Source organism: Pseudophryne corroboree, chromosome 10, assembly GCF_028390025.1.
Source record: "Pseudophryne corroboree isolate aPseCor3 chromosome 10, aPseCor3.hap2, whole genome shotgun sequence".
Lineage (NCBI taxonomy): Eukaryota > Metazoa > Chordata > Amphibia > Anura > Myobatrachidae > Pseudophryne > Pseudophryne corroboree.
Window position 1 is genome coordinate 37171939 of NC_086453.1, and position 144179 is coordinate 37316117.

Sequence of the window (144179 nt, forward strand, 5' to 3'; positions counted from 1 at the left end):
GCAATACCATATTGAAAATAACTGTTATCAGCATAAGAAAGCTAATAGATACATTACAAACATTAAGGCTGTGATTGAATCGTTATATCTTTTATTCACTCTTCCCATTTGTTATGGTCAACCCGTAAGATTAATACATACCACAACACATGTAACATGTGGAATACTATTCGGATATAGGTGCAGTTATAGATTATACATAGAATTCCATGACAAGGACAACAATACATCATTATCTATAGTGGATGTATATATAAACAATTGGGGCTATAAACATTTGTACTCATCATAAGAGTATATTGAATATATTAGAAATAATAGGCAGCACACGATTTGGTTTTAAAACATTTTATTTTCACACAAAACAGAAATCTGTCTAATAAAGATTCTTCGTTTTTCTTCACATTTTTCTATTTCTATATTGTTTTTAAATATTTCGCTTTAGTATGGCGAATAATTAGGCCATAATAATATCATAGGTGGAACACAAGTTAGGAACATTCCATGTGGATATTGAGAATATGTACTCAGTAATTAAGCTATAATATTATCAAATTATTTGGGAATGGGATGGAGTGCACCCCAAGAAACTGATCCTTGCTACAATTTTCTTTTCTACATACATTTCTGGATCAGTGGGTAGCACCAATATTCATATGCACATTAAGAACTAGATATACAGTTCCCAATATTTAAATCTATTGATAGTTAAATTCCAGGTGCGGGATTTTCTTTTGCAACTAATATGTACATTGACAGTTATGAGCTGATTGGCTGGTTCGTTATCACCTTGCACTTATCGGCACTTTATCACTTTTTTATGCCTTCTCCAGGCTTAGTACAACTGCCCCAGTGTGAGCGCAGCTGCCAGTTAAAACAGAGAAAAAATATATATTGTAGTATAATTTGTTTGTACTGTTCTGAACACTGCAGCCCAGAACAGTGTACCCTAGTATGACTTTTTTCACTTTGATCAAAGACAATTTCATCTTGCACAACTTTTCATTTCTGCCACTGTTGTGTGGCAATGTTTCTTAGATGTGCTACACACTGCCATGTGTTTATGCCGCTGCTCTGTTGCGTAGAAACCAGCCAGCTTGCTGCAGCCTTTGGCATAAAGCGGATGAAAACAATATTGTGAGCTGTGAGGTGGTCAAAATGAAATTAATGTTGTTGAGGTTAGTAATACTCTAGGAAGAAACAAATGCCAATATTATGTGATTTTAGCTTTTATGTCAACTTTTGGAAAACAAAAAACAAATCCAAAACCAAAACCGGATGACAAATTAAAACCAAAACCAGCAAAAATGGTCCAGCACACATCTTTATTTATTATATTTATTATACTGTCTTTTGATTTAAAAAATAAAACTAAAAACAGTCGAACCCAGGACTGTTTATTTGCTTAGTGTGTTTTACAGTTTGCAGCTTGTTGATAGCTGGCTCAACAAAGGTTCAGTGTATAGCTTATTACATGGAGACAGAGGCAGAACTCTGGGAGGCAACGGAGTCATCTGCCACCGGGCTCCTGCTCTGAAGGGGGCACTTCTCCTCCCATTCTGTGACACCATTGAATAATTGTTAATTGATAGCTGTCGCTGTCTTTTCATTGGCCGACTTCCTCACTGGTCCCTGCACCTTACAAATCACACCCTCTTTATTATACTGAATATACACATTTTACAAGTGTCATACCCAGGATTAGAAACCACAACCTATTACACTGGAAGCAGGCACCTTACTGATGAAGGTATTTGCTCCTGTATAGGAAATATGAGAATTTTAACAATATGAAGATACTTCTCTGACAATTACATGTAACTTCATATAATTAGAATTCTCATGCTTCCTGTACAGGAGCAAATAGCTCTATTAGTAAAGTGTCTGCTGTTAGTGTAACAGGTCATGGGCTCTAATCCTGGGTATGACTGCTAAGAGGTATCAGGACACCAGGTCGACAACAAAAAGGTCGACACACCTTAGGCCGACTTCAATTGGTCGACACACCTTAGGTCGACATGGTCGACAGGTCGACAGGAACAAGGACGACATGGAAAAAGGTCGACATGAGTTTTTCACAATTTTTTTCTTTTTTGGAACCTTTTCATACTTAACGATCCACGTGGATTACGATTGGAACAGTAATCTGTGCCGAGCGAAGCGGAGCGGAGCGAAGGCACCATGTCCAAAGCATGGTGAGCGAAACGAGCCATGCGAAGGGACGCGGTGCACTAATTGGGGTTCCTGGTCACTCTACGAAAAAAACGACACCAAAAAAACATAAAAAACTCATGTCGACCTTTTCCATGTCGACCTTGTTCCTGTCGACCTTTTGTCCATGTCGACCAAAGGTGTCGACCAATTGGCATCGACCTAAGGTGTGTCGACCTTTTTGTTGTCGACCTGGAGTTCCAGACCCTGCTAAGAAATGTGTGATTTAAAATAAAAGACAATTAAATGTATAAATACAGTATATAAATCTTTTTCAGAACACCACACACACACACACACACACACACACATACATATATACACACACGCACACATACATACATACATACATGTATTTATCTTAATATAGGAAATAGGGAGGCACCAATATTTATCTTGCCTCCGGGCAACTGTGACGAACTTACGCCACTGCATGGAGATCCATCCCAGCAACTTGGGTGTTGTCTTTGTTTACGTTTATTTTTATGCATTGATGTTTATTAAGGAATTTTTCATAACAAAAAGGGGAAGATGGGTGCAGAAAATAAAAAGGAGAAGAATAACACAATGTAAAGTCCAAAATTAGGTAATAATCAGCCAGAAAATATGATATACAGTACAATTGTAAATGCTTTAAAGCACATAATACAGGCAAAAGACATATCTGCACATATAGAACTCTATACAAGTGGGCTAAGTGGCTAGAAAACCCAGAACAGGCAACCCGCTACTGCTACGTTGTGGAATTCAGAGTAGAAGTTATGGAAAAGTTGGTTTGTTCAAGAGGGACAGTTCTATCTCAGTCGCCTTCAGTGGCATATAGATGCCAAGAAAGCCATTTCAATACTGAAGATGCAGGCTTCGTAGAATATGGAACTACAAAAGTTTCCATTTCAAAGTTATGCTGGATTTTAGTAATTACTTTATTTATAGTGGTTATAGTAGGTGATTTCCATAAATGAGCTAATGCGGCTCTAGCCGCTAGTAAAATTTGATCTGTCAAATAAGGTTCAAAATTAGCTATGGAGGGAGGACACCAATGTAGAAGAGCGAAAACTGGTTCCAGTGTAACAATAACCTGCAATGCAGATCTCAATCCCATATAATGATATTGCGTGATAGCGAGAAGGCCATATTTCAACTAGAGATGTGCGGCGGACACTTTTCATGTTTTGTGTTGTGGTTTGGATCTGAATCCCTGCTCATGTTTTGGATTTGGATTGGTTTTGGCAAAACCATCCTTTCAGGTTTTGGTTTTGGTTTTGGATCTGGATGATTTTTGAAAAAACTCTAAATACCTCACACCTCACAATATTGTTTTTAAGGCCAAACGGTTGCACTGAGGTCACTGGAAGACTAAGCTAAGCAACAAAAGTGGGCGGCACAAACACCTGACCCATGATCTAGGAGTGACACTGCAGTGGCAGAAAGCATGGAAGTTTTAAAAAATAGGCACCAAAAAGCGCATCATGCAAAGAAAAAAAAAGAGGTGCACCGAGGTCACTGGGTGACTAAGCTAAGCGACACAAGTGTGCGGCACAATCACCTGGCACATCTAGGAGTGGCACTGCAGTGGCAGACAGGATGGAACTTTTAAAACTAGTCCCCAAACAGCACATGATGCAAAGAAACAAAAGAGGTGCAAGACGGAAATGTCCTTGTCCCACCCAACCTTATGTTGTATAAACAGGACATGCACACTTTAATAAACCAATTATTTCAGCGACAGGGTCTGCCACATGACTGTGGCTGAAATTATTGGTTTATTTGGGCCCCCACCAAAAAGAAGCCATTAATCCACCCACCAAAAAAGAAGTAATTAATCTCAACTATACCGGTGGATGGGATTCTGGCAACGGTATGCTGAGTGCCGGGATCCCAACAGCCGGTACATCAAGTCCCTGTGTACTTTCTGTAGGCAATTGCTGGTAAAGGTCTTCCTGGAGGAATTTATAATTAATTTTGATGTACATCATCTTCTCCACATTTTGTGGAAGTAACCTTCTACGCCGATCGCTGACAAGGTTACCATCGGCACTAAACACTCTTTCGGAGTACACACTGGAGGGGGGGCAAATTAGGTAAAATAAAGCCAGTTTGTGCAAGGGCCTCCATATTTCCTCTTTATCCTGCCAGTATACATATAGTCTGACATGCCTGCTTGGATGCTGTCACAGATATAATCCTCCACCATTCTTTTAAAGGTGACAGCATCATATGCAGTGAAAGTAGACATGTCAGTAATCGTTGGCAGGTCCATCAGTCCAGACCAGATGTCAGCACTTGCTACTGACTGCCCTGCATCACCACCAGCGGGTGGGCTAGGAAATGTTATCCTTTTCCTTGCAGCCACAAATGTTGGAGAAAATGAAGGAGGAGCTGTTGATGGCTCACGTTTCGCTTGAGTTGACAATATTCTCACCAGCAGGTCTTTGCACCTCTGCAGACTTGTGTGTACTGGAAAGAGAGATGCAACGTAGGCTTTAGACCTAGGATCGAGCACGGTGGCCAAAATGTAGTGTTCTGATTTCAACAGATTGACTACCCTTAAATCTTGGCAAAGTGAATAAAGGGCTCCATCCACAATTCCCACATACTTAGCGAAATCGCTCAGTCTTAGCTCCTTCTTTCATTTCTCCAGCTGCTTCTTCAAAAGCCTGATGAGGGGAATGACCTGACTCAAGCTGGCAGTGTCTGAACTGACTTCACGTGCGGCAAGTACAAAGGGTTGGAGAACCTTGCACAACATGGAAATCATTCTCCACTGCATTTGAGTCAGGTGCATTCCCCCTCCTTTGCCTATATTGTAGGTGGATGTATAGGCTTGAATGGCCTTTTGCTGCTCCCCCATTCTCTGAAGCATATAGAGTGTTGAATTCCACCTCTTGCTTCAGGTGATGGCAGGGCAGTTTCTGGAGTGTTTGCTGGCGCTCCAGCCTTCGGCACACAGTGGCTGAATGTCGAAAGTGGCCCGCAATTTTTTTGGCCACCGACAGCATCTCCTGCATGCCCCTGTCATTTTAAAAAAAAATTCTGCACCACCAAATTAATTATGTGCAAAACATGGGACATGCTGGAATTTGGCCACATGTAATGCACGCACAATATTGTTGGCGTTGTCCGATATCACAAATCCCAGGAGAGTCTAAGTGGGGTAAGTCATTGTGCAATGATGTCCTACAGTTTGCGTAAGAGGTTGTCAGTGGTGTGTCTCTTACGGAAACTGGTGATACACAGCGTAGCCTGCCTAGGAACGAATTGGCGTTTGTGAGATGCTGCTACTGGTGCCGCTGCTGTTGTTTCTGCGGGAGGCAATACATCTACCCAGTAGGCTGTCACAGTCATGAAGTCCTTAGTTTGCCCTGCTCCACTTGTCCACTTGTCCGTGGACACATTTTTCAGGACACTGAGGACACTTTTCTTAATGTCCCTGTACAGTCCGGGAATCGCTTTCCTAGTGAAGTAGAATCTAGATGGGATTTGGTACCGGGGACACAATACATCCATCATCTGTCTAAATCCCAATGCAATAATGCGGATACTGGGCGCAAGTCTACCACCAGTATAGTTGTTATGGCCTCAGTAATCCGCTTTGCAACATGGTGACTGCTGTCATATTTCATCTTCGTCACAAAGGACTGTTGGACAGTCAGTTGCTTAGTTGAAGTAGTACAGGTGGTCTTCCGACTTCACCTCTGGGATGACAATCGACTTCCAGCAGCAACAGCAGCAGCAGGAGCAGCAATAGGCATATCATTCAAAGATCCTCTGGAAGAATCCCGGTTAGGAGTAGACTCATCAGTCTTGCCAGTGACAAGGCCTGCAGGACTGCTGATGTTCCTGACTAAGCAGGAAATGGACATGGAGGGAGTTGGTGGTGTGGCTTGCAGGAGCTTGGGTACAAGAGGAATAAGGGATTTAGGTGTCAGTGGACTGCTTACGCTCTTACCCAAAGTTTCTGAACTTGACAATGACTTCTGATGAATACGCTGCAGGTGATGTATAAGGGAGGATGCTCCTAGGTGGTTAATGTCCTTACCCCTACTTATTATGGATTGACAAAGGCAACACATGGCTTGACACCTGTTGTCCGGATTTGTGGAGAAATAATTCCACACTGAAGAGGTGGCTTTTTTGGTATTTTGCCCAGGCATGACAATGGGCTTTCTCATCCCACAGACAACAAATGTCTCCACTCGTGCCTTATTCAAACAAACCACATCACCATCAGAATCCTCATTGTCAACTTCCTCCTCAGCGCCAGCTGCACAAATATCCTCCTCATCCTAGTGTACGTCTACAGTGACATTCTCAATCTCAATATCAGCAACTAGACTGGCGGTGGTCTTCCCAGCACTTGCATGGGACATACAAATGGTGGTTGGAGCCTTCTCTTTCCATACAGTCTTAGGAAGGTCAGGCCTAGACATCGCAACCGCGGACACACTTGGACTCTCCTTGGGGATTTGTGATATCTCTGAACGCACAGTTGTTTTTTCCTGTGCTTTAACAAGCTTTTTTTTTTTTTCGAGAGGGAGGAGGGCTCCAGCCTCATGAGAAGCTGAGCAACAGTCATGAACATAGGCCTTAGCCTTTCCTTGCCACTTCGTGTCGTGAATGGCATATTGCCACATTTATGTTTCTCGTCAGATTTTTTTTTCCTGATTATTAATTTTTGCTTCTTGGATTTTACATGCCTTCTATGACATTGAGCATTGGCCTTAGCAGACGACGTTTATGGAATTGCATCGTCAATGTCATGACTGGTGGCAGCAGCTTCAGCACTAGTAATAGGACCTGGAAGTGGTTCCTGATCTTCCACTATTTTTTTCTCCAAATTGTTGTTCTCCAGTTCACAGGACAGCATTTTTATAGCATACAGGTCCAGTGTAATGTTATTAAGACATCAGCACCCCTATATTTAACAGCATACAGGAGCATTGTGCTTTTAATTTTTAAGAACTGCACCCAAATTTTTATAGCAGACAGGGCCAGTGTAATGTTAAGACATCAGTAGCCCTATATTTTACAGTGCCCATGCCCCCTGTACAACACAGTGACAGTGAGGACAGCAATACCCATGTACAGCTGCAGCACATGAAACACCAGTGACAGCCAGGACAGCACAGATACACAATAGTGACTGCAGTAGCACCCCTACAGAGCACACACTAATCCCACCCGATGCCACCACCTACAGAGAGACAGAGGTCTGTCCTCCCTCACTCTCCAAGTCCAGAGTGAAAATGGCGGTGATGCGTAGCTGTTTATATGGGATCCAAATCCCGCGAGATTACGACAGCGGGATGATGACATTTTACCTCGTTCTGATTTCCGAGTCTGGCGTCAAGTCTCAAGCCGGACTCAGATCTGGACTTGGAATGTGAAGTTCTGGAGGGTTCGGTTCTCAGGGAACCGAACCCGCTCATCTCTAATTTCAACTTACGATAATGTAAGAGTAGGATAACAGGACATTACCTTGAAGGAGGACCTGGAGGACACCTAGGCTTTTTGTTATCCATATACTGTATCAAAGCACAGGTAGGGTAATAAGTGGCCTAGATTTCTAGAAAAAGTCTCAAATCAGGTTGTGCAAAAGCATGACTATCCGGTACAGTACTTTAAGACCCTATATGATAGTTAGGAGACAATGTTTAGGTAGTGGGAGATCTGTACTAAGAAGCCAGAACCAGTTAATAGCTGGGAATTCTGCCAGAGTGCAAAATCAACCAAATGTTTTTGCCCAAATGGCAAAAAAATATATTTTAAGTTGTGCCATAATACATGCAGATTGGTAAAGAGAAAGATCTCTGAGCATAAGCCCACCATACTTCTTAGATAATATTATCTTACCATCAATACCAGACTGGGTGATTTTGGACCAACACAAATCCATCCTGGTCAGGATGCACTACTCAGGAGAGAAAAAAAGAAAGTCTGTTTGCTATAGGTTTAGCAAAAATGTTAACATCTGTATTTAAAAGTGCCATTGGTCTGTAATTTCTAGTCAGAATGGTCATTACCTAATTTAGGGATGGTGACTATTTGGGCTTCTAACAATTAAGAAGGTAACCTAGCTAGTATTTTTGCCTTATTGAATACATTAACCAAAATAGGGGATAAGGTAATACTGAAAGACGTGTAGAAAGAATTGATGAAGCCATCAGGGCCAGGGACTCTACCCTTGGGGAGAGTTGTAATGACTTCTCAACTGTCCATGGGGCATTAGGAAGGGTTAAATCATACACAGAGAGGGAAGGCACATTTATGTCAGAAAGAAAAGAAGCAATGTCTTTCCTAGTTGATTGTGATATTGTAAAGTCAGAAGATAGATTATACAATTGGCTATAATAGTCGGCAAATAGATTAGAAATATGAGCAGAAAAGTAAAACTTTATGATTCTGGTCATTAATGATTACGTGCCCCCTGACCCCTTAATTTACGGGCCAGCATTCTGCTAGCGTATTACCTACCATGTAGAACTTGGGTATGGTTCATCAAATCGACAGTGTCTAGGTCGACAATGTTTAGGTTGACCACTATAGGTCGACAGTCACTAGGTCAACATGGATGGAAGGTCGACAGGGTTTCTAGGTCGACATGTGCTAGGTCGACAGGTCTAAATGTCGACATGAGGATTTATTTTTTTGTGTCGTTTTCTTCGTAGAGTGACCGGGATCCCAAATTAGTGCACCGCGTCCCCTCGCATGGCTCGCTTCGCTCGCCATGTTTCGGGCATGGTGCCTTCGCTCCGCTAGCGCTTCGCTCGGCACACTTTACCGTTCCAATCGTAGTCCACGTGGATCGTTAAGTATGAAAAAAAGAAAAAAAAGATTTTTTTTTTGAAAAACTCATGTCGACCTTTAGACCTGTCGACCTAGCACATGTCGACCTAGAAACCCTGTCGACCTTCCATCCATGTCGACCTAGTGACTGTCGACCTATAGTGGTCGACCTAAACATTGTCGACCTAGACACTGTCGATCTTCAGACTGGATCCCGTAGAACTTATGGTGATTCTTAGCCAGAACAGCTTGCATGCGTCCCATGAAGAGTTTCTGTACTTGAGATCTGAGAGTGGTCACTTGTTTATTTAAAGCTTGAGAGGGATGGTTTTGATTTTGGGACTCGAGAGTAGAAATTTGAGACTGTCATTTCCCTCCAACACAGCTTTTAGAGCACACCAAAAAGTAAACATACTACTAGTAATGTCAAGAGAATTAGTGGTAATATATTGAGAGAAGCTGAAAACGCTTGCACAGCTTCAGGCACCTGGAGGAGGTGATATGACAGCCTACAGGGCCTTACAACATAAAAAAAGTTACTTAAAGAAACAGCGCTCAAATACAATATGCATGAATTAAATGTACATATGAGCCACACAGTGTGCTATATTCAAATGACACTTTTAATGAATATACAAGTTTAAGACATGAATAAAAGCACGATTAAAAAACATAAATCTCAAATGAGTGCAGCATAGGTCCTTGTTTCCCCTTAGTTCCTTTATGGTCTAGTTTATATGGGCCCAGTTAGATGATATTAAGCAAGAATAATGCCCAAAATTGGGTAAATGACTCATTCCCATGAATCTCAACAGGTGTCCAGATACGTGTGTATAGTTACCGGTCATGTGGTATTTCTCAGGGTGGATTCCGATTAGCATTAATTCGAGATGTGACAACGGAAAGTCAGCGCAATTTTTTGGAGTCCCTCTAACCAACAAGGCTTGACTGTTTGCAATTGAAAAAGTCCACGTGGGTCCTGTTTGGAGAGTGGGTAAGAACGTCTTGCAATCCACGGTCTAAAAAGGGGGAACCTTACAAAATGTTCAGTAGGAAAATAATTCCGTATCCAAAGTTGTGGGGCATGATCTTACCCGCTAATGGGATTTTTTATGTGGAATCAGTATGCTGGAGGATCCATTTGTCAACTAAAATAAGATCTATTCAAGAGTAAGTGTTAGGGACAGAAAAGTAAAAGTTACAGGGATCTGGTTACTAAGCCTTGGATGGAAAGAAAGTGGGCGGACATAAAGTACCAGCCAATCAGCTCCAAACTGCCATGTCATAGGCTGTGTTTAAAAAGTGACTGTTAGGAGCTGATTGGCTGCTACTTTATCTCTGTCCACTTTATCTACATCCAAGGCTTAGTAAATAGACCACATAGTATCTCTCTCCTCTGGATGTTTAGTCGACCTGACATCATAACTGTAACATTTTGAAAGGAGTTTCTTAAAAATAGTTGCAGAGCTGAGTTGTCCAGAGGAGAGACCAAATGGGGATAAGGGTTAATGTTACAATAACTAATGAGAACTCAGGATTGGTTCCTTTCTCGTGTATATTACTCAGATTTGGTGGACCCGATCACTATACAGCCTTGAAAAAGCTTAATAGAAGCAAAATATGCATTGGCTCTGCTCGGTGCTCCCTATTCTTTTAAATATGTTATAATATTGTTATTTAAATAATGATGAGCTACTGTGTACTCCTACAATATATGCCTTGCTGCACAAATGCCTGATAAATGCTTGACATGAACAGAAAGACGCGTGCAGCAAAAAGAAAACTCACCACATACAACGTAATGATATATATGACATATATCACAAATGGGGTGGTCTTCTGTATGCCGGCGGTCGGGCTCCCGGCGCTCAGTATACCAGCGCCGGGAGCCCGACAGCCGGCATACCGACACTTATTTTCCCTCGTGGGGGTCCACGACCCCCATAGAGGGAGAATAAAATAGTGTGGCGCGCGTAGCGCGCCACCGTGCCCGCAAGGGGCTCATTTGCGCTCGCCACGCTGTCGGTAAGCCGGCGGTCGGCCTCCCGGCGCCGGGATGCTGGTCGCCGGGAGCCCGACCGCCGGCCAGCCGTAGTGAACCCCACAAATGCACTTGTCACTGTATCAACTACCGATACCGATACAGTTGAAGGGGATTTACAGGGCCCCTAGTTTGAAAGCGGGTGGTCTTCAGTTTGCTGGCTGTCGGAGTCCCGACAGCCGGCATACCGACACCTTTTCTCCCTCTTAGGGGTCCACGACCCCCCTGGAGGGAGAATAGATAGCGTAGGGAGCGCAGGGAGCCCGCAAGGGGCTCATTTGCGCTCACCCGGCTGACGGTATGCCGGCGGTCGAGAATCCGGTGCTGGTATGCTGTGCGCCGGGACCCCGATAGCCGGCATATCATACTACACCCTTTGAAAGCAAATCGGTTGAATCAGGGGGGTAACTTTTGGTTGATTCTTAGTAGCCATGATCCACAGAGAGGCTAAGCTGAGTTATATCAATACAAATAGGTGGTAAAGACAAGTTTGTTATAAAAGTTGTTGCATGCATGGGTGGGAGATGTTCTTTACACAAAAGGCATCAGTTCTCCCTGGCAGCTAACAATAGGAATGTAGTTGTTATAAAGTGAAATAGAGACATCTGTTGATGTAGCAGGAGCTTTATTAGTATAAACTTGCAGAGTCTTCTGGTATAAGGGGGTCATTCCGAGTTAATCACTATCGCCGCCTATAGGGGAGTATATTTTTGCTTTGCAAGCGTGCGATCGCATGTGCATCCGAGCGGTACAAAAAAGTTTTGTGCAGTTTCTGAGTAGCTCAGAACTTACTCAGCCGCTGCGATCACTTCAGCCTGTTCGTGTCCGGAATTGACGTCAGACACCCGCCCTGCAAATGCCTGGACACGCCTGCGTTTTTCCAAACACTCCTAGAAAACGGTCAGTTGCCACCCACAAACGCCTTCTTCCTGTCAATCTCCTTGCGATCGGCTGTGCGAATGGATTCTTCGTAAAACCCATCGCTCAGCAATGATCCGTTTTGTACCCGTACGATGCGCATGTGCTTTGCGGTGCATACGCATGCACAGTTTTGACCTGATCACACCGCAGCGAAAAAACCTAGCATGTCATCAGGTCGGAATGAGGCCCCAAGTCTGGGACCATACACGGCTAGCAATTCACATGAAACGAAAGAGAGAAAGGGGGTCAATCCGACCCGATCGCTCGCTGCACAGTTTGTCACAGTGCAGCGATCGGGTCAGAACTGCGCCGGTGCCGCAGTGCACCGGTGCATGGTGGTTGTCGGTGCCCAGCGATCGCCTCTGAGACAGAGGCGGTCGCTGGGTGGGAAGGCGCTGAATGGCGGCGTTAAGCCGCCATTAAGTAGGCGCGGTCCGGCCAACTCAGGCATGGCTGGACCATTGGGGGGGCATGGTATGACGGCTTTGTGACGTACAACTCCTGGCCAGCCGCAGGAGCTGCACTGGCCGGGAGTTACTCCTCAAATACAAAGGCAGTGCAATGCTTTTGTATTTGTGTGGGGATGGGGGGGGGGGGGGGGGGGCGGCACTGACATGCCCTTTGGATTTAGCACAGCTGCGATCAACTCGGAATTACCCCCAAAGAGCCTAATTCTGAGTTGATCGCAGCAGCAAATTTGTTGGCAGTTGGGCAAAACCATGTGCACTGCAGGCGGGGGCGAGGGGGGAGGGGCAGATGTAACATGTGCAGAGAGAGTTAGATTTGGGTGTGGTGTATTCAAACTGAATTCTAAATTGCAGCGTAAAAATAAAGCAGCCAGTATTTACCCTGCACAGAAACAATATAACCCACTCACATCTAACTCCCCCTGCAGTGCACATGCTTTTGTTTAATTGCTAAAAAACTTGCTGCTGCGATCAACTCAGAATGACCCCCAAATGCCCTTCTGGCAAGAGACCTGCATATACTGATATTAGTATGGCAGCGTTTTCTTAATGCAGGTAATACAAAGAGTACACAGGTATACAGGTAGTGTGCAGGTAATGTACTGGTGATAGGTAGTCAGTATCTCCACTCCAATTCAGTTCAATAGGCGCTGCAGCATTGTCACATCAGGGGGAAGAAATCAAACCAGACACTGCAGTACTGCCAATAATGTGCAGGTAATATGTGCTTACTTCAATAAGGGCTGCAATACTGTGACCGCAGAAGAAGTGAATAAATAGAAACTCCAGGCCAATACAGCGCACTGTAAATCCTGAAACAAATCTCTAAACAAAAAAATCCTCATAAATTTACTTTAAGATAGCCTTACATATAACATATATACTGTATTCCTTTTTGTATCTTTGTTAAGTTTTTTAACAGATCCTTTTTGGCACAATTGAACCTTTTAGTAAGGACTTGATAGGAAATGATTTAAATGGAATTTCGGTGATATCTAAATCATTGATGAAAGTTTTAAATCTTGTATTTTCCATATTACATATTTGAAGTACTACTCGTAGAGACCTTGGGACACATACAGTGGCGTCACTAGGGTTGGTGTCACCCGGTGTTGTAACTCGTGGTGTCACCCCCCACCCACCATGGAACTACTCTCGTATCAGTCCATACAGAAACCCTGAGAGCAGGGGCCAGTGCTAGGGGGTTCGGTGCCCCCTGCAAATGACAAATTTGTGCCCTCCCTCCATATGCAATAAAGGGACAGTGTGTGCCGCAGGCACTTGCTGCAAAAAAGGAGTGTGGTATAACAAGGTAGGGGTGTGACCCCCGACCGTACCCCAATTCAAATTACAACACACAGTAGCACAGTCTTATTCACATTACACTGCACGTAGTGTCCATGATTCATATTGCACAACATGTTACAACACACAGTAGTGCCCCTTAAACACAATACCCACAGTTGGGTCCCTTATACACATAATACCCACAGTCTGGGCTGTCCACATAAATCATGGGGCCACATACACTGATATAATTTTCTTTTAATTAATTTGTAGGCAGCCTTTAAAAAGCACTCTTCAGTGCTGTGTCCCATTTATTGTTCCACTGATCCCCGGGACTCCTCTGGGGACTCGAGGTCTGGTATGAGTGTCCCCTTTGTCCCCCCTACTGCCGGGCCTGCCCATGGTACCAGTGTCCCTTAGAAAATAACGCCCACAGTAGTAGTGCCGCACATAATGCTCACTCTAGGCGTGCCCCTTACACATAACGCCAACAGTAGTGTCACACATAAATCCTACATCACCCCTCCACTTTTATAACCCACCCCTAACATATTTTATGCCCATCAGCCCCCACCAGATATATACTTTTAGCACATTAGACCACCATCCCCTTATATAATGTATGCACATCTACCCCTTATCTATCCTACACTGCCGCACACTTTTTTAATGTACCTTTAGTTGGCTGTAGCTTGGGGCAGTTCTTCAAGGAACGCAGCAGGTTGCTTCAGGCAGCACAGTGCTGGATGTAGCTCCAGCCAGGAACATAGAGATGCAGGGAGCTGGGGACAGCCGAGACCAGGGCTGTGTTCTGCTACATTATCAACATACAAGTTCTACCGCGGGCGCCCGGCAATGCTGCTTGTATCGGCTGAGGCATCAGCATAACATTGTGGGTGGAGGCATCGGCCTGGCTGCACTACCCATCCCGTGAGCCTCCCCTTCTACTGCCAGTGCGGGCAGTCACTGAGGCTGCGCTGCTTGTAAGGCAGAGTCAGCTCTGTGATAGCGGAGGAGGAGGGGGGCGTTTAGGGGTGCGGCGGGAGTGCATCCTGTCATCTGAGGGGGTTGAGTGCAGAAATGAGTGCAGCTCATGGTGACACTTGAGGTGCTCACTTTGCTGCAGCACAGCAGCCAGGTCCTTCCTCTTAAAAATACGAAGCAGCACTGATTGAAGTTTCCCCCATTTGTCCCTCCCAGAATGGCATGCGGTGCCGGCGTGCATGATGACGTCACAATGAGTGACATACAGGACTGAGCACCCGGCATCGTTTCCAGGGAGATTGCGGCAGTACGGACCTGGCGGCTCCGCCGCGGCGTACAGGCAGGCGGGTGTCTGACGTACGGAGTACTGAATTACATGAGTCGGCGGGGGTGCAGGAGATTGGTGTCGGGGAGTAGTGGGTGCCGCCACAGACAATTCAGTGGTTGGAATAGGGGTGCGTGTGTGCAGCTCGTTTTGGTGTCACCCCATGGTAGGATGACACCCGGGTGCGGGCCGCGCCCCCCGCACCCGCCTCATGATGCCACTGGACTCGTATTGATGTGTGGTACTGGGCTCTCAGCTCAGAAAAAGTGGTCAAAGAAAAAGAAGTTATTTCCATCAATGCAATTGAAGCTGAATGATGATGCACAACAGACCTCTACTGTAATAGGCCCTACACACTGGCCGACATCACTCAAAGATATGAACGATCTCGTTCATTAATGAACAAGATACCGTTCATATCTTTCAGTGTGGAGGCTCCAGCGATGAACGATGCGCGGCCCCGCACCCGTTCATCGCTAGTTCCCCGTCGGCTGTGCATGCAGGCCAATATGGATGATCTCGTCCATATTTGCCTGCACTTCTATGGTGCCAGGTGACGGGGGGAGGGAAGAAACTTCACCTGCCCTACCCCCCGTCACTGACCCCCCCCCACCGCCAGGTCGCCCATCAGCCGTATCCGCCGCCGGGCAGCTCCGCGGCGGATCGGCCAATGTGTAGGGCCCTTAAGGCAAGTCATACAGAATATTTTTAAATGCAGACTATTACAGAATGTGTCTGCGTGCGCTGGGAACAGTGTCAGACTGGGGCATCAAGGGCCCACCAGGGAATGGAGTGGTTGGGGCCCAGTTTTAGGGGTGTAGCCAATCTCCAAAGGGGGTGTGGCCAACCACATTGGTTTGCCTAACCATTAGAGCAGGCTTTTTCAACCAGTGTGCCGTGGCACACTAGTGTGCCGCGACCAGTTGCAAGGTGTGCCGCGGAGCCAGAGCAGCTTCCTGCACCTCCAGAGTGACCTGTTGGCCCGGGCTCTTCTTAGAGGAGCAGTCATGCTCTGGCCGTGACCTATGCCTTGGTGATGCGGCGGTGTGATATCATAGGTCACGCCCACTGCGTCTCACCACCCAGCCAGCCCACCCGCCTGCACACACATCTTCCAGTTCCTGCCTGCATACACAGGTTTCCTTGCCCACCCACATCCACACCTGCCAGACCGCCCGCTGCTCAGTATTCGCAGCACTCCACTATGAACAACCCCCGCCACTGAGGGACAGGGAGGAGGACAGCTGACCAGTAGGGGCTAATATTTGTTATTTATTTTTCTCCTGTGGGGAGCAATAGGATTTATGTGGGGAGCAATGTGATTGTTTTTTCTCTGTAGGCCAATGTATGTGTGGAATTTTTTTTACTATGAGGGCCAATGTGTGTTTTTCGTTTGTTTTTTTCTGTGGTGAACCGATGGTGTGCCTTGGCAATTTTAAAATATTGTTTGGTGTGCCGCAAGTGAAAAAAGGTTGAAAATCATTGCATTAGAGAGTGCATGGGCTGGGCCTCTTGATAAAAATATTTAGTACTTACTGCTGGTGCATGCATGATAATATACCAGATTAATAACAGCAATGCAGTGTAGATAATACACCATAGTCCTGTGCAGCAGGGCCGTTTCTTAGGGCAGGCGAGCAGTGCAACTGCACTGGGCGCCCGCCGCGGCACTAACTGTTGCTCCCTGCTTCCCCCTCCTATTTCTCCCTGAGTAACCCGCTCGGGGGCGGAGTTTCACGGAATGACGCTGTTGCATCGTTACATCACAATGCAACCCCGTCACTCCGCGAAACTCCCCCTCCCCCCCGAGCGGAGTACAGAGGTGGATCCAAGTTAGGAAGAGGAAAAGGCCAGTGCGAGGAGCGACTGGTGAGGCGGGCCGAAGAGCGGTAATTGCCTCTATAAGTATTCTCTCTCTCTCAATGTGTAAAATGGGGACACCTGCCGTAATGTGTGAAATGGGGACTCTTGCCTGCCGTAGTGTGGGGATTTAATGTATCAAGGGCATTGTGGTGTGTGGCATAATATGGTGGCATTACTGTGTGGGGCTTTTTTTCCTGTGGTGGTCGGGATCTGTTGGAGCAGGGTCAAAAACTGGATTGTGAGGTAGTGTTTTCAGACGAGGCCGTGCCCATTTAAATGAGGTCACACCCATTTAGATGGGTGCGCGCGCAAGTTTTTTTTTTTTTAATCTAGGTGTGTGTGTGTGTGGGGGGATCACATTTTTTGATATCATGGGGGGGGCACATTTTTAAATCTCGCACTGGGAGCCAAATTGGCTAGAAACAGCCCTGCTGTGCAGTAAAAGGTAACTTGTGTTTAATGTATAAAGGTGGGTACACACTAGAAGATATATCTGCAGATCAATTTATCTGCAGATATATCTATGTACGGATCGGGCAGTGTGTTCAGCATACACACTGCTCGATCCGTCGGGGACTGACGTCATGAACTGGGCGGGCGCCCACCCAGTTCACCTGTCAATCACCGCCGGCCGCCGCAGCATGTGTACGGGCGGTCGGACGACCGCCCTGTACACACACAGCGACGCGCCAATATATCGTTAGATATATTGGCTGTCGGCTGTGCTGCGCGGCCGACGCGATACGTCTGTGAACGACGGAGTTCACAGACGTATCGCCCGTACACACTGGCCGACGGTCCCGCGATGTATCGGCCGTTCAAGAGAATGGCCGATATATCGACCAGTGTGTACGGGCCTTAAGTCATGTGCACAATCTGGAACCTGATCCCTAGAGGAAGAGATGGGGCCCCCTGGCAGTGGGGCCCACTGGTGGTTTCCATTGTACACCTGAGGGCCAGTCTAACCCTGGCTGGGAATGTGTGCGCAGTTGCTACGCCGTTGCCATGGCTCCGCTGGGCGCCTCTGTGCTTTTCAGGGCGGCTGGGTATTTTTTGCACAATTTTGCACATCCTCTGCATTGCACAATCCCAGCTGCACTTGCCACAGCATCTGCCAATGAACCAGACCAGATGTTAATAATCCTCCTGGCACATAATAGTACTGCAAATTTCATGATTTTAAGTTTATATATTTTTATTTTTAAAGAAGTCCAGAACCAGATCAAAAACCAAAACACTGGAGGTCTACGCATATTTCTAATAAAAAGGTACATGTGTGGTTCACTGTGGCTGTAGGAATTATTCATTCAGAGATAGCTAAAGTGCGATGTGAAAATATGCTAATGCAGCAGGAGGCATCTGAGGGGAAAAGACGACAACTGACAGCATTGCAGAGCGGAGTTCTGCGTCGTCCTAAGAAGCAACATTGGATCATCTAGAAGATAATCGGCAACCTGTGCAAGGCTGCTCAGACTGGCTCTTGCTCAGTGATGTAAATAGAAAAAAAGTCTTACAGGTACTGTGTGTAAGCACCGGAGGCGCGCGCGCCAAAAATGGCTGTGGCCAAATGCCACATGGGGCGTGGCCAACAAAAATGAAAAATGGGGGATGGGGGTGTGATACACATATGGGGGGGGGGGGAGATACACATATGACCACAATAGTGCCAGATACACGTTGCCCCACAGTGCCAGATATACATTGCCCCACAGTGCCAGATACACATTGCCCACAGTACCAGATACATATTGCCCCACAGTACCAGATACACAAATGCCCCCAGAGTGCCAGATATACATTGCCTCATAGTGCCAGATATACATTGCACCACAGTGCCAGATATACATTGCCCCAAGAGTGCCAGATAAACATTGCCTCATAGTGCCAGATATACATTGCCCCACAGTTCCAGATACACATTGCCCCAAGAGTGCCAGATATACATTGCCTCATAGTGCCAGACAGGACCGGCTCCGGGGTTTTGAGCGCCCCGGGCAGGCGATGGGGGCGTGGCTTCATACAGGGGGCGTTGTCACTTACGCCCCCTGTACAGTAGTAGCGCCGATGAAAGATGTGCGGTGCGCGATGACGTCATCGCGCACCGCACAGCAAAGGTCCTCTCCACGAAGGGGAACTAGACGCTTCGTGTCTAGTTCCCTTCGTAGAGAGGACCTTTGCTGTGCAGTGCGCGATGACGTCATCGCGCACCGCACAGTAAACGTCCTCTCGACGAAGGGAAACTAGACGCTACGCGTCTAGTTACCTTCGCGACGGGGGACAGCGGGGGACAGCGGCGGCGGGTAGCGGGGGGCGCACGGCACATCAGCAGCGGATCTTGCCGTGGTGCGGCGCCCTCCGGATGGCGCCGGCGCCCTCCGGAAGGCGGCGCCCCGGGCAAAAGTCCTGCTTGCCCGTGGCAAGATCCGCTCCTGGTGCCAGATATACATTTCCTCACAGTGCCAGATACACAAATGCCCCCACTGTGTCAGATATACATTGCCCCCAAGTGCCAGATACAGAAATGCCCCCAGTGCCAGTTACACATGTCCCCACAGTGCCAGATATGCCCCCAGTGCCAGATATGCTCCCGGTGCCAGATATGCTCCCGGTGCCAGATACATATATGTCCCCAGTGCCAGATATGCCCCCAGTGCCAGATACAGAAATGCCCCCAGTGCCAGATACACATGTCCCCACAGTGCCAGATATGCCCCCAGTGCCAGATACAGAAATGCCCCCAGTGCCAGATACACATGTCCCCACAGTGCCAGATATGCCCCCAGTGCCAGATACAGAAATGCCCCCAGTGCCAGATACAGAAATGCCCCCAGTGCCAGATGCACATGTCTCCACATAGCCAGATATGTCCCCAGTGCCAGATACAGAAATGCCCCCAGTGCCAGACACACATGTCCCTGCATGCGGCTCGAGAGCAGCGGGTTTGCCACTGCTGGTCTAGTTGGTGAGTGCAATGAGCGGCGGCCCGGTGGCAGTGGGTACAGCGTACCCATGGCTAAATTCTTAAGGGCATGCCGTACCCGCGCATACCCGCCCACTTGCACCGCTGCCCTTGCAGCTTCATAGCTGAGGCCAGGAAGTCTGTGTTAGACGATGCAGAACCTGACCTCAGCACTCACACAATAAAAATAGGGGTTGCACCCTCCCTATTTTTGAAAATCTGTTTAGCCCAGCACAGTCCCTCCCTGCTATCAAATGGATGCAGGACATGCACATGCAGGAGCCCCACCATCAGAGACGTACGCAAACCATCAGCCCTATAACAATTCAAGGCTACGCAATGCTTCCTGGGGTATGCAAATCACCACCTGACTGAGGAGACCCAGGAGGCAGAATTACAGGAACAGCAGCTCCTTGCATGTGATATGTTTTGTCCAATAGAAAATAAGTAGGAAGTGGTAGCTGATTTAGAATTTGTTTTGCCTGATATATATATACATTTTTTTACATCTATTTGCAGTCAATTTTTAATGGAACTAATAATAACAATAATCTTTACACTATTAAAAATCTACCAACGTTGATGTTAATTTTAAAATTGATTTTAAAATTGACTGTTTATTAAATATGCAAATAAGGCCCAGAAACATGACATTGATTTTTAAACTCAATCTAATAATAGATCTTTAGTAAATATACCCCTTGGCGTCTTTTATTCCGTCCATAGGAGACTCCTCCAAACGGACTCTTAATCTAAATGTTTGTGTTAACTAAGGGACAAGTTTCTTACCTACAGTACATTATAACTTTGTGTCATTTTTATGTTACAAATGATTGGATAGATTCTTTATAATTTTCTGTTTGCAATACTTTAATCATTATACTTCATGCTATATAATGTAACATCATGCCATCTAGTGTTAAATGTCAGTAATGCATATACTGATATACTGTAAATCAGTCGTTCTCAACTCCTGCCATCAATTACCACCAAAGGTCATGTTCTGTGGATGTCTGTAATCATGCACAGGTGAGATAATCTATGTTGCCGAGCCAGTAATTATCTCCCCAGCTTCCACAGACAGAGTTCCTCAAAATGTGGCTTGAGGGTTGTGGTTGAGAACTATTGAAATAAATACAAAATCTACCAACAATACAAAAGTACAGCAGATATAAATAGCTCCTTTTTATCTAAATGATGTAGATCGCTCACCTGGCATCCTTCCGCTATATCTGTTGGGGTAAATGTTTCTATCGGATGCCAGCAACACCCTGATCCACAATTATACCACAAGATGTGTGCTATGTGGCTGATTCTGAGTCGATGCTGCTTTTGCATCAGTCATGTCTTAATATTCATGCTAATTGCAGTATATTACAAAGCCCTCCCCTGGTGTATATCCACGCATCCGAATGTCACTGTCAGAGTCTGTAGGTACTGACTACCACTTGGTGCATTTTTAGATGTATTATCGGTTGTGCCATCAAAGATGGCAGAACTACGGGAATTGTGTGTTTCCTGTTGGGTAATTTTAATGTTATTTATAATTCCCAAGTGATGTTAATAAACGTTTGTAAATAAATTCCGTATAAATAGTGAGTTCTGATGTCATATTAAATTACGATTTTTTTGTATATTTTTTTTTAAATGTATTCTGTGAATGGACAGGTAGGGACCCAGTGCATTGCTTTGCCTATGACTTACAATGCTGTAAAGAGGGCCCTGCTCAAGCCTTGGTGAGAGATAAAGTGAGAAGCTGCCCAACGCAACCAGTCAGCATGTAACTGTCATTAATCTAGCACAGTATTTGAAATATCAATTAGAAGCTGATTGGTCAACTCATCCATTTTTTTTCTGTCATGAGGGGGTATTCAATTAGTGCCATTTTTTTCGACCAGTCAAAAAAACTGCGCTTTTCGCCCTTTTTAGGTTGAATTTATATTCAACCTATTCAATGCCGTGGTCAAAAATCCGGCACTGGCGAAAACCACGCGTATCAGTGAATTTGCACCGATACACGTGTTTTGGTGAATTTGTGGGAATCTTCACCTGTTTTTGGGTATAATTTTCACCTGCGATGATTCGACCCCCCAAAAAAAAATTAAACAGCATGGAAAATGGATTAAAAAACGAAAACTGATTAAATAACTGGTGAAAACGACGGCAATTGAATACCCTGTGTCGAGTTAGTGACTTTTTTTTTTTTCATTTCGTGCCATTTTCTTTTTGGATAATCCCCCTTCAAACATTTCCCCTTCAGTGTTATACAGTAGGTGCCAGGTTTGCACTGTTCCTGTTGCCATCTGGTGACTACTTTTGGAACTACACACCTGCTCCTCTCAATGTTATTATTACTTCTATAGCACCACTATATTAAGCAGTACAGCCAGAGATTGATAACTCATATTTTGCTATCTTTGCAGCTGATTTAGAGTTGATCACAAATTGTATGTAATTCCACCCTCATTGCACTAATTAAATATGGATTTTGACCTGTCTGAAAGCAGTAGCAGATCTTGCTACGGGCACGCAGGATATTTGTCCAGGGCGCCGCCTTCCGGAGGGCGCCGCCACCGCAGCAAGATCCACTACTTCCGGTATTTCCGGGTGTGCGCTATGCGTCCCCGGCTAATGCTGATCGCTGGCAGGTGTGTGGAATCTAGCCTGCTTGTAGGCATTAGGTATATGTGGTATGGCTATCTCTATTTTGTGGTACGCCAGCGTTGCAATGTGTCTTTAATGATTGGTGGTGATTACTTAATTAAAGTTGGTGTGTTACATAGAAACATAGAAACATAGAATTTGACGGCAGATAAGAACCACTTGGCCCATCTAGTCTGCCCCTTTTTTTTTTATCCATCATGTAATCTTAACCCTTTTTTAACCCTAATTCTTTGTTAGGATATTCATATGCCTATGTTGCTATATAAGGGGACCCGGCAGGCATAGTCAGTATACTGGTAGCTGGCATGCTGTCTGGATGTCTTTGGTGACTGTCATGAAAAAGACCTTATAGGTCGAAACGTCGACCCCGTACTGATGACTGTGATGAATCAATAAAGCCTTTTAGTCAATTGGACTGGTGAGTGCCTTCTCTTGAGAGCTTTTTGGTCTCTTACACCTAGTGTATGTGAAGCCTTTTGGGGCTATCTTGAGGAGCACCCCTAATTTATGGACTGACTGATGTGAGTGCGGAATTTTCCAGGAATTATATATATATATATATATATATATATATATATATATATATATATGTTGCTACGGGCTGGGCAACATCCCATCTTAAATAGAACTCCCATCTTAGTAAATTTACCCCACTGTATCCAAATTTGTATTCAGCTCCCTGATATATCACAGTATAATCCGACTTGTATTATTAGCATCTCACTGGGACAACAAAATTCAATTGCTACATGTAGCTTACTCAGTTGTCTATTCAACCACTCTGTCCTGACCATTGTAAAATTGAAATAAAGGATTGATAATGTCAGGAATTTGAAGTAGGATACAGATTTAACTGGAGTAACAGGCACACATACAATCATAATTTCTGTGGTATATGAAAATTTTATTTACAAATAAAAAAGACAAACAGAGCAGACATTCTTTACTTTTTTTTCTTTTTTTTTATTATAAATTTTACACGTTCTCATTTTGAGCACTGTCTCTTTATTTATGCAGCTGGTTTTAACCTATATATTCTACTGATGTTAAATTATCCGTGAAGACGTAAACCTTAGTACAATTAATAAAAGTGATGTTTTAACATATTATGTCTGCACCTTACCCCTCTTCTTTTTAGTACTTTAGTATATGAATGGTTGTCATAGGGAGCCCCCCCCCCCCTCTCCAGCTCCCCCCCCGTGAAGAAATTATAAAATCTTAAAAATATACGGGGTGGAACTTTTCCAGTTGTTTCTTTGGTAACCTGTTCATATTAGTGTGCAGATAGTTTTGGGTTCTATCTCTGTCCTGACAAAGACCTCGATTGGGCAAAATGTTGACTTTATGACTTTATACTTGGATTGTAATGGTTTAATAAACACATTTTGGACTTTTATGATTGGTGAGTGCCCTCTACTGACAGAGTGGTCCTAATTTCTATAGAATCAGAACATAAACAATGTTACCTTTATGGGGCACCCCGTGGTTGATCTAAATTGGATGTGAGTGTGGATTCTTGCAAGCAACATATATATATATATATATATATATATATATATACATATACACAATACATTATAGGATCATGCTACTTTTATTTGTCAGTGTGAGGCCTGATTTATTATATCAATAAATAAGTGTATACATTTTACTAACATAGTACTTATGGTGGCCAATCCCGGGATCAGGATCGGCGGGATCCCTGGATTTTGGCCAAAAATTGCCCGGGATTCAATCCCAGGATTGGAGCTTCCAATCCTGGGGATTTCAGGATTGGCCAGTTCTCTTTGCTTTTTCAATGCCGGGCAGCGTTGAGCATTCTCAGGAGGCTCAGATGCTACCTGGATCCCCCTGTCCATCTCCCCTTGCCCCTGGCCGGTGCACCGCGCAGGGTGATGTGATGTCAGGGGTCACGCTGGGCTGTGTGTGTGTGGGGGGGGGAAGGGACACATTCAAAAAAAATTAATTTACACAAAAAAAGCCAATCCCAGGATTGATAATTTTTCAATCCGGTTTGATGGATTGAAAAAATGGCCCAGGATTGGCCACCCTAATTGTACTTTCCAACAAGAGATGATCAACCACTGAGTTTCCACATTACAGGTCTATTTTTTTAATGAACGTGTTTCAAAACCAGTTATTCTTTTTGGTTTATCAACATTCAGATAACTTTCTTCACAAATTGTTTTGTCTTGTTATGGCTATAGGATATAGACTCATTGATGATGATGATGATGATGATGATGATGAAATACAACAATATATCAGATGTGAAAGCTCTTAAAACAGTTGAAAGCTTAATGTACAGCACCGATGATGGTTCTGTAGGTATAAATAAGCTAGATATAAAGTGTCCATCGTCTCTTAGACTACTTGTCTTCTTTAACGTTTCACAGTTGCATATTCCACAGGCTCTTCATGGCGATGGGATTGTCTTGCCTGGTTGGGTCTAGGATGGACGATTGCTGAATATTCAATTTCGAGAGGTGCATGCATAATCTGTAATAACATGAGAAAAAGAAACAGAATCCTTTGGTTTTAATAATGATTTCTACTTTAGATAACTCTGTTGCCGACACATACAGTATGTCTGTCAACTGTATAGTAAGGGGGTGCATTATTCCATATAATACACCATTACTTTATATAATCAAAGAGAGGGCACTCATCGATCTTCCAAAAATAATTTATTTCTAACTTACTACATACCATGGCAACATTTCCAACCACATTTAAACCACAAAGAATAGTTAGAAGGGTATTTAATTCTCTACAGGAAGTATCATAAGCCACACCAATGTACACTGGATTTGTAGGCCCCCATCTGATATCACTACTTACATGGGTGCCTAACAGACGTCTAATGTGGTAAAGACGGGAGTGGTTCAGTAAGTAAAGTAACAAGACGTCTCACGTGTGTAATTACCTCTATTTCACTCTAATTTCCCATCAGAGCAGAGCAGGTAGACTACTGCTCCTCAGGTAGGTGGCACCTCTCTGCTGCACTGACAGCAATGTGGAGGCCCAGGACAGTTGTCCTCCCTGTATTCCCAGCGCCCACAAGCTACAAAGCACCTCCAGGCCACCACGGGGTCTGCGGGGACTGTTGCTACACCACTGAGTTATGGGTCCTACACACTGGTAGATAAAACAGAACAATATGAACGTTCTCGTTCATAAATGAACGAGAACTCATTCATATCATTCTGTGTGTAGGCACCAATGATGAACGATACGCGGCCCTGCGCTCATTAATCGTTGGTACCCCGTCGCTTATGCATGCAGGCCAATATGGATGAGATTGTCCATATTAGCGTGCAGTGCTATGGAGCCGGGTGACGGGGGTAGTGAAGAAACTTCACTCCACCCTGTCACCTCCCAAAAGCTGCTGGGTCGCCCGTTGGCCGTATCCGCCGTCAGGCAGCTCGGCGGAGGATCGGTATGTGTGTAGGGCCCTTTACATGGTCTCTAATGGCTTGCCAAGCCTCTGGGGTGTTAAATGGTATAATAGGTCGACAGTGAAAATGTTGACAGATTCAAATGGTGGACATGTGAAAAAGGTTGACACAAAGAAAAGATCGAAATGAAAATGGTCGACACATGAAAAGGTCAACATGAGTTTTTCATGTTTTACTGATGTGAAATTTTAACTTACAGCACATGGAACACTATGGTGCTCAGCACGAGAGGCGTCACTTACAGGTGTGACACCCGGTGCGGCACCTGTTTAAAAGGGGGCATGGCTCCGTGCCGAGGGAGCCGTTAGAAGGGGGTGTGGCTTTGTGAGTGAGGGCGTGGTTTCAATGCATGGGGGCGTTGTTGCTACGCTTCTTGACGGGAGATGCAAGCTGACCCCGGAGACTGCAATGCTGGATTCTTCACTGTGACAGAAGCCGGGCACTGCATGTAATGTTACAGCAACTGGCTCATGTCACTAAGCAGGAGGCGACACTTTGGTGACACCCCTCGGCGGGTGACACCCGGGTGTGGGCCACACCCCCATTGTGACGCCACTGCTCAGCACAGGTTACCAATCCCAATTGCAGACCACATGGATGGTAAAGTATGAAAAGTTGAAAAAAATTAAAAAAATCCCAAAAACTGATATCGACCATATGTTTTGTCAACCATTGTCATGTTGACCATTTGACATGTCGACCTTTTAACCATGTTGACCATATGCATGTTATCCATTTGGTGTCAACCTATTGACTGTTGACCTTTTTTACTGTCAACGTATTATCCGGATAACTCTCTGGGTGGCTGGACACCCCCCCTGTGTTAACTGGCAACACACCTTAAGCATGGGCCGCTGCCACTGCATTCCCATGGTGGGCCCTTGGTGCTCCAGTCTGACACTGTATATGTATCAGCATGCAATTAGGTGTGTATGGGCCAGTTTCTCACAGACAGAAAGGACTGCATTAGCAAACTGACTTTATAGATTTCATTAACTCATATCTCAATATTTCCTGAATTGCATCACTCACTTCCTTCCTAAACACACAAGCATAACACAACCTAGCAGAGCAATGCTGTCTCATAGTTCCATAGTTCAAAGAAATGTAATTATTAGTGATGAGCGGGTTCGGTTCCCCGGAATCCGAACCCCCCCGAACTTCACCCATTTTACACGGTTCTGAGGCAGACTCGGATCCTCCCGCCTTGCTCGGTTACCCCAGCGCGCCCGAACGTCATCATTCCGTGGTCGGATTCTCGCGAGATTCGGATTCTATATAAAGCCGCGCGTCGCCACCATTTTTCACTCATGCATTGGAAATGATAGTGAGAGGATGTGGCTGGCGTCCTCTCAGTTTTATAAACAAAAGGGAGAAAGAAGAAGGCTCTTGTGTGGGCGCACTCATTAATGGTAGTTAAATAACTAGAATGAATAACACTAGGTTGATTAGTCAGCAAATAAAGCAATTTTTTTTTTTTTTTTGGGGGGGGGGGTTGTTTTAAGTAAGTTTTTGTGGGGGGGGGGGGAAAAGGGAGGGGGGGGGGAAAGTTGGGGAGTGGGGGTGTGAAAGTGGGAGGGAGGCGCTGGGTATTAATGGTGGGCTGGGTGGGTGGGTTGGAGTGTGGGGGAAAGGGGAATTTATTAGGGGGGATTAAGGGTGTTAAAGGGGGGAAAAAAAAGGGGGGAGGAGAGGGAAGTGAGGTTAGGGGGATAGTGCGGGGGGCTAGTGGGATGAGGTGGTTAGAAATTGTGACAAATGAACATAAAAATGGGTTAAAAATATTAAAATACCAAATTGTGGTGACTGATTACTAGATGTGTTGATGGGGTGTAAGTTTTACAAGAAAGCCCCATAATTGATATTCTCATTGAGTCCCGATGGTTTTAGGCTGCCCAGACGGAAAATCCATTCGCTTTCTCTTTTTAATAGTTCTTGAGTAATATCACCTCCACGGATGCACAACTTAATAAGATCAAGACAAAAAACTTTCAGATCCTTGGTTGATCCTTTATGAGTGGAGTAGAAGTGTCTGGCGACTGAAGTAAGTTGTTTCATTCTGGTGATATCGTGTTGAGCATTCCTGATATTTCCCATGTGTTCTAAAATCCTCTCCTTCAATTTTCTGGTGGTCATGCCTATGTATTTGAGGTCACAGCTGCAGGTTAGACAATAAATTACTGTCTGTGAGTTGCAGTTAAAGAAATGTTGTATCTTGACCGATTGTCCATATCTATCAGTAACTGCATTGTTACGTACAATATATGGACATAATTTGCAGTGACCACAGGGGAAGGTACCAGTTGTCTGCGGTTTTTTGGAGGTGGAAGTCATGAAGTGACTGCGGACCACATGATCCTTGATATTTTTTGACCTGCGCCAGCTCATTTGAACTGGAGTATTGGCGTATGGTGCCAGGTCCGGATCTAATTGTAATACCGGTAGATGCTTGGATATGGCGTTTTGAAGCATTCGCCATTCTGGGCAAAAGGTGCCAATAAACCTGATGTTTTCTTCTTGTACGGGTTTTTCCTTGATTTTTCTGAAAATGAGATCTTCTCTTTTGATCGTCTTAGTGGCTGAATAGGCACGTTTGAGCGAACGTTTGCTGTAGCCTCTGGTCAGAAGACGATTGGTTAGTTCCCAGCTTTTCTTGTGAAATACTGAGTCTTCCGAGCAGTTCCTTCTTAGACGCAGGTACTCCCCCTTGGGAATGTTTTCAATTGTTGGGGGAAAATGTGAACTAGTTTGGTGGAGAAGGCTGTTGGTTGCCGTTTCTTTGCGGTATAGTTCAGTTGCCAAAAAACCTGTGTTGGATTTGTAGATATTGAGATCCAGAAAGGGGACCGTTTCTGAGCTGATGGTGTATGTGAGTACTATATTGAGATCATTAGTGTTGAGCAATTTGATGAATTCTGTTAGTAGTTCTTTGTTACCATCCCAAATGATGAAAATGTCGTCAATGTAGCGAAGCCACATGACGATGTGTGAGATGTATTTTTCATTGGCAGAGTTGAAGACGGTACAATGTTCCCACCATCCAAGGAAAAGGTTGGCATAAGTGGGCGCACAAGCTGCGCCCATTGCTGTCCCTCTTATTTGTAGGTAAAATTGATCTTTGAAGACAAAGTAATTTTTGGCAAGAACAAAGTGAAGTAACTGTTGGAGAAAGTTGGAGAAATCACTTTCTCCTCCTTGATCAAGAAAATTTTTTACTGCTGTGAGGCCATGGTGATGGCTAATGCTCGTGTATAGGGCCTCCACATCACACGTCACCAGCAAGAAATTATTTTCAAAATGTATATCATGAATTTTTCTTAGAAGGTCTGCTGTGTCTTGTAAGTATGATGGTAATGAGAGTACAAATTCTCGGAGATGTAGGTCAAGGAATCGACTGGGTTTTTCCAAAAGTCCTCCGTTACCTGACATAATTGGTCTGCCAGGGGGATGTTCTACGTCCTTATGTATTTTGGGTAATAGGTAGAATGTGGGTGTTTTTGGATTTTGAACCGTTAGGTATTTGAATTCTTGTTGTGTGATAGTACCTCTTGTTGCTGTGTCCTGAATCAGGTGGTTATAAGACTGAAGGAAATCCGAAGTGGGATTGCCCAAAAGCTTCTTATAACAAGTGGTATTGTCTAATTGGCGTCGAGCTTCCGTGATATACATTTGCTGTTGCCAAATGACAATATTGCCCCCCTTGTCTGATGGTTTGATGATAACGTCCCTCCAGCTTTGAAGTTCTTGTAATGCCCTTCTCTCATGGAATTTGAGATTGGAGGAGAAACGATGTATGTTCTTCTTAGTCTGGGTATATATGTTATCAAATTCTTTGGAGACTAAGTTAAGAAAGACTCGAATTTCGGGGCTGTTCTGATCCGGAGGGAAAAAAGAGGACTTGGGTCTACATGTAGGTCTAGAGGTAGAGGCTTCATTATCTGCTGATTCCATGTGGAGATCTTCTAGAATGGTAAGGGCGTTGAGGTCCTCCATGGATAAATCGGGATCAGGTGTATTGGCAAAATTTCTATTTTTTGAGAAAAATTTCTTCAGGAGGAGTTTTCTACCATAAAGTCGAAGGTCTTTTTCCCACATAAATCGGTCAAAAGATCGGGAAGGTGAGAAAGAGAGTCCCTTGGTAAGTATGGTCATATGATCTGAAGATAAGATTTTGTCAGATAAATTGATGACTTGTAATTGGCCTGTGGAGGCCAGATCTACCGTGTTGTCTTTCTCTGTCTCACAGGATATCTCGGGTTCCGGGGTATATCCCAATCTGAGTTTCTTGGGTTGTCTCTTCTGTCCCCCTCGCCTTGTCTTCCTCGTGATTTGAGGCGGCCTCTCCCTCTCTGGCCTCGTTCTAAAAAACGTGGGGAGAATTCTTCAGTGTCTTCTCGATCAAAGTTTTCACTAGCCGAGTCGCCGCTATTTGAGGATTCGAATTCTGATAGTGTGGGGTCCTCCCGTGTTTTTTTACTGTTGTTCCTGTTGTTAGGGGGTGGCGGGTTCCACCTGAAAACGTCTCCTTTGGAAAAGTCTCTCTTATCCCGCATAAACTTTCCTCGTTTACGGTCTACAATGTTGCGTTCATAGTTGTCGATCTCTTTTTTGAATTTTTCAAAGGCAGTCTGAAAATTCGAATCCTTTTCCCAAGTCTCCAGGGTCTTTCCCAAATCTGCGATTTCTTTTTCCACCTGATCAATTACTAGAGTGTCGTGTTTTATTAGTATATGTAATAATTCGTTAGAACATTTCAGAAGGGCTGTTTCCCATTCTGTTTTTAAATTGTCCGTCGCGAGCGGAAAAGAGGGGAAGATCTTGGGTCTTAGGCCTCTTGGTGCAATTTTATGTTTTACATAATTTTCTAGAGTGGTTACATCCCACGATAAGCGAACTCTTCTCTGTAAGTTCTTCTGTAATTTGGAAAAGCTTGTTTTCCAATCACTGCTTAAAGAGGTTGGTTCCGATGTCTCAGAAAATGGATCACCAAAATTGTCCAGGTTTTGGCGTCTTGTTAATTCATTTTTTAGGGAAAATGTGGTCATGATTGAGTATGATATTGTCGTAAGTAGATGTCCACAGTGCAAGAGTGAATGAGAATTATTTTTTGTTTTTTATTTTTGGGGATCACGGGGCAAAAAAGGTTAATAAGTGTGAGAATAGAAAATGATAATGGACCGTGCCTATGGGTCAGAGGCTGATGTATTCACCAGCATAGAATAATAACTGTTACACAAAGGGGGCGACCCGGCACCGGTCTAAAAATAGTTTTTGATTACAGAAAAACCAAATTTGGACAATTTTCAAGTAAAATCTTTAATATAATGTCCAGTTTGGGGGTGCGCCCAGAGCCAGTGACATATGCATAAACAAAAGGGAGAAAGAAGAAGGCTCTTGTGTGGGCGCACTCATTAATGGTAGTTAAATAACTAGAATGAATAACACTAGGTTGATTAGTCAGCAGATAAAACAAAATTTATTTGGAAATATTAAGAATATAATTGCCCCTGGTTGAGGAGATGTGAATGATCCCAGATAAAAATGTTCTGGTCCTGCCTCAGGAAATGAGATGGAGAGGGGTAGAGACACTGCAAGTCATAAACCCTTTCTCACCCGGCCAGTACAGATGATCTGTATTAATGAGATCAATTAAGTCAATTGATTTTAGATTCTGTCATAATCCTAATGAAGGAATAACAGCTATTATGGCAATAAGTAATAATAGAAACAAATCAAAGGATATACCAGGGTAAAGAAAGAAAAGGATAGGAACAAATGGTGATGCTGCTGTTGGAGTCACATACCACACATCATATGCAATGATTGATGTTCTACAACACTGAGTATTCCCTGTGAGTCTCCACCTCAGGTACTAACTCAGCCCACACTGTTTCGCTTCCAAGATCGGACGAGATCGGGCATTAGCAGTGTGGTTTGATAGTAGAAGGATTTGGTCAGACGTCCAATGAGAGTGCACCTATATAGGGGGGGATAATTAGCTGGGTCTTATAGATACAGTGTGGATCTGCTTTTTGTGTTAGGCAGGAGACATCAAGTCCCACACCGGTGGTATTGTGTCCCTGGATCACAAATGAGAGTCCACGAAAAAGGAAGATATATAGATTTATGAAAAAAACGAAGATATATAGATTTATGAAAAAGACCCTAAAAAGGATAATGGAGATCAATTAGGCTGTAGTTATTAGGAACGGGTGATAAAAATTACCCGTCCGTATAGATACAAATGGATAAAGAAACATGGATCAAGAAATTTTTTTATATATATGTGTACATTGGTACTGGTGTAAGGAACAGAAAATATGTCAAAGATAATTGTAGATACAAATAAATAGTACTGGTATATGCAATGAAATAATCACTAGTGACATGGGTGTCATTAGAAACACTTTGTGTGAATTGGAGCTGTTATAATCATTAGGATATAGGGAAATAGACATGAAATTCTCATGTAACCCATGCAGCAATATGACAACAGGATCTGCAGGAGGAAAGTCAAAGAAGAATGCAGTATTTCTTTCCTATAAAATGCAGTTTTTAATCCTGATGCAATAAACTAAGATGCATAAGCCTGGAAAAAGGCATAAATGAAGCTGCACGGATATAGATACAATTTCTATGACAGCTGGGCAAAAATTAGCCCAAAATGGCAGGATGGAATGATCTGACCTGAGGCTAGGAGTGAATCACTTGCAGTTGGACAAAACAGGACCCATTGGAATGGAAAACATGTTTCACCCCTGTGGGGCTTGCTCACTTCCTGGGTCTGTGTGTGAAAAGCTAGGAGATTTATACCTCCTGATTAGGACTGTATCCAATGAAAAACGCGGCTGGGTAATTGGTGTGAGTGGATGCTGTGAACAGCTGATATCTGCAGCCAGGGGAAGTGCTGGGACGGAAAGGAAACACTGAGGTACGCGGCGCCATTTTGGAAGAGGGCAGTTAGCCCTTAGTTGTATGGCCATAGTTCTATGATGAAAATATAAATAAAATAAAAATAAAAGAAAGAAGAACAGACCTGGTGTGCAGTGTGCGATAGGTCTGCGACTGGACTGTATATGAAAATGGACCTGAAAAAAGGAGTCCATTGTTTGCGGCCACGCGATCGCAGCAGTCTGCAGTGACTGACATGGCCTGACCCTCTGCCCTGTCAGCATTCACCGGGCAGCGTACATATAGGCGATTAGTGCGCCTTCAGATATAATGGCTGTCAGCGGTGTTTTTAGGTCCAAAAGGACGGAACAAAAACCGCCATTTTGGAATGGGGCAGATATGCCTTCGCCGAGCGACCAATGGGATACCGTTAGTGGGCTGGTTCAATGCGACCGCCGGGCAAAGTGTATAAGTGATTAGTGCACCTGCTGAGATGATAGCTGTAGGCGGACTGGGGGGGAAAAAAACATTATCGACCATTTTAGAGTGGGGCAATTATGCCCTTGTATGCTATTGGGATATTATTGATAAGCAAATTGGATATGGCATAAGATGTGGTATATATGGGTATGTAGGGGATGTGGGATGTGAAGGGATGTGACTATGGAAGTGGATGGACGGTTGTGATTGGCGAAGGTAGTGACATGGGATTGTTTAGGCTGCGATTTGGGACGTGAAGTAAATGAACGGATAGACTGGTGATGTGTGCCATGGTGTGTGCATGATTTGGTTGGGGCAAGTGAGTTGACAGGTGGGATGGGCTGTGGAGCGAAGGAAAATGGATAGGTATGTGGGGAGGGAAAAGGGGGGGGGGGGGAAAGGGGGGGGGGGGTGTTTGGGTTGGTGGGTGGGGGGTAGGGGGGGGGGGTTGTTATTTTGGGGGGGGGGAGAAAGGGGGGGGGGTTAATGGTATAGTTATTGTTTAATGTTATTTTTTGGGGGGGGGGGAGAAAGGGGGGGGGGGGTTTATGGTATAGGGGTTAGGGGGTGGGAGGGGGATGTGTTAAGGGGGGTAGGAGGGTTTGTTTTTTTTTGTTTTTTTTTAGGAGTACAGTCCTAATCAGGAGGTATAAATCTCCTAGCTTTTCACACACAGACCCAGGAAGTGAGCAAGCCCCACAGGGGTGAAACATGTTTTCCATTCCAATGGGTCCTGTTTTGTCCAACTGCAAGTGATTCACTACTAGCCTCAGGTCAGATCATTCCATCCTGCCATTTTGGGCTAATTTTTGCCCAGCTGTCATAGAAATTGTATCTATATCCGTGCAGCTTCATTTATGCCTTTTTCCAGGCTTATGCATCTTAGTTTATTGCATCATGATTAAAAACTGCATTTTATAGGAAAGAAATACTGCATTCTTCTTTGACTTTCCTCCTGCAGATCCTGTTGTCATATTGCTGCATGGGTTACATGAGAATTTCATGTCTATTTCCCTATATCCTAATGATTATAACAGCTCCAATTCACACAAAGTGTTTCTAATGACACCCATGTCACTAGTGATTATTTCATTGCATATACCAGTACTATTTATTTGTATCTACAATTATCTTTGACATATTTTCTGTTCCTTACACCAGTACCAATGTACACATATATATAAAAAAATTTCTTGATCCATGTTTCTTTATCCATTTGTATCTATACGGACGGGTAATTTTTATCACCCGTTCCTAATAACTACAGCCTAATTGATCTCCATTATCCTTTTTAGGGTCTTTTTCATAAATCTATATATCTTCGTTTTTTTCATAAATCTATATATCTTCCTTTTTCGTGGACTCTCATTTGTGATCCAGGGACACAATACCACCGGTGTGGGACTTGATGTCTCCTGCCTAACACAAAAAGCAGATCCACACTGTATCTATAAGACCCAGCTAATTATCCCCCCCTATATAGGTGCACTCTCATTGGACGTCTGACCAAATCCTTCTACTATCAAACCACACTGCTAATGCCCGATCTCGTCCGATCTTGGAAGCGAAACAGTGTGGGCTGAGTTAGTACCTGAGGTGGAGACTCACAGGGAATACTCAGTGTTGTAGAACATCAATCATTGCATATGATGTGTGGTATGTGACTCCAACAGCAGCATCACCATTTGTTCCTATCCTTTTCTTTCTTTACCCTGGTATATCCTTTGATTTGTTTCTATTATTACTTATTGCCATAATAGCTGTTATTCCTTCATTAGGATTATGACAGAATCTAAAATCAATTGACTTAATTGATCTCATTAATACAGATCATCTGTACTGGCCGGGTGAGAAAGGGTTTATGACTTGCAGTGTCTCTACCCCTCTCCATCTCATTTCCTGAGGCAGGACCAGAACATTTTTATCTGGGATCATTCACATCTCCTCAACCAGGGGCAATTATATTCTTAATATTTCCAAATAAATTTTGTTTTATCTGCTGACTAATCAACCTAGTGTTATTCATTCTAGTTATTTAACTACCATTAATGAGTGCGCCCACACAAGAGCCTTCTTCTTTCTCCCTTTTGTTTATGCATATGTCACTGGCTCTGGGCGCACCCCCAAACTGGACATTATATTAAAGATTTTACTTGAAAATTGTCCAAATTTGGTTTTTCTGTAATCAAAAACTATTTTTAGACCGGTGCCGGGTCGCCCCCTTTGTGTAACAGTTATTATTCTATGCTGGTGAATACATCAGCCTCTGACCCATAGGCACGGTCCATTATCATTTTCTATTCTCACACTTATTAACCTTTTTTGCCCCGTGATCCCCAAAAATAAAAAACAAAAAATAATTTTCATTCACTCTTGCACTGTGGACATCTACTTACGACAATATCATACTCAATCATGACCACATTTTCCCTAAAAAATGAATTAACAAGACGCCAAAACCTGGACAATTTTGGTGATCCATTTTCTGAGACATCGGAACCAACCTCTTTAAGCAGTGATTGGAAAACAAGCTTTTCCAAATTACAGAAGAACTTACAGAGAAGAGTTCGCTTATCGTGGGATGTAACCACTCTAGAAAATTATGTAAAACATAAAATTGCACCAAGAGGCCTAAGACCCAAGATCTTCCCCTCTTTTCCGCTCGCGACGGACAATTTAAAAACAGAATGGGAAACAGCCCTTCTGAAATGTTCTAACGAATTATTACATATACTAATAAAACACGACACTCTAGTAATTGATCAGGTGGAAAAAGAAATCGCAGATTTGGGAAAGACCCTGGAGACTTGGGAAAAGGATTCGAATTTTCAGACTGCCTTTGAAAAATTCAAAAAAGAGATCGACAACTATGAACGCAACATTGTAGACCGTAAACGAGGAAAGTTTATGCGGGATAAGAGAGACTTTTCCAAAGGAGACGTTTTCAGGTGGAACCCGCCACCCCCTAACAACAGGAACAACAGTAAAAAAACACGGGAGGACCCCACACTATCAGAATTCGAATCCTCAAATAGCGGCGACTCGGCTAGTGAAAACTTTGATCGAGAAGACACTGAAGAATTCTCCCCACGTTTTTTAGAACGAGGCCAGAGAGGGAGAGGCCGCCTCAAATCACGAGGAAGACAAGGCGAGGGGGACAGAAGAGACAACCCAAGAAACTCAGATTGGGATATACCCCGGAACCCGAGATATCCTGTGAGACAGAGAAAGACAACACGGTAGATCTGGCCTCCACAGGCCAATTACAAGTCATCAATTTATCTGACAAAATCTTATCTTCAGATCATATGACCATACTTACCAAGGGACTCTCTTTCTCACCTTCCCGATCTTTTGACCGATTTATGTGGGAAAAAGACCTTCGACTTTATGGTAGAAAACTCCTCCTGAAGAAATTTTTCTCAAAAAATAGAAATTTTGCCAATACACCTGATCCCGATTTATCCATGGAGGACCTCAACGCCCTTACCATTCTAGAAGATCTCCACATGGAATCAGCAGATAATGAAGCCTCTACCTCTAGACCTACATGTAGACCCAAGTCCTCCTTTTTCCCTCCGGATCAGAACAGCCCCGAAATTCGAGTCTTTCTTAACTTAGTCTCCAAAGAATTTGATAACATATATACCCAGACTAAGAAGAACATACATCGTTTCTCCTCCAATCTCAAATTCCATGAGAGAAGGGCATTACAAGAACTTCAAAGCTGGAGGGACGTTATCATCAAACCATCAGACAAGGGGGGCAATATTGTCATTTGGCCACAGCAAATGTATATCACGGAAGCTCGACGCCAATTAGACAATACCACTTGTTATAAGAAGCTTTTGGGCAATCCCACTTCGGATTTCCTTCAGTCTTATAACCACCTGATTCAGGACACAGCAACAAGAGGTACTATCACACAACAAGAATTCAAATACCTAACGGTTCAAAATCCAAAAACACCCACATTCTACCTATTACCCAAAATACATAAGGACGTAGAACATCCCCCTGGCAGACCAATTATGTCAGGTAACGGAGGACTTTTGGAAAAACCCAGTCGATTCCTTGACCTACATCTCCGAGAATTTGTACTCTCATTACCATCATACTTACAAGACACAGCAGACCTTCTAAGAAAAATTCATGATATACATTTTGAAAATAATTTCTTGCTGGTGACGTGTGATGTGGAGGCCCTATACACGAGCATTAGCCATCACCATGGCCTCACAGCAGTAACATTTTTTCTTGATCAAGGAGGAGAAAGTGATTTCTCCAACTTTCTCCAACAGTTACTTCACTTTGTTCTTGCCAAAAATTACTTTGTCTTCAAAGATCAATTTTACCTACAAATAAGAGGGACAGCAATGGGCGCAGCTTGTGCGCCCACTTATGCCAACCTTTTCCTTGGATGGTGGGAACATTGTACCGTCTTCAACTCTGCCAATGAAAAATACATCTCACACATCGTCATGTGGCTTCGCTACATTGACGACATTTTCATCATTTGGGATGGTAACAAAGAACTACTAACAGAATTCATCAAATTGCTCAACACTAATGATCTCAATATAGTACTCACATACACCATCAGCTCAGAAACGGTCCCCTTTCTGGATCTCAATATCTACAAATCCAACACAGGTTTTTTGGCAACTGAACTATACCGCAAAGAAACGGCAACCAACAGCCTTCTCCACCAAACTAGTTCACATTTTCCCCCAACAATTGAAAACATTCCCAAGGGGGAGTACCTGCGTCTAAGAAGGAACTGCTCGGAAGACTCGGTATTTCACAAGAAAAGCTGGGAACTAACCAATCGTCTTCTGACCAGAGGCTACAGCAAACGTTCGCTCAAACGTGCCTATTCAGCCACTAAGACGATCAAAAGAGAAGATCTCATTTTCAGAAAAATCAAGGAAAAACCCGTACAAGAAGAAAACATCAGGTTTATTGGCACCTTTTGCCCAGAATGGCGAATGCTTCAAAACGCCATATCCAAGCATCTACCGGTATTACAATTAGATCCGGACCTGGCACCATACGCCAATACTCCAGTTCAAATGAGCTGGCGCAGGTCAAAAAATATCAAGGATCATGTGGTCCGCAGTCACTTCATGACTTCCACCTCCAAAAAACCGCAGACAACTGGTACCTTCCCCTGTGGTCACTGCAAATTATGTCCATATATTGTACGTAACAATGCAGTTACTGATAGATATGGACAATCGGTCAAGATACAACATTTCTTTAACTGCAACTCACAGACAGTAATTTATTGTCTAACCTGCAGCTGTGACCTCAAATACATAGGCATGACCACCAGAAAATTGAAGGAGAGGATTTTAGAACACATGGGAAATATCAGGAATGCTCAACACGATATCACCAGAATGAAACAACTTACTTCAGTCGCCAGACACTTCTACTCCACTCATAAAGGATCAACCAAGGATCTGAAAGTTTTTTAGTCTTGATCTTATTAAGTTGGGCATCCGTGGAGGTGATATTACTCAAGAACTATTAAAAAGAGAAAGCAAATGGATTTTCCGTCTGGGCAGCCTAAAACCATCGGGACTCAATGAGAATATCAATTATGGGGCTTTCTTGTAAAACTTACACCCCATCAACACATCTAGTAATCAGTCACCACAATTTGGTATTTTAATATTTTTAACCCGTTTTTATGTTCATTTGTCACAATTTCTAACCACCTCATCCCACTAGCCCCCCGCACTATCCCCCTAACCTCACTTCCCTCTCCTCCCCCCTTTTTTTCCCCCCCTTTAACACCCTTAACCCCCCCTAATAAATTCCCCTTTCCCCCACACTCCAACCCACCCACCCAGCCCACCATTAATACCCAGCGCCTCCCTCCCACTTTCACTCCCCCACTCCCCAACTTTCCCCCCCCCTCCCTTTTTTTCCCCCCCACAAAAACTTACTTAAAACAACCCCCCCCCCCAAAAAAAAGAAAATAAACAAACCCTCCTACCCCCCTTAACACATCCCCCTCCCACCCCCTAACCCCTATACCATAAACCCCCCCCCTTTCTCCCCCCCCCCCAAAATAACAATAAACAATAACTATAACATAACCCCCCCCCTTTCTACCCCCCCCCCAAAATAACAAACCCCCCCCCCCCTACCCCCACCCACCAACCCAAACACCCCCCCCCCCTTTCCCCCCCCCCAAAATAACAAACACCCCCCCTACCCCCACCCACCAACCCAAACACCCCCCCCCCCCTTTCCCCCCCCCCCTTTTCCCTCCCCACATACCTATCCATTTTCCTTCGCTCCACAGCCCATCCCACCTGTCAACTCACTTGCCCCAACCAAATCATGCACACACCATGGCACACATCACCAGTCTATCCGTTCCTTTACTTCACGTCCCAAATCGCAGCCTAAACAATCCCATGTCACTACCTTCGCCTATCACAACCGTCCATCCACTTCCATAGTCACATCCCTTCACATCCCACATCCCCTACATACCCATATATACCACATCTTATGCCATATCCAATTTGCTTATCAATAATATCCCAATAGCATACAAGGGCATAATTGCCCCACTCTAAAATGGTCGATAATGTTTTTTTCCCCCCCAGTCCGCCTACAGCTATCATCTCAGCAGGTGCACTAATCACTTATACACTTTGCCCGGCGGTCGCATTGAACCAGCCCACTAACGGTATCCCATTGGTCGCTCGGCGAAGGCATATCTGCCCCATTCCAAAAAGGCGGTTTTTGTTCCGTCCTTTTGGACCTAAAAACACCGCTGACAGCCATTATATCTGAAGGCGCACTAATCGCCTATATGTACGCTGCCCGGTGAATGCTGACAGGGCAGAGGGTCAGGCCATGTCAGTCACTGCAGACTGCTGCGATCGCGTGGCCGCAAACAATGGACTCCTTTTTTCAGGTCCATTTTCATATACAGTCCAGTCGCAGACCTATCGCACACTGCACACCAGGTCTGTTCTTCTTTCTTTTATTTTTATTTTATTTATATTTTCATCATAGAACTATGGCCATACAACTAAGGGCTAACTGCCCTCTTCCAAAATGGCGCCGCGTACCTCAGTGTTTCCTTTCCGTCCCAGCACTTCCCCTGGCTGCAGATATCAGCTGTTCACAGCATCCACTCACACCAATTACCCAGCCGCGTTTTTCATTGGATACAGTCCTAATCAGGAGGTATAAATCTCCTAGCTTTTCACACACAGACCCAGGAAGTGAGCAAGCCCCACAGGGGTGAAACATGTTTTCCATTCCAATGGGTCCTGTTTTGTCCAACTGCAAGTGATTCACTCCTAGCCTCAGGTCAGATCATTCCATCCTGCCATTTTGGGCTAATTTTTGCCCAGCTGTCATAGGAATTGTATCTATATCCGTGCAGCTTCATTTATGCCTTTTTCCAGGCTTATGCATCTTAGTTTATTGCATCAGGATTAAAAACTGCATTTTATAGGAAAGAAATACTGCATTCTTCTTTGACTTTCCTCCTGCAGATCCTGTTGTCATATTGCTGCATGGGTTACATGAGAATTTCATGTCTATTTCTCTATATCCTAATGATTATAACAGCTCCAATTCACACAAAGTGTTTCTAATGACACCCATGTCACTAGTGATTATTTCATTGCATATACCAGTACTATTTATTTGTATCTACAATTATCTTTGACATATTTTCTGTTCCTTACACCAGTACCAATGTACACATATATATAAAAAAATTTCTTGATCCATGTTTCTTTATCCATTTGTATCTATACGGACGGGTAATTTTTATCACCCGTTCCTAATAACTACAGCCTAATTGATCTCCATTATCCTTTTTAGGGTCTTTTTCATAAATCTATATATCTTCGTTTTTTTCATAAATCTATATATCTTCCTTTTTCGTGGACTCTCATTTGTGATCCAGGGACACAATACCACCGGTGTGGGACTTGATGTCTCCTGCCTAACACAAAAAGCAGATCCACACTGTATCTATAAGACCCAGCTAATTATCCCCCCCTATATAGGTGCACTCTCATTGGACGTCTGACCAAATCCTTCTACTATCAAACCACACTGCTAATGCCCGATCTCGTCCGATCTTGGAAGCGAAACAGTGTGGGCTGAGTTAGTACCTGAGGTGGAGACTCACAGGGAATACTCAGTGTTGTAGAACATCAATCATTGCATATGATGTGTGGTATGTGACTCCAACAGCAGCATCACCATTTGTTCCTATCCTTTTCTTTCTTTACCCTGGTATATCCTTTGATTTGTTTCTATTATTACTTATTGCCATAATAGCTGTTATTCCTTCATTAGGATTATGACAGAATCTAAAATCAATTGACTTAATTGATCTCATTAATACAGATCATCTGTACTGGCCGGGTGAGAAAGGGTTTATGACTTGCAGTGTCTCTACCCCTCTCCATCTCATTTCCTGAGGCAGGACCAGAACATTTTTATCTGGGATCATTCACATCTCCTCAACCAGGGGCAATTATATTCTTAATATTTCCAAATAAATTTTGTTTTATCTGCTGACTAATCAACCTAGTGTTATTCATTCTAGTTATTTAACTACCATTAATGAGTGCGCCCACACAAGAGCCTTCTTCTTTCTCCCTTTTGTTTATGCATATGTCACTGGCTCTGGGCGCACCCCCAAACTGGACATTATATTAAAGATTTTACTTGAAAATTGTCCAAATTTGGTTTTTCTGTAATCAAAAACTATTTTTAGACCGGTGCCGGGTCGCCCCCTTTGTGTAACAGTCCTCTCAGTTTTATTCAGGTGGCTGCAAATATCTGTGCTCACACTGCTTTATTGTGGGGACTGGGGACCACCAGTATTATATAGGAGGAGTACAGTGCAGAGTTTTGCTGACCAGTGACCACCAGTATATACGTTCTCTGCCTGAAAAACGCTCCATATCTGTGCTCAGTGTGCTGCATATATCTGTGCTCACACTGCTTTATTGTGGGGACTGGGGACCACCAGTATTATATAGGAGGAGTACAGTGCAGAGTTTTGCTGACCAGTGATCAGTGACCATCAGTATTATACGTTCTCTGCCTGAAAAACGCACCATATCTGTGCTCAGTGTGCTGCATATATCTGTGCTCACACTGCTTTATTTTGGGGACTGGGGACCACCAGTATTATATAGGAGGAGTACAGTGCAGAGTTTTGCTGACCAGTGACCACCAGTATTATACGTTCTCTGCCTGAAAAATGCTCCATATCTGTGCTCAGTGTGCTGCATATATCTGTGCTCACACTGCTTTATTGTGGGGACTGGGGACCACTAGTATTATATAGGAGGAGTACAGTGCAGAGTTTTGCTAACCAGTGACCACCAGTATTATACGTTCTCTGCCTGAAAAACGCTCCATATCTGTGCTCAGTGTGCTGCATATATCTGTGCTCACACTGCTATATTGTGGGGACTGGGGACCACCAGTATTATATAGGAGGAGTACAGTGCAGAGTTTTGCTGACCAGTGACCAGTGACCACCAGTATTATACGTTCTCTGCCTGAAAAACGCTCCATATCTGTGCTCAGTGTGCTGCATATATCTGTGCTCACACTGCTTTATTGTGGGGACTGGGGACCACCAGTATTATATAGGAGGAGTACAGTGCAGAGTTTTGCTGACCAGTGACCACCAGTATTATACGTTCTCTGCCTGAAAAACGCTCCATATCTGTGCTCAGTGTGCTGCATATATCTGTGCTCACACTGCTTTATTGTGGGGACTGGGGACCACCAGTATTATATAGGAGGAGTACAGTGCAGAGTTTTGCTGACCAGTGACCAGTGACCACCAGTATTATACGTTCTCTGCCTGAAAAACGCTCCATATCTGTGCTCAGTGTGCTGCATATATCTGTGCTCACACTGCTTTATTGTGGGGACTGGGGACCACCAGTATTATTTAGGAGGAGTACAGTGCAGAGTTTTGCTGACCAGTGACCACCAGTATTATACGTTCTCTGCCTGAAAAACGCTCCATATCTGTGCTCAGTGTGCTGCATATATCTGTGCTCACACTGCTTTATTGTGGGGACTGGGGACCACCAGTATTATATAGGAGGAGGAAGCTGGATTACACTGCTACCAGTGAAACGCGTTGAGCTTATTCATCTACCTGGATATCACTCCCATACCCATTTATGGGATTGTCAACCACTGAGGACACTTTGCAAACAAAGACCCGATCCATCTCTACAGCTAGCAATGGACTCTTCCTAAAGCTGATGCCATCATATCACACTGTGGATTTGGTAACTACCTTTGTGTTCCGGTGTATGCTATTTGGAGACTGTCCTAGCTATAAGGATTCATACAGAACAATTAAGAGGAGTTGAAAAATCATCCTTTATCCAGTGAGATAATATTATCTGCAAGTGCCATATTTATGGGTAATAGGAATCGATTCCTGTATTTTTAAATGTTATAATAAATCTGCTATATAATTTTTATCAAAGCAAACCGTCTTATTATTCTCAGCCAGCGCTGGTATACTGTTTTTTATTTATTTCTTTATTATTGAAGGACTTGACCATCCCCCTACCAGCTGCTGTTGACTGCGCACTCACCTATTTCTTTCATTTTTATATAGGAGGAGTACAGTGCAGAGTTTTGCTGACCAGTGACCAGTGACCACCAGTATTATATAGGAGGAGTACAGTGCAGAGTTTTGCTGACCAGTGACCAGTGACCACCAGTATTATACGTTCTCTGCCTGAAAAACGCTCCATATCTGTGCTGCATTGTAGTATATAGTAGGAGTACAGTGCATAATTTTGCTGACCACCAGTATATAATATATAGCAGTACGGTACAGAAGGCCACTGCTCTACCTACCTCTGTGTCGTCAAGTATGCTATCCTCCAATACCTTTGGTGCATTTCAGTTTTGCACAGTTTGCTGACCACCAGTATACAATATATAGCAGTACGGTACAGTAGGCCACTGCTCTACCTACCTCTGTGTCGTCAAGTATACTATCCATCCATACCTGTGGTGCATTTAAGTATTGCACAGTTTGCTGACCACCAGTATATAATATATAGCAGTACTGTACAGTAGGCCACTGCTCTACCTACCTCTGTGTCGTCAAGTATACTATCCATCCATACCTGTGGTGCATTTAAGTTTTGCACAGTTTGCTGACCACCAGTATATAATATATAGCAGTACGGTACAGTAGTCCACTGCTCTACCCCTGTGTCCTCAAGTATACTATCCCATCCATACCTGTGGTGCATTTCAGTTTTGCACAGTTTGCTGACCACCAGTATATAATATATAGCAGTACGGTACAGTAGGCCACTGCTCTACCTACCTCTGTGTCGTCAAGTATACTATCCATCCATACCTGTGGTGCATTTAAGTTTTTGTGTGCTGTTTGGGGACTATTTTTTTTAAGTGCCATCCTGTCTGACACTGCAGTGCCACTCCTAGATGGGCCAGGTGTTTGTGTCGGCCACTTGGGTCGCTTAGCTTTGTCACACAGCTACCTCATTGCGCCTCTTTTTTTCTTTGCATCATGTGCTGTTTGGGGACTATTGTTAAAATCTGCCATCCTCTCTGACACTGCAGTGCCACTCCTAGATGGGCCAGGTGTTTGTGTCGGCCACTTGGGTCGCTTAGCTTAGTCACACAGCTACCTCATTGCGCCTCTTTTTTTCTTTGCATCATGTGCTGTTTGGGGACTATTTTTTTGAAGTGTCATCCTGTCTGACACTGCAGTGCCACTCCTAGATGGGCCAGGTGTTTGTGTCAGCCACTTGGGTCGCTTAGCTTAGTCACACAGCTACCTCATTGCGCCTCTTTTTTTCTTTGCATCATGTGCTGTTTGGGGACTATTTTTTAAATCTGCCATCCTGTCTGACACTGCAGTGCCACTCCTAGATGGGCCAGGTGTTTGTATCGGTCACTTGGGTCGCTTAGCTTAGCCATCCAGCAAATTTTAGGACTAAAAATAATATTGTGAGGTGTGAGGTGTTCAGAATAGACTGGAAATGAGTGGAAATTATGGTTATTGAGGTTAATAATACTATGGGATCAAAATGACCCCCAAATTCTATGATTTAAGCTGTTTTTGAGGGGTTTTTTTGTAAAAAAACACCCAAATCCAAAACACACCCGAATCCGACAAAAAATTTTCAGGGAGGTTTTGCCAAAACGCGTCCGAATCCAAAACACGGCCGCGGAACCGAATCCAAAACCAAATCCCGAAAAATTTTCGGTGCACATCACTAGTAATTATCTACTGTCTTATCTACTGTCTTATCTACTGTCTTACCTCTCCATTGCTGTAAATTGCACTATTGTCTTCATATCTCTGATCAGATGACCCCCTGAAATCAGTATAAATTATCATGATACAGAGTTGTAATATTTAAGAACTGGAAAAATTGTGTCCACATAAATTATTATTATTATTACATTTTATTTATAAGGCGCCACAAGTGTTTTGCAGCGCCGTACAATGGACAGTACAGGGAGACAAAACTTAGCATTACAGTAAATAAATAACAAAAATAGAGTACAGACAACAAAGAGCACCACAATTCTCAAAACATAACACAGTTAAGATGTAAGTAGCGAGGGAGTAATCAGCGTACTACTTGGGGCTGGCGGCCATAGATAGAGATGAGCCTTTACCAGCAGGAGAAAAAGCGGGTAAAGATGGTCGCTGAGTAGGAGAGAGCTGTGAGTGAAATGTGTCGAGAAGAGGGCTTTGACAACAAGAGGAAAAAGAGCCCTGCTCTGAAGAGCTAACAATCTAGTGGGAAGGGGTGACAGATGACATGAGGTGCAAGCAAGCAGGAGGTAGCCTGATGGCAGTATGTAAGCAAAGCAGAGATGTTCAAGGCATGAGGCAGAGGGATGGAGGAGCAGCCTCAGGACTAGGTTATGCATCAGAAAAGGTACGCTTTGATGAATAGGTGGGTTTTTAGTGCCCGTTTGTAGCTTTGCAAGGTCGGGGAGAGTCTAATGGAGTGGGGGAGCGCATTCCACTGAAGGGGTGCAGCACGGGCAAAATCTTGAACTCGAGCATGGGAAGCAGTGACCAGGGCAGAGGAGAGGTGATGGTCATTGGCCGACCGTGGGGGATGGGAGTATGAAGGGAGAGGAGGTTGGAGATGTAGGGAGCAGTGGAATTAGAGATGGCCTTGTATGTGAGGGTGAGGAGTTTGAAGATGATTTTGTAGGGGAATGGGAGCCAGTGCAGATTTTGTCGAAGGGGAGTGGCAGATGTGGAGCGGCGGTAGAGGAAGAAAAGCCTATTTGCGAAGTTGAGGACAGATTGGAGGGGAGCAAGATGGGAGCAAGTGAGGCCAGTGACGAGAACATTGCTGTAGTCGAGTTGTGAGATGACCAGTGAGTGGATGATAAGTTTAGTTGCACTCTGGGAGAGAAATGGCCTGATGCGAGCAATGTTGCATAGCTGAAACTGACAGGATTGTGCCAGAGCTTGGATGTTGGTTGCAAAGGAGAGGGAAGAGTCAAGAGTGACACCCAAGCAGCGGAGTTGGGGAATGGGGGAGATGATGGTGTTGTCAACAGTGATAGAGATATTGGTAGGGGGTGTTGCTCTGGCTGGGGGAAAGGTAATGAGTTCAGTTTTGTCCATGTTGAGCTACTGAGAGCGCTCAGCAATCCAGGATGAGATGGCGGAGAGGCAGCTGGAAACCTGAGAGAGGACAGAGGGGGACAGATCAGGAGAGGAGAGGTAGAGTTGTGTGTCATCAGCATAGAGGTGGTATTGAAGGCCAGAGGAGTTAATGAGCGCACACAGGGAATAGGTGTACAGGGAGAAAAGAAGGGGGACTAGGACAGAACCCTGAGGGACACCAACAGGAAGGATGGAAGGGTGTGAGGTGGTGCCGGAGGCAGACACAGAGAAGGAGCAGTTAGTGAGGTAAGAGGTAAACCAGTCATGGACAGTGCTAGAGAGGCAAACATTTTGGAGTGTGCGGAGGAGGAGAGGATGATCCATGATGTCAAAGACAGCAAAGAGGTCCAGAAGGATGAGCAGAGAGAAGTGACCCCTGGATTTGGCCAAAAGCAGGTCATTGATGACTTTTACCAGGGCAGTCTCAGTGGAGTGGAGTGGGCGAAAGCCAGATTGTAGTGGATCAATGATGGAGTTGTTAGAGAGGTAGCTTGCGATACAGCTGTAGACCAGTTGTTCAAGTAGTTTGGAGGCGAATGGGAGAAGAGAGATGGGGCGGTAGCTAGTGGGTATTTAAGGGTCGAGGATGGTTTTTGCAATATTTGCTCAATGAGAAAATATCCTAAATCTGATTGCAGAATGTCTTCTGAAACTGAGAGTTCTTTGTTCACTGCTTGTCCCTAAGTTATTGCACATATACCCCATTTAAACCCAAATCCTAGGTCAGAGATGGAATAACGAACACGGGATCAACCTACAGTATGTTGCATCTTTTCACATTACACTTTGGTCTTGGGTAAAACCCAGGTAGTTGCCTTTTACACTGAACCTGTGTCTGTCCTGCAGAACGAGCACATCAAGTTGCTACAGTACATCATTAAAATGCATACTAGAGTGCTTCTGATCACCCAATGAGGTTCTGTTGCTCATATCCCATGTAGAGTAACCCAGGTTCACCCAACAGAGTATATTCTGTTGCTTAGTGTGAGTTCCTGAATAATTCGATATCTGTTCAATATGGTATAAAAATAAGAAAAAAAATATTACATAGATAGATAGATAGCTAGATACATGCTGTAGATAGATAGATAGACATACATTTAGTTAGATATGCAGACAGACAGATAGATGATAGATAGATATTTAGTTAGATAGATAATCAGATATTTAGTTAGAGAGAGAGAGAAGACAGACAGACAGACAGACAGACAGACAGACAGACAGACAGACAGATAGATAGATAGATAGATAGATAGATAGATAGACAGATATTTAGTTAGACAGACAGACAGACAGATAGATAGATAGATAGATAGATAGATAGATAGATAGATAGATAGATAGATAGATAGATAGAGGTTAAAAAAGAGGTTAAACAAAGTCACCCTCTAGCGCAGTACTGTTGTAAGTTAATGTAATTTGTTTGAGCACCAATAGCGAATAGATATTGAATTTATTTGTTGTTGTCTTTAAGTCATTTAATAAAATGTAAAGTTTGTCTGATGATATTAGGATAATAGAGTTAATCCCAGGAAAGTCCCAGTGATGGAGTATGATAAATGCTGCTGGCTACTGAGAGATGTGAGGATTGCCCAGCCGCTTTGGTATTTCTCTCTGCTAAGGATCCCATTTTTGACTAGATTAATGGTACTTTTTGTGGATCAACATTACATCCTTGGAAATAATCTTTATACATATATTATTAGGATGCGACCAGTTTAAAAAAAACTAAAAGGACTCAAAGACAAGAACAGATAAGGATAATATTTATTAGCTTTTTGGTACGCAGATAAATTGCACCTGTCTACAATTCTTTAACTGATTTACATGAATTACTGCAATTTCTCTTTCTTTTTTAATCAAAGGTTTACCTGCCCTATGTGTGTGTGTGTGTGTGTGTGTGTGTGTGTGTGTTTACTTTAAATATTACACTGACAGTGTAATAATTTAGCTTTTTGTACATCCATGCATAGACATATGTTATGTTAATTTCATTTTATCATTACTTTTTCATGCAGTATGCAACGCAATTTCTCAGTAGCAAGAAAGAAAACAACAACACAAAAACTTAATTGCAGAGATAAGTAGGAGGAACTCACGGGGATCTTGTTGTCTGGATATTTCCATACTCATGATGTTCCTCTAGTATTTGCTCGTGACCCATCATGTGCTGAGTGAAGAAGAATATAATAATCACAGACATTAATTGCTCATCAACGTCGCAGCTCTATTTGTAGACTATATAATCAGCAAATTATGGAAATGCAATTCAAATGGTCGATCATGAGCTGAAGATTGCACCGATGAACTTTTGCACCATTACAAAATGGATTGTTCCACACCAGGGCTGGATTACTGACAAGGTGATAGTCTACTGCCTAAGGTCTGGTGGGGCTCAAGGAGCCCGTCTGCCTTCTCTGCTCTGCCCAGCAGAAAGAGTTGTGCAAGCTGTGGCGTGCAATCGGGTGTATTCATTGTGCTGCACTCTGCAAGGACTGAATCAGAGAGATCAGCAAGGGAAGTCTGACTTCCTGCAGCTCCTCTCACACTCCCCTGAGTCTCCTTACAGGGGTCTAAGGGGCATGTGCTTAGTTCAAACTGAAGGAGCTCATCACATGCTGACTGAAAGAGTCCCTAATTGGAGGAGCAGCTCTCTGACCCCTTGAACCCCTTGAACTATGAGGAGGACTCCAGTCTCCATCTCCAGAATCCAGGCCCTTTTTCTCATCTCTGCCCCCTCACACTCTCCTGCCTATGTGTCTCCTAGCCTCCCTGTATATCTCCCACATGTATTTCCCCTTATCTCAGATAATCTCCTACGCGTGTCCACTGTGGCTATCTCTTACCTATATTCTCCCAGTATGTCTCCAGCACGTGTCTCCCAACCTTCCTGCACAGCTCCCGCATCTATCCCCCCTGCCAATCTACCTCCTGATGCCCCCCCTCCCCCTCAGTCTACTCCTTATCCACCTGGTATGTGGCCCCTGAGCACTCCCCCCCCCCCCCCGCTGCTTTCTTCATTGTCTGCATTCTCTCCATCTGTATATTTCCCTCTATCGCTCCCTTCTTTTTCTCCATTCTGTTATTCTTCCTGTCTTCAATTTTATATATACAGGTATGCCTGTGCCCCTATTTGTGTCTGTGTGTCTTTTTCTTTGTGTGTTTCTGTTCCTAAATTTCCCTGTTTGTCCCCATCCTTCTACCCTTTGCCCCAACACTGACTTTTCCTGTTGCCTTCTGCTCTCTTCACTCCTTACCTTCCACCTGGTGGCAGCTGACCAGAAGCAACGAGGACAGACAGAGTTTTAACTGCGTTGAGCACCACACAACTGAACCTGAATATGACCGGCAGGCACCATCTTTTAATTTTAATATTTTTGCTGAGGTAAAGAATAGGAACCCATTTATGTATTTTAGTCCTATTCCAGTGTTTCCCAAACTCGGTCCTCAAGACAATCTAACAGTGCAGGTTTTAAAGCTATCCATGGCTCAGCACAGGTGGTTTAGATGTAGCCAGGCTCATCGTTACTCCGATGTGTACGCACATGCGCACGCATTGCGGCAATGCCTAGCTGCACCTGGCCACAGTTATTAGCACCCTTGACCCAGCAATGCAATACGTATGGGTGGCAGGTGTGAATATATGCACGCACATGATGGCATGCACACTCATCGTGGCAAAGCAGTTGCGGGTGCAACTAAGCGCAGCCACATCAAGCGTGGCTACATCTGTACTAATTAATAAGGGTCTAATTCAGCATGAGTTGTAGTTTTGCGAGAGATCGCAAAACTACAACTCATTTCTCTAGCATATGGGTAGCCCACTGCCTCTGAAAGCCTAGCTGCGAAGGCAGTTGCTGGGCTGCCATGTTTAGGGTCACAGCGGCTGCGTGTGACATCTTGCAGCGGTCATGGCCTGCCCCGCAAACAGTCCAGACATGCCTCCGTTGTCCGGACTACACCGCCCAACACAACAATGCTACCCCCAAAATGCTGTATCGCTACTCCACGCTGGGACATAAATTGCGCCGACGCTGACATTATTGTTATGTTGTTTTGTCTGGTTGGTCTGGTAACTAGTTTATTAATAATAACAAAATTACTGTTATGTTGTTTTGTCTGTCTGGGCTAGTAACTAGTTTGTAATAAGAAAAAAACTCACAGGGATCATGGTAGTTGCTCCAAGGATTGGGGGAGTATCATGAGCTGACTTGCTCCTCTTTCTTCTAAAATTAAAAAAATTGGCAGATTAGCACCGTATAACGAGATTTACTACAGAAGGAAATGATCACATCTAGTATAATAATATACAATTGCCCATAAAAGAGTTCATACAAACATCCACAATGAGTATATATTGACTTCTACATGATTTGTTTCCGAAGTTGTGGTTATCTTCATTACAACTCGAGCCACCAATAATAATCAAATTTGGGAAGTATATATATTAAGATAAGTTGCTTATACTCATCAGGATTATGTGGGCTAAAGTCCATAAGTAAATACACAGCCATCCCTACGGCCCGTTTCAGTTGTCAAACCTTCATCATTGGGTCAACTACAATACAAGCACCAAAACATTTTACTACTTACTGTACTTTTACTATTCACCCGGAAGATGCAGAGATCAGATATGAATAGAATAGGGTGGGCATGACTTGAAGATGTAATGCACATCAGCAAGTGGGCAGGACAATGTGTAATATATATATATATATATACAAACAGAAAGTTCAGCACTCACCAAAGCAAGCTCACTTATCTTCACAACATCAATAAATAAATGATGGGGGTTTAGCTAGTGAATTGGCCAATGCACGGAAGCCTGCAAATTAAAAGTAATTAAAATTTTATAAAATATAATTAGCACCAATACAAAAGTAAATAAAACAATGGCCCTATGCAAGGAGACAAAAAATTAATAAGAAATCACTAGAACTACATACAAAATATAAGTTAGTATAAAATTGATAGTACAAACTTATATAAGACAGGAGGAAAATTGTCCTAACAATAAAAAATTGGAAATAAGATCAGCATTAAAAATGTTTATAAATAAGGTTCTTAGCTTTTGAGAAGGTATGTATCATAACACCCAACGCGTATCGTCCTATCTGGATGAAGTCCTTGATGAAGTCCAGATAGGATGAAACGCGTTGGGTGTTATGATACATACCTTCTTAAAAGCTAAGAACCTTATTTATACACTTTTTTTATGCTGATCTTATTTCCAATTTTTTATTGTTAGGACAATTTTCCTCCTGTCTTATATAAGTTTGTACTATCAATTTTATACTAACTTATATTTTGTATGTAGTTCTAGTGATTTCTTATTAATTTTTTGGCTCCTTGCATAGGGCCATTGTTTTATTTACTTTTGTATTGGTGCTAATTATATTTATTAAATTTTTATTACTTTTAATTTGAGTCTCCTCCAAGTTGTAAGACACCATTGGTCGCTTAAAATCACCTTATCCTCCTTTTCTTTTACACTGTACATGAAGCACTTTACCAATGCTTCTCTCTTTAAGGTGTAGCTGACGCCCGAATATATTAAAGGGAGTGTCTAAACAAGGTGACCATTTGATTGGTCATTCATAATATCCTGGTCTGCACTCTAGTACAGTTTGGTATCGCTGTTAAGCGCCGATAAGCTTTCCCCCATCACACATATATATATATATATATATATATATATATATTAATAAGTCCCAATTGTTTTCTGCAGCAGAAGACAAACACGGCACTGCAGGATTTTTAAGAGAACAAACTTTACTCCTTCAAGGTTTTGGGGACTTGCACCCTGTCCTCGGGAAGATACAGCAAACAAAATGTATATATTATGCACACTATGTAGACAAAGGTGATTGGACACTGACAGCAAGTAGGTCAACATGATTTTATTGACGTCAGTACTTTGTAGGGCCACCATGTGCAGACACCCTTCTTGGAAAACTGTCCGCAAGTTCCTGGACAACAGCAGGTGGTAAGTTTTGCCAGTCTGCCTTAAGTACAGTGACCAACTGTGACACTGAAGAAGGTTGCGTCGATCTAGAATGCACCCCAATTCTTCACAGAGGTTCTCAATTGGGTAAAGATCTGTATTCTGAGCAGGCCAGTTCATCTGAGTTACTGAATTTTCTGTATACCAGTCCAGCATCACCCTGGACACATGACATCACGTAGCCTACGATGATCCCCTTTTCAAACTCGGTACGCTCCTTTCCGGCAAGTAATTTTGTTGGCAAATGATCTAATCAGTGCCCCATTGCCCGCTTTATACCTTCATGAACACATGTCTGCTGGAGGAACACACAATTTCGCTTGTTTATGTGCGTGTGTGTGTGTTTGTGTGTGTGTGTGTGTGTGTGTGTGTGGGGTGGAGGAGGTCAAATCACTTTTGTCTACATAGTGGTATATTACACTTTTTTATCTTTAATATTTTTCAGAAATTCCAAGAAATGTGAGGCAAGTTCACATCCCCATTACAGTAATAACTCATAACAATCTTATTGAGGCTATCTCAGGTTGCAGTGTATTACCTTATATAAAAGAAGACGACCAGTATAAGCAGAATCAGAAGACCTCCACCCAACACCAACAGAATCACAAGTAACAAGTCACTTTTAGCAATTAGACTATCAGCTTTTTGAGCTGTAATAAAGAAAAAGAAGCTATCACATTAGTTGGCAGCTCATGATGACGCACAATGTAAAAAGCTTATTTTATGTTATTAACCCATAGTGTGTTTGTGGTAACCTGCACAAGGATAACATACAGTAGTTACATGGCATAATAATGTGTGATACAAAGTACATTATAAGGGTAATAAAAGTCACTGAGAGTAAAGAAAACTCACCCACATTCACTTTACTTCTACCGGTGGACCCCCTTGTGGCCATAGCACATTCTTGGTTCTACCGCACATAGGGGGTCAGTCTGACCTGATCGTAGCTGTGCTAAATTTGGCACAGTTACGATCACTGACACAGACATGCGGGGGGATGCCCAGCACAGGGCTAGTCCACCCCGCATGTCTGGCCGCCCCCCTCCCCCCCCTTCAGGTACAAAAGCATCACACAGCGGCGATGCTTTTGTAATTGAAGAGTAATGGGCCCTACACATTGGCCGATCCGCCACCGAGCTGCCCGACGGCGGATACGTTTCTTCACTACCCCCGTCACCCGGCTGCATTGAAGTGCAGGCAAATATGGACGAGATCGTCCATATTAGCCTGCATGTACAGCCGACGGGGGCCAGCGATGAACGAGCGCGGGGCCGCGCATCGTTCATTGCTGGAGCCTCCACACTCAAAGATATGAACGGTATCTCGTTCATTTATGAACGAGATCGTTCATATCTTTGACTGATGTCGGCCAATGTGTAGGGCCCATAACTCCCGGCAAGCGCAGCTCCTGCGACTGGCCGGGAGTTACTCATCGCTGCCCTGGGTCACAATGGCTGCATGTGACGTCACACAACCACTGGAGCTCGCCCCCCGCACAGTCCGGCCATGCCTGCATTGGCCGGACTGCGCCTCGAAAATGGCGGCCAAATGCCGCCATGCCGTCCCCTCCTGCCCAGCAACCACCTCTGCCTGTCAATCAGGCAGAGGCGATCGCTAGGCAATGATGGCCGTCGGCCGTCTGACATTCGCCGGTGCACATTGGCGCCAGCGCATGCGCAGTTCTGACCCAATAGCACCGCTGCGAAAAGCTGCAGCGTGCAAACAAGTCAGAATGACCCCCATTGTGTCTGTTTCAGATTTGTAAATTAACCCCAAGGATTACGTACAAATCTTATAATGGCTGTACATATGCAGAACATTCCCCTGAGGGTTACACAGATGGCCAATGTTCATGCAAATGATCTGATGCTGTGACCACTTACGCAGCAACCCATCACAGAAGCCTGTAGTAGGCGTCTATTTACACAGGATATTGGGGGTCATTCCGAGTTGATTGCTAGCTGCCGTTGTTCGCAGCACAGCGATCAGGCTAAAAATCGGCATTTCTGCACATGCGCATGCACCGCAATGTGCACGCATGACGTATGGGTACAAAGTCCTTTGTGGTTTTGCACAGGTTCAATCGAAGCTTTCAGTCGCACGGAACAAAGCAAGAAGATTGACAGGAAGGGGGCATTTCTGGGTGTCAACTGACCGTTTTCTGGGAGTGTTTGTAAAAACGCAGGCGTGCCAGGGAAAACGCAGGCGTGGCTGGGCGAACGCTGGGTGGGTGTGTGACGTCAAAAGCCAACCCACCAACGTTAGAATCAACGCACACGAAGAGTAAGTTCAGGGCTGGTCTTGTTCTGCGCAAAAAGGTTTTGCTGGCGCTCTGCTGCACAAGCGTGTTCACTTCTGCAAAGCAAAAATACACTCCCAGTGGGCGGCGACAATGCGTTTGCACGGCTGCTAAAAACTGCTAGCGAGCGATCAACTCGGAATGACCTTCATTAGCATAACATCTTTACACAAAAGTTATCAGAAGTGGCTGCAACAACCATCACAGCTGCTACTGGTTTCCAAACTACAGTAAGGAAGACATCCCATCTCAAGATATCATGCAGCCCACAGAATTGTGCATTAAATGCCATTAGCCTTGTAAATAATGGGGGTAATTAGGAACTGATCTTAGATGTGCAAAAAAATGCACATCTACAATCAAATTCTTTGACATGCGGGAGGACGCCCAGCACAGGGCAGTCTGCCCAGTATGCTGGGTACTGCCCCACCCCACAGACATGCAAAGCCATGTACGTCGGCAATGCCTTTGCATGTTTTTAGTAGCCCTCTGCTACGCAACCTAGCTGCGAAGTCAGACGACTACTCGCCATGTTTTGGGTCACAGTTACGTCACGTCACAGCCGATGCGACCTGACTCAGCAATGGTCCAGACACGCCTCCACTGTCCGGAACGCGCCCCTTAAATGGAGCATCGACACCCACAAAATGCAGCGGCGATGCCCAGTTCCCTCCCCCCCTTCAGGTCTTAAACTGTGTTATGAGAGAACGCAGTTTAGGAACTTGCATACGCACATATCGGCATACGCGCATGTGTAGATTAGAGATGAGCGAGTTCGGTTCTCAGAGAACTGAACCCCCCGATTGTCACGCTCCGATCCCGGATCTGAGCCGGGCTCAGGACTTCCCGCCAGACTCGGAAACCAGAACGAGGCAAAACGTCATCATCCCGCTGTCGGATTCTCACAGGTTTTGGATTCCATATAAACAGCCTGCATCACCGCCATTTTCACTCGGGACCAGGAGAGTTAGGGAGACAGACCTCTCTGTGGGTGGTGGCGTCAGGTGGGGTCAGTGTGTGCTCTGTAGGGGTGCTTCTCCTGTCACTGTGGTGTACCTGTGCTGTTAGGGGTGCTGTCCTGGCTGTCACTGTCACTGGTGTTTCATGTGCTGTTAGGAGTGCTGCAGCTGTACATGGGTGTTGTTGCTGTCCTGGCTGTCACTGTGTTCTACAGGGGACAGGGGCACTGTCCTCCTGTATGCTGTAAAATGTCAGGGTTGCTGTTGTTAAAATAAATAGCACACTGGTACTGTATGTTGTGAAAATACAGGGGCGTTGGCCCAATCATGTATGCTGTAAAAATTCAGGGGTGCTTCTGTTGTTAAAATAAAAGCACATTGGTCCTGTATGCTGTAAAAATTCAGGGGTGCAGTTGTTAAAATAAAAGCACACTGATTCTGTATGCTGTAAAATATAGGGGTGCTGGCCCAGTCTTGTATGCTGTCAAAATTCAGGGGTGCTTCTGTTAAAATAAAAGCACACTGGTCCTGTATGCTGTAAAAATTCAGGGATGCGGTTGTTAAAACAAAAGCACACTGGTCCTGTATGCTGTAAAAATACAAGGGGGCTGGCCCAGTCTTGTTTGCTGTAAAAATTCAGGGGTGCTTCTGTTAAAATAAAAGTACACTGGCCTTGTATGCTATAAAAATTCAGGAGTGCAGCTATTAAAATAAAATCATACTGGTCCTGTATGCTGTAAAAATACAGGTGTGCTGTTGTTAAAAAAAAAAGTACACTGGCCCTGCCTTGTATGCTGTAAAAATGTTGGGGTGTAGTAAATTAAATGTACACTAGCCATGTCTTGTATGCTGTAAAAATTCAGGGGTGCAGTAAAATTAACATACACTGTACTTGTCTTGTATGCTGTAAAAAATATGGGATGCAGTAAAATTAATGTACACTGGCCCTGGCTTGTATGCTGTAAAAATTCTGGGATGCAGTGAAAATCAATGTACACTGGTCCTGTATTGTATGCTGTAAATATTCTGGGCAAATGTATTGTAAGCTGTAAAAATACAGGGGTGCTGCTGTTAAAATAAAACTACACTGGTCCTGAATGCTGTAAAAAGACAAGGGGGCTGTTGTTAAAATAAAAGTGCACAGGTCCTGTATGCTTTAAAAATACAGGGGTGCTGCTGTTAAAATAAAAGTAAACTGGTCTGTATGCTGTAAAATACAGGGGTGCAGTAAAAATAAATGTACACTGGCCTTGTCTTGTATGCTGTAAAATTACAGGGGTGTTGTGAAAATACAGGGGTGCTGGCACTGTCCGCGGTTGCGATGTCTAGGCCTGACCTTCACAACACTGTATGGGAAGAGGAGGCTTCTACCACCATTTGCACACCCTACACACCCTCTGCAGGCGCTGGGAAAAGTTCCATTAGTCCATTTGTTGATATTGAGTTTGAGGATGTCACTGTAGAACAGGCATTCCCAACCTCGGTCCTCAAGGCACACTAACAGTCCTGGTTTTAGTGACATCCAGGCTTCAGCACAGGTGACTTAATTAGTACCTCAGTTATTTTGATTTAACCATCTGTGCTGAAGCCTGGATATCACTAAAACCTGCACTGTTGGTGTGCCTTGAGGACCGCGGTTGGGAATGCCTGCTGTGAAAGTACACCAGGATGAGGAGGATATGGGTGTAGCTGGCGCTGTGGAGGAAGTTGACAATGAGGAGTCTGATGGAGATGTGGTTTGTTTGAATAAGGCACCAGTGGAGACAGTTGTTGTCCATGAGATGAAAAAGCCCATTGTCATGCCTGGGCAAAATACCAAAAAAGCCACCTCATCTTTTGCCATTGTCAATCCATAATAAGTGGGGGTAAGGACGTTAACCACCTAGAAACATCCGCCCTTATACGTCAACTGCAGCGCATTCATCATAAGTCAATGTCAAGTTCAGAAACTTTGGGTAATAGCGTAAGAAGTCCACTGACACCTACTGTAAATGATGTTGTTTTGTTTGAATATTATTTCTGAGGATGAGGATGACATCTTGCAACTGTAGAGCCAGTTTGTGAAAGGAGAAATGAATAGCTTTTTTTTTGGTGGGGGCCCAAACAAACCAATCCTTTCAGCCACAGTCGTGTGGAAGACTCTTTTGCTGAAATGATTGGTTTGTTAAAGTGTGCATGTCCTGTTTATACAACATAAGGGTGGGTGGGAGGACCCACGGACAATTCCATCTTGCATGACTTTTCTTTGTCACTTCATTCCAGGGGTGATACCCTATATGGGGTGCTGCCCCTCTTCCCTATCAGTCCAGGGGTGCTGCACCACTGATGTTTAATTCAGAGGTGCTGTTGCCTGTCTGCTGTGCTGTGTAATTCTCCAGGGGTGCTGCCTATGTTGTATAAGTCCAAAGGTGCTGCAGTATAATTCCAGGGGTGCTGCTGTACTTGATCCTAGGTTTAAATGAAAGCCTAGAGCAGATATGAAACAAGCTTCAACATCACAATCAGATTTGTGAAAACATAGCTGCAAAGGTGGAAATGGAAATTGCTCTTTTGACTAAGTGTTTTTAAATAAAGTGGGGAGAGACCACATTTGTGGCCAAAGTCAGTGTGACTCAGAAGAGACTGAATCATAGTCCAGCACAACTGCCGGAGATGTAAAAGTGATATTTTCTGCCGGAGCATTAGAGAGAGGTTCTTCTCAATTTTTTCATGTTAGGGACTCACTCAAATGAATGGCTCCAGTTAGTCAACCTTAATTTTTATTTACTATTGATGTTCCACATTTTGGGATTATTTATTTAGAAGATGTGCATTTGTTGTACAGAGAACTTCTTTTTCTAAGAGCTGCGTAGGGTTTTCGCAAGACCTCGCGGTGTTAGAAAAACAGAGTTTCAGTGATCTTGCACTGCATCAGCTTTCCATTGCACTGCAGCACTAGATGGGCCAGGAGCTCATGTGAGGCACAAACAGTTACTGAATAAGGCACAGTATGGAGTTTCATGGTGGCTGGATAGCCAGGCTGAGACCTGCTGTGGGCACAGAGGTTATCATTGCTTCCTTCCATAGTCTTACTAAATATGAAATGAGGTTCGACTAGAGTGGTAACCTCCACTAGGGCAGGGGCTGAATAACAAAAAATTCACTGCACAGTCCTGCTTAGTACTGTACCAAACCCACACGAACTCAACTTGCCCGATCCGGTGCTGCAGTGGGGGCTAATGAGGGACTTCTAAAACACCTAAGGGCCAGGGCTGCTTTATTTAAAAATAAAATATGAATAAAATAAACAAGACACACAGGTATGCTCACATGTGTAACTGGGACACACAGGTATGCTCACATGCGTGTTACTGGGAGCTGTGAAAAACAACAATAAAGCATCTGCCACAAAATATGTAAATAAAAATGCAACAAAAATGGGAAAAAAAAGAAACCCACAAGATTTTCACAAAATAAGTCTCCAGACTCCGTGGAGGGGAAAATATCCAATCTTGATCATGTGGTATACACCAGTTTATTTGTATCTCAGCATTAAATCCGAGATAATCTTAATCCCTGAACATGGAGAAGGGGGTACAATTTCGGAGGCTTTGGCCCCTAGTTTTTCAGTTTGTCCAGTAATGTGGTAATTAATACTTATATATTTGCTTGGTTAATGTCCTTTCTGTTCCACACCAATATAGGAGTGGAGTGTGTGTTGTTCCTGATTACGTGTGCCTCTCTAATTTTGAATCACCTTCTTGACACTGTCCTCTTCCTCTTGTCTCTTCTCATTATGTGAAAAGTCATCAAAGAAGGAGGTGGTATGTTTGTAGCTAGCTATGATTCGGAGAACTTGGTGAGCTTTTTGCAGGGGGACCACCTGTCGCTGAAATGATGGGTTTATTAAACTGTGCATGTCCTGTTTAAACAACATAATGGTGGGAGGGGGGGGGGGGGGGGCAAAACAATTCCATTTTGCACCTCTTTTTTTCTTTGCATCATGTGCTGTTTGGGGCCTAGTTTTTAAAACTGCCATCCTGTCTGCCACTGCAGCGCCACTCCTAGATGGGCCAGGTGTTTGTGCCGCCCACTTGGGTCGCTTAGCTTAGTCATCCGGCGACCTTGGTGCAACCTATTGGCCTAAAATCAATATTGTGAGGTGTGGGGTGTTCAGAATAGACTAGAAATTAGTGGAAATGAATGTTATTTAAGTTAATAATATCGTAGGATCAAAATTACCCCCAAATTCTGTTATTTTAGCTGTTTTTTTTTTTTTTTTAATCATCCAGATCCAAAACCAAAACCCGAAAAGTGTCCGCCGCACATCTCTAGTGCAGATGTGCAAAAACGCTTCATAGTCATTCCCGCACATCAGCGACGGGGCCTGAATTAGGCCCAATGTTACATACCATCCTCTTTGAAAATGATGGCGATGGCTGAAGCGGGAGTCGACAGACAGGAAAAGATAGATAACTCCTGCTTTCCTATTTGGTACATTTAAGGGATACAGTAAACTCTACCCTTAAATATGCAGAAACAGAAATTGTCAACTATTTTAAGACCAGAATTGATTCATAAATAGCCCCAATGGCTTCTAATATTCACTTTGTTATAAACAAGTGAAAAGAACAATTTTATGAGGAATATTAGATATTAGATTTGTAGGATACCACTATTGCTTTGGGCCTGATTCAGATTTGGGAATTAAGCAATAAAGAGCAAGTAATTTTGCACCTTTATAAAACCATGCTGCACTGCAGGAGGGCAGACGTAACATGTGCAGAGAGAGTTTGATTTGGGTGGTGTGTGTCCAAACCGAAATCTAAATTGCAGTGTAAAAATAAATCTGTCCATTATTGTGGGCTACATGCAAAAGCAGCCAGTATTTACCCTGCATGCAAAAATATTGTATATATTTGCTCCCTTTCATTGCAACAAGGTGTGTCCAGGTGCAGTTAACATACCCTCCAACTGGACCTTTTTAGCAGGTACAGTACCTTTTTTCATGGTCTGTACCGATTTTTGGCTCTCCAAACTTCCATTGAAAGTATAAGAAAAGGGGCGTGGCCACTCCCTGACACTCATGGCCATGCCCCCTTTTCTAATTTGTACCGATTTTTATGTGTTACATTTTGATAGGGTATGAGTTACTCGTCCTCTCTTACTTTATTCCCAAATCAGAATCAGGTACTTTGATTCAGCGTTCGGCACAGGCATGCATAGTACCTGGGGAACCAAGGGGGGGGGAGGGGAGGGTACTGGTTACCAGAGCTGGATTAAGGTTGGTTGGGGCCCAGGGTAATGGAGGTTATGGAGGCCCACACTAGTAAAGTTGTTGGAAAAGCTCCTTACCCCGCAAAAAACAAACACACACACTTACATGCCTGGCACCGGAGACACGCACAGCACCTGGTTTCCGGCGACACTGCACTACAGTAAACCAACTCTAGATAATACTACAGCTCCCAGCAGCAAGGGCTGCTGGGAGCTGTAGTTTTGTTTAGAGCTGCTCCACTGTAGTGAGATTCTGCCCAACACCGGCAATACCCCCACCTCAACTCTTCACTCACGCAACAGCAGGGGACAGCACTGCCGGAGCACACAGTCACTGTCTCGCGGGATTTCCCTTCATGATCCCGTAAGCAGGACTGTGAATGGAGGAGCTCCTCAGTGGCCGCTGTTAATGAACAGCCGAGTCGCCGAAGGAAGACTCCTCTGATACAGTGTGTGGGGGCCCCTAATATGTGGGGGCCCTGGGACGGCTGCCCCTCCCTTTATCCGGCTCTGCCAATTACCTGGTACAAGGATCATCAGGGGTCCCATGTCGGATGTAGTGGAATGCCCCTCTTCTAGGTGCATGTATTAACAAGTGAATGTACTGTATTAATAAGTGGGTGTGGCCATGGCCATGTTTGCCCATACTCCCTCTAGCATCCGAACCAGACACATTTATTTACAGACTTGCATACTGGGCATGTATGGGCATCAGATCCAGTGAAAAGGTAACCCTTAGCCTCCGATAGATAGATAGATAGATAGATAGATAGATAGATAGATAGATAGATAGATAGATAGATAGATAGATAGATAGATAGACATCTTTAGATGGAGTTAACTGGCAGAGCTTGGTTAAGCCAACTTGCATAGCAGCCCCCCCATTCAAATCTATGGGCGCTGCTTTTGCCGATGGAAATCGGCTGTGGTCTGTCCTTCCTACAGTACTGTTGAAGTATGTGTGTACTGTTGGCAGTGGTATGGCAGAGTATTAATACACATCAGCAGATCTTCTGAATCTCAAGGCCGTCCAATACATAATCAGCGTAAGTACAGCCATACTCACAGTTATGCATGTTTCTCTCAGCATAAAGAACATCATAAATATAGGGGCAGATTTATTAAGCTTGGTGAAGTGATAAAGTGGAAGGTCATAAAGTACCAGCAAATCAGTGTGTGAAGTCTCTCCGGTCCCATTCCTCTCTAGCTGCCAGCGCAAGGAGTAGGCTCTGGCTGCGTCTGTCATTTCCTTGTGATTTTTTGCAGCGCTGCTGCTGCTGACGCAAGACTCGGGAGAGTTTTAAAGAACAGAGGAGCTGGGTGTGCGGTGTGGGGCCCCCTTTTTTTGTGAAACAAGTTAGCCAATATCAGCAAGGATGAAGAGCGATGATCTGTCAGTCAACCAAGTTTCTAAACCTGTCTACAGTACAAGAGATGATTCATCATAAATAACACTCCAGGATTTAACACCCCATCAATGTATAACGTAATCTACTGTGGCAGTGTCTGTCAGCAAAGATGGCAATGATGAGGATCTGATTCAGTGTGAGACTGGAGTGATCTGAGGATGATGTGTGACCATACTTAGAGGTTGCCCTGTAGAGGCAGAACCCTTGTGGGGCTGTAGCAGTTAGACGTCCAGGTGGGGCTGTAGCAGTCAGACAGTCCAGATGGGGCTGTAGCAGTCAGACAGTCCAGGTGGGTCAGTAGCAGTCAGACAGTCCAGGTAAGGATGTAGCAGTCAGACTGTTCAGATGGGGCTGTAGCAGTCAGACAGTCCAGGTGGGTCCGTAGCAGTCAGACAGTCCAGATGGGGCTGTAGCAGTCAGACAGTCCAGGTAGGGCTGTAGCAGTCAGACTGTCCAGGTAAGGATGTAGCAGCCAGACAGTCCAAATGGGGATGTAGCAGTCAGACAGTCCAGGTAGGGATGTAGCAGTCAGACAGTCCAGGTAAGGATGTAGCAGTCAGACAGTCCAGGTGGGTCCATAGCAGTCAGACAGTCCAGATGGGGCTGTAGCAGTCAGACAGTCCAGATGGGGCTGTAGCAGTCAGACAGTTTAGGTAGGGCTATAGCAGCCAGACAGTCCAGGTAAGGATGTAGCAGTCAGACAGTCCAGGTGGGTCCGGGACAGTCAGACAGTCCAGATGGGGCTGTAGCAGTCAGACAGTTTAGGTAGGGCTATAGCAGCCAGACTGTCCAGGTAAGGATGTAGCAGTCAGACAGTCCAGATGGGGCTGTAGCAGTCAGACAGTCCAGGTAGGGATGTAGCAGTCAGACAGTCCAGGTAAGGATGTAGCAGTCAGACTGTTCAGATGGGGCTGTAGCAGTCAGACAGTACAGGTAAGGATGTAGCAGTCAGACAGTCCAGGTGGGTCCGTAGCAGTCAGACAGTCCAGATGAGGCTGTAGCAGTCAGACAGTCCAGGTAGGGCTATAGCAGCCAGACAGTCCAGGTAAGTATGTAGCAGTCAGATCCCAGTGAGCCAAGAAATCAGTGGGGGCTAGGAAGCTAGTGTTCTTACCTGCAGGAGGCAGAGAGAACCAGAAAACGCTAAGACTATATTTGAGAAGCTGTGGAAGCCAAGCCAAATCAGGCTGAATCCTGTTAATATACCGGCAAGAAGCAGGCAAGAATGTGAGACTTTGCACACAGACTAGCTGCCAAGTATAGTAAGGGGTCAGCAGTGAGTTATTGCCCTGTATGGGGACTAGGCTGGATAGATTAATTTGTTCTGACAGGAGTAAAGAATAATTTTCATTTATTTAAACCCTGAAAGCTGCGTGTGGACCCTATTATGCACCTTGACCAGTGGTTCCCAAACAGGGGGCCACTTCACCCTCGGCTGCCTCAGGGCACTTGGAGGGGCGCCCTGGGTTGGTGATCCAGGACTAATTCAAATTGTTTTTAGTCAATGTAATAGGCAAAGCAAGGGCTTGTTGCTTTTGTGGACAAATACAAGCAAATCCTGTCCCTCACCATGGGGGAGTTGTACTAATTAGTGAAAAGAGTGGAGAAGTGAGCCAGTGGAGAAGTTGCCACGGCAAACAATTAGGTACTCTGTATAATTTCATACTATGCAAATTATAAATGTTACTGCAATGCGGATTGGTTGCCATGGGCAACTTCTCCACTCTTTTCACTGCTTAGTACATCTCACCCCACATAACTATATAAACACAATTTATTTAATCGTTTTTCTGAATTTCTCAGTAGGCCTTGGGGTGCAGTGAAAAAAATTATGTTACTCTAGGGGTGCCATGATTCAAAAATGCCACTGGGCTAGACACTGCACTCTACCACTGACTACTCTACCAAGCTAATTACCCCAGATTACCACACTACAGATTAAATCAACCACACATGTACATGTGAAGACAATGAGAATTGGTTTTGCAGAAATAACTTTTGCCTAATACTTTGTACAATATATTGTTTTATACTGTACATATTATCAATAACATTGTCAGTACTACTATATTGTAATGTTGCAGCCAGAGACATTGCAAAATTATGTAAATATCAGATTTCCACAATTATATGTATAGATTGTGCTGCTCCTACATCTGCATCACTCTATCTGCAATCACCACTGGTTAAGTCATAGTTTAAGTCATACTCTGCTGTGTGCCTAGATACTGCAACTCAGCACACACATCAGTCTAAACGCCAACAATCTTATGTCAACAGCAATATACCATTTGTAATAATGAAACTGACATGCAATATGTCTCTCAGTTACGGAGGAACTCTAATAACAATTCCAAAATGAATCTATTTTTGATAGGAATTAGCAGATAAGCAATCAAGAAATATGCTTTGCAGAGGCTTCAGTCTCTGGGTTTCCCTCCCATTCTTGGCAAATGGCCCAGGGTGGTATGACTATGTAGGCACACCATCCTAGATTGCACAGCTGGTGTTCCCAGACATTGGTACATCACATGATGCATAGGGGTGACCATGCAGGCCAGTAGGAATAATAGTCTGGCTCAGATGGAACCATACATGGGTGTGTGGAGCAAGTTAACACATATACACAATAACACATACATACATACATACACAGTATACATACATACTTTTGATGCTGATGGGGTATTTATTTACCTCGCATCTAGCTCTGCCCCTTGTGTCATAATGAAGCAATTAATGGAGGTGTGGTGTAGTGGGCAGGATAATCTAATTGGAACTGCCCCCTTCCTGAAACAGTGTGTGGGGGGTTGATCCTTCACATGAGTTTTCTGGGTTATCAGACCTCCTCTGTCCCTTCCCACACATACACCAGTTGGCCTCTAATCTGTGTTGTCCCATCCAACCTCAACAGCTTCATTAAAAAAGAATGAAGAGCTACTTAATTCTATCTATGGCCAGGGAATGCTGAAAGCAACCCAGTAGTACTTCTTCTTTAATGAGATCCAATGGAATATTACTAGAAATTACCGAGCAATGGATACAATGAGCAAAATATATACTCTTTCCTTTCCACATATGTTATTGTCATGCTGTGTGTGTACGGATGGAGGAATGGTAACGGGAAAGTACAGACAGTTATCCCAAAATCATTAGAAATATTGACACTTAAAAGGCTTCATCTCACCCATCAAGCCAAACTCCCAAAAAACAAAGCACACTAGGTGACAGTGATTTGGAATTAAGGGCCTAATTCAGAGATGGACGCAGCCACACAGTGGCTCACTGCGGCCACGTCCATCTGGTCTGCGCACGCGCACTGACCGCAGTGTGCGTGCGCTACTGTACCAATTGCGGCCGCATCCAGGAAAGATGCGGCCGCAGTGTGATTTACAGAGGTGGCCTTCGGACGGGCGTCGCAGCGGAGTTGGAAGGGTGGGGCATACCTAATCTGCGTTCATCTCTGAATAACCCCCAAAATCATCTAAGGCAAGCATAAACTAGATTTCATAGGCTATTCTATTGAGAAAAAAAATGTGTAATTGCTTTTTGGGGTTGTTATATTCAGGAACCCTTTTTAGATATTTACAAAGCACAAACTTCCATGGGGCAATCCAGAATCAATTTTGATGATGCCACATGACTAGCTTTATGCCAGAATGCATGGGTCTGCTGAGCGAGTTCTCTGATTCTACACCACTGTTGGGAGGAGTTGAGTAGATCAAACCTCCAGTACACATGGTCTTTATGGGTGGCTGATTAAGAATTTAGGGGTTGATGTAACAAGCAGGGAAAAGATTGGAGAAGTTGCCAGTACCAACCAATCAGCTTCAAGGTAGCATTTATCAATGATGTTCTTGAAATTACAGTACAAGCTGAATTTCACTGCTTGATATAACAATCCCTTACAGTTGGATCAAGCAATTTGAACTCTTAGGGGGGTATTCAATTGATTGAAAAGTCAGTTGGGTGTCTATTTTTTCCTGTCTATTAGTTAGTAAAAAAAACAGACACCCAACCGACTTTTCAAACAATTGAAATCCACCCTAAGTATGCTCCTGGATTACTAACCTTCAATAGAGACCTCTTCAGAGGGGGAACTCCCAGCTCCGTTGTGTGCGATACAAGAGTAGATTCCATTATTCTCTTCCGTTTTGATTACCAGTAGGATCTGTCCGGTTTCATTTGGTAGTAAAGAGTTATCCTTCATCCAGCTGTAGTGTGTCACGTTGGGTCTGCTGCTCAGGAAATCACACTTCAGCTCAGTGACTCCGTCTTTGGGTTCAGATTGAATAATGTGAACTTTGATAGGAGCATCTACAGAACAGAAGAAAAGAGTTAGGCACAGCAAGGTATATTGGGGGTCATTCCGAGTTGTTCGCTCGTTGCCGATTATCGCAACGGAGCTATTAAGGCAAAAATGTGCATGGTACGCAGTGCGCATGTGCTAAGTATTTTAGCACAAAACTTAGTAGATTTACTTACGTCCGAACTAAGAATTTTCATTGTTGAAGTGATCGGAGTGTGATTGACAGGAAGTGGGTGTTTCTGGGCGGAAACTGACCGTTTTCTGGGAGTGTGCGGAAAAATGCAGGCGTGCCAGGATAAAAACGCAGGAGTAGCTGGAGAAATGGGGGAGTGGCTGGCCGAACGCAGGGCGTGTTTGTGACGTCAAACCAGGAACGAAACGGGTTGAACTGATCGCAGTGTAGGAGTAAGTCTCGAGCTACTCAGAAACTGCTAAGAATTATTTATTCGGAATTCTGCTAATCTTTCGTTCGCAATTCTGCTAAGCTAAGATTCACTCCCAGTAGGCGGCGGCTTAGCGTGAGCAATGCTGCTAAAAGCAGCCAGCGAGCGAACAACTCGGAATGAGGGCCATTGAGTATAACTGACACTACAGTATAATGTAGTTAATTCTGTGAAATGAATAGCATTCAAAAAACATGTACAGTAGTTTGTGGGCTAAAAAAATGATGCAATATTAGAATAATAGCATTTGTATTGACCTAACAATTGTAGAATACTGTTGTATTGTTAAGTAATGATTTATTAACTATAAGCAAAATTAAGGGAGTAACTATTTTGTGAACCCATCTTTTATATTTCCTGGCGGGTAATTCAGACCTGATCGCTGGGCAGCGATTTTTGCAGACCTGCGATCCGATAGTTGCCGCCTACAGGGGGAGAGTATTTTCGCTGTGCAAGTGTGCGATCGCATGTGTAGCACATCTGCACAAACTGATTTGGTGCAATCTCTGAGAAGCCCAGGACTTAGTCAGCCGCTTTGATCACATCAGCCTGTTTGGAACCAGATTTGATGTCAGACATCCTCCCTGCAAACGCTTGGACACGCCTGCATTTTTCCAAACACTCCCTAAAAATTGTCAGTTGCCACCCACAAACTCCCTGTTCCTGTCAATCTCCTTGCGCTCACCCGTGCGAATGGATCCTTTGCACAAACCCGTAGCTGACCGGTGATCCGCTTTGCAGCTGTCCATCGCGCCCGCGCATTGCGGTGTATACGCATGTGCAGTTTGCCTCTGATCACCCGCTATGCAAAAACGTACAGCAGCGATCAGATCTGAATTACTCCCTTTGTTCATATCTTTAATGCAGTCCACTGACTGTCTCTGGTGTACCGTGGCACGGAGAGTGCGTGGAGGGATGATTATTGCCCAGACCCAGGCACTGTTGAGGGGGCCGGCCAGCCATTATGGGGGACAATTGCGCATAGTAGCTTTTTTTTGGAGGGAACATGACTACACCTCCCATACAAAACTATTTAATTGATTTTACTTTATGTTGTTCTTAGGAATATACTGGAGTAGTATATAAGGACTAGTTAACTGATTCATACATGGACACAGACAGTGCTTCAGGTATGGCAGTACGGTGCTGTATGGCGTATCAGTAAGAAAATCCCAGCAGGTACGCCGTACAGCCGGGCCGCCACCTTGCAGACACCGGGTCTTGGAGAGAGGAGAACGCAGCATGCGCCTCTCCTCTCCTGCCTGCGAGTCCCCTGAGTCCGGCAGTGGCGGCAGTGGCGGCAGCTGCGGCGTGAGCTGAGCCGGGTTGTGAGCCAATCAGAGCTCATGGACCGGAAGCCAATTAGGAGCCGCTGCTGTCAGACCGGGAGCCCTGAGTTCAGGAGACCGGACTGAAGGCAGGAGAGGGACAGGAGGAGTGTGTGCTGCGCTCTCCTCTCCACAGCAGAAGATAGTGTCAGCCCCAGGCAGCAGCAACAACAGTAAGTAAGTTGCACTGCTGGGGCACATCTGGCACTCTGGGGGCATGTGTATCTGGCACTGTGGGGGCATTTCTGGCACTCTGAGGGCATATCTGGCACTGTGGGGGCATGTGTATCTGACACTGTGGGGGCATATTTGGTACTGTGGGGGCATATCTGACACTCTGGGGGCATGTATATCTGGCACTGTGGGGGCATGTATATCTGGCACTGTGGGGGCATGTATATCTGGCACTGTGGGGCCATATCTGGCACTGAAGGGGCATATCTGGAACTGTGGGGAGCATATCTGGCACTGAAGGGGCATATGTGTATGTGGCACTTTGGGGGCATATGTGTATCTGGTGCAGTGGGGGAATATCTGACATTGTGGGGGCAATGTGTATCTGTCACTCTGGGGCATTTGTGCATCTGGCACCGTAGTGCATTTGTGCATCTGGCACTGTAGGAGCATATCTGGCATGGTTGGGGCTTATCTGGCACTGTGGGGGCATATGTGTATCTGGCCCCCCATATATGTATCATGCCCCCATTTTTATTGGCCACGCCCCATGTGACATTTGGCCACACCCATTTTTCAGCACGAGCACACAGTACCTATAAAACATTTTTTCTACTTGCACCACTGGACACAGAACACATCACTGCTGTGTCATTAGATGCAGCTGCTTTGTGTAAAAATGCTAATGCCACAGGAGGCATCTGTAGGGTAAAAGACGCCTTCTGCCAGCATCTTCAATCCGATTGCTGCATCTAAATATGCAACATCAGATCATCGACACAACCATTGGCTAGATACACAGAAGTCTGGGGTTGGGCAGACACAGGAAGGAAACGCAGAAAGCTGTGTCCCGAATGCAGTGTCTGTGATACCTAGCAAAGTCCTAGAGACAAGCAGGCACATCAGACACCCACAGGTATTGTTAAGCAGAATTAAAGGTACCGTTAGGGTTATGTACTTACCACCCCCCTTCTGATGTTCGTGGACTGTGCTCCAGCCCCCGGGGTGCAACTGCCACTGTGGGTTGACACCATTGCTTACCTGCGGCACCAGCATTTGGCTTGCAAGGTGCATGGAGTAGCACTCTGCAACCTAAAGGACCACCTGGACCATCTCTTGGACACTCCAGGCATTTAGCTCCTTTCTTATTCAAGGCATAGGGTGGATTACAGCCCTGCTCTGGCCCTTTGTACTTGACCTACATTAGAAGGCTTTTACCTTAACCAGTCCCACAAGTCCTGGTGCAACCAGGTACAACTGTCAGAGAGTCTGATTCAGAGGTGGACACAGCATCAATATCGGACGCAAACAGCTGATGTTTTAAGTCTGCGCATGCATCTGAGTCGCACTGCGAATATGTCCTGATGGTTAACGCTGGGGGACACAGAACGAATTTTGATGCAGAGAGAAGCAATTTTAATGGACAGTTCTAGGTGGGAAGAGGTGGATGGCTAGTCAGATGCGGGCATGTCTCAGGCTTGTTGTAGTAGACAGCAACTGATTCCAAAGATGCAGTAGCACTGGCACCGGTGATCATGTTTTGATGGAAATTCTGAGCAACCATAAGGATGCTCTAAATTCCGATGGTGCGACCGATAGTACCAATGTACGCAAAGTGGTGGATTTGAGCAACAGCGAGTTGGCATCTCGGTAAGAAGACCATCGGCATTAATATAAAGTCACAGTCATGGCTGCAATAGTTACATACCACCAGTGCTGAAAGTAGGGTGGTATGGGGTGGTACGGAGTACTATTAAAAAATACGTACCACCATCCCACTGCTGGGGCATAATTTATAAGGGGCATTTTTGTAAAATGGTGTCAGTGGCATAACTGTGTGGCATAATATGTAATAGTCATTACGGTGTGCGGCATAATGTGGAATAAGTATTACGATGTGTGGCATAATGTGTAAGGGGCATTACGGTGTGTGGCATAATGTGGCCTATTTGTCATGTAGCCACTCCCCTAGTTTCGTATGACCATGCCCCCTCATGACACGTGACCACGCCCATTTTTACTATCAGTACCACTAAGAAAGCATTTGCGCCAATGGTTACCACCCGTGAATAAGTCCCAGAAAATTCTGCATGGGCACATACCCTATGCATTCACCTACTGTTCTGGGCAAGCACAGTGCAAATTCAGATCCCTTACCTGGTGCGCTGGTCATGTTGCATCAGACTCATAGTAAGTTCAAAAACAATATAATAAGTTATTAAATGCAGTCGATGCCAATAGTTATAAATATTATCAATGTGTACATCAAATCCCAGAACCATGCATTTAAATACATCCAGTACAGTATATCTGAGTACAGTAAGTGCTGACTTTGTATACGTACATTGCACAGGAATCTCTGTTAGCGCTGACTCTCCTCTTCCCACGTCATTTATTGCAGTACAGGAAAAGGGCTCAGTGTCCCATGTCACATTCTTCACAAGAATTCTTTGTGTCCAGTCTTGTAATTTAGTTTTATTCTTCCCTCTGTACCATTCATATTTATATACGGCTGGTTTGGAGTTTCTGCTTCCGCATGATAAATACACATCACCTCCTTGTGTTACAACAGATGTGACAGTCACACCTTTTGGCGGGACTGTGAACAGGAAATCATTTTGATTGAATTCACCATTGAGAAAAACACCTTAAACTCCATACAAACTGCAACATAGTCCCTATTACAGCAAACAAATGACAGAACCATCCTCAAGATATAAATTGTGTAGAATCAGGCCAATTGCAATGCATAGAATTCATGGTTGTTTAATGTTTGATCTACACATGTAGACTCGCTCATTGCCCATTTGGCTTGCTTTCAATACGGCAAGCTGCAAGCTAGATGAATATGGCTCAGATGCGTCAATACTGGTGGTGACACCTGGGGAAATGGAGCTTGGCCTTGCTGGTAAGGGGCGTGGTCTCGCTGGTACAGTGACCTGGAGCCGGGTGCCGCTTGTAAATGTCACAAATGCAGCACCTGTCTCCTGTCAATGAGGAGAAGTCTGTATTTTGGTGTCACCCCTCGGTGGGTGACACCTGGGTGCCATCCGTACCACGCGCACCCACATTTGTGACACTACTAGCGTGGCTACATCTCCGTTAATTTGCTTTTGTATATACAAAAATCCGTAACTGATATAATTTATAGATAGATCTTTTTTAATTAATAATAAACTAACTACCCATCAACATATTTAGAGATGTGCAGCGGGCATTTTTCGGGTTTTGTGTTTTGGTTTTGGATTCGGTTCTGCGGTCGTGTTTTGGATTTGGCCGCGTTTTGGCAAAACCTCCCTGAAATTTTTTGGTCGGAATCGGGTGTGTTTTGGATTTGGGTGTTTATTTTTCAAAAACCACTCAAAAACAGCTTAAATCATAGAATTTTGGGGTAATTTTGATCCCATAGTATTATTAACCCCAATAACCATAATTTCCACTCATTTCCAGCCTATTCTGAACACCTCACTCCCCACAATATTATTTTTAGTCCTAAAATTTGCACCGAGTTCGCTGGATGACTAAGCTAAGCGACCCAAGAGGGCGGCACAAACACCTGGCCCATCTAGGAGTGGCACTGCAGTGTCAGACAGGATGGCACTTCAAAAAATAGTCCCCAAACTACACATGGGCCCTCATTCCGAGTTGTTCGCTCGCAAGGCGATTTTTGCAGAGTTGCTCACACTAAGACGCCGCCTACTGGGAGTGAATCTTAGCTTCTTAAAATTGCGAACGAAAGATTTGCAATATTGCGATTACAAACTTCTTAGCAGTTTCAGAGTAGCTTCAGACTTACTCGGCATCTGCGATCAGTTCAGTGCTTGTCGTTCCTGGTTTGACGTCACAAACACACCCAGCGGTCGCCCAGACACTCCTCCGTTTCTCCAGCCACTCCCGCGTTTTTTCCAGAAACGGTAGCGTTTTTTCCCACACGCCCATAAAACGGCCTGTTTCCGCCCAGAAACACCCATTTCCTGTCAATCACACTACGATCGCCTGAGCGATGAAAAAGCCGTGAGTAAAAATACTAACTTCATAGCGAATTTACTTGGCGCAGTCGCAGTGCGGACATTGCGCATGCGCACTAAGCGGAAAATCGCTGCGATGCGAAGAAATTTACCGAGCGAACAACTCGGAATGAGGGCCATGATGCAAAGATAAATTTAAAAAAAGACGTGCAAGATGAAATTGTCCCACCAAAAAAGAAGCAATCAATCTCTCCTTGCACAAACTGGCTCTACAGAGGCAGGATGTCCACCTCCTCCTCATCATCCGATTCCTCACCCCTTTCACTGTGTACATCCCCCTCCTCACACCAGTTGTCCGCATTTCTGTTGAAATATTAATTTGTCCCCACTGGAATCCACCATCACAGGTCCCTGTGTACTTTCTGGAGGCAATTGCTGGTAAATGTCTCCACGGAGGAATCTCCTATATATTAGCCCAGATCTGTGACTTTGTGCTTCATTTGCTAATGCTGGGCGGAGTCACAATACTGGGTGGAGTTAGTCAAATGAGTCACAGATCTGGGCAAATCCATAGGAGCAGAAGGGGTGCATACCTCCCAACTTTCTTCAGACAGGCAGGGGTTAATACCTCCCAGCTTTATAATGGTTAAAGGAGGGACACACGCACTACAAAAGGGGCATGCCCAACTGTAAAGGGGGCGTGGTCTAGTGCGGGGGGGGGCATGCAATCATAAACCACGCCCCCTTATTCGCCAGTGAGGGGGGCATGCCCAACGCTCTGTGAGCTGCTGGCATGCCCCAAGGGGCGGAATATGAGTCCGGGGGGCCCAGGGCAATTGAGACAGGGGAGCCCTATCTCATTGCTGTGCCTGCTACGGGTTCAGGGGCGTGGCCTAATCGCAGGACCCGTGGCCATGCCCCCTTATGCAAATTCCATTTGGTTTTGTTTTGTTTTTTTGTTTTTTTATTGGGATTTTGGCCCCTCAACTAGGGGGTAAATCCAGAGGGGGTGGTCACTCCCCCCTACACACCCGCACAGGCAGAAGAAAGCAGGGAGACTGCTGCCTCCCTGCAACACCACAGACCTGCCAACACGCAGCAGCGTGTGCTGACTGTAACACAATGCTGCCGCTGTTGCTGGCAGGACGGGGGAGCTTCAGAGCTGGGACAGAGCTACTCCAGCCGGGGGGCCCCCTAAAACTGTGGGGCCCGCGGTACGTACACCCTGGGGCCCCCCTTATTCCGGCTCTGCTGTCGGACCCCCCCTTAATCCGTACCTCCTGATGCCCCTCTCCCTCTGTCTCCACTAAATAGATGCTGTGCGCACGCGTACAGCGTCTATTCACCACTGCTCTGCTAAGCAGAACAGCGAGTACAGGAGCTTTCCAACTGCCACCCCCCCTCCACCACGGGTGGAATAGCGGAACAGACCCCAAAAAATGGGACTGTCCCGCGACAATTGGGAGGTATGGGGGTGTGTGAGGGGGTATGCCGTACAGACAGATGGGCACCGGCTCACTGTGTGCTTGACCTCCCACATCAGCATACTCAGCAGGGGCTCTCTGGAACGGAGGATTGTCACTTTCTGGCACACTCCACGCTTCTTAGCTGCAGCTTTGTGGGGCACCTGATGCTGTGCAGGTTCCGTATGGCCTCTGTCATCTCCAGCCCCGGCAACCCTGCCGCTAGCTGCAGCGCTGCCACCTGCAGTGAGGTGCGCCCAGCTCCTTCACACACTTTAGCTGGCGGGTAGCGCTGCATAAGTCTGCTCTGCTTGCAGGCTCCGACCTCCTCCTCCCTCCAGCCGCAGCATCTCCTGGGGGCTAACCAGTCACTCCCAGTCTCCCATTACCACAGTGCCCGGCAGCCGTGCGAGGTCCGCGATGTGTGACTGAGGAGTAGGGGGAGGGATGCGGACGGGCAGAGGAAGCAGGACTCCAGCCTGAGAGAGTCGGCCATGCCAATTCTCCACCAGCAGCAAATCCCAACAGGTTGGAGTGGAACAGCAGCAGCCAGCAGCAGTGACTCCGGTAAGACACATCTGTCTGTCAACACTGTTCTGTCCCTAATACCAATATCTCCCGTGCCCTGTGTTCTGTCATGTCCCTGTCCCCCCTGGCCTTGCCCTGTCACCCTTATCCTGGCCCTGTCACCTTTATCCTGGCCCTTTCACCCCTATCCTGGCCCTGTCACCCCTGTGCTTGCCCTGTCACACCTATCCTGGCCCTGTCACACCTACCCTGGCCTTATCACCCTTATGCTGTCCCTGTCATTTCTGTCCTGGTCCCATCACCCCTGTCCTTGCCCAGTCACCCCTGTCCTGGCCCCGTCACCCCTGTTCTGACCCTATCACCCCTGTCCTGTCCCTGTTACTGCATACCCTCCAACTACCTTTTTGGCAGGTACAGTACCTGCAGCGCCTCCAGAACCCTCCCCTATGCACCACACCTCCGCACCTTCCCCTCAACCACATGCGGCACCCCACCCCTCCCCCACCTCCAGACCCACTCCACCATCCACCCCCCAAATATGTCTCCCCCCACACCTGCCCCTCCTCCACTTGCAGCATCTGCAGACACCCTCCTCCATCCGCGGCCCCCCCTTCCCCACCCACGGCACCCCTCCCCCCCCACCCGCAGCTCCTCCCGACCCTTCCCCATCCGCCCCCCCCCACATCCGCCCACCCTCCACCCGCAGCATCTACAGACACCCTCCCCCATCCACAGTCCCTCCCGCACCCGTTACATTCTGTACATCGTGCCCTGCAGGTGCTGTTCACACTGTTGCAAGGGCCTGCATCTCCTTCACCATCGCATGCTCTTTCATTGTGTAATATTTAACCACTAACAAAGGAATGTAGGTAATACTCCATATAATACAAATATTGAACCCCAGAAAGGCATGCAAGGGTCAAGGGGGTGTAGCCCCTTGCGATGGTGTGAAGAGCACCCGTAGGGTGCGATGAAGCACCTAGTTGATTATAATTCATTTTGATGAACATCATCTTCTCCACATTTTCTGGAAGTAACCTCCTACGCTGATCGCTGACAAGGTGAGCGGCTGCACTAAACACTCTTTCGGAGTACACACTGGATGGGGGCAACTTAGGTAAAATAAAGCCAGTTTGTGCAAGGGCCTCCAAATTGCCTCTTTTTCGTGTCAGTATACGTACAGACTGACATGCCTACAGTGATGCTGTCACTCATATAATCCTCCACCATTCTTTCAATAGTGACAGAGTCATATGCAGTGACAGTAGACGACATGTCAGTAATCGTTGGTAAGTCCTTCAGTCCGGACCAGATGTCAGCTATCGCTCCTGACTGCCCTGCATCACCGCCAGCGGATGGTTTTGGAAATGTTATCGTTTTCCTAGCATCTCCAGTGGTGGGAGAAAATGAAGAAGGAGCTGTTGGCGGGTCACGGTCTATTTGACTTGACAATTGTCTCACCAGCAGGTCTTTGAAGATCTGCAGACTTGTGTTTGCCAGAGAGAGAGATACAAAGTAGGCTTTAAACCTAGGATCGAGCACAGTAGCCAAAATGTAGTGCTCTGATTTCAACAGATTGACCACCCGTGAATCCTGGTAAAAGTGAATGAAGGGCTCCATCCACAAGTCCCACATGCCTAGCGGAATCGCTCCATTTTATCTCCTCCTTCAATCTCTCCACCTGCTTCTGCAAAAGCCTGATGAGGGGAATGACCTGACTCAGGCTGGCAGTGTCTGAACTGACTTCACGTGTGGCAAGTTCAAAGGGTTGGAGAACCTTGCACAACGTTGAATTCATTCTCCACTGAGCTTGAGTCAGGTGCATTCCACCTCCTTTGCCTATATCGTGGGCAGATGTATAGGCTTGAATGGCCTTTGCTGCTCCTCCATCCTCTGAAGCATATAGAGGGTTGAATTCCACCTCGTTACCACCTCTTGCTTCAGCTGATGGCAGGGCACATTCAGGAGTGTTTGCTGGTGCTCCAGTCTTCGGCATGCGGTGGCTGAATGCCGAAAGTGGCCAGCAATTCTTCGGGCCACCGACAGCATCTCTTGCACACCCCTGTCGTTTTAAAAAAAATTCTGCACCACCAAATACATTATATGTGCAAAACATGGGACGTGCTGGAATTTTCCCACATATAATGCACGCACAATATTGGTGGCATTGTCCGATGTCAAAAATCCCCAGGAGAGTCCAATTAGGGTAAACCAATCTGCGATGACGTTCCTCAGTTTCCGTAAGAGGTTGTCAGCTGTGTGCCTCTTATGGAAAGCGGTGATACAAAGCGTAGCCTACCTTGGAACGAGTTGGCATTTGTGAGATGCTGCTACTGTGCCGCCGCTGCTGTTGTTGCTATGGGAGGCAATACATCTACCCAGTGGACTGTCACAGTCATATAGTCCTGAGTCTGCCCTGCTCCACTTGTCAACATGTCCGTGGTTAAGTGGACAGTGGGTACAACTGCCTTTTTTAGGACACTCGTGACTCTTTCTGACGTCTGTGTACATTCTCCGAGTGGAACATAGATGGTATTTGGTACCGGGCACACACTACCTCAAGTAATTCTCTAAGTCCCTGTGAACTAACGGCGGATACCGGATGCACGTCTAACACCAACATAGTTGTCAAGGCCTGAGTTATCTGCTTTGCAGCAAAATGACTGCTGTGATATTTCATCTTCCTTGCAAAGGACTGTTGGACAGTCAATTGCTTACTGGAAGTAGTACAAGTGGTCTTCCGACTTCCCCTCTGGGATGACGATCGACTCCCAGCAGCAACAACAGCAGCGCCAGCAGCAGTAAGCATTACACTCAAGATCCATCGGAAGAATCACAGTTAGGAGAGGACTCATCAGACTTGCCAGTGACATGGCCTGCAGGACTATTGGCATTCCTGTCTAAGGAGGAAATTGACACTGAGGGAGTTGGTGGGGTGGTTTGCAGGAGCTTGGGTACAAGAGGAAGAAGGGATTTAGTTATCAGTGGACTGCTTCCGCTGTCACCCAAAGTTTTTGAACTTGTCAATGACTTCTGATGAATGTGCTCCAGGTGAATTATAAGGGAGGATGTTCCTAGGTGGTTAACGTCCTTGCCCTTACTTATTACAGCTTGACAAAGGCAACACACGGCTTGACACCAGTTGTCCGCATTTCTGTTGAAATAATTCCACACCAAAGAGGTGATTTTTTTTGTATTTTGACCAGGCATGTCAATGGCCTTATTCATCCCACGGACAACAGGTGTCTCCCCGGGTGACTGATTTAAATAAACCACATCACCATCAGAATCCTCCTTGTCAATTTCCTCCCCAGCGCCAGCAACACCCATATCCTCATCCTGGTGTACTTCAACAGTGACATCTTCAATTTGAATATCAGGAACTGGACTGCGGGTGTTCCTTCCAGCACTTGCAGAGGGCGTGCAAATGGTGGGAGGAGCCACCTAGGCCCATCCAGCGTTGGGAAGGTCAGGCATCGCAACCGACACAATTGGACTCTCCTTGGGGATTTGTGATTTTGAACACAGTTCTTTGCTTTGTTTTGCCAGCTTAACTCTTTTCATTTTTCTAGCGGGAGGATGAGTGCTTCCATCCTCATGTGAAGCTGAACCACTAGCCATGAACATAGGCCAGGGCCTCAGCCGTTCCTTGCCACTCCGTGTCGTAAATGGCATATTGGCAAGTTTACGCTTCTCCTCAGATGCTTTTAATTTAGATTTTTGGGTCATTTTATTGAACTTTTGTTTTTTGGATTTTACATGCTCTCTACTATGACATTGGGCATCGGCCTTGGCAGACGACGTTGATGGCATTTCATCGTCTCTGCCATGACTAGTGGCAGCAGCTTCAGCACTAGGTGGAAGTGGATCCTAATCTTTCCCTATTTTACCCTCCACATTTTTGTTCTCCATTTTTTAATGTGCAGAATTATATGCCAGTTATATATCTGGAATTAGACGACAGTAATGTCTGGAATTAGATACCACTAGATAGATACCAGATACCACTGTGACTGGAATGATGATGACCAATGCACAGTGACAGGACACTACCACAGCACCCTACAGCAGCAAGATGCAGCACAAGACACTGGACTTTTAGTCACCACAATGTAACTCAAGACAATGAGTAGTGATACTGAGCACTGATGAGGATACTGGAACTGACACTGGGCAGCTAGAACAGCACTGGACTATTCTACTGCAGTATAATATACTGATCACCACAATGCATCACTGATACTGAGCACAGATATTGAGCACTGTTGAGGATAACAGAACTGACACGGAGCAGCAAGATACAGCAATGGACTATTGTACTGCAGTATTATATACTGGTCACCACAATGCAGCACTGATACTCAGCACAGATTTTGAGCACTGTTGAGGATAATAGAACTGACACGGAGCAGCAAGATACAGCAATGGACTATTGTACTGCAGTATTATATACTGGTCACCACAATGCAGCACTGATACTCAGCACAGATTTTGAGCACTGTTGAGGATAATAGAACTGACACGGAGCAGCAAGATACAGCAATGGACTATTGTACTGCAGTATTATATACTGGCCACCACAATGCAGCACTGATACTGAGCACAGATATTGGGCACTGATGAGGATACTAGAACTGACATGGAGCAGCAACATACAGCAATGGACTATTGTACTGTAGTATAATATACTGGTCACCACAATGCAGCACTGATACTGAGCACAGATATTGAGCACTGCTGTGCATAATAGAACTGACACGGAGCAGCAAGCTACAGGAATGGACTATTGTACTCCAGTATTATATACTGGTCACTACCACAATGCAGCACTGATACTGAGCACAGATATTGAGCACAGTGAGGATACTAGAACTGACACGGAGCAGCAAGATACAGCAATGGACTATTGTACTGCAGTATTATATACTGGTCACCACAATGCAACACTGATACTCAGCACAGATATTGAGCACTGTTGAGGATAATAGAACTGACACGGAGCAGCAAGATACAGCAATTAATTATTGTACTGCAGTATTATATACTGGTCACCACAATGCAGCACTGATACTCAGCACAGATTTTGAGCACTGTTGAGGATAATAGAACATGCATGGAGCAGCAACGGACTATTGTACTGCAGTATTATATACTGGTCACCACAATGCAGCACTGATACTGAGCACAGATATTGAGCACTGTTTGGGATAAAAGAACTGACACGGAGCAGCAAGATACAGCAATGGACTATTGTACTGCAGTATTATATACTGGTCACCACAATGCAGCACTGATACTGAGCACAGATATTGGGCACTGATGAGGATAATAGAACTGACACGGAGCAGCAACATACAGCAATGGACTATTGTACTGCAGTATTATATACTGGTAACCACAATGCAGCACTGATACTGAGCACAGATATTGAGCACTGCTGTGGATAATAGAGCTGACACGGAGCAGCAAGCTACAGCAATGGACTATTGTACTGCAGTATTATATACTGGTCACTACCACAATGCAGCACTGATACTGAGCACAGATATTGAGCACTGTTGAGGATACTAGAACTGACACGGAGCAGCAAGATACAGCAATGAACTATTGTACTGCAGTATTATATACTGGTCACCACAATACAGCACTGATACTGAGCACAGATATTGAGCACTGTTGAGGATAATAGAACTGACACAGGGCAGCAAGATACAGCAATGGACTATTGTACTGCAGTATTATATACTGGTCACCACAATGCAGCACTGATACTGAGCACAGATATTGAGCACTGTTGAGGATAATAGAACTGACACAGGGCAGCAAGATACAGCAATGGACTATTGTACTGCAGTATTATATACTGGTCACCACAATGCAGCACTGATACTGAGCACAGATATTGGGCACTGATGAGGATACAAGAACTGACACGGAGCAGCAAGATACAGCGATGGACTATTGTACTGCAGTATTATATACTGCTCACCACAACGCAGCACTGATACTGAGCACAGATATTGAGCACTGCTGTGGATAATAGAAGGGACACGGAGCAGCAAGCTACAGGAATGGACTATTGTACTCCAGTATTATATACTGGTCACTACCACAATGCAGCACTGATACTGAGCACAGATATTGAGCACTGGTGAGGATACGAGAACTGACACAGAGCAGCAAGATACAGCAATGGACTATTGTACTGCATGCAGTATTATATACTGGTCACCACAATGCAGCACTGATACTGAGCGCAGATATTGAGCTGATATTAGCTGATAATGGGCTTTTCAGGCAGAGAACGTAGCCACGTCCTCTCCGCTCAATCTACAATGCACAAGTGAAAATGGCGGCGATGCGCGGCTCTTTATATGGAATCTGAATCTCGCGAGAATCCGACAGCAGGATGATGACGTTTTCCCCCGTTCGGGTTTTGCGACTAAGACGGGAAGAACCGAGGCTGCCTCGGACCCGTGTACACCACGTGAAGTTTGGGGGGGTTCGGTTCTCAGTGAACCAAACCCACTCATCTCTAATATATATATACTGTTAGTTTTTTGTGGATCACTTGTTCACTGAAAGATGGTATAACGTGACTGTGTGATAATTAAATAGAATATGAAATTATGTAGATATCTGAGGAAATCATCAACTTGTGATGAAACACTTCAGAATGTTTTTTATTGATTTTGCTGGAACTCAGTCAGTCTGCTACTATAGCATTGCCCATATTTAAAACAAAGAGAGAAAAGGCCATTTGCCACTGATCCAAATGGGAACTGAGTTGTGAAATTCATCAACATTATTTTTTTATATATATATATATATATATATATATATATATATCACTTTAACCAATACTATCGCTTTCATTAACTGTTTTGTATATTCTGCTTCTCCAACACAGAGATTCTAAGTCATTGGTATATACTAAGTGGAAACAGAGATGGAATCCCATAACTAGATTCTATCGAACTAAATTTAGGATTTTTAGCAGATTTGTTTAATTATTTAATCGTGATTAGATAATATTTAGTCAAAATGACTGAATTGTGGTGCACAAATTTCTTGGGCTATATACAGTACAAGCTAATGGGTAGTCTTAGAGTTATCCTAAGCATAGCATATTAAGTAATAGCTTGTTATTGATATTATCATGGCTGGTTGGAGCGCTTTCCGCACCCCGGGCAAGCAATGGGGCGTGGCTTCATACAGGGGGCATGGTCAGTTACGCCCCCTGTTCAGTATAAGCGCTGCTGAAACTATGTGCGGTGCGTGATGACGTCATCGCGCACCACACAGCAAAGGTCCTCTCCACGAAGGGAAACTAGATGCTACGCGTCTAGTTCCCTTCACAGCGGGGGGCAGCGGGACAGACCGGTCAGCGGGGGGCACAGCAGCAGCGGATCTTGCTTTGGTGCGGCACCCTCCGGAGGCGCCGGCGCCCTCCGGAAGGCGGCACCCCGGGCAAAAGTCCTGCTTGCCCCGTGGCAAGATCCCCTACTGGATATTATATCATTATCATTAACATTGCATAAAAACTAATTATATTTACAGATGACTAACTAAAGTATTAGTTTCATTGTGAAGTTGTGTTAGCTTTCTTGCTATCAGCTGACAGCAGAAGAATAGTAGCAACTGATGGTTGCCAAGAATGACAATAGCAGATAAGCAAACGTGGATGTATGGAAAATCCAGAGAGGCACAGGTTTAGCGCTGGGGAATTGTATGTTGAAAAGCTGCCTCTTCTTTCAACATGCATATATATTTTTTTATTCTTATGTATTGCTTCTAACAACAAAAATCAATACCATGTTTCCATTTCTGACAATATACTGTATGCATTTTTTCCATATAGAAGAGACGGGTTGGGTACAGGATGCTGGCACTTTGGATACCGGTGGTCAGAAGGCTGAGAGCGGCATCCCAATATGCAGAATCCAGACACCTGCTAGGTAAGTATCTTACCCTCTTCCTCTAACACCCTAACTCTAGCTCTCCATACCTAACCATCCCGACCACAGCCAAATTAGCCTACCCTAACCACCCTACTCAGTGCCTAACCCTTACCCCCCCCCCACTGCCCAACCCTAACCAACCCCATTAGTACCTAACCCCCCCCCCCCCCACGGCCTAACTCTAACCATAACCCCTTAGTGCCTAACTCTAACCATCCCTTTTTAGTACCTATCCCTAGCACTACCCCCGCAGCCTATCCCTAACCAACCCCCCACACCCCACACCCTAACCCTTACCTCTCCTGCACAGCCTAAACCTAAAAGACGCTCCACCCCTGTGACATAAGCCTATCCAGCCCCGACATACTTATGTTCAGGATGCCGACGGTCAGGATTCCAGCTTCGGCATTGTGTGTGGTGTCAGCGTTCCGGCCCCAGTATTCTGACCAGTGTACCAGTGTCGGGATTCCAGCGTGGGGATTCCAACCGACGGCATCCCGAATGACCAGTATGCCAAATGTATCCCGAAGAAACATAAGAGGAAATTGACGAAATGTTTAATTGAAGTAATAACAATAAAAGTTGCCGTTTTTCTGATCTACAGTCTATTTCCTAATTACCAGTTTCCCAAACCTCAAAAAAGAAATAAAGAAATGAACAGAACAGGGAAAACCACTGCTATGCTGAAATGGGTCAGTGATAATATGGCGATGTTGAGTGAGATGAGAAAGTAAAAAAATAAAATAAAACTGTTTTGAATGTTTAAGTATTGCAATAAATGGGGACATTCATTTCAATGAGGTTTCCAATGGCACACTACTAAACCCATTAAAATTAATATGAAAAGTGTTTGTGGAGTTTATAGAGTTTCCCATTTCTAGCCAAATGGTTGGGTATGGAATAGTTATGGATACACTGTTGGATTTGTCAGGTATACTACATATAATCCTACAAATTTGTGTGGATCCTCGTTCCTTTCGCTCTCTAGGGGGTAAATTTACTAAGATTCGTATTTTTCGAAAAAAGGTCAAAGTTCAATCACGAATGACATCGAAAGTGTAGAACTGCAACTTTTTGAATTTATTACGACTAATTTACTAAGCTGTCGTATTCGGGTTTTTCTTTTGTTCCGATGGCGATGTCATTCGTGTTTTTTTTTTAATTTTTACGGCAGTGATTAGGAAAACACTGCCGACTTTTTTACAATGAATCTCGGCCGGATCTGTGTGATCCGTGCTGGGGTTCATTTTTTTTTTTTTTTTTTTAATTAAACACTGTAAAATCTAAAAAAAAAAAAAATTGCGTGGGGTCCCCCCTCCTAAGCATAACCAGCCTCGGGCTCTTTCAGCCGATCCTGGTTGCAAAAATATGGGTAAAAAAATGACAGGGGTTCCCCCATATTTAAGCAACCAGCATCGGGCTCTGCGCCTGGTCCTGGTTCCAAAAATACGGGGGACAAAAAGAGTAGGGATCCCCCATATTTTTAAAACCAGCACCGGGCTCCACTAGCTGGACAGATAATGCCACAGCCGGGGGTCACTTTTATATAGTGCCCTGCGGCCGTGGCATCAAAAATCCAACTAGTCACCCCTGGCCGGGGTACCCTGGGGGAGTGGGGACCCCTTCAATCAAGGGGTCCCCCCCCCCAGCCACCCAAGGGCCAGGGTTGAAGCCCGAGGCTGTCCCCCCCCATCCAATGGGCTGCGGATGGGGGGGCTGATAGCCTTTTGTGATAATGAAAATATATTGTTTTTAGTAGCAGTACTACAAGTCCCAGCAAGCCTCCCCCGCATGCTGGTACTTGGAGAACCACAAGTACCAGCATGCGGCGGAAAAACGGGCCCGCTGGTACCTGTAGTACTATTACTAAAAAAATACCCAAAAAAAGACAAGACACACACACCTTGAAAGTAAAGATTTATTACATACATGCACACAAACATACATACATACTTACCTTATGTTCCCACGCAGGTCGGTCCTCTTCTCCAGTAGAATCCAAGGGGTACCTGTTGAATAAATTATACTCACCAGATCCAGGGTCCCAGGCTCCTCGTCGCATCCATGTGTAATCCACGTACTTGAATAAAATAACAAACCGCAGACCCGAGCCACGAACTGAAAGGGGCCCCATGTTTTCACATGGGACTCCTTTCCCCGAATGCCAGAAACCCACTCTGACTTCTGTCTAAGTGGGTTTCTTCAGCCAATCAGGGAGCACCACGTTGTAGCACTCTCCTGATCGGCTGTGTGCTCCTGTCCTGACTGACAGGCGGCACACGGCAGTGTTACAATGTAGCGCCTATGCGCTACATTGTATCCAATGGTGGGAACTTTCTGCTCAGCGGTGACGTCACTTTAGGTCAACCTCAGGGCAGAAAGTTCCCACCATTGGTTACAATGGAGCGCATGGGCGCTACATTGTAACACTGCCGTGTGCCGCCTGTCAGTCAGGACAGGAGCACACAGCTGATCAGGAGAGTGCTACAAAGTGGCGCTCCCTGATTGGCTGAAGAAACCCACTTAGACAGAAGTCAGAGTGGGTTTCTGGCATTCGGGGAAAGGAGTCCCATGTGAAAACATGGGGCCCCTTTCAGTTCGTGGCTCGGGTCTGCGGTTTGTTATTTTATTCAAGTACGTGGATTACACATGGATGCGACGAGGAGCCTGGGACCCTGGATCTGGTGAGTATAATTTATTCAACAGGTACCCCTTGGATTCTACTGGAGAAGAGGACCGACCTGCGTGGGAACATAAGGTAAGTAAGTATGTATGTATGTATGTTTGTTTGTGTGCATGTATGTAATAAATCTTTACTTTCAAGGTGTGTGTGTCTTGTCTTTTTTTGGGTATTTTTTTAGTAATAGTACTACAGGTACCAGCGGGCCCGTTTTTCCGCCGCATGCTGGTACTTGTGGTTCTCCAAGTACCAGCATGCGGGGGAGGCTTGCTGGGACTTGTAGTACTGCTACTAAAAACAATATATTTTCATTATCACAAAAGGCTATCAGCCCCCCCATCCGCAGCCCATTGGATGGGGGGGACAGCCTCGGGCTTCACCCCTGGCCCTTGGGTGGCTGGGGGGGGGTCCCCTTGATTGGGTCCCCACTCCCCCAGGGTACCCCGGCCAGGGGTGACTAGTTGGATTTTTGATGCCACGGCCGCAGGGCACTATATTAAAGTGACCCCCGGCTGTGGCATTATCTGTCCAGCTAGTGGAGCCCGGTGCTGGTTTTAAAAATATGGGGGACCCCTACTCTTTTTGTCCCCCGTATTTTTGGAACCAGGACCAGGCGCAGAGCCCGATGCTGGTTGCTTAAATATGGGGGAACCCCTGTCATTTTTTACCCCATATTTTTGCAACCAGGATCGGCTCAAAGAGCCCAAGGCTGGTTATGCTTAGGAGGGGGGACCCCACGCATTTTTTTTTGGGGGGGGGGGAAACCACTTTCCCACCCCTTCCCACTGATAGACATACACGGATCTCATGGATCCCTGCATGCCTATGCAATCACGAATATAAAAAGCAGGTCTGCTTTTTTTTAGCACTTTTTTGTGATTTGTAATTTTTCACGGCAGTGTTTTCCTGTTTGGAGATTTGCACTTTTTAGTAAATGACCGAGTTCTACTAATTTGCTGGCGTATTTTGACCGATGGTGTATTCATTCGTATTTTTTTACAACTACTTCCAAAATAATACGAATGCCCTCATCTCTGCCGTGATTTGAGTTTAGTAAATTACCGAGATGACACTTTGAAGAAAAAACGGCATCTCGGTCAAAATCGGGACCTTAGTAAATATACCCCTAGATTTGTTAATAAGTTTTCCCCAAATCATTGAACTGATTTCTACAAGCTCTTACTAGTATTTTATGAATGTAGTAAAATTGAAAATAAGTAACAATGCATTACCATTTGGAATACACCTGACAGTTCCAGCAGTATGATCAAATATCAAAAAAACTAGCCTGCTTGACTAATTTATAACCCGATGCTTCCGTTTATGCCTGGAATTTGAAAGGACAGTGCTTTTACTGGTAAAACATAGGGCCTAATTCAGACCTGATTGCAACAACAACATTTTTCTCTAATGGGCAAAACCATGTGCACTGCAGGGTGGGTGGGGGTGGGGCAGATGTAACATGTGCAGAGAGAGTTAGATTTGGTTGGGGTGTGTTAAAACTGAAATCTAAGTTGCAGTGTAAAAATAAAGAAGCCAGTATTTACCCTGTACAGAAACAAAATAACCCACCCAAATCTAAACTCACTCTCTCTCTCTCTCTCTCTCTCTGCACGTGTTACATCTGCCCCACCTGCAGTGCCCACGGCTTTGCCCATTAGAGAACAATTTTGCTGTTGCCATCAGGTCTGAATTAGGCCCTTAGCTTGCTTTTAGAAATGATAGTAAATCCCTAGAAAAGGATCTCTTCCCATACATTTTACTTTACCCCATTCATTTAGGTGGCATTTGAACATGTACCGTGGCACAAATGCTGGGAATTCTAATTAAATTAATGAGGGTTATCAAATGATATACTGCGGAAAGCATTGCAGGAAATGTTTAATACAGGATTTTCAATTAGTGTTACTTAATTACAATTGGAAGAATTGGAAATAAAATTACTGCTTCATAGATTAGAGCTATAGTGTCTCCTTTTGTTGAGTTCTAGTGATTTAGATTGATTTGGGTAATCAGCAATTAGTAGATGTATGTCCCACATAGTGTAGGATGAGACCATGAGGAAATGCAACCTGCAGCAAAGGGAAAGAGGAAGTGGAGTAGAGGACAAATGTTTTATCCTTGATGGGAGCTAATCAATAATTAAAATTATAGAAAAAATTGGCGAAAGTACATTACAACCCTTTAGGGAAACATTAGAATATCCATTATGCCATTGAAACATGGTCCTATTCATGTATTAGAGACTATTTACTAAGCAGCTGCTTTTCAAAAGTTCTGGCTGCTGGATTTAAAAAGGGAAATAATATTAAAAGTGAAACACTCCTGTTTTGCATTTAAGATTACAGGTTGAGTATCCCATATCCAAATATCCGAAATACGGAATATTCCGAAATACAGACTTTTTTGAGTGAGAGTGAGATAGTGAAACCTTTGTTTTCTGATGGCTCAATGTACACAAACCTTGTTTAATACACAAAGTTATTAAAAATATTGTATTAAATGACCTTCAGGCTGTGTGTATAAGGTGCCATAAATGCATTCTGTGCTTAGATTTAGGTCCCATCACCATGATATCTCATTATGGTATGCAATTATTCCAAAATACGGAAAAATCCCATATCCAAAATACCTCTGGTCCCAAGCATTTTGGATAAGGGAGACTCAACCTGTATTTCTTTGTTTCCTTTCACATTCAGAATCACCAGAAAGCAGCAGTTGGGAAAAGCTGCCACTTAGAAAACATACAGAACCCCATCATGTTGAAAATGTCAATTATCTTAATTTATCCATACAATACCTACATTTGATGCTCAGTGTAGCTTCATTCTGGATTCTTAGTCCATTATGATAGGTGGCGGTGCATTGAATGAGTGTCCCATCGTCCACATATGTAGGAATATAAGTAAGTACTGATACTTCTCTCCAGTTCCCTCCAGATAATGTTACTGATTGTCTATTGGTCGGTCCAGGTTTGTTCCATTGTAGAGAAGGGGGTCTGCTGGCACACGTGTGATCTGCATAGCAACGGATAATGGTGGCTATTCCTTCCGTCATATCTGCAGACCCGCGTAGTACAGGTTTTGCTGGGGAATCTGATAAATTGCAAGATAAATGTTATACAGTAATTCATTTCTCACAACTATGTTTGTTTCTTTCTTTCTTTTGTTTGCTCTAAATAACCATCTTTCATAAACCACTCTTTTACCAATTATAAGTCTTTGGGAAGGTGTCCTTCCTCAGGATCCAGTCGAATATTTTAGGGGGTTTTGGGTTCCAATCAATAGTTTGCAAGATGCAGACATTGGCGATATCCTGGTGAGTTTGCCTAATGTTTTAAAGGGACAATCATTTCAAAGGCAATTTCAAAATGGTTTTGCCATTTAAATGACTGCCCATTTAAACTATCGTTAAGACTTGCTTGGAGCTTCCAGATTCCAGATGGCTAATACATTTATCCCTCTGTATAAGATTTCTGCTTAGGTGGAAAGGCACAACCAATGATGTGAATGCCCGATTCCTCCCTGCTTAATAGAACTGATAGGGAGGAATAAAAGCAGAACTATTGGTAGTGGAGTGGACATTGGGCCTAATTCAAGGTTGATTGCAAAACAACATTTTCCTCTAATGGGCAAAACCACGTGTACTCCCGCACTTCGCTGTCTATCCATACTACAGCCGTCTGATCTGTTCCAGCTCACTTTCCACAGTGTGGTAAGATCATCACAACTACACGGCATAGCTGTTTCTAGGAATCAGATCCGCAAGCCGGACATCCACGGACCCCCGCAGTGAGGTCAAGACAGCGCCGGCTAATTGCAGCCATATAGCCATCCACCGCAACCGCCAGTCAGACGGGTGACGTCCTCCGCTGTGAGGCTTTTCAATTAACAACTTCCCATCGAGGACTGACGTCTCTCACTTCAGCGATTATAAAATATCAGCGGGTCAGCTTCACATTTATTACCAGAGGCAATAATCGCATTACCTTTACTTACCACGTGCAATTGCACACAGGACCCTGCAGCATTATCCAGGAACCAGCACGGTGGTAATTATTACGGCTTGCATGCCTCAAGTAACTTTTAACCTATTGCGGAGCTATTACAATTAATGTTACACTGGGACGCCAGTGTTTTTATTAGTAATTAACAATATAGAGAAGGGGTGGCCAACCAGTCAGAAACAAAGAGCCAAAAAATCTTGTTAGGCACGTCAAAGAGCCGACATCAAGCCACAGGCGCACATGCAAAAATAGGGTGTGGCCTTGTGCCTCTGGTGTAAAATACATTTAAAAATCCAGATCCACATAAAATAAATTTTTAAAGCCAGAACCACATAAAATACATTTTTAAAGCCAGATCCAACATAAAATACATTTAAACAGCCACTTCCACATACCCTACTGTGTCACTTCAGCCAGCTACCTCATGTCACTTCAGGCCCCCCCCCCCTCCCCTCCCTCCTGAAAATACACCTTGTGCCATTGCAGCAGCCCCTTATGTGTCCTCTGTTTGCCAGTGTCTGTCTCTCTCAGTTCTCAGTCTCCATAGTGCTGCTGCTGCCTGTCTGGAGTGCAGCAGTTTCTGGATTTGTTGTGGTCACGTGACTTTGAGTGTGGGGAGCCACATTTGAATAAAGAAAGAGCCGCATGAGGCTCAAGAGCCACAGGTTGGCCACCGCTGATATAGAGAGAGCTTTGTCCTTGTTTGAATCTATATTCAGTTTTATTGCATGCTGTCATAACTAGTGCACCCTCGAGATAGTTATAATATTACTCTCCAATGTGCATATAAGAAGTTGTGACATATGTTTCTTTTTAACTTGTTTCATGTATCAATTGCTTCTTTAGCTGTGTATCTGTTTAATATAACAATTTGATATAAATATCTGCGATATAAATGAGCTGCATTGAGTCAATTATTCACCCTGCTAGACTGCACTTAATGAACTAATTAATTAATTAATTATTAGTAATTCCTGGAGCGCAGAGCATCCTTTTCTTTCATTCTTATTAAATCTCATTTCAGTCTAACCAGCTGTTTTTGCTCAGCAGCTCCGTAGTTTTATATAATTTTTTGAATATCTCTATTTAATAATTTTACCACTACATACAGCGCCAGGTTATACAGTTTGAGATTATTCTCTAACTGTATTTACATTCATTAAAACCACATGCACAGCAGGTGTGGCAGATATAGCATTTGCAGAGAGAGTTATAGGCCCTACACACATGCCAATATTCTGAAAGATATGAACGATCTTGTTCATAAATGAACGAGAACTCGTTCATATCTTTCAGTGTGGAGGCTCCAGCGATGAACGATGCGCGGCCCCACGCTCGTTCATCGCTGGTCTCCCGTCGGCTGTGCATGCAGGCCAATATGGACGATCTCGTCCATATTTGCCTGCACTTCAATGCAGCCGGGTGACGGGGGGAGTGAAGAAACTTCACTCCCCCCGTCACTGCCCCCCCGCCGCCGGGTTGCTCGTCGGCCGTATCAGCCGTCGGGCACCTCGGCGGCGCATCGCCGAGTGTGTAGGGCCCTTACGATTTGGGTGGGTTATAGTGTTTCTGTGCAGGGTAAATACTCGCTGCTTTATTTTTACACTGCAATTTAGATTTCATTGTAAACACACCCCACCCAAATCTACTATCTCTGCACATGTTACATCTGCCCCACCTGCAGTGCACATGGTTTTGCCTATTAGAGAAAAAATTTGTTTTGCAATAAACCTTGAATTAGGGTCTTTGGGCCTAATTCTGAGTTGATCGCAGCAGAAATTTTGTTAGCAAATGGGCAAAACCATGTGCACTGCAGGAGCGGCAGATATAACATGTGCAGAGAGAATTAGAGTTGGGTGGGGTGTATTCAAACTGAAATCTAAATTGCAGTGTAAAAATAAAGCAGCCAGTATTTACCCTGCACAGAAACAAAATAACCCACCCAAATCTAACTCACTCTGCAAATGTTATATCTGCCACACCTGCAGTGCACATGGGCCCTCATTCCGAGTTGTTCGCTCTGTAAATTTCAACGCATCGCAGCGATTTTCCGCTTAGTGCGCATGCGCAATGTCCGCACTGCGACTGCGCCAAGTAAATTTGCTATGAAGTTAGTATTTTTACTCACGGCATTTTCATCACTCAGGCGATCGTAGTGTGATTGACAGGAAATGGGTGTTTCTGGGCGGAAACAGGCCGTTTTAAGGGCGTGTGGGAAAAAACGCTACCGTTTCTGGGAAAAACGCGGGAGTGGCTGGAGAAACGGAGGAGTGTCTGGACGAACGCTGGGTGTGTTTGTGATGTCAAACCAGGAACGACAAGCACTGAACTGATCGCAGATGCCGAGTAAGTCTGAAGCTACTCTGAAACTGCTAAGAAGTTTGTAATTGCAATATTGCGAATCTTTCGTTCGCAATTTTAAGAAGCTAAGATTCACTCCCAGTAGGCGGCGGCTTAGCGTGAGCAACTCTGCTAAAATCGCCTTGCGAGCGAACAACTCGGAATGACCTCCATGGTTTTGCCCAATTGCTAACAAACGTGCTGCTGCGATCAACTCAGAATTACCCCCTTTATTCGGTCAACCCGGTTATTTTCTGTGTGGTAGGGTTACCCAGGGTTGAAAATCACAGTTTTTACCATAGTTGAAGACCCAGGAATTTTGACCCAGGTTGACCTTTTCACACAGATGAAATACCCGGTTTGATCGGCAAATTACCTGGTAGAATTGCTTCACCTGGTAAATTGCAGTTTTGTGTGAAAGGGGGTCTGGCTGAGACAGGTAAAATGACCTGGCACTCAGATTGCTCCCACCTCAGAGTCAACCCCAGAATAATGTATGCAATTGGACAACCTGATCAAAAAGAAGCATTGTCATATTTATTAAAACACAGAAGCAAAAAGATACAACATTGGAAATTACTCTGTATAATTATTGTATCAAAAAAGAAACGCTACAGTGTTTTTATCTTGTGAAAAAAATGGTTATACTGTAGTTAATTTGCATAATTAGAAAATAGTTTTGCTGCTGGATGAAAAACAGGGATCTGTGGTTGAGTATTCACTGATGTAAAAAAAAAAGTGAACTGCTAGGGGTAAATTTGCTAAAGCTTCTAAAACAGAGAATTGGTGATGTTGCCCATAGCAACCAATCAGATGTGGGCTATCATTTTCTAAAAGGCAATAGAGAAATTATAGACAACATCTAATTGGTTGCTATGGGCAACAGGAACAAATCTCTGTATTAGAAGCTTTGTTAAATTTACCCCCTAGTTCTCAATACAAAATAATGAGGCGAATGCTCAAACACCAATAAAACTGGAAACAACAGTGGCAGGTCGCCTCAGGCCCCTCTCCATTCCTGTTTCCAACCCGGCAGGTTGCCGTGTTGATGTCGTCAGTGGTGATGCGGCTAGGAGGCGCTTAGAGATCACATGATCTCCTAGCACCTCCCGTCCACGTAGAGTCAGGGCCGGTTCTAGCCCTTTTGGCGCCCCGGGCGGAAAATAGGGGCGGGGCTTCATACAGGGGGCATGGTCAGTTACGACCTCTGTAGAGATGTGCCCCCATTTGTGCCCCCTGTAGGAGTAGCGTCGCTTACACCCAAAAAAATTAATACTTACTATCCCCGCTCCGGATTCCCGACCCCTGCAGACCTCCGCCTGTGCCGCTCCTCTCCTCGGATTTATGGGAGAGACGTCATGACGTCTCTCCCATAGCACAGCATAGACAGACACTAGAGGTTTGTGTCAGTCTCACAATGCTGTGCGGTGCGCGATGACGTCATCACTGCGGGGGGCACAGCGGACATAGCGGATCTTGCCATGGTGCGGCGCCCTCTGGATGGCGCCGGCGCCCTATGGAAGGCGGCGCCCCAGGAAAAAGTCCTGCTTGCATGTGGCGAGATCCGCTACTGCGTAGAGTAAACGGGAAACGGGTACCATCAACCTGGCTTCCCGTGTACACAGCACAGCACATCTGGTTAAACATGTGTTTAATGCTGCTTGCTACCCGAGTTGGAATATCGGGTCTCTCGACCCGGATTATTCCAACTGGGCCATTTTACACAGCACAGCAACATGGGTTATACACACTCATGTGCAATAACCTGTGTTCAAAGCTGGCGGTGTAAATGGCGTATTAGAAAAAAATACACTGTGGGTGGGATACTGTATGCAGCTGATCTCAGCATCAACAATGATTACACATGTGACTGTCCTCATGCACCTAGCGTCTATACGTCATACAGTGTGAGATGCATGGCGCTACTGAGATGCTCCGAGCATATTAGCGTACCGTACAATTTTTTACATTTTGCATCTTATTAGTATTACAAGCGACAAGGAAGAAGGAGAAAAAAGGCTGTATTGTTGATGCACAGGAATGAGAGTGACCTAATTGTCACTATATTTTCAAAAATTATTATTATCTAAAATTTAACTTTTATTACAATCAATTTAAAATAGTGTGATAATAACAAACACACAAACTACGAGTATAGACGAAACATAGAGGTTAAAATTAAGACATGTACAACATATACCGCAAGTGCAATTGAGATGATAGATGTGATTAAAGATTAAAAAATGTGTCCGCGTGTTGATTCTTATGTCCTACCATATAACATTGCTCTCAATTTTACACCAGTCTGATAATGGTTGTGTATAAACAATCACTATGTTTTTAAATGATCATTAATAGAAGCATTGATGTAGTGTCAAAGCTGTTTTATTCGTATTTAAATATTAACAGCTGACACTATCATTCAGACAGCAAGTGAAATATAATATCTGACTATCTGTGCTGTCTGTCTATTGTTCTGTATACAGAAAGGAGGAAGAGAGAGAAACTATAAATCACTGTATGTATATCAGTTATTTGAATACATCCTTCTTAAGCTTTCCAAGGAATGTTCGTAGATACGAGAAATTGAAATCTTCTGCCTGAGAATCGGTGCATTCTTTACATTAGACAGTGTTGGTGTGCTGATGGCAAAAATAAATTATGCCAGTACGATATAATCTATTGGTGTATCCTAGGGATTATAATTAGAATAAACCCATTGTGGCTTTAGTAAAGCATATAGTCATTATGTGAGGCGAAAAGATGGGAGGGTCAATAGCATCCTCCTTCCTGCATATCGCTATTATGATTAAATAATGATTTGTTCACTTAGTTTGGTTCTATCAAATATAATTATCTTACTAAGGGGAAGCGTCTCATTATAGCTGTTAATTATGTCCCTTTATAATTAGGGATGGCCATGCAGATATAAATAACAATTTATGCTTTACCCACTTGTTTATTGAAGAAATACCAAGCACACTGAATTATATGGATTAGCTGTTTTCAAATAGCACAGATTCAGGTTAACATTGATACAATTATTATGTTTTACAGTTGTTCAATTTGTATCATAAATGTTTCCTCCTGGCTTACCAGGTGACCACTGTGATTAAATGTGATACATTGTAGCATCCCCATATGTTTACTATTCACAGCACTGTTTGTCAGTGTCTATTCCCTGGTATAAATATGTGGCATGAATCTACTTAAATTAAGGTAGTTATTATCCTTTTAATGGGTTATATCAGCATATGCTGATTACTATCAGAAAGCACCAAGAGGAGTACAAATCTATCTCATTTAGTATTCTCTCTGTCTATTGTGTGAAAGTACTAATGCAGCACGTATCTACTAAATTCAGACAGTGGGAGTCCTTTCATTAAATTGTATCAGAACATGTTTAAAGTGATCTTGCACTGATTGCATTATTCCTGAGCAGTAGAAAGAACATGAATCTCTATCATTGATTGTTCAATCAGTCTACTTATACAATAATACAGGTGCTAACAGATAGTGGTTTAACAACTAAGTCAGAGCTGGTTATACATTTAAATTATTTTGTGAGCGAGGACATGGAACGTACACGCGGACACACGCTGCCCACACGCGTGTTCCGCCGTTACTCTGACAGCTTCGTCAGGGCTGAACCCGAATGCCTCTCCTGGCATAATATTTAAGCTATTCAGTTTTGTCCAATGGGTGTGCTTTCCTTCGTCACATGTGCCGACTAGCCAATCATTGTGCTGTATCGGCGGTCACGTGATCAGGGTGACCAATCGCGGGATGTCTGGGTCTCCATGGTGACAGTTCATAGCTGTACTGCATTCACGGACATTGTTAGTGAGGAAACCCCTTCCCCTGTATAGATATAATTACATGATCTCGTTTCTTATGTTCTATTAAGGAGGAAGGATATGTATCTTGCTATCTGGAATCATTAATTAATCTAATTGCGATGGCGTGAGTTACGGTCCGTCTCATAAAGTCTGGAGGTGACCATACTGTTGTTCTTATTGCTGGCATACACATGCCATGACTGCACCTACATGTACTGTGTATAATATATAAGCCCATATATACCATTACTTCCACCTCAGTGGTCGTCTGATCCTCCCGCTGGTCATGGAATGTTTTGATCTCCATGGCAACAGTTAGAAATCAAGGATCGCACACAGACGCTGTTAATCATAAAATTCCTTTCTAACCTGTAATTATGACCATATTCGAATATTAAGTATGTTATCTTAAAATAAAAAGATGTATTATTAGATACCCCTGATGTAATTTTATCACCTACTTGTGTGGCTCAGCTTATACCCCTTGTCCCCCACTGATAATATTGTTGTCAGCCTGTAGATTCCATATCAGCATCACCCTACGGTATATATACCGTGTAATCCTGCAGGATAACAATAAATGTATATGCCCTTATAATTAGATTCTGAATTTTTAACTACTTAATACATCGGGTTAATCACACAAATTAGGATATTCCCTTCCACTGCTTGTTGATAGCTTCTATGTAAAGAGGCTGTGGTCATATAACTGTTAGTGGGTGTTTTAAACTGTGTCAAAAATATTAATTAGATGTATGGTCCTTACTGTATATACGGAAAAATTAGTTAAAATGGAAATGATGTCCATATGGAAATCCAATGTGAAAAGAACGTGCGTAATATAGTGGTAGGGTTATAAAACCCTGTGAGGGTAGAGTTCATATACTGGGGTGTATCGAAGAGTGAGAAAAATGAAATAAAAAGAATAGAACTTGTTGTAGCCATATAATAAACCCTTCTTAAAAAATATTCTTCCCATAATTGTGCTATAGAGGAGTGATGGGGGGATAGAAAGGGAGGGACGGGGGGAAGGGGGAGAGGGAGAAAATCCACAGCAATCAGTGTGAGAGTGTAGGTAGATAAATACGTGACTAAAATCAAGGTTTAGCTGATTTAGCGTAGCTGAATCATTGTGTGGAGAAAGATCTCAAAGGGAGAAAATCTCTAAGGGATTCGTCTGGCACTTATACTGGACTACTTTTGTGATCAATTTGCTTGAACTATGAAGTAACCTCATATCTCATTGTTCTCTTACCAGGTATGTCTAGTGGAACAACAATGCCCAGCAAGCTGTACCGAGTCTGCTAATTATCATATAGGAATATCCTGAATGCTTAGCCATAGGTATGTCTAGTGGAACAACAATGCCCAGCAAGCTGTACCGAGTCTGCTAATTATCATATAGGAATATCCTGAATGCTTAGCCATAGGTATGTCTAGTGGAACAACAATGCCCAGCAAGCTGTACCGAGTCTGCTAATTATCATATAGGAATATCCTGAATGCTTAGCCATAGGTATGTCTAGTGGAACAACAATGCCCAGCAAGCTGTACCGAGTCTGCTAATTATCATATAGGAATATCCTGAATACTTAGCCATAGGTATGTCTAGTCACTAGTGTATTAAATATTAGCAGATTTATTCAAGTTTTATTTGTAGTTATTTGGGGAATGTGTAATGGTTTCATCCCTACACATTATTTGTTTGTTTAAGTTTTATTGCCCCAAATGGGTGATGGGCTAGGGGAGGGTCCAATCAATCAATGTGCTTACATACACATGTTTGGGCTTTATATTGGTGTGTAGTTTAGCTGATTTAGCGTAGCTGAATCATTGTGTGGAGAAAGATCTCAAAGGGATTCGTCTGGCACTTATACTGGACTTTAACTGGAAGGAAACTTCATGGAAACTCCAAACAAAAGCAAATAAATCATCACAATCCACCAAACCTTGGACTGCAGCTACAAATGTATGTACACACCTATTATTCTCTAAACCTCACTTACCCGGACACTAAACATTCACTTTCTGCAAAAAACCTGCAATACAACTTTTACTCTGACCCTCCAAATACCTGGAAAACAAATGTTTAATTGAGAAGCATATTTGATGAAGTAACACTGACTTGTGGTTTGCCAACACTGTGTAATTTTCCATCTAACATCAACAAATATTTGATTTACTGGTAATCTGTAGATATTAACATCATTTTAATTACTTGCAAATCGTATTTCTTTCTGCAAACTTCACTGCTCTCTCATACAGCCACCACTCCTCCCCCTATTCTCATTATACTACCAGTTTACACACCATCCACACTATGGCCAGGCTGGCAACCCCCCTTACTCATTGTCCTTCTATTCCTTTATTCTGTCCCCTGTTGCCACCTCTATCCCTCTCTCACAGTCTCCTACATCTCATCCTCCCTCCTCTCCTCTGTCTGCCTCCCTACCCCTCTTCTGTTTCCCCATTGCAATTCACTTCTGCCCCTTCACACCACTTATACCCCACCGCTCAACCCTACTCTTTCCCTCCTCTGCCTGTCTCCTCACCTCTCCTCCACCAGTATCAAACTGCACTCCCTCCCTGTTTCACGCATGCAGTCTCCCTTCCTAGCCAAGGCCCCAGCACCATCATCACACCCTCTTTATCTTCTCCTTCCAAATTACTCCTACCTCAACGCTACAGCAATCCTGATAATCTCATTCACATCTCTCCCACAAACTCATACCCCCTATATTGTGCACTCTGGAATGCCAGATCTATTTGCAACAAACTGACCCCCACTCATGACCTTTTCATTTCCAACTCCCTGCACCTCCTGGCCATTACAGAAACCTGGATTACTCCTCATGACACCACTTCTCCTGCTGCTCTCTCTGCTGGGGGCCTCACATTCTCACACACACCCCGACCCGGTGGTCGCCATGAGGGTGGTGTTGGGATCCTTTTACCCTCAAGCTACACATACCAACTTATACCTCCAGAACCTTCTCTTACATTCTCTACATTTGAGGTCCATGCATTACGCCTCTACCAACCTACTAATCTTCGAGTTGCTGTAATTTACCATCCACCTGGCATTTCCTCCAAATTCCTTGACAACTTTGCTTCCTGGCTACCTCACTTCCTCTCTTCTGACATTCCCTCCATTATTCTAGGTGATTTCAACATCCCTATCGATAACCCCACAAAATCACCTGCCTCTAAATTCCTTAACCTCACCTCTTCACTTGGTCTCTCCCAGTGGACCACCTCACCCTCCCATGTGAACGGGAGCTCACTGGATCTGGTTTTCACTCACCGCTGTGATATTTCTGATTTCTCCAATTCCCCTTTTCCCCTCTCTGACCACCATTTGCTCTCTTTCAACTTATCTATCTCTGCTTCCCCATCTCTCCCTCCTAAGGCTACCATCACGAAGCGTAACATTGAGGCTATTGACACCTCATCCCTGTCCTCCCTGTTTGACTCCCTTCTCTCTCCTCTTCTCTCTCTCACATGCCTTGAACAAGCCACATCCCTATACAATGCATCTCTTACTTCTGCCCTTGACTCTGTTGCTCCGCCAACCACTATTCACCCTCGCAGATCAAAACCTCAACCCTGGCACACCAAATGCACCAGATACCTACAAAAATGCTCACGTACTGCCGAGCGACAGTGGAGGAAATCACGCTCTAAAGCAGACTTCCTCCATTTCAAATTCATGCTCTCATCCTTCAGTACTGCCCTTTCCCTTGCTAAACAATCATACTTCAAAATCCTCATTTCTACACAGTCTTCCAACCCCCGGCGCCTCTTTGCCACTGTTAACTCCCTCCTCTGCCCACCACCACCTCCTCTCCCTTCCTCATTGTCTGCTCTTGACTTTGCCACTTATTTCACACCCAAGATTGACTCCATACGTCAGGATATCACTTCCCACCAGACCAGCAACCAGCCACCACCCATCCCTTGCCACCCCTCCCCTTCCCTCTTACCAACTCTGACATCTTTCTCCCATGTATCTGGCGAGGAAGTCATGGCCCTCATCCGTTCCTCCCCCCCCCCCACAACCTCCCCGCTCGACCCTATCCCCTCCCACCTCCTCCGTTACCTCTCCCCTTCTGCCTGTTCCCATCTTGCCCACCTTCTCAATCTCTCCCTTTCATCAGGCACTGTCCCCTCTGCCTTCAAGCATGCTCTTGTCTCCCCTATTCTTAAAAAACCTACCCTTGATCCTAACACTCTCTCCAACTATCGACCCATCTCTCTCCTCCCCTTTGCCTCCAAACTTCTTGAGCGTATTGTCTATAACCGCCTCACTGCCTTTCTTTCCTCTCACTCACTGCTTGACCCATTCCAGTCTGGTTTCCGTTCTCTCCACTCCACTGAAACTGCCCTCACAAAAGTCTGCAATGACCTCTATGCAGCCAAATCTAAGGGCCACTACTCTCTGCTTATTCTTCTTGACCTCTCTGCTGCTTTTGACACTGTGGACCATCCTCTCCTTCTGCAAATCCTTCACTCTCTTGGTCTGCGTGATACTGCCCTCTCCTGGCTGTCCTCCTACCTCTCTGATCGTTCCTTCTCTGTCTCCTCTCATGATGCTACCTCCCCCCCACTTCCACTAACTGTTGGTGTCCCCCAAGGCTCTGTTCTTGGTCCTCTCCTTTTCTCTCTCTATACGTCCTCTTTAGGTGAACTCATTAGTTCTTTTAACTTCCAATATCACCTCTATGCTGATGACACTCAAACCTACCTCTCCTCCCCTGATCTCTCCACGGCTCTCCTCACTCGTACCTCAAACTGTCTTTCTGCTATCTCTTCCTGGATGTCTCAGCGCTTTCTTTAAACTCAACATGTCTAAGACTGAGCTGATCATCTTCCCACCCTCCCGCACAGCCTCACCTCCCACAATCTCATTATCCATTGGTGGCACAACTATCTCCCCTAGCCCCCAAGTACGCTGTCTTGGCGTAATCCTTGACTCCTCCCTCTCCTTCAAACCACACATTCAGCACCTCTCACAAACCTGTCATTTTCATCTCAAAAACATTTCTAGAATCAGACCTTTTCTCACACAGGATGCCACTAAGATCATTATTCACTCACTGATTATTTCCAGACTGGACTACTGTAATCTCCTCTTAACTGGTCTCCCTGACAATCACCTCTCTCCACTCCAATCTATCCTCAATGCTGCTGCCCGGCTCATCTTCCTCACCAAACGCACTACGTCTACCTCCCCCCTCCTACAGGCCCTCCACTGGCTTCCCTTCCCTTTCAGAATCCAATTCAAACTTCTCACACTCACTTACAAAGCACTCACCCACTCCTCTACCATCTACATCTCTGACCTTATCTCCCTTTACTCTCCCACCCGTCCTCTTCGCTCTGCTAATGCACGCCGTCTCTCCTGTCTTCTGATTACTTCCTCCCACTCCTATCTCCAAGATTTTTCACGTGCTGCTCCATTTCTCTGGAATTCTTTACCTCTCCCCCTCAGACTCTCCACCTCTCTACAAAACTTCAAACGGGCTCTCAAGACCCATTTCTTTACCAAACCCAGCCAAATCTCATCCTAACCCCCTGTTCCATGCTCTCTATGTACCCCATCTGTGTCACCCCTGTCTGTCTACCCCTCCCCCTAGAATGTAAGCTCTCACGAGTAGGGCCCTCTTCCCTCATGTGCTTATACTTTTCTTACTTTAATAATCCTCAACTGCCCAGATCCCACAGTTTTTTGACCACCTGGAACTTATCTCTATGTTTACTGGTGTAGTTATGCTTAGTTGCCCTGTACTTGTCCTATATTGTATTCAACTGTAAGTCACTGTTTTCCTATTTTTTATGTGCATTTGTACTCTGTAATCGGGCGCTGCGGAACCCTTGTGGCGCCATATAAATAAAGGATAATAATAATAATAATAATAAAAGGTGCATACAAACTGTTAAGGGCTGGAAAAGGACAGTGAAGGAAAGTAGTGGAAATCATTGATCAGTGAAAGTGAGTTCCATTAATCGGAACCTTATGTGAGGTTGAGTTGGTTATTATCATGTAAATATCATGTAGATGTCTGATTTATTGATTCTAAATTGTACCAAAATTCATTTGAACTAATGATAATTGATGACTGCAGTGACGGATATATTCGACACTCGAGGTACAAAGACCACATCATTATTCTAAGGTATCAAATGGTCATGATCTTAAATTTAATCTTATATGGATAGATGAAATTTAATATTAGAGTGATCCTGAATTGTCATAAAGTTAAGGGTATAATGTATTATATGCCACGAAGATTTTTGTGACCACATATAGTGAATTATTATAGGAGCCGGAGATTATGCTGAGTAGGGATATCCCCATTCTCTGGTATGGTTGTACATTTGGGGACCACATTGGTAAGTATGTTGGAGATCAAAGGGTAATGATAGTAATTAGAGTAGGAGCAATGTAACTGAATAGTGATTCTACTTAATTATCGGAAATAGGGTCTCTGATGATACGCTAGCTATTGTCATATGGATTTATTAATTGGTAGGTGATTACTCTGCCACTTGGCCATAATTTAAGGTCTCAATAGCTATATTAGATGTTATCTAAGGGATCCTTATCCCAAAAAAGATTTGTAGCTGTTGAACTCATTTAGTCCATTGGGATGTAGACTGTCAAGAAGAAAGATCATTTTAGTCTCAAAACGAAGTAATTCTTGATCTAAGTCACCGCCATGTATCCCCAGTTGGATGTGTCTCAGGCCACACGCCTTGAGACCCTTTGGATCACTATTGTGACAGTTAAGAAAATGTCTCGCTACAGGTTGTAGAGTTTTAAAATTGGAAGTATCTTTTTTAGCGTTACGTATGCTTCCAATATGCTCAAGAATTCTGACCTTCAAAGGTCTGGTAGTTTTGCCTACGTATATTTTATGGCATGGGCATTCTAACTGATAGACGGTTCCCACGGTTGTACAGGTGATCTTTGGAGAGATGGGCCATTTCTTGCCAAACTTGTCACAAAAATGTTCTGTGGAGATCATATGTATACAAGCTTTGCACTTGCCACATGGTGATGGTATTACAAGCGCAATGCAGCACCACTCACAGTGTACCAGAGATACTAGATGGTGACTTTAACTGCACAGGAATTAGTTTGAAACAAGTGCAAAGTCACAGATGAAGTTCAATGGAACTTGGCGTGAGAAAAAAAAACACTTCATCACATCACTTCTTACTCACATTTAGGAGGTCATTCCGAGTTGATCGCTTGCTGCTGTTGTTCGCAGCACAGCGATCAGGCTAAAAATCTGCATTTCTGCATTTGCATATGCCCGCAATGCGCATGAGCGACGTACGGGTACAAAGTCCTTTGTGGTTTTGCACAGGTTCTAGCGAAGCTTTCAGTCGCACGGCTGAATGCAGGAAAACTGTCATGAAGTGGGCGTTTCTGGGTGTCAACCGACCTTTTTCAGGGAGTGTTTAAAAAACGCAGGCGTGTCAGGGAAAACGCAGGCCTGGCTGGGCAGACGCTGGGCGGGTGAGTGACGTCAAAAGCCGTCCCTCCGTCGTTAGAATCAAAGCACACGAAGAGTAACTACAGGGCTGGTCTTGTTTTGCACAAACAGATTTTGCAGGCGCTCTGCTGCACAGGCGACTATGCGTTTGCACGGCTGCTAAAAGTAGCTAGCGAACGATCAACTCGGGATTACCCCCTTAGTCTTAGTCGCACACACATGTATGAACATGATCAGCGTCATCTAGTGCTTTAGTTTTGTCGATCCTAGTAGCCTTATTTATTTTATTCATGTGAATACTTTTTGCACATTTTGGGTGCTTGCTGGAGCCGAGTCGCATGGATCTGGTATGTCAAAAGGGACTATTTGCAGTGATTTAAGCAATAGTGCATTAGGACACATCTGCATGTCAAAACATTGGGAATGACAGCCAATTCAGAAGAGAGAAACAGTGTTGTACGTGGGAAAGTGGATGGACCAGTGGAGCCCATTAGTAGCTGTGTGCAAACTCAGAAGCCACTGGTGTGCTGTACGTATGAGCTGATCATGAAGATAGTGTCTGTGTGAGTGGTACTGTAACAATGGGGCATATAACACTACAACCCCAGGCCTCCACATATAAATAGGCCTTTCATCATAACCGTATGATGATGAGCAACCACACTGCTTGCCACATGGTCTGCCATATGTATTAATATTACATTCCTATTTTCCTCACAAAAATAAGACAATTTTACTACTTTTATGTATTTAGGAATACCTTGAGGCTGATAGTGTTCTGGGTGTACATTCCATCATGGCACTGGCTCCACCCACGTAGCAATGGCTGCACCCACACAGTGCTGGTCAGTGGTCACACCTTCTTCCCTCTCTCAGTTAAGACACTTGATCATTTTCAGGCCCAGCCCAGGCTGAGCTTTGCTAGGCCCCAATCATGGGAGGCTTGACCATGTCCAATTTAAAAAAGTTTTTTTCAGTGCCACAAAGAAACCCTGCCACCGAACAGGGGACACAATGAGTCCCTCAGCCAGAGGCAAATCCAGGGGGTGGGTGATCAGTGTAACAAAGTAATATTGTGTCAGTCCTTTGTTGTAACAAATAATATTTTAGGTCACAACTACAAAAAAACTTCTCTGGGTGATTACAAAGCAGGAGATACCTGGCACTATGGGGCATATTTATCAAGCCCATTTTCTGAACGGCCATGACACACCTGCATTTGGCTGACCACTTCCCGTTATCACCCTGGCATGATCCGGCAAGGCCTGGTGTGTATGGCTGCTGAACCCTTTGATGATATCAGATGCTGCTCGATATTAAACAGAGCAGTCCAGGCTGATACCCGCTTGCTCCAATGAGTTGGACACCACGAGAATTCATTTTCAAGGAAAAGAATTTTCCTTGCAGTTGGAATTTATAAAAGCTTTTAAAACTTTATTGAAAAAGGAGGTTAAACACTAGAGGTATTGAAAAAGGTGGCAAGCGCATGAAACCGACCAAAAATGCAAACCTTCTACCACCATCCAAATATGCATAAATATCAGGGCAATGCTGCAGGAAGACCAATGATTTTTGGAATTGGCATCATAAAATGTAACCTTTCCAAATACATTGATTACTATTTTCAAACACTTGTCGGAAAAAAGGTAATCTTAACCACTTAACTGATTTATTTCACCAAAACCCGCTCCAAAATTGTTTTTTTTTTCTCAAAGAGTGAATTAGGTGAATAACATGAATTTAACCCTATCCAAAATGATTTTAGTTAAGAAAAAATAAAAAATAAAAGTTTTTTTTAATTTTTTAAAAATACATATTTTTTTTTAACATCGAAATATCAATTGGGAACATTGCGAACATCGGAAACATTGTGTCCATCGCGGCTTTCATTTTGAAAGCCGGGACAGCCTCCAGGTACACAGGGGGGGGGGCGTGGGAGGGTTCATTTACATTCCCCAGTGGCTGCTATTGTCTGCAGCCATTGGAGGGGGGGGGTCCTGCCATGCTGACTGATTAGCAGTGATCGGCAGCATGGAAATCAGTAGGGGAGATTTTTTTTCTCCAAAAAAGGGGTACAGCCATGGGAACTGCTTTTGAACCCAGTTATGCCAATCTTTTTTGTGGCATGATTTAAGGACCAAAACATCTGGAGCTATTATAAATATAGAGGTAACATCATATGTTGGCATAGATATATCTTTTTTTATATAGAATAGTTAAAGAAAAGATTTAGAAGGTGTCATTCAATATATAAATAATAACACCATTAACTTGGAATTTACAACAACATAGAAATTTTAGAAATTAATGTCTTTCTAGATCACAGGTTCTCAAACTCGGTCCTCAGGACCCCACACAGTGCATGTTTTGCAGGTCTCCTCACAGAATTGCAAGTGAAATAATTAACTCTACCTGCGGAGCTTTTAAAATGTGTCTGTGAGTAATTAATACACCTGTGCACCTGCTGGGTTACCTGCTAAACATGCACTGTGTCGGGGCCTGAGGACTGAGTTTGAAAACCCCTGTTCTAGATCTACAAGTTTTTATCAAAGAAGGTTCTACACATATCAGAACCCACATGAAAAAGTTAATGGAAACAGTATGTTATCATAAAACAGTAACCATCATTGTAAATGGATTGAGAACATCCCTGGAGGATGATTCCAGCAATTAAAAAGAAACTGAATTGAAGATTCCATGTTTAAACATCAACGTTTTGAAATGAAGCGCAAAATCTTACAAAAAGGATACAAAAAAAATTCCTTCAACAATAAATTGACAAAACATCCGAAATGGGTAGAAAATAACATATCCACTGCTTTTCTAACTACATTTATCAAACTGTATAATGGAAACCATAAAGAAAGAACATTGGCATGTACTCCTACTTGATGAAGAAATAAAAACTGCAGTACCCACAAAACCAAAAATTGTGCTTAGAAAACTGAGAAATATCAAACAGGAACTTACTACAAGTGTTCTACCAATTGAAAATAATGCAAATGGTAAACAAAAAAACAAAGGATAGCACAACTGCCTTAGTTGTGAAAACCAATACCAAACAAATTCAAGAATTTTACTCCAAACAGACAAAGAAAGACTACAAAATCAAGGACACAAGGAGCTACATATCTCCTAGAATGCCCATGCTCAGTGGCGCTGAGAGTGGGGGGAGGGTACAAATGACCTGGGCCCAGGTCTGATGGAGGGGCCCAGTGGTGGCCCAGGTCCATGCCTCCTGTGATTAGGCCTTGCCTCCTGAAAAGTACCTGGGCACAGCCAGGCTCTCTACTGCCCTGGCTGGCATGCCATGTTACTGTGAGTGTGTGCTTCTCATGTGCTAGACATGCCCCAAAAGAGGTGTGGCTATGCCCCCAGCATGCTGTGGCCACACACCCTCCATGGGGGGCAGGAGAGCACAGGAAGAAGTTGTACCGAGGCCCAGGATTTCTCTTGGCAGCCCTGCCCATGCTAAATTCAATATGTGCAGCAGCCAAAAAGAAAAATAAAGAACAGAGAGGCTATAAATGTTTACAACATCAAGAAAGTTTTAAGCACTCATAGTCTGAACGTTACAGCAGAGACTCTAAAGGGTAAAAATTTGATGGCATAAAATAAATTACACCACATCAGAGGGGCAGAGATATAGGGACAGCTCTTAAAAAATAAGACAACATTTATTTAAAAAGTTTGAATCATATGGCGTAAAAACTGATAAGGAGATAAATGTATTTTCAGGAATATTTTTATGAGTAGTTTATGTTTTTTAATTTTTAGTCTACAAACCTCTCTTATCTAAAATACATACTGATAACATATACCTCACCTACAGTAGAAAAGCATAAAACACACAAAATGACAATAGTATACAAAAATGTTTTTTTGTTTTTCAGTCAGAATATACTTATACTTGCCACCTTTTTTAATACTTCCAGTATTTTACATCTGTTTTTAATAACGTTTTCAAAAATACCAACTGGATAGACTAGACTCATCCTTGAAAAAGCACACTAGTGGTGTGAAACGCTTTGGGGCAAGTGTGTTTCAGCCCGGACTGCTCTATTTAACATTGATTAGCGCCTGACGTAATGAAATGACGCTGTGGCCAAACACGCCAGGCCTTGCCAGATCAGGCCGGGAATTACATCCAATGAGAGAGGCATGCTGCAAGATCACACAAAAAAACAAGGTACGGTCAGTTAGGTCCACAGTACCTGCAATTTGTGCTGCTATATTGAACAATTATCATGGATTAACACCTGCAGCACAACCAACTCCTATACACTAAGTCTATAAAGACTGCAAACATTACAATCTATTTATTATTTTTGCCTCTTTTATCACTAAAAGTTGTCATATTGTGATTTCTAAATAGCGCTTGTTTTACGTATTCTACTCTAGTTACCCCTCTGAATTGGGAAGCTTGTACAACACCTACTGCAGATCACTAAAATCATTTCTTTATCGGGGTGACTTGTTGGATTGTGCTAAAATTACATGTTTAGTTGAGGTTTGAATTCTTTTTGTCAGTTAAGTTTTCCTTTATAATGTGTTTTTAGACTTTTGTTATATTATCAGTGTCATATTACAATTAACTTGCAAAATAAAACTAAACATTGAATTCTACAATTTGTTCTTAATTACCATTTAATGCTATAGCATTTGTCAAGCTTTGTATGTAAAATTTATTTATGACATATCCAGAATATTGGGGTAAATGAAATAGACGTGATCTGCAAGCATCTCTGGGTTCCCGGAGAGTCTGCCCGATGTTTAACAGTTACTTTCATTTAAAAGCCAAAACCAGGTTGGCTTTAACTTTTAAATGATTGCTACGGACTCGCCGGGGCAGACTCGCCGGGAACCCAACGATGCTTGCAGATCACATGTCTATTTCATTTAACCCCTTATTTTTTTCCATAAACATCTCTTTAAAAATATGCTTTATATCAATTTTTGTAGACATAGTATAGTCCAAAATAAACAATTATTTTAAACTTGGGGAAATATTTATAAAAAGAGGAAGCAAAAGAAAGAGGAAATATTTCCCATTGTAATTAATCACAGGTTTCCATAACATTCATGTTTAAAGCTGCACAAGAAAATGACAGTTGAGATCTGATTATTGTCACAAACAGGGGTCATGGCACTTATTGCCACAACGGCTCCTTTCTGGGGAGTTCTGGGCAGCCAGCTCCTAACATGGAGTACTCCTTGGTTCATGCGCCCGATTCATGGCCATGGGTGTCCAGATCTACTGCCATTTCCACCCACAGGTGCCATTAAAGTCCATCTCTGGGGTGATTGGCTTGCAGTGCTCAGGCGCGCCCCCTGGTGGCCTTTATCAACTCTGAGATGTCATCAACTTCTCTCTATTTAAGAAGGAGCTGTCCAGCGATCTGTGCTTGATTATTGCAAGTCTACTCTGCATTCTGATCCAAAGGGTCCTGTGTTCTGTGTTACTGACCTAAAGTTCCTGGCTCCTGATTCTCCTTTGGTTTAACCCTTGCCTGTACCTAACCTTAATTTATCTGACCACTGTGTACCAGCTTTGCTTGCTAACCATGTATACCTCATCAACCCCTACCTGTACTTCTGCCTGGCTTTAACTGCTTCATAGTGTACTGACCATGCCCGCTGACCTGTTATTGCTTTACCCTTGCCTGAACTCTGACCTGATATTAATGCCTCACCATGTACCGGCCTTATTACTAACCACTGTATTGGTAGTGTTCTATTTGTCCGTCTTCTTCGTTCCTCTATAGAGCTTTGCACATTGCCTATCGGCCTACGGAATTCAACTACTAGCTTCTGGTACAAAGCTCTTACCTTATGACCCAGTGTGACCATTATTTGCAATGGCAACACCATTTATTTCATGCACCAGTTTTCATACATACTGTAATTATATGAATTATAAAAACAAACATTTACCTGTGACAGCGAGGTCAATTGTACTACTATGTATGTTGTGCGCATTCCTGCTGTTACTTCCTGCTACTCCTGGATAATAGCGACCTTCATCTTCTCTTCTCACTGGGTCTATCCTCAGAGTGCAGCTTCCTCCGGGAACCAATGAGGTTCGGCGTATGTAGTCATTTCTTACTGACGAGGATTTTCTGCTGTTAAATATCTCTATATAGTATAGACTATCATATAAATACCATACAATACTGTATTTCTCAGGCTCCCTGACCGGAAAATAAGAGCAAGGGATTTCTACACAGGAACCAATCAGAGCGACCATATTGGAAGGGAACGCCCATTTCTGACACAAGGAAACCGAGTAGAAGCCTGAAAGATACATATAACATATAATTAGATTTATCCCATTATATTAACATAGGTGCTGTATTGTAAAATGAGAATTGATTTTACCTTGGAAAAGGATGAGAAGAGAAGTCCGTGTGACACTCATCTTGTGGTTGACTTTTTTCATTTGCTGAAACTACAACCCTGGACGTAGATTCATTTCCTGTAAAATAAAAGTAAAACCCTACAAATGATAAAGACAATAATTTGCACAATGGTCTAGGAATTCAACAAACATGCCGGATTTGCATTATCATTCACTGTTTTCTCTAAAGACTGTACCTAGGGGGTCATTCCGAGTTGTTCGCTCGTTATTTTTTTTCGCTACGGAGCGGTTAGTCGCAAACTAAGCATGCGCAATGTTCGTAGCGCACATGCGCCAAGTAAATTAGCACAAAAGTTTTGTATTTTACTCACGGCGTAACAACGTTTTTTCATCGTTCTGCTGATCGTAGTGTGATTGACAGGAAGTGGGTGTTTCTGGGCGGAAACTGGACGTTTTCTGAGAGTGTGCAGAAAAACGCAGGCGTGTCAGGGAAAAACGCGGTAGTGGCTGGAGAAACGGGGGAGTGCCTGGGCGAACGCTGGGCGTGTTTGTGACGTCAAACCAGGAACGAAACTGACTGAACTGATCGCAGTGTAGGAGTAAGTCTGGAGCTACTCAGAAACTGCTAAGAAATTTCTATTCGCAATTCTGCTAATCTTTCGTTTGCAATTCTGCTATGCTAAGATACACTCCCAGAGGGCGGCGGCTTAGCGTGTGCAATGCTGCTAAAAGCAGCTAGCGAGCAAATAACTCGGAATGAGGGCCCTAATGTAATATCAGCTAATCTGCAGTACACGGTGGCATCATCAGCTTTATTTATTTCATTGGATACTTTAACAGGACGGGGAAGACATTGGCATAAATCTGTCTGTAACTAACTAATCAGGGTCAGATGTACTAAGCCTTGAAAAGTGATAAAGTGGAGAGAGATAAAGTACCAGCCAATCAGCTCCTAACTGCCATGTTACAGGCTGTGGGGTAGATGTACTAAGCAGTCACTCTTGAGCCAGAGGAGAAGTTGCCCGAGGCAACCAATCAGCATTGAAGTAGCACTTATAATTTGCATACTATAAAATTATGCAGAACATCTGATTGGTTGCCTTGGGCAACTTCTCCACTGGCTCACTTCTTTACTCATTTCACTGCTTAGTACATCTCCCTGTGTTTGAAAAATGACAGGTACGTTGGGTGGTAGTTTATCACTCTCCTATTTATCACTTGTCAAGGCTAAGTACATCTGGTCCTCTTTACTTTGAAAGGAGATTATTTGTAGCGATTTAACAGCCACCACATTGCAGCATAAGCCTCCTATGGGAACAATTGCTTATTGTTTTGGGGATCCCCTTGACTTAAGGACCCAAAACATTATCCAGTCATTGTAGATAGCAACTAGCAGCCAGCCACAAGGGCAGTACCGAAGGGTGTTCTAGCAGTGCCATGGACCATGGTGCAGGGCCCTGGGAGAGTCACCATTGCTGCCATACAGCACCAGCACTTGGCTTGTAGGTAGCCTGGATCAGAATGCCTGGTGCGACACTCCGGGTGGCTCTACAGAAACTCTACTGACTGCAGCATGCAGGGTGTGTGCTAAGAATGCTCTGGTGGTCCTCATCTTCCCGGTGATGGTGGCCCCTCTCTCTCAGAGCAACATCACTTGTTTGGGGACAGGACCAGCACATGGTACAAAATCGCCCTTCTCAGATGTTGTTCTAGCTAATAGTCTTGTCTATTCATGAATCAGAGAAAAGAATAGAGAAGTGAGTCAGTGGCAGTGGCGGAACTAGCGAGCGGTGGGCCCAGGTGCGGCAAAATGCTTTGGGCCCCCTCCCCCATCCCATCCAAGTCCACCCCCTCACCCCTGGAGAGGATCTGGTGAGGGGGACCTGCTCAGGGCCAGAGAAATGGATACCTAGCAACAGTGCCGTAATTAGACATTTTAGCACTGTGTGCAAGAAACAGCATCGGAGCCCCACCCCTGCATGCAAAACAGGGGCAGTGCGCGCCGTAGGCGCGCGCAAAAATACATAATGGCATGGCATCATGGGGAAGGGGTGTGGCCACAAAATAATACCAATTCATAAAACGGTGCACAGTAGTCTCAATTATTCAAATTACGCCGCACAGTAGCACCACTACACCAGGTAGAGACCCTTTTACACCTTACAGCGGACAGATTCCTCTTTTTACACATTACGGCAGACAGCGTCCCCTTTTTACACATTACGGCAGACAGCGTCCCACTTTTTACACATTACGGCAGACAGCGTGCACTTTTTACACATAACGGCAGACAGCGTCCCCTTTTTACACATAACGTCAGACAGCGTGCCCTTGTTACACGTAGCGGCAGACAGCGTACACTTTTTACACATAACGGCAGACAGTATGCCCTTGTTAAACATAGCGGCAGACAGCGTACACTTTTTACACATTACGGCAGACAGCATCCCCTTTTTACACATTACGGCAGACAGCGTACACTTTTTACACATTACGGCAGACAGCGTCCCCTTTTTATACATTACGGCAGACAGCGTGCCCTTGTTACACATTACGGCAGACAACGTCCCCCTTTTTACACATTACGGCAGGAAGATTCCCCATTTTTACACATTGCGGCAGGCAGATTCCCCATTTTTGCACATTGCGGCAGGCAGATTCCCCCTTTTTACACATTGCGGCAGGCAGATTCCCCATTTTTACACATACCGGCAGGCAGATTCCCCATTTTTACACATTGCGGCAGGCAGATTGCCCATTTTTACACATTGCGGCAGGCAGATTCCCCATTTTTACACATAGCGGCAGGCAGATTCCCCATTTTTACACATTGCGGCATGCAGTCCCAAGAAAGAAAGAAAGAAAGAGTGAGAGAGACAGGAAGAAAGAAGAATTATACTTACCCTCTCCGCTGGCTCAGGCTCCTCGGTGCAGCTTCTGATGATTCCCGGGCAGGAGAGGAGGAGGAGGAGGGAGGTGGAGGAGGGAGCCGCAGCAGCGCTGTGTTATTGGTGGAGGCGCTGCTGCAGCTGCCCCTCTGCTTCACCATAGGCTGTTCTCGGAAGACAGCCTATAGTGAAGCAGAGGGGCAGCAGCAGCAGCGCCTCCACCAGTAACAAAGCGCTGCTGCGGCTCCCTCCTCCACCTCCCTCCTCCTCCTCCTTCCCCCGTGCCGCTGCGCTCCTCTCCTCTCTGGGCGGATGTGCGCTGCGGGCAGCGGTTACCCGCAGCACGCAGCGGCATGTAATGAGACCGTTTGACTCATTACATGCTTTGGGCCCCTGGACAGAGGCGGGCCCCAGTGCACTGGCGGTAGTTCCGCCTCTGGTCTGTGGAGCAGTTGCCCTTGACAGCCAATCAGCTGCTATTTCAAGTATAATATTATAGAATGCATTCAATAAATGTTACTTCAAAGCTGATTAGTTGTCATGGGCAACTTCTCCACTGGCCCACTTCTCTACTCCTTTCCATTGCTTAATGAATAGACCACAGTGTCTTCTGCAGGGTAGGTGGGCTAAGAAGTCTTCTAAGGCTCAGTTACTTGAATGCACTAATGAGCAGATTTATTAACCTTTTTTTTTACTAACACAATGTGAAAAAGGATGTTTTCATACACGTTTCACATTATTTTAGTATCACCTGAATGTATAAACCTTTTCAGTGGTATGCACGGAAATCTTCCGGGCTAGCCAGCGCTGACAAATTTACAAGAAAAAAAAAAGTAAAACAATACTGCAGTGAGCCCTGTGATAATTACGTCATCTTCAGATAGCATAATCACAGGACTCGGGCCCCTCTCTCAGAGTTGAATAAAGTGAAGAGTAAGTGACGCTGAAGTGTCATCTCGTGATAACAGTGGGTCTGGTAATGATTATAATTAACTATTACAGGTAATGGCTATTTACACAGAGCTAGCCTAGAATCCATTGCTTCACAGATGTGAAATGACAAATGAAGGAAAAAAAAAGATTTTATAATTGCAACACACTATATATAGAGGCTTTGATACAGTAATACATTTTGTAGTGTATAATAGGTTCCATAGGCAATGAAAGTGATGAGATGGGGTCAACCCAAATCTCCCCTGTATGGAAGAGCATCAGAGAATCATGTTATTATACTTCTGTCTTCATAGCTCAGTGTGAATTCATTTGTTAACATCATTAATACCCCTTTCACGAGAACGTGCATCAACCATGCAATTTACCTTGGTTATTCCCAGGTCTACGCATGGTGGATCTGGGGTTGTTGTTTTTTTTGTGATATGAAATAGAGATGAACGGTTACAGGTTCCAGCCAAACTTCTGGAATCAAAGGTGAGCCAAGCATTAGCCTGCATAGGATCCCAAATTGAGGCAAAACCTCGAGATCCCACTGATCTTGAGGTTTTTGCCTCGGGCGCCCGTTCCAATGCATTCAATGGGCTGACCGCTGATTGGCTGAAAGAGCCGTCTGTCACAGCTCTCAGCAAATTAGCACTTGATCATAGAGTTCAATGGCCACAGCGTTAAAGTTACCGGCTGCAGCTGGAACCCCCTAGCTGTTGCTGGAACTCCCTAGCTGCCGGCACCCCTACACATAAAACACCACCGTCACCAGGGGCAAACGCAGGATTTTTTGAGGGGGGTTTTAATCATATACTGCTAATGAGCACGGCAAGTGCGGGATATTTGTATAAAGAGAGAGAGACATGAGAAGGGAACAAGAGAGAAGGAGAGAGAGAGAGAGAGAGACTTGGGGAAGGAGGGAGAAACACATGGCGGGAGAGAGACATGCCAAGAGAGAGAGAGAGAGACATGGGAAGGGAGGGAGAGAGAGATATGGGAAGGAAGACAAAAAGAGTGACATGGCAAGAGAGGGTGAGAGAGACATGGCAAAAGAGAGATATGACGAGAGAGACATGGCAAAAGAGAGCAAAATGGAGAGAGAGAGTGACATGGAGAGATGACGAAAGAGAGAGAGACATGGAAAAAAGAGAGAGACATAGAGAGAGAGAGAAAGACATGCTGGGAAAGCGAGACATGACGAGAGTGAGAGAGACATGGCAAAAGACAATGACATGGAGAGAGAGAGAGAGAGATAGCAACATGGAGAGAGAGTGTAGCAGCAGCAGCAGCAGAATGACTGGGGCCCCAGAGCTGTGAAATGTAGCAGCAGTTACCTGGAGGTATTCATGTGGAGGGCGAGTGGTCTCTCCTGCCAGACACCCAGAGGTGTGCCACAGTTAGAATAGGGCCTCGGACCATCACTCACTTATAGGGGTTCAGAGACTGGGGCTGAGTCACTAGAGATGAGCAGATTTGGTTTTACTCGGTTTTACTCGGTTCTCAAAACGACATCTTATTGGCTCACGGATGTCACGTGTTTTGGATAGCCAATAAGATTCGGTTTTGAGAACCGAGTAAAACCGAGTAACACCGAATCCGCTCATCTCTATGAGTCACCCACTTGCAGACAGTAGTCCGGTAGAGGTGGGAAGGAGCTAGCACAGAGACTGGGCAGCCGGGTCACCACCTGTAGACAGCAGTCCGGCGATGGGGGCTGCGGGAGACTGGGCAGTTGAGGCATGACGGTGTCAGTAGAGGAGCCCACACGCCTGCTTGTCTGCATCCGCAGCCTCTGCTAAGCTTCCGTGGCTGGTCCCTCCCACAGACACCTCTGGGCACTAACTGCACCAACCGAAAAACCCCACCAGCATTCAGAATCAGATGCATACATAGTACATACCAGCAGGCGTGCGGGCTCCTCTCTCTCCTGACACTGAGTGCCTTGCACAGAGACTGTACAGCCGGCTTGCCACCTGTAGACAGCGGTACGTCGGGGGGGGGGGGGGGGGTGCGCGGGGGGTTGAGAGAGACTGGGCGGCCGAGGTAAGACAGTGTCTGGAGAGAGATGAGCCCGCACGCCTGCTGGTATGTACTATGTATGCATCTGATTCAGAATGTTGGTGGGGTTTTTTGATTGGTGCAGTCAGTGCACAGAGGTGTCTGGGGAGGGACCAGCCACGGAAGCTTGGCAGAGGTTGTGGATGCGGAGCAGTCATCGATGGCTTGGGGAAATGCGCGCCATGCTGTCTCCATCTCAAAAATATACATTTGGGCTGTCAGGGGGGGTTTCTGGGTACTCAGAAACCCACCCTGCATGCGCTACTGGGCACCCCTGCACTGCTGACACCACCGGCACACACGTACAAATGACACTGCCGACAACTCAGGCACACCAGCATTGAGGACAAAGCCAGCACCCTCTCACTGCCGAAACCGCTGGCACCCCTGCACAGAGGACACTGCCAGCACACCCTCACTGTCAACACTGCCGGCACCCCTGCTCAGAGGACATTGTTGGCAACCCCACACTGCTGACACTGCCTGCAGCCCTGCACCATGGGCAATGCCGGTATCCATGAACAGAGGACACCGCCGGCACTCTCACACTGATGACACCACAGGCACCCCTGCACAAAGGACACTGCCAGCACCACTGCACAGAGGACATTGACGGCACCACTGCACTGAGGACAACACCGGCACTCTCGCACTGCTGACAACGCCAGTATCCCCTGTCACAATAAGTGCATTAGTGGTTTATCCGACCTGCACTGTTACCCACACTGTATCCAACCCACACTGTATCTGACCCACACTCTATCCCGCACTGCAACCTACCTGCACTGTATTCAACCCTCACCGTATCTGATCCACACTGTATCCGGCACTGTATCCGACCCACAGTATATCCCACAGTGTATCTGACCTGCACTGTATTGAGCACTGTATCCAATCCAGACTGTGTTCTACCTGAACTGTAACTGGCACTTTTTTCGACACATCCGACAAACACTGTATCCAGCACGCACTCTATCTTGCACTGCATCTGACCCACACTGTATTCAACCTGCGCTGTAACCTGCACTGTATCCGACCCACACTGTATCTCACCTGCACTGTTTCTGACTCACACTGTATCTGACCCACACTGTATCCAACCCAGACTGTAGCTCACAATGTATCCGACCCACGCTTTAGCAGACCTGCACTGTAACCCGCACCGTATCTGACCCACACTGTATCTGTTCCTCACTGTATCCGACATGCACTGCATTCGACCCGCATTGTATCCAGGCTATACTCTATCTTGCACTGCATCTGACCCACACTGTATCCAATCTGTACTGTATCCGACCCACACTATATCCAACCTGCACTGTTTCTGACCCACTCTGTATCCGACCTGCACTGTAATCCACAATGTTTCCACCTGCACTGTAATCCTAAAATGTATCCAACCTATACTGAATCCGACCTGCACTATAACCCACGCAGTAGCTGACCCACACTGTAATCTGCACTGTATTAAACCCTCACTGTATCTGATTCACACTGTATACAGCACTGCATCTGACCCACAGTGTATCCCACCATATATCTGACCCGCACTCTATCCCACATTGCATCCAACTCACACTGTATTCAATCTGCACTGTAACCTGCACTGTATTTAACCCTCACTGTATCTGATCTACACTATATCCAGCACTGTATCTGACCCGCAGTGTATCCCACACTATATCCGACCTGCAATGTACCCGGCACTGTATCCGATCCAAACTGTATCCTACCTGCACTGTAACCGGCACTGTTTCCGTTGCATCCAACCCGCACTGCATCCAACCCGCACCCAATCTCGCACTGTATCTGACCCACACTGTATCCGACCTGTATTGTATTTGACCTGCACTGTTTCTGACCCACGCCGTCTCTGACCCACTCTGCGTCCGACCTGCACTGTAATCCACATTCCACACTGTATCCAACACACATGGTAGCTCAAGCTTGTAACACTGGTGAAGAAAGATAGTCTTATTGTTTTTAAGGAGAACAAAACATTGGTAGAAATATATCCCAAATTTATTCCAAAATGTATTTGGGTGTAGTGAGGCCAGTGTCTTCTGATGCTGACTTCCTGGTCTCCACTGAGGAGCTCCAAGGACCAGTCTGAGTAACCTCAATGTTAGAACAAATAGGAGAGAACGGAGACTCTCTTAGGAGTAAATTTACTAAGGAGGGAGTTTTTTTTAGAACTGGTGATTTTGCCCATAGCAACCATTCAGATTCTATCTCTTATCTTCTAGAAGCAGCTAGATAAATGTTAAGTAGAATCTGAATGGTTGCTATGAGCAACATCAAAAGTTCTAAAAAAAACTCCCACCTTAGTAAATTTCCCCCTTTGTTGGGGCACTCAGCCTATGTCTATAATATAACTTTTATTACGTATGCATTAAAAATAAGATCATCTAAGGATGACTAAAAATCTACAAATGGAGAAAGCAATTGGGATAATTGAGAAGAAGCGCTCTGTGAAAGTATTCGGGGAAAAGGGATCAGGGACCTTCATTCCGAGTTGATCGCTCGCTAGCAATTTTTTGCAGCGCAGCAATCAGATAGTCGTCGCCTACAGGGGAGTGTATTTTAGCTGTACAAGTGTGCGAACGCATGTGCAGCCGAGCGGAGTGAACAGATTTTGTGCAGTTTCTGAGTAGCTCAGGACTTACTCAGCCGCTGCGATCACATCAGCTTGTCCGGGACCGTAATTGATGTCAGGAACCCTCCCTGCGAACGCCTGGAAACTCCTGCGTTTTTCCAAACACTCCCATAAAACGATCAGTTGACACCCACAAATGCCTTCTTCCTGTCAATCTCCTTGCGAACGCCCGTGCGAAAAGATTATTCGTACAATCCATCGCTGGGCACCGATCTGCTTTGTACCCGTGCGAGGCGCCTGCTTATGCGATCCAACCTGAGTGAAGGCCATAGTACGAAAACCGGGTCTACCACCAGTCAAGATAATCAATTATGTCAGACAATATAAGCACAGATGTAGTATAAGGAAAAACTAGCAAGGGTAATGATGAGACAGTTCTGTCATTGACTTATGTAGGGTGTGCATGAACAAACATTTATCACTATGACATATTGAGTAGAGCACTGGGGCGATAAAGTAGAGGTTGTCAATACTGAGCTAATAGTGACAAAATGGTGATTCTGTGCAATGCAGGTTACAGGCACACCTTCATATAAGTTAAGAGAGAGACTCCTCTGGTGCTAAGACTCAAATTAATTGCTGCTGCTGTTGCATGTGTACACAGTGGTAACCGAGTGAGGGTCCACCAGAATGGGTGAAATAAGAAATCCAGGGTTTCTGCCATTGAACAGCTTTCTAAAATTGACCTTGATATTGCAACGCCAGGTCAGTGTAGGGGTGCTAGACAATGAAAGAACCCTGGAAAAAAGATGCGAGTAATAATACCAGTTCCACTGAATTGGAAAGCTGCTGCCGGTTGTGTGTGAGACATTTTACAGTGAACAGAGTTGAGTGGTCCACAAAGCAGCCCCTGGTATGGTGAAAGAACACAGTGGAGTCAGGTAGACTTGATTGTCCACCAGCGCTTTGCCCTGTTTACAAATGTACCTGTATTGCAGGGTTATGCCGGTGGTCATATGACCAATACCACACCACTCAGAATCCCAATGCCGGAACACAGACCACCGACATCCCGAAGGTAAGTATCGGGGTCGCTGTTAGGGTTAGGCACTATAGGGGGGTAGCCATAGTCACCCACCCCCGAGTCTTAGCCCTAGCAGCCACCCCTAAACTCTTAGGCCTATCTGTCACCCAAGACGGGTTAAGGTTAGGGTAGGGGACAGGGGAGGGGTAAAATAATGACTGCATCCCTTGTCTGCATTTTTATTATCCAGATGCCGGTGTCGATCATGTGACTGCCAGCATATCACACCCACTTGGACATGCCATCTGCATTACTCCTAGCAGAGTATAGGTGTACCTGGTTCCTGCAGAGAGATGTGTGTGTTGCCGGTGGACTGCTGCACGTAGATGGGAACTGGGGAGCGGGTACGGATGCGCTAAACAGAGGCTTCATCAGGGTTACTCAGACGGCCAATGGTCTCACAGGTGATACTATGCTGCGTCTTAGCACGCAGAACACGGACCTCTCAGGCGCCTCCTGTTGCATTAGCATATTTTCACAATGCTATTGCATCCAAAGACACAACAGTGATACTGCAATGCATCCATCTCTGAGGGTGTCAAAGTTTAAAGTCAGGGGGTTGGCTGGCAAAAGTGTCATAGGTTCATCCCACACTTGAAATGCAATTAACTGGCTCTACCTGGTGAAATGATTGTCAGCAGATCTATCCCAGCAATGATGCTACCCTCTGATAGAAGCAACGACTGTAATCACCTACTGTAATCATCACCTACCGAGAGACAGAAAATAGCATTCAATGGAATGTACAGTAGCGAGTTGATAGTTAAAATACTGACAAGCAGAAGGGGCCAGCGGTATGTTGAACCAGACATGCTACTATTGCGCCATACTACATTATGGCCATGTCACTTTATAAGTTTCCCAGTGTATGGCGCCACTTCGCGGCACCGAGCATGGTAACTTCTGTAAAAAAAAATTGGAAGGGCTGTGGCCACGCCCTCAGTACCCTGGCCCATCACTGCTCTTGGCGGTCCTGTATATAATCAACACCTGCCCAGTGTCAAAGCTTCACACAATTACACCTAAATGCTCATCATATCCAGGGTGGGATGTCCTTATGGGAAAATGCAGTAAAAACAGTTTTATCACATTTCCGATACGACCTAGATGCTGGGTTTCCGATGCAGAGGGTAACACGAGCAAAAGCTGCCGTTACCCTATAGAAGTCAATGGGCTTCATTCCGCATGGGTGCTGTCAGATCGGATCACTCCCAGCATCCCCTGCGGCCACCACATCACTGCGCATACACAGACAGACTCCCGGGTTATAAACCCATAAGTACAGGGACCGGCAGCCATCGCAAAGGGCAGCTTTTATCGGGAGAGCTGCCTTTTGCGATACTAATCGCTCTGTTGGTACATATACGATTAGCATTGGCACGGTAACATACCCTCCAACAGTTTACATTAAAAACCTGGTGCAAATAATGAAAAGGGGCGTGGTCATAGGTAAAGGGGGCGTGGTCATGTCCCCTATCCTATATTTTCAATGGAAATTTGGTGATTTACAAATCGGTACCATAAAAAAACGGTACTGTACCGGTCAAAAAGGTACAGTTGGAGGGTACGCGGTAAGTGGCGGGATGTACTGTACTGCAAGAGGTTGGTACATCCTGCCCCCAGTCTTATGCCCCTGCCCAGCATATCCAACCCCATACAGCCATGTGCCCACCTTATGTGCTTCATACCAATCACACAATTCTAATGCTCTTCATAAACAGAGCTGCAGCCAGCATAACAACCTAACAGTAATAATATTTCATACACTACACACACAGCCCAGCATATCAATCTGTTTTACACCACAGTCCCATGTGTACTGTATATCACATACAGCTTAATGCTCAATATATAGCCCTGTGCCCAATATACAGTATAAAGGTGTGTTGTCCCTATTTCTTAAACAGAGATCAGTGGATACAACCAGTGGCGCCGATAGAGGGAGAGAGGGTACTAATTGCTCAGGTCCAGGCCTGATGGAGGGGCCCATCGTGGGCCCAAGTCTCCACCCCCTTACCTGGCAGCAGCAGTGGCAGCTTTTCTCCTCAGCCCAAAACATGGTGCTGTATGCTGTGCTGCAGTGTGGCCAGGGAGGGGCTTAAAATACAAATTTTTCTGTATTTTTTTCTAAGGGTGTATGACCACGCCTCCTGTGATTATGCCACACCCCCTGAAAAATACCTGGGCCCAGCCTGGCTCTCTACTGCCCTGGATACAGCTGCAAATCCGTTGGCTTCCAGATTATATACATTTTCTCCGCAAACACATCCCTTAAGCTCAGCTGCCCCTTCTAACCATTGTTTTCCAACACATATCACATGCAAGAGCATATCAGGGCAGATTTATTACAATACACATTTTAATGCAGATGTGATAAATATTTTTTGCCTAAACTCCCATCGCGAAAATGAATATTTTCACGCAAATTGGCCAATATGATCTTGCGGGGAAATGAGTTTTGATAAGAACAACAGCTGGAAGCAGACTGATGACCTAAGCTGATGACCTAAGCTATCACTCTGCTTCCTGATTCGGGTTCTTAGTGGACCATGTACATGCTTGGCTAGCAGCCATGGCATACTGTATATCAGTGAGGGTCCAGGGAGAGAGATCCAGAGAACTCCTCCATAATAAAAATCCCCAATACAGTAGTTCATATACTGTAGGTCCTGAGGAATAACTCCAAAATGCTTCACATTGTTGCACTTTGTAATTATAGTAACATAGTCCCTCATTTCGAGTTGATCGCACCAGGCAACTTTTTGCTGCTGGTGCGATCAACTAATCTCGGCCTATGGGGGAGTGTATTTTAGCATAGCAGGGCTGCGATAGCTTGTGCAGCACTGCTATGCTAAAAAAGTTTCACTCAAAACAAGACCAGCCCTGGACATACTTACCCTGTGCGACGGATCCAGCGATGATGGGCTCGCCTTTAACGTCAGACATCCGCCCTCCGTTTGACTGGACACACCTGCGTTTTTCTTACCACTCCTCGAAAATGGTCTCCAACGGACAGTTGACGCCCCGACACGCCTTCCTGCGATCGCCGCTGTGCGAACGAAAGCACGCTGCAGTCGGGTCGGAATGACTCCCATAGTTATTGAGGTTGAAAAGAGGCAACATTTCCATCGAGTTCAACCTGTATTTTGTATTAAGCCGAGTTCATTATAATTTTCGTTGTTGATATAACGTTTTATGTCTGGTTAACTACTGTAAATCATGTTCCTTCCAGATTATCAATGTGCATAATTTTAAATGCTATAACCTTGGATATATTTTTTTAGTCAGAAATCTATCCAATCCATTTTTAAATGCATATATAGAGTCCGCCATTACCACCTTCTCTGGCAGGGAGTTCCAAATACTTATTGCCCTAACAGTGAAGAACCCTTTCCTATGTTGCGTACGGAATTTCCTCTCCTCCAGCCTCAGCGAGTGACCTCGTGTCCTATGCAGAGTTCTTTTAATAAACAATTCCTCTGATAACTCTTTGTAATGACCCTTTACATAGTTGAAGACATTAATATTGTTTCCTCTTAGACGCCTCTTTCCTGTGTATACATATTTAGCCTAGTAAGCCTTTCCTCATAATCCAGTCCCTCTAGCACTTTAATCAATTTAGTAGCTCACCTTTGAACCCTTTCGAGTTCACAGATATCTTTTTTATAATGTGGTGCCCAAAATTGAACACAATATTCCATGTGCGGACGAACCAATGATTTGTACAGTGGCAGGATTACCCTCTCGTCCCTTGTCTCAATTCCCCGTTTAATGCACACTAGCACCATACTTGCCTTCTTTGCTGCACTTTGACATTGTAGACTTATTCCAATACTGTTACCCCTAGATTTTCCCCATATAATATGTAGAATGCAAGTTTGTTTTTAGTCCCCGAAATGCATAACTTTGCATTTTTCTATATTGAACTTCCATTTAGACACCCAGATTTCAAGTTAAGATAAGTCATTCTGTAGAGGCGCCACATCTATTTCTGAATTAATTACCCTACACAGTTTAGTATCATCTGCAGAGATTGACACTGTGCTTTCCAGGCCTATTTCCAGGTCGTTGATAAATATGTTGAACAGTAGTGACCCGAGTACGGACCCTTGTGGTATTCTGCTGACTACTGGTGCCCAGCTGGAGGACTTCCCGTTGACCACTACTCGCTGTAACCTGTTTTCCAGCCAGTTACTTATCCATGTACAAATAGTTTTTCCCAGGCTAAGCTCCTTTAATTTGATGATCAGTCTCCTGTGAGGAACTGTATCGAAGGCTTTTGCAAAATCTAAGTAGACCACATTCACTGCTTTCCCCTGGTCAAGATTGTTGCTCACTTCCTCGTAGAAGCTAATAAAGCTAGTCTGACATGATCTGTCTCTCACAAACCCATGCTGGTTCTTGCTAATAATCTTAGCGGTATGCAGATACTCCTGTATGCTATCCCTTAAAATTCCTTCCTATGAACGCATACTAGCCACCAGGCTGCTTTCCAGTCCATCCCTGGTAAATCCTGGGGATCAGTAATATTTGTGGGATTCCATGAAAAGCTGTGTTTTCAAGGGATATTCCCGCAAATATTAATTGACAAACAGGCCCCTTAGAAAGAGCAGTTCCCACAATGGCCCTCATTCCGAGTTGTTCACTCGCAAGGCGAATGTAGCAGAGTTACACACGATAAGCCGCCGCCTACTGGGAGTGAATCTTAGCTTCTTAAATGTGCGACCGATGTATTCGCAATATTGCGATTACAAACGACTTAGCAGTTTTTGAGTAGCTTCAGACTTACTCTGCCTGTGCGTTCATTTCTGTGCTTTTCGTTCCTGGCTGACGTCACAAACACACCCAGCGTTCGCCCAGGCACTCCCACCGTTTCTCCTGCCACTCCTGCATTTTTTCCGGAAACGGTAGCGTTTTCAGCCACACGCCCCTAAAACGCCGTGCTTCCGCCCAGTAACACCCATTTCCTGTCAATCACAATGCGATCGTCGGAGCGATGAAAAAGCCGTGAGTAAAATTACTTTCTTCATAGTAAAGTTACTTGGCGCAGTCGCAGTGCGAACATTGCGCATGCGCACTAAGCGGATTCTCACTGCGATGCGATGAAAAACTCCGAGCGAACAACTCGGAATGAGGGCCAATGAGAGTTCGCTAAACTGTAAGAGATTCTGTGGAGCCTGTTAGTAATCCGTAATTTTATTTTTTTACTTTTAAAAGAAGCCTTAGAAACTAGAGAATTATTCTGCTAAAAGCAAGGAGAGATTCCAAGTTATCTCTGGGAAAACTATTAATAGCTTAAAAATAATAATTGCTAGACATTACAATACGAGAAGATCTGTCTTCAGTATTACAATTGAATATTTACCATATCAACTTTCAAATATAAAAATGCCTTGAACAATTACTTACAGGTCTTCTGTCTGCTCTCCGGGATATTAGATTTCAGAAACAAGATGTCATTGAAGCTTGCACAGAGACCGTCTTGTGCATTTTGGGGAAGTGAATTGCCGTTGTTACTTCCCTGTATGAGCAATATCCTCCTTTGCAAAATGTGATTAGTTAGAGAAAGATATTGGAAAAGATGTATCAGTCCTTGGCGAGTGATAACATGGAGTAGTTACTGAAAGCACCGAATCAATGTCTAACTGTCATTTCAAAGAAGGTGCTAGCTAACGGACAGTTAGAATCTCATTGATTGCTTTGGGCAACTTTTTTAATTTACCTCTCTCCAAGGCTTAATACTGTACATAGCCCCTATTATATGGCTCATGTAGAGTTGGACGAAACCTGCATCTAATTGCAGTTGGTAAACACTTCATTAAGGGCCTAATTCAGTATCATTGGCAAATGTGAGAACGCATACACTGAGCGATTATCAGCAGTCTGCAAATGCGCTGTTAATGCATTGCGAGTGTGTGAAGACCAAAATGCGTACACTCTGCAATCGCAGGCCCAGTGAAATGTGACCGCAAAGTGATTGTCAAAATGATTGTCAGTTTGTAGGAGGCAGCATGGTGTTTGTGCGGAGTGGTTGGGAAAACATAGGCGTGTCATGACCGTTTTCGGGGGCGTGCGTCTGACGTAAGCTGCGATCGCTGCAATGAAAAACATGGTGCCAGGTGTGACTACAATTAACCGCAACGGTCGATGTCAATTTGTGCATATGCATCGTAGCTATGGGACTGCATGAGCAGATTTGCGGATGACTTTTTCCTTTGTGGGCGGCTCTTCACATGCAATTTTTAGCAGTTTTGAGACCATCACTATTTCAGCCTCAATAGTGATCCTTACTGCATTAGGCCCTAAGATAGATGCATTTTGCTAAGCTTGCAGAGATGCCATAAAAGCTTGATACTGTACTGTATGGGCAGTTCAGCAAGAGTAGCTGTACTCCAGGCAGAATATTAGTATATGCACCTAGTGTACTATAGGAGGTGCAGGGCTAGCTCAAGGCACATTCCGGAAGGAGTGCCCGTACGGGGTGCCCGACTCCTAAGGGTGGCCATCAGCCGGCCCATCAGTTAAGTAAAAAATGGCGCTGTTCGTCAGCCAATCAGCTCGCGGACCGGTGGCTGCTCCTGATTGGCTGCCGGACCGTGAGCTATGATTGGCTCATGAACCGGCGCCTTACTTGACTTACCCGCCAGAGACCGGATCATAACAACGCACTGGGACCAGCAGAGGCAGCAGCGGCCGAGACCAGCAGAGGCAGAGGTGGCCGGGACCAGAGGAGGCAGTGGTGGTGAGTATCTGGTGCTGGAGCATATGTGTACATGATGCTGGGGGCATATGTGTACATGGCACTGGGGTATATGTGTATCTGGCACTAGAGGCATATGTGTATCTGGCACTGGGAGAGTATATGTGTAATGCACTGGGGGCATATGGCACTGGGAGAGTATATGTGTAATGCACTGGGGGCATATGTGTAACTGGCACTGGGGGTATATGTGTATCTGGCAAAGGGAGCATATGTGTAACTGGCACTGGGGGTATATGTGTATCTGGCACTGGGAGCATATGTGTAATTGGCACAGGGGGCATATGTGTAACTGGCACTGTGGGGGCATATGTATAACTGGCATTAGGGGCATATGTGTAACTGGAACTGGGAGCATATGTGTAACTGGCACTGGGGGTATGTATGTATCTGGCACTGGGAGCAAATGTGTAATTGTCACCGGGGGCATACTGTATGTGTACCTGGCACTGCGAGCATATGTGTATCTGGCACTGGGGGCATATGTATATCTGACACTGGGGGCATATAATGTGTATCTGGCACTGTGTGTACTTATAATGTATATCTGGCATTGCACTGTGGGGGCATCTTATGTGTATCTGGCATTTCACTGTGGGGGCATATTATGTGTACCTGTCATTGCACTGTGGGGGCATATTATGTGTATTGAGCATTGCACTACTGTGGGCATATGTGTATCTGGCACTGGGGGCATATGTGTATTTGGCACTGGGGCATATGTGTATCTGGCACTATGTTGGCATATATTGTGTATCTGGCACTGTGGGGGCATAATATGTGTATCTAGCACTGTGGGGGCATATTATGTGTAACTGGAGCTGTGGGTACATGTGTAGCTGGCAATGGGAGCATATGTGTAACTGGCACTGGGGACATGTGTAACTGGCACTGGGGACATATGTGTAACTGGCACTGGGGGCATATGTATAACTGGCACTGGGGGCATATGTATAACTGGCACTGGGGGCATATGTGTAACTGCCACTGGGGGCATATGTGTAACTGCCACTGTGGGCATATGTATATCTTACACGGGGCATATAATGTGTATGTGGCACTGTGGGGCATATAATGTGTATCTGGCACTGTGGGGGCATATTATGTGTATCTGGCACTGTGGGGGCATATAATGTGTATCTAGCACTCTGGGGGCATATAATGTGTATCTGGCACTCTGGCGGCATATCATTTGTATCTGGCACTGTGGGGCATATAATGTATATCTCACACTGTGGGGGCATATTATGTGTATCTGGCACTGTGAGGGCATATTATGTGTATAGTGCACTATGGGGCATATTATGTGCATCTGGCATTGCACTGCGGAGACATATTATGTGTATCTGGCATTGCACTACTGGGGGCATATGTGCATCTGGCACTGCTGGGAGCATATGTGCATCTGGCACTGCTGGGTGCATATATGCATCTGACACTGCACTACTGGGGGCATATGTTTATATGGCACTGCACTATTGGGGCATATGTTTATCTGGCACTGCACTACTGGGAGCATATGTGCATCTGGCACTATTGGGGGCACGTGTATTTGGCACTACACTATTCGGGGCATATGTGTATCTGGCACTGCATTACTGGAGGCCCTCGCCGACCCCTACAGACAACATCACAGGGGGCCACATATACCGCATTACGATGTTAATCACATAAATTAGTACATATGCAATTAGCATCACTGCGATAGGCGGCGAGGGGCGGCAATGTATTTTAATACATCCCGCCCATTATCCTGACATGAACTATATTGTAAGTTAAAGTCCGTAATTATGGGTGAAACACGTCTTCCGAAGTGTTGGCAGGGCAGCGGCAGCGGGACATATCCAGCGCACTTCTTCCATGCCAGTGCTGTGAGCGGCGGCAGCGGATCAGCCGGACAGACGGGAGCACAGTGCCGTCGGGGCAGTGGCAGCGGGTCCTACCCAGTGCACCATTTATTGGCAGCAGTGAGAGCGGCAGCAGCGGACCAGCCGAGCATACGGGATCCCAGGTATCAGGAGTGGTGTCTGATTGATTTCCATCTCACATCAGATAACCACTCTCAGGGTGGAATGTATTAACATACATCGCTGCCCCTCGCAGTGATGTTTATCGTATATGTACTAACATATGTGATCAACATCGCAATGTGGTGACGGAGGCCCCCCGCGATACCTGTGAGGGGGTGTGTGGGGGTTCTCCGTCACCTCCCTGGGCTCTCCCTCTCCTCAGCTGCCGGGAACAAGGCAGCAGGCTGTCCCCGGAGCCTCCTCTTTCCTCCTGCACCCGGAAGGACCTCTCGCTGTGTTGCGAGGGGGAGGAGGAGATTACCTTCTGGGTCCAGGCTGCCTGGAAGAAGGTATGCTGGAGGGTAGGGGGTTCAACGTCTGCGGCGGGTTGCGGCGGCCGGCAATAAGAAGCCCATAGGCTTTTATAGGGTATCGCCATCCATAGATGGCGATACCCTGGGTGGCAAAAAAACGGCTTCTGGGGGTTTTACCGCATTTTTCCCTTAGTACATCCCGCTCTCACTTGCCCAATACATATATATTTTGCCTGTCAGTCCCTCATCTGTGCAATCTCATACTGTTGCAAAAAAAGGGCATTTTGTTCCCCCCCAGCACCCTGAATAATAACAGTAACCATATGTAAATCCCACACAATATTAGAATTCAGAGATCTCAGTTACATATATTTGAGAAAATGTATGACTAAGCCCCAATGCCGCATCAAGGTGTCTCTGTATATTTGGGGTCCCAAGCGCTATATCTAGGTGCAGGGTGTGGCACTCCAAAACACCAGCATAAGCCAGAAAGCACAGCGTAGCATACCTGTGAAAAAACTATAGTGTTAATAAATTAGTGTTAGAAAGCCAAAGCTATAAAGGTGATACAAACATGAGATGTAATTAAAATGGAGAAATAGTGTTAAAGACATTAGTGTATGAAAAGTGTTAATAGAATGTAAAGGTATGCCACACTAAAGCCATCCAGCTCAGCCAGTCCAGAGGCACCACACCTCACACCTCTATTACCCCAATCTGGGTCTATGATTGACCAGCAAGGAGCCACATGATAATGGCTCCTTACTTAATCATAGACCCACAGAAAGAGAACATAGAATGTTGTACAGAACTTGTGATACCATTTAAACTGGATACTTTTTTTCTTTGGTACATATGCTCTCTATGAGTTTAGTATCATAGTTACAAGAACAGACAGCTTTCTTATTGTTTGCAACTAAGGGGGACATGTACTAAGCAGTGATAAAAGTGGAGAAGTGAGCCAGTGGAGAAGTTGCCCATGGCAACCAATCAGCATTGACGAAACATTTATAATTTGCATACTATGGAAGTAAACAGAGCAGCTGATTGGTTGCCATGGGCAGCTTCTCCACTGGGTCACTTCTCCACTTTTATCACTGCTTAGTACATGTCCCCCATAGTCCTGACATTCCCTATTGTGGAAATGTACACATTCTTGATATTGCTCTTTTCTTTCGGGACTCTCATTGATGATCCAGTCATATCCAGATCAAGGCAGTTTTGCAACTGGTGGGGTCACACCGACTGCCTAACATCAAAAGCAGAGCCCAACTACACTTTCTGGAAACTATCTTTTTCCATGAACGCTCATCAATGATTCAGGAGACAACTTGTCTGCAATATCAATAACCTACTACCATACCATACTGCATATGCCCAATCCCATCCGATCTTGGAAGCTATACAGTATAGGGCCGAGTCAGTACCTGGTGGGAGACCACATGGGAATACCCGGTGTAGTAGATTGGAACGATCGGGACACTCCAGTCTAACATTGACAGCAGATTCAGTTCTATTATTCTACCCTCTCTTTCTCTATTATTGTTTATTAATAGATTATTGGCAAAAGGCAAGCACATTTTCAATGATTCTATCCAATCAGGTTTTTTTACGACACGGCTTATGCAATCCGTCATATGTCCTTCTTTTAGAAGAGTGCCTAATAAGGTCCAATTTAGGACCAGATTTTATATTGTCTCCTGTTACCTACCATCCAGGATTTTGGAGTAAATTGTTTACACAATTTGCTGCCCAATCGCCAACACCAATTCAACATATTCATGTTTTTTATAGGAGACTTTATTTTAATATAAATGTAATAAATGTTACGTTTTAACTTTTACGACTAATATATCATTATATATTAAAAAAAAAAATGTATTTTTCTTTATTTGTCCAAAGAGTGCACCAAGCAAAGAAGTTCTATCTTTTCTATTGTATACTTTAACTTACAATATAGTTCATATCAGGATAATGGGCAGGATGTATTAAAATACATCGCCGCCCCTCGCCACCTACCGCCGCGATGTTAATCGCATAAGTACTAATATATGTGATTAATATCATATGCAGGGGTCGGACTGGCCCACACGGGTACCAGGGAAACCACCGGTAGGCCCCACTGCCTGAGGGCCCACTCCTTCCTCTAGGGATCAGGTTGCAGACTGTGCACTTGTATTATACATGGTAGATATGTTGCATTATACTGCACTAAACTATTGTGTATTTCAAGCCTCTGTGGAGGCTGGCCACACCCCCTTTGTAGGCTGGCCACACCCCTAAGCATGGGCCCCTATCACTGCATTCCCCCGGTGGGCCCTTCATGCCCCAGTCTGACACTGCACACAGCCATATTACTATAGTGTTATCATATGTGGCAAGGATTCGGGCCCATTCAGCAATTCAGAAGAAGCTTCTCACCATTATCATCAGTTCATATTTCACACCAGGGGGCATATTCATCATGAACAAAATGTGCAATGAGAATTCTTAGTTTTCATTTATCATTGTATTCTCTCACACATTTTCATCATTCCCCATGAGACAATTATCACTTTCAAAAAACTGGACTTTTTGAGAAGACAGTTTTTCTAAAAGTGATAATTTTCCCCTCTGGCTGCCAGGGTGCCCAGCTGTAAAAAAGGGTCCCCAGGCAGCATTTTATAGCTCCGGCACCCTGAACAGCCCGCCCCCCCATCAGAATCCCTGGGGCCTAATATAAAACTGATCGCAGCAGCAAAATTGTTCTCCAATGGGTAAAAGCATTTTGCACCGCAGGTGGAGCAGATGTGAATCGCGAATTCAAAAAGGGACAGAACCTCAGGGAATGGAATGGGGTTTCGGACAAGAGGTTGGGGCTTGCGGGACTCTTCCGTTGAATCACTGTGGGGGGAGGGGGTGGGGGGGTGCTGGGCTGCACCTGAGCTCCCCCTTCGCACTGTGAATAGATGCTGTGCGTATGTACATGGCATCTATTCTACTCCTATCCTGCTGCTCTGCAATGCAGAGCAACAATGTGTGCAGCCCTCCCAACTTCCCTCCCCCACTGCGGGACACTACCGGCCGCGGGTGGAACAGCTGAATGCAGGACAGTGGGGAGTATGGTACCCAGTTTTAGTTTCGATTGCTTTCTTAATATTGTGTGTATGTAATTTCATGCATCTGGTGCAATCTCCTGCGTTTTATTAAGATTCCAGTGTTACAACATAAACATTTATTTTGCAACTGAAGATGACTAACTTGTAACATACAGGAACTTCTACTTCTTGTGTCCCATCGCTGCTGAGGGTTTCCTTGCACTTTTCTGACGTTTGCTCTCGTCACATTCCAACATCAATATCAATGATTTGTTTATGTGATAATAACCACACAATTTATACCTTTTTTTTTATAAGTCACCAGTTTTTTACTCTGTTATTCTACCACCTCAAAATTGGCCCAAAAAATGATTTTGATTGATATTACAAGAATGCAAATGCATTTTTTTTTACACCTTATAAACACCACAAAGAAAACCTTTTTGGTTCTTGTTTCACCAATTCACCTTCCAAAAATAATAAAAAGCAGCATTCTATGTGTAGGTTTTGACCCAAAAATAATCTGCACTTAAAATGATTTTTTTTTTTTTTTACTGTTTGATGTCTCAATTTTAATACTCTCTATTGGGGAAATTCAATTGTTGTTGACTTGTACGCCTGGACATATTTGCACAACACCCGCTGTGGGCTCTACAGCAGTGGGGTCTCACTCAAAAGATTTTGCTACCACATTGGATAGCAAGCACTTTTGAGAGAATCGGGGATACATTGCTGGATGAAGGCTGCGAGTCGAGCTGACATTTCCCGAGTTTATACAGATAAAAACATTGGTGGTCATTCCGACCCGATCGCACGCTGCACTTCCTCGCAGCAGTGCAATCGGGTCGGAACTGCACGCGCGCGGCGTGCCTATCGTGCACACGTGTCGCGATGATGCCGGGAATGATGAAAGCGGTTGCAGCAGCAACGGCAAGAAGATTGACAGGAGGTAGGTATGTTGGGGCGTCAACTGACCGTTTTCCGGGATTTGTCCAGCGAACGCAGGCATGTCCAGGCATTTTGTGGGTGGTTATCTGATGTCAAATCCGGGACCTGCATCGCTGAATCTGTCGCACAGGGTAAGTACGTATAGGGCTGGTCTTATTTTGCTTGTAACATTTTTAGCATAGCAGGCCTGCACAAGCGATCGCAGCCCTGCTATGCTAAAATACACTCCCCCATAGGCGGCGTCAAGTTAATCACACGAGCAGCAAAAAGTTACTACGTGCGATCAACTTGGAATGACCACCATTGTTCATACAAATTGATTAAATACGCTATTTAACCAATTTGTCTGATCGACAGGTTTTGTCCGTTCTCCGGTGTTTGGGAGCAAATCGTCAATTGTTATTTACTCTCATTCATTACTAGATTTTCATTCCAACCAGCCACATCTGGCAGATGATCTGCCAGATAATTGTATAATGTATGCCAAGTTTAAGTGTAGATATTTGGATTTATTCAGATTGTACCTGTCAGTAATCGGGCGCTTTGTGATTAATTAATAAGCCCCTGTGCGATGTACGGTATTTAGGAAACTTTCAAGAGGCGGATGTATATGTTACATAATTTAATATTTACCACTGACTGGAATTTTGCTGGAAATGACTGAATAATGCAAGAACTCCGGATTATTCTGGGACCCACCCTTGTGTGTATGAGAGCAAGGGTGTAGCTACCATAGGTGCAGGGAGTGCTATGGGGCCCAGAGCTGAGAAGGGCCACCTTCCCTGTCACAGTTACATGTGTTATATACAGGGTGTAGCTACCATAGGTGCAGGGAGTGCAGCTGCTATGGGGCCAGAGCTGATAGGGGCCCACCTTGCCTGTCACAGTTACATGTGTTATATACAGGGTGTAGCTACTATAGGTGCATGCAGTGCAACTGCTATGGGGCCCAGAGCTGAGAGGGGCCACCTTCCCTGTCACAGTTACATGTGTTATATACAGGGTGTAGCTACCATAGGTGCATGCAGTGCAACTGCTATGGGGCCCAGAGCTGAGAGGGGCCACATTCCCTGTCACAGTTACATGTGTTATATACAGGGGTGTAGCTACCATAGGTGCAGGGAGTGCAGCTGCTATGGGGCCCAGAGCTGAGAGGGGCCACCTTCCCTGTCACAGTTACATGTGTTATATACAGGGTGTAGCTACCATAGGTGCAGGGAGTGCAGCTGCTATGGGGCCCAGAGCTGAGAGGGGCCACATTCCCTGTCACAGTTACATGTGTTATATACAGGGCGTAGCTACCATAGGTGCAGACAGTGCAGCTGCTATGGGTTCCAGAGCTGAGAGGGGCCACCTTCCCTGTCACAGTTACATGTGTTATATACAGGGGTGTAGCTACCATAGGTGCAGGGAGTGCAGCTGCTATGGTTCCCAGAGCTAGGAGGGGCCACCTTCCCTGTCACAGTTACATGTGTTATATACAGGGGTGTAGCTACCATAGGTGCAGGCAGTGCAGCTGCTATGGGGCCCGGAGCTGAGAGGGGCCACCTTCCCAGTCACAGTTACATGTGTTATATACAGGGTGTAGCTACCATAGATGCAGGGAGTGCAGCTGCTATGGGACCCAGAGCTGAGAGAGGCCACCTTCCCTGTCACAGTTACATGTGTTATATACAGGGTGTAGCTACCATAGGTGCAGGGAGTGCAGCTGCTATGGGGCCCGGAGCTGAGAGGGGCCACCTTCCCTGTCACAGTTACATGTGTTATATAGAGGGCTGTAGCTACCATAGGTGCAGGGGGTGCAGCTGCTATGGGGCCCAGAGCTGGGAGGGGCCACCTTCCCTGTCACAGTTACATGTATTATATACAGGGTGTAGACACCATAGGTGCAGGCAATACACAGTTACATGTGTTATATACATTTTTCGCCATTGGGTGGTACGTATGGGTCCTTTCAAACTTTTTCCTTGGGGCCCGCAATATATCTAGATATGCCCCTGGACCTGCTCATTGTAGTGTGGTATAAAATGAACTGGAGGGCATTTTAATGTTATATAATATGAACCGGGGCTCTGTAATGAGGCACAATATGAACGGGGAGCACTATATATCATAATGTGAATTGGGGATACTCTGCGGCATAATGTGTACTGGCAGCTCTGAAATGTGACATAGGTACTTAAGTACTACTGCGATTCAGAAAAGAAACTAGGTCACTACTATGGGGTATACCATTAAATAAGGCTCTACTATGGTTCATAATACAAACTAGGGCACTGTTATAGGGCATAACATTAACAACTGCTGCAGAGAAGTGTCTCTCTAGAAGCATTGGGACAGGAGCCCCTTCAAAATGTTGCTATGGGGCCCACAAAGTTTTGGCTACGCCCCTGTAAGAGAGCACATAAGATCTGTTAATGGTTCTTAATCCCGGATTTCAGGCTGCCAGTGTGATACATCTCCGCAGTCACCACTATCCTCTCATCTAACAAGGATGACCTGGAAATGAGAGAGCTACAGTATAATCTGAACTCCGTAGTCCATAGATTTTTCAAGGTGGAGTTTGATAAATGTAAAGAAAAATGCAGATTTTATTTCCACTTGCAGGAGCTTATTTATTATTTATAACCGGGAGCATCGCTCTCTGCTACCTCCGCTACTGTACCTCTGCCGGCTCCCCCATTTAATGCTATGGGTACCAGAAGCGTTGGTTCGAATTCATCATCATGTTTTAGTTTTGGTAAAAACATGCTCAAGTGTTTTGGATAGGATTCAGTATAAATAAAAATGTGCTAATGTATTAATAAAAATCAGCAAGAAATCGATAAAATCGATATAACAACATCTAATTAATATCATTTTTGCAAGACAAAACCCAAAATTTTAATTAATCAGAATTCCGAACCGCGGGTAAAGTCAAACAGGGACTCGGTTTGGATTGGTTCTCTTCAGGAGATCCAAACCCAGGGTTTAGTTTGGTTCGGAGCCACAAAATTTGGGTGGGTTTGGATTTGTGGAGAATTGAACCGCACATCTCTAGTTATTTTGTCTGATATTTCACCAGGGATTGTGACATGTAGTGAAACACTTCCTGGCTGTAATGTGATAAGTAAAGAAGTGCACAGAAAGACGTAATGTATACTGTACACAGACTTCTGCTTTTCTTATGCACATTTTAACTTAAAATAAATTCAGAGAAACCCTAAACCTTCTATCAGCTGAGGAGTGTCATATATACAAATCACTTCCCAATACTACTACTACTACTACTACTACTACTACTACTACTACTACTACTACTACTACTACTACTACTACTACTACTACTACTACTACTACTACTACTACTACTACTACTACTACTACTACTACTACTACTACTACTACTACTACTACTACTACTACTACTACTACTACTACTACTACTACTACTACTACTACTACTACTACTACTACTACTACTACTACTACTACTACTACTACTACTACTACTACTACTACTACTACTACTACTACTACTACTACTACTACTACTACTACTACTACTACTACTACTACTACTACTACTACTACTACTACTACTACTACTACTACTACTACTACTACTACTACTACTACTACTACTACTACTACTACTACTACTACTACTACTACTACTACTACTACTACTACTACTACTACTACTACTACTACTACTACTACTACTACTACTACTACTACTACTACTACTACTACTACTACTACTACTACTACTACTACTACTACTACTACTACTACTACTACTACTACTACTACTACTACTACTACTACTACTACTACTACTACTACTACTACTACTACTACTACTACTACTACTACTACTACTACTACTACTACTACTACTACTACTACTACTACTACTACTACTACTACTACTACTACTACTACTACTACTACTACTACTACTACTACTACTACTACTACTACTACTACTACTACTACTACTACTACTACTACTACTACTACTACTACTACTACTACTACTACTACTACTACTACTACTACTACTACTACTACTACTACTACTACTACTACTACTACTACTACTACTACTACTACTACTACTACTACTACTACTACTACTACTACTACTACTACTACTACTACTAATTCTAATCTAATCAATAAAGACAGGCGTATATTTGGTAAAAAAAAAACTATTGCCTATTTGTTTATTTAAATGTATATGTAAGAGAAAGTATGGTGGCAAAGAATGGATGTCCAGAATCAGCACAATCCACAATAATAGCCAGCAACTAGCATTGTAGGTAGATACCGCCCAAAGTGCACACCTTAACTATGATAACACCACCAAACTTGAACCTTTCAAATTGACTACCCACCCGTTTGGGTGATGATACCCATCCCCATAAGGGTGGTACAGACAACGTGGGTAATTCCAAGTTGATCGCAGCAGGAAATTTTTTAGCAGTTGGGCAAAACCATGGAGGTCATTCCGAGTCGTTCGCTCGTTAAATTTCTTCGCATCGCAGCGTTTTTCTGCTTAGTGCGCATGCGCAATGTTCGCACTGCGACTGCGCCAAGTAAATTTGCTATGAAGATAGTATTTTTACTCATGGCTTTTTCTTCGCTCCGGCGATCGTAGTGTGATTGACAGGAAATGGGTGTTACTGGGCGGAAACACTGCGTTTTATGGGCGTGTGGGAGAAAACGCTACCGTTTCCGGAAAAAACGCAGGAGTGGCCGGAGAAACGGGGGAGTGTCTGAGTGAACGCTGGGAGTGTTTGTGACGTCAAACCAGGAACGACAAGCACTGAACTGATCGCAGATGCTGAGTAAGTCTGAAGCTACTCTGAAACTGCTAAGTAGTTTGTAATCGCAATATTGCGAATACTTCGTTCGCAATTTTAAGATGCTAAGATACACTCCCAGTAGGCGGCGGCTTAGCGTGAGCAACTCTGCTAAATTCGCCTTGCGAGCGATCAACTCGGAATGACCTCCCATGTGCACTGCAGGTGGGGCAGATATAACATTTGCAGAGAGAGTTAGATTTGGGTGGGTTATTTTATTTCTGTGCAGGGTAAATACTGGCAGCTTTATTTTTACACTGCAAATTAGATTGCAGATTGAACTCACCACACCCAAATCTAAGTCTCTCTGCACATGTTATATCTGCCTCCCCTGCAGTGCACATGGTTTTGCCCAGTTGCTAACAGAATTCCTGCTGCGATCAACTTGGAATTACCCCCAACTACCAGTCAACAAAGGGAGCGCACCAAACAAATGATTGCACCCGGACTGTTGATTTGCCGCTCTTTCCCACCGCAGACTAGCCAATGCTCAATCACTAAACAAGAAGGAGGGTGGAGAAACTGGAAAACAAAGAGGTTTAGGCCCACAGCACAAGCCTTTACATAAATCCAACACAGACACACCCCCCGCCACACCATTGGCAGGCTAAGTCATGTGATCAGCCTACATGCCAGCCCCCATCCTAGAGATTTAAACTACCTCATTTCTTATAGCAATTACTTAGTTTCTCTTCTGTTAATCCGTGTTTCAGGTAAGTACTGTAAGTGAAAGTTGGTTTTGCAAGGTGGATGTGCTAAAAAGTTCATGAAGTATATTCTAATAATACTGTAGCTAATATGTGTAACTAATATGCAGTAATAAGTAAACAGTAAATTTAAAGTTAAATTCCACATTTTTCTAAACTGATATAGGGCCTGATTTTGAGTGGCACGTGCTACCGATGTTGGATGCAGTGGAGGAATGTTTATCTGCACATGCATCAGACTGCGCACTGTATGCAGATAGTGTGGCGCAGTGGTAAAGATGCTATTGAGCTGCATTCACAGTGTCAGAAATGTGGTGGAAATGTTTTGGTCATGACTGGGTGGTGATGGTATCCGGACTCCAGGTCGACAACAAAAAGGTTGACACACCTTAGGTTGATGCCAATTGGTCGACACACCTTAGGTCGGCATGGACAAAAGGTCGACATGGAAAAAGGTCGACAGGTACAAGGTCGACATGGAAAAAGGTCGACATGAGTTTTTCACGATTTTTTTCTTTTTTTGGAACCTTTTCATACTTAACGATCCACGTTGACTACGATTGTAACGGTAATCTGTGCCGAGCGAAGCTGTAGCGGAGCGAAGGCACCATGCCCGAAGCATGGCGAGCGAAGCGAGCCATGCGAGGGGACACGGTGCACTAATTGGGGTTCCCGGTCACTCCACGTAGAAAACGACACCAAAAAAACATAAAAAACTCATGTCGACCATTTTCCATGTCGACCTTGTTCCTGTCGACCTTTTGCCCATGTCGACCTTTTGTCCATGTCGACCTAATGTGTCGACCTAAGGCGTGTCGACCTTTTTGTTGTTGACCCTGAGTCCCAGACCCGTGGTGACAGTGAGCACTAAAAAGTGGTCACTGTACCATAGTCAGCAAGCACTTTTAGGAGAATCCAGCATTCGCCTGGCTAGGTGAAGGGGATGGATTGGGCTGCTGTTGCTGGTATTGAAATGCCATGGCAACAGCTAATCCGCCCCCCTTCACGTGTAATTGAATTCCCCCCTAACCGGGGTAACAAGACAACAGGTAGAAATATGATACAAGGGATGCTGCATCTTGGTTCATACCCAGCAACTGTCACTGGTCCTAAGAGGAAGACCTCGGTACCAACAGCAACAGGAGGTTGTAACTACTGCTAAAGTGCACAGACATTTAAGATACCTTTGTAGACAAGCAGGACGCCGTTGTCTACTTCTGCCAAGACTTTAGTTTGACTTTATTAGAAGTGGGCAACAGTAACAACGGAACATTGCCCGTGAGCAGGGATTGCACGTATTAGACATTAATGCATCACTTAGAAAGTGACATGTCCTGTCATACTGTCTGCAGTGCAGGGGCGTAGCCAGAACTTTGTGGGCCCCCTAGCAACATTTGAAGGGGCCCCTGTCCCAATGCTTCTAGAGAGACACCTCTCCACAGCAGTTGTTAATTTTATGCCCCATAATAGTATCCTAGTTCACGTTATGTCACATTGTAAGGCTGGCAGAACACATTATGCAACAGAGTACACCAAGTTACATTATGACAGTGTCCCCAGTTTACATTATGTCATATTACAGTGCCCCTAGTTCATATTATGTAACATTTAATGCCCTTCTGTTCATCCATATACCTCATTAAAATGAGCAGGTACATGGGCATAATTAGATATAATGTTTGTAATGGCCTCTATGTGCCACACAATGGTGGAAAATGTATATAACATATGTAACTGTGACAGGAAAGGTGGCCCCTCTCAGCTCTGGGCCCCATAGCAGCTGCACTCCCTGCACTTATGGTAGCTACACCCCTTATATAACACATGTAACTGTGACAGGGAAGGTGGCCCCTCTCAGCTCTGGCCCCATAGCAGCTGCACTCCCTGGACCTATGGTAGCTATACCCCTGTATATAACACATGTAACTGTGACAGGGAAGGTGGCCCCTCTCAGCTCTGGGCCCCAAAGCAGCTGCACTGCCTGCACCTATGGTAGCTACACCCTGTATATAACACATGTAACTGTGACAGGGAAGGTGGGCCCCTATCAGATCTGGGCCCCATAGCAGCTGCACTCCCAGCACCTATGGTAGCTACACCTTGTATATAACACATGTAACTGTGACAGGGAAGGTGGCCCCTATCAGCTCTGGAACCCATAGCAGCTGCACTGTCTGCACCTATGGTAGCTACGCCCTGTATATAACACATGTAACTGTGACAGGGAATGTGGCCCCTCTCAGCTCTGCGTGCCATAGCAGCGGCACTCCCTGCACCTATGGTAGCTAAGTAGATAAAGACAACCTTTCTGTCAAACTTGACAGGTACCACACCCCCTTTCTCCTAGGCTCCACCCCCTTTTAATATTAAATGATAGTGTTTTATATCGCTTAATATTAAATTTTATATAAATTTATAGTGTTCGATATTAAACCGTATTAAAAATTGTTGCGTAACACCAGTCACAGAGTGTCACGCAACACCAGTCGCAGAATGTCACGCAACGCAGCGCGTCAAATCAGGCGGATGAAAGATGCATATTACACAGTGTTAAAACCAGGTAGTTTTAGCGGCATTGATAAATATTATGGGTCGGTTAAAAATAAATTTAAAAGATCCGACGTAAGAAAGTGGTTACAAGAACAAGACGCATACACGCTGCACAAGCCAGCAAGAAAAAACTATAAAAGGAACATGATTTGTGTATCGGGTATGAACCAACAGTGGCAATGCGATTTGGTCTCGCTGATAGATTTGTCAAAATACAACGATGGCGTTAAATACATATTAACAATCATCAATATATTCAGTAAGAGGGTGTGGGGTGAAAGTCTGACCGCTAAGAATGCAGCAACGGTCGCTAATGCTTTTGAAAAAATATTCCAGCGCGGCGATGTGCCGATGAAGCTACAAACCGATAATGGTAAAGAGTTTCTAAACAGAAACCTAAAAAAGGTGTTAGAAAAATACGGTATAAATCATTTCACGACCAATAACGATGTGAAAGCGGCTGTTATAGAGCGCTTCAATAGGACTTTAAAAACACGCATGTGGCGCTATTTCACGGCAAAGAATACCTACAGATATATAGACGTTTTACAAGACTTCATACGCAGCTATAATAACACATACCATAGAACGATTAAGTGCGCTCCAAACGATGTGAATGACTCTAACGCATTGAGTGTCTTCAAAACGACCTACGGTGATTACTTTAGAAGTAAGAAAGCCCCAGTTTGTTTAGGAATCGGTGACCACGTCCGTATTTCTAAATATAAGGACATATTTCAGAAAGGTTACGAACAGAGCTTTTCTGAGGAGATTTTTGTTGTACATAGTGTGAACACTAAAGGGATTAAACCGCTTTATAAGTTGGCAGATCTGTATGGTGAAGTTATAACAGGTAGTTTTTACCCCGAAGAGCTTCAAAGCATACCAAAAAACTATAACAGAGTTTACAAAGTGGAAAAGATTTTAAAAAATAAGACGGTTGGAGGCCGTAAATACGCGTTAGTCAAGTGGCGCGGGTACCCCGCAAAATTTAACAGTTGGGGCGCAGCATCGGTGATAAAAGACATATAAAGATCATCAGTATCTAACAAGACGTGCGATCGATGACAAGTCGTTCTACATAACCTTACCCAGCAACGCATCGGCTGTTACCTTCCCGCAAAATAAGATTTCTAACTATACGACAAAGTTGGCTAAACCGATAGACTTAAATGGCGAATGGGAAGTGGCACTTACTGAGATACAATACCCGCATACGTGGAATACATTGGATTTACAAGATTGTAGACTGCAATTATCATGGGATGGAACGGCGGAACAGCCGGTGGCGAGAGTCGCGAGTTTGTGCATTAAACCCGGTTTTTATGAAACAATCGAAGCGTTACTAAACGTAATCAACGCTGAAATTGTACAACTGAAACTGGACGTTGGATTAAGACTAACGTATGATCCATTTGCACGCGTTGTAACATGTGACAGTAAACTGTTGTATCAAATCCACGCCGGTTCTAAGCTGACATGGATACTGGGTTTACAACCTAAAACTAATATTTCTAAACCATGCGCCGACATCAAAGGCGGCCAATATACGATGTACGTGTACACAGACATTATCGAACACCAACGGGTCGGGGATAGTTATGTACCGCTACTTCGCACTGTTGAAATGAAGGGTTATAACAATGAGGTTGTCACAATACGATACGAGAAACCCGATTACGTACCATTGTGCAAAACACATTTTGACACGATAGCCATAGAGATAAAGAATGACCAAAACGAGAACATGGCATTTAAGTTTGGGAAAGCGATCGTGAAGCTACACTTCAGACGTCGCAAAACTGAATTTTATTAACTAAGCAGAATGGTCGCTGTTAAAAATTATGGCGATCCGGGACTCTATGCGCAATATTATAAATCTCAAGCCGGTAATGGATTACCAGGTTTTCACGGCAGCGCATACATGTACGGCTGCGGTTTAGGCGGTATTTTTCGAAGTCTTTTCAGAAAAGCTGTTCCTCTTTTCCGGAGAGGTTTAGAGTTGGCTAAACCGCATATGAAGACAGCGGTTCGTAATATAGCGAAAGATGTTATCGGGCAAGCCACAACGGCCGTTGTGAATAAGATACACGAGGTGAACCAAGCAAAGCAAGACGGTTCAGGACTAATATATACAAGAAAAGGCGTGTCTAAAAGAAAACGGAAGCGTATGATAACGCTTCCGCCTTGGGACATACCCTTTTTAAATAAAAAACAGAGACGACGCAACTCAAAGAAGAAGAGAAAGCCGAAGAGTGCCGTTGGTGATATTTTTTAAACATGTCTTTCATACACCACGAATCCGTTGAATGTGCAAAAACAGAGCTGGATCTTTTTGACGTGCCCCCGACACAAACTAGCATAGAGAAAAGTCTATACGTCGAAGTTCAACCTTTAGCGGCGTTATCCGACACAGCTCCGCTTGAATTTTATATAGCAGCCAGCGGTGAACACTACTACGATCTGAACAATACGCTGTTGTACGTGACATGTAAGATCGTACGAACCGATAACACGCCGATACCGCAAGGTGCGCGGGTCGCGCTTATTAATTACCCAATAGCGACTTTATTCAACCAAGTGGATGTAACTTTGGGCGACAGGCTCATATCACAATCCAACAATCTTTACGCATACCGCGCGTACATTGAGACTATATTAAATTACAGCTCGGACGCATTGTCAACAAAACACACAACAGGACTATTTTACAAAGATGTGGATGGTGAATTTAACAACACGGCGCTGGACGGCCCGAATACGGGATTCAAAAAACGAGCAGGCGCAACAGCGCAGAGTCGCACTGTTGAACTGTTAGGCCCGCTTCACTGCGACCTTTTCCATCAACATAAACTAATTTTAAACGCCGTTGATCTGAAGATTAAACTAACCAGAAACAAAGACGCATTCTGCTTAATGTCGTCTGAGGCGGATGCCTTTAAAATACAGATCACAGCTGCATCCCTGTTCGTGAAAAGAGTTCAGGTCTCACCGGCCGTGCGGATTGGGCACGCGCAGGCTCTGTTAAACGGTAACGCGAAATACGCGATTGACCGCGTTGGGATGAAAATCTACAGCGTACCAACAGGCAGTAGAGTATTTAATCTAGAAAATTTATTTTTAGGACAAGTGCCGAAAACAGTTATAGCCGGTTTCGTGGATAACGAATCATTTTCAGGAATCCATAACCGGAACCCCCTGTGCTTTGAACATAAAAATGTAAGTTTTGCGTCCCTTTATCTGGATGGAACGCCGCACCCCGCCAAGCCATTTCAACCCGACTTTGAAAGCGGTAATGCTGTAAGAGAGTATATGTCACTCATACAGATCACAAATAAGCAGAAATCTGACAATGGTATACTGATTGACCGCGAAGAGTACCTCAGGGGCTACACGCTATTTGCTTTTGACCTTTCACCAGAACAGGAGTGTGGAGAACACCTTTCCCTGATAAGAACAGGCAATCTACGTGCCGAATTCCGCTTTGCAGCCGCGTTGGACCGGACAGTCAAT

General features: G+C 44.6%; 1 protein-coding gene and 1 pseudogene across 1 annotated transcript; one reads left to right on the top strand and one right to left on the bottom strand.

Annotated features, from left to right (window-relative positions):
- Positions 1 to 23741: 23741 nt before the first annotated feature.
- LOC134966968 (B-cell receptor CD22-like) lies at positions 23742 to 88933 on the bottom strand. The gene is made up of 8 exons (XM_063943979.1): positions 88646 to 88933; positions 71586 to 71840; positions 67059 to 67304; positions 53600 to 53711; positions 51220 to 51283; positions 49157 to 49227; positions 45681 to 45735; positions 23742 to 25007 (listed from the first exon to the last, which is right to left on the bottom strand). Exons 1-8 carry the CDS (start codon positions 88896 to 88898, stop codon positions 24891 to 24893), a joined length of 1173 nt encoding a protein of 390 aa, XP_063800049.1. The 5' UTR covers positions 88899 to 88933; the 3' UTR covers positions 23742 to 24890.
- A 40950-nt stretch (positions 88934 to 129883) lies between these two features.
- On the top strand, positions 129884 to 130001 carry LOC134967233 (5S ribosomal RNA; annotated as a pseudogene).
- Positions 130002 to 144179: the final 14178 nt, after the last annotated feature.

What these genes read in the sequence shown, in the direction of transcription:
- LOC134966968 (XM_063943979.1), bottom strand. Translation starts at nt 88,898, where the DNA reads ATGACGGAAGGAATAGCCACCATTATCCGTTGCTATGCAGATCACACG. An exon ending in AACAGAGATTCCTGTGCAAT is followed by an intron (nt 67,305 to 71,585) that starts GTACGTATACAA and finishes TCTGTTCTGTAG; the next exon opens with ATGCTCCTATCAAAGTTCAC. An exon ending in ATCCAGACAACAAGATCCCC is followed by an intron (nt 45,736 to 49,156) that starts GTGAGTTCCTCC and finishes TACTGATTTCAG; the next exon opens with GGGGTCATCTGATCAGAGAT.